Source organism: Nothobranchius furzeri, chromosome 18 (assembly GCF_043380555.1).
Source record: "Nothobranchius furzeri strain GRZ-AD chromosome 18, NfurGRZ-RIMD1, whole genome shotgun sequence".
NCBI lineage: Eukaryota > Metazoa > Chordata > Actinopteri > Cyprinodontiformes > Nothobranchiidae > Nothobranchius > Nothobranchius furzeri.
The window spans coordinates 19,943,474-20,065,369 of record NC_091758.1 but is presented as its reverse complement, the minus strand read 5'-3'; the positions used below and the strand labels follow the sequence as shown (position 1 = coordinate 20,065,369).

General features: G+C 42.1%; 4 protein-coding genes and 1 non-coding gene across 7 annotated transcripts; 2 read left to right on the top strand and 3 right to left on the bottom strand.

Annotated features, from left to right (window-relative positions):
* Window positions 1–1,639: 1,639 nt before the first annotated feature.
* Window positions 1,640–16,556, top strand: LOC107391780 (afadin). Its single transcript, XM_054741788.2, has 24 exons — window positions 1,640–1,814; window positions 3,129–3,321; window positions 4,285–4,391; window positions 4,484–4,605; window positions 4,699–4,748; window positions 4,837–4,878; window positions 4,971–5,176; window positions 5,272–5,417; window positions 9,644–9,738; window positions 9,809–10,080; window positions 10,216–10,359; window positions 11,901–12,099; window positions 12,169–12,260; window positions 12,329–12,418; window positions 12,508–12,573; window positions 12,657–12,730; window positions 13,956–14,074; window positions 14,150–14,311; window positions 14,433–14,524; window positions 14,736–14,870; window positions 14,957–15,754; window positions 15,909–16,005; window positions 16,112–16,154; window positions 16,431–16,556. Exons 1-24 carry the CDS (start codon window positions 1,719–1,721, stop codon window positions 16,522–16,524), a joined length of 3,534 nt encoding a protein of 1,177 aa, XP_054597763.2. The 5' UTR covers window positions 1,640–1,718; the 3' UTR covers window positions 16,525–16,556.
* dusp23b (dual specificity phosphatase 23b) lies at window positions 16,016–19,731 on the bottom strand. Of its 2 annotated transcripts, none has more exons than XM_015969469.3 (3): window positions 18,757–19,731; window positions 17,387–17,660; window positions 16,016–16,963 (listed from the first exon to the last, which is right to left on the bottom strand). In XM_015969469.3, the coding sequence occupies exons 2-3, from the start codon at window positions 17,654–17,656 to the stop codon at window positions 16,778–16,780; spliced, it is 456 nt and encodes a 151-aa protein (XP_015824955.3). In that variant the 5' UTR covers window positions 17,657–17,660; window positions 18,757–19,731; the 3' UTR covers window positions 16,016–16,777. The 2 variants fall into 2 exon arrangements, with proteins under 2 accessions (XP_015824955.3, XP_015824954.3); XM_015969468.3 differs by lacking the exon at window positions 18,757–19,731 and adding an exon at window positions 18,412–18,710.
* trnal-cag (transfer RNA leucine (anticodon CAG)) lies at window positions 18,806–18,888 on the top strand. The gene has a single exon. It is a non-coding gene; the product is annotated as a tRNA-Leu (tRNA).
* Window positions 19,732–20,514: 783 nt separating the features above from the next.
* On the bottom strand, window positions 20,515–34,558 carry gng2 (guanine nucleotide binding protein (G protein), gamma 2). 2 transcript variants are annotated; one of them, XM_015969467.3, is made up of 4 exons: window positions 34,373–34,558; window positions 25,616–25,692; window positions 22,488–22,606; window positions 20,515–21,364 (listed from the first exon to the last, which is right to left on the bottom strand). In XM_015969467.3, the coding sequence occupies exons 3-4, from the start codon at window positions 22,572–22,574 to the stop codon at window positions 21,236–21,238; spliced, it is 216 nt and encodes a 71-aa protein (XP_015824953.1). In that variant the 5' UTR covers window positions 22,575–22,606; window positions 25,616–25,692; window positions 34,373–34,558; the 3' UTR covers window positions 20,515–21,235. The 2 variants fall into 2 exon arrangements, with proteins under 2 accessions (XP_015824953.1, XP_015824952.1); XM_015969466.3 differs by having other exon boundaries at window positions 22,488–22,609; window positions 34,373–34,556.
* A 10,836-nt stretch (window positions 34,559–45,394) lies between these two features.
* On the bottom strand, window positions 45,395–82,244 carry frmd6 (FERM domain containing 6). The gene is made up of 14 exons (XM_015969465.3): window positions 82,087–82,244; window positions 55,026–55,320; window positions 54,733–54,823; window positions 53,193–53,272; window positions 52,950–53,026; window positions 52,633–52,819; window positions 51,770–51,925; window positions 51,586–51,651; window positions 49,204–49,272; window positions 46,973–47,147; window positions 46,482–46,793; window positions 46,231–46,362; window positions 45,986–46,077; window positions 45,395–45,890 (listed from the first exon to the last, which is right to left on the bottom strand). Exons 2-14 carry the CDS (start codon window positions 55,122–55,124, stop codon window positions 45,600–45,602), a joined length of 1,827 nt encoding a protein of 608 aa, XP_015824951.1. The 5' UTR covers window positions 55,125–55,320; window positions 82,087–82,244; the 3' UTR covers window positions 45,395–45,599.
* Window positions 82,245–121,896: the final 39,652 nt, after the last annotated feature.

Below are 121,896 nucleotides of genomic sequence, written 5' to 3'. Positions count from 1 at the left end.
GCCATCAATAAAAAGCACCTGTGTTCGATGTCCATAACATACGCCTGCCCATACCAGTACCCCAGGAGCGTTGCAGCGCTCCAGTTTGCCATCTCAGCTGATGTTGTTCAAAAAGCAAAAACTTACAGCCTGTTTTCACTTTCATTTTCAATATAAATACCGGCCGAAGCTCGGCAGTAACTCACCACATCATCATGACACCTCCCTCTGCTGCACCAAGGCACACTCGCCATTTATGAGACAGACAATTACCATAATGTTTATGTTTATGTATTTAGCAGACGCTTTTGTCCAAAGCGACTTACAAGCGATAATCGGCATATTGCCCTTGAGGCTAACAACAACAATAACAACAACAACTTGACATCAGTCATGGGGAGTAGGGAACAAGGAGTGGACAGTAGAGAGGTGGGGACGGGTGCAGGGACGGTGCTAGTTAAGAAGATGCTCTCTTATAATATTACTATCAAGCAAGGTGGAATGAATGCCACAAAATTTGCGCAATGCCATGCTAACACCGCTTGTGTATAAGACACACAGTTGCTGTGATATTAAGCTGATTTGCAGGTGCAGTGTGTCTTGTAAAAAGGGCTAAGATGAGTATTTCAGACCTGAGAACACAGCATCAGCTGTTGAGCACGGTGGTGGTAGCATCATGACGTGGTTTTGGTTCTACCTCCAAAATGTTTACATTCACCTGGAATCAGAGTACAGTTGGGTCCTCCATCGGAACAATGATCCCAAACTCTAGAACTGGTTTCTTGTTAGATAAAAGAGGCTAACATAAAACTTCTGCTGATGTTGCTTAACTTATCATCCTTGTGGTCTAATTTTAACAGTCATTGGGGTTTGAAGTCCCAAATATGGGTGGCACCCATGCTTGTGATGCATGTCTATAAACATTTTACTGCTAATGGAAATTTAATTCCCAAACCGACAATTAGTCCCAACTCTTTCTCACGGATATCCTCCCAAGTCCAAAATGTCTCTTCAAATCTGACATAAAATCAATAAAATGTGTTTATTAGGTATAAAGTTTTTTCCTAAAATAGATGAGTACTTCAGAAAATGTTCTTTTCAATACAACCTAACTTCCAGACAACACTACCTCGGATTGTTCAAACCTCACTCTTCATCTAATGGAGGGCTGTTTTTATGAAAGCTTTTGTCTTTTTGTAAATTTACCCTGAAATCTAACAATAGCTGTCCCATATATATTGTGGGCAAATGAAAGGGAAGACACGCAAATTGTGCAGAAAATTACTGGTATGCATGGGAAGTTGGATCAGTCACAGCGTATATAGCTGTGTCACCATGGGTGAAAATTCCTGAAGGGAACTTTGAAAATGTTTCAGACAATTGCACCGTGTCAGGAACACATAATGCCTCTGAGATATTTCTGAAGCATTTGATCAAGCGTAAAAAGGATGAACTCATCGAAATGATGATGCATTAGTGGGAGGAATGGATTCGATGTAAGGTGTTTAAAGTTTTTATGTCAGATTTGTTATTAGTTTGCCTCATTTAGCAAAGCTCCAGTGACCTGTTAAACGGGGGCGAGGGGGCGGGCAGCGGGGACAATTTGTGGTAAATTATGCAATTATTTCTAACAATGTGCCACAGAGGACAGCGAGTCTATAGCAGACCAGAGCTGAAGGAGGACTCTTCTCTCATTTTGCTTGTCTTTTTTTTCTTTGAAGAAGATCTAAGGTGTGAAGATGCCAGAGATGGAAGAGCGAGAGGAATTGGCTAAAATGATCGGAGAGTGGAACAACAACAGACTGGACCTGTTTGAGATCAGCCAACCTGATCAGGTGGGATTTTATTTAACTAACAGATATTTTTGTTTGTTCTCAGGACTGTAATTTTGTTAATTGTTCTTAAACCTGTGAAAATGTCGAGGCTCAAAGAGCGTGCTCCAGACTATCCAGTTCAATCTGACGGCTCGTGATAGAAATGAACAAAACACACAAACATTGAATGTAGACTTTAGACACCATTCTGTTGTTGTTTTACTTGTTTTTACTCATTAGGACATTTCTCCATTCATATTTTTATTCTCTATAATATTCTGTTAGTTTTTTTTTCACAGGATTGTAGTTTTTACTTTTGTAATAGTGGTAAATTCAATTAAACATTTTAATTATATAAATGGTTTTATGTTCAATGCACAGACTTTTATTCCTTATTAGATTTTTATATATTTTTTTCTTCTTTGCTCCTGTTGTCAACTTGATTTGCTGCTGTGACAATAGAATTTCCCTCTGAGGGAAAATAAAAGAATATTCTATTCTATTCTACTTTTGTTGTGACATTGTAAAGAAAAGCATAAACCTCAAAAAGACAAACATAAATGATGGCTTTAAGTATCACCAACTATGATGACATCTTGTTGGTAGATTATTTCTTTCTTTCTTTCTGACTAATCAGAACAACGGACAATCTAGTGTAGTCATATCTACTGATGTCCGTCAAGGCGGCTGTCCACCATACGTCATCAAAGAAGAAGAAGCTAATAGATCCTTTTTTTAAATGAAGAACTTAAGTCTAAATCATCAAAAGTTGATACCAAAGTTGTTTTAAACTAGTGCCGTTCCTGAGCCGACGCCATCTTTGGTGTTATTCTCTGTTGCAGCTGGTTGCAGCCCTAGTGCTAAGTCTGCCCAGCAAACATAGAGCGCTGTGATTGGCCAGACACAAAACAATGGCTGACCTGTTGAGCTACATTGGGGTGTGGCTAGGCTGACCTGCAGAGCAAAATTTTGATGCAATGGTCTAGCTATATGTACCAGAAGCTTTAACATAATGATACTCATGGTTTGTTATCTAAAATCTAAATTATACTACATTATGAAACTAAAGAACTATAATAATGTTTCCTATTTTATTTTTGTCTTCACACAGAACTTTAAATAGCTAATAACATTGACTGGTATTTGGATATTTAGACAATGATCAAAATCATGTAGATCATAGGAGTTCTGCAATTACACCACTCTAGTAAAAGTAAAGTTGCTCTTTTAATTTTTTTTTTTTGAATATTCAGACGAGCACATCAACTTCTCCATCTATTATCAGTTAAATTCAGATTTCTTCTTCATTCTGATGCTCAGTTTGATCTTCTACAGAATCTGGAGTTTCACGGTGTGATCCGCTTCTACTTTGAGGACCATACAGAGGGAAACGTCGCCACTAAATGTCTGCGTGTTTGCAGCAACTCTCCAACTCGAGAGATTGTTAATATGCTTTCAGAGAAATTCAGGCCAGATATAAAAATGTGGTCGAGTTGTTATTCTCTGTATGAAATCCACACAAATAAAGGTAAGCATTTACTCTGGTGAGAAAAGTATTATGAAGTTATGGCTTCATGTACATTTCTTCCATACCAACTGGAGATATCATCAGAAATATATATATATATATATATATATATATATGGTTTGGGTCTGGTTTGGGTCAGCCACAAAAATGGACAAATGCAGACTACAGCGTATTATTAAAACAGCAGGAAAAATCATTGGTGCCCAACTGCCCTCTGTCCAGGAACTGTACATCAGCAGGACCAGGAAAAAGGCAGTGAATATTGTCCAAGATGCCACACATCCTGCATCTACTCTCTTCCATCTCCTCCCATCTGGCAGACGCTATAGATCGCTGTACACAAAAACCACCAGACACAAGAACAGTTTCTTTCCTTCAGCCATTTCTCTCCTGAATCTGTAGATTCTTTTACCTTCCTTTTACTATAGTTTTTAATACTTAATCAGTATGCTTATGGATATGTGTGTGTGTGTGTGTGTGTGCGCGTGCGTGCGTGTGTGTGTGGGTATGTATATATGTATATAGGTGTGTGCGTAAATGAACATGTGTGTGGGTATTCATGTTCTTATGTGTTTTTAGGTATTTTTATTCTCATTTATTATGGTTGTGGTATGTTTTAGAGAGCGAACATCTACCGAAGACAAATTCCTTGTAAATGTAATTTTACTTGGCCAATAAATCTGAAATCTGAAATCTGAAAAAAAAAAATATATATATACACATATATATATATATATATATATATATATATATATATATATATATATATATATATATATATATATATATATATATATGTGTGTGTGTGTGTGTGTGTGTGTAATTGGATTGTTCTGTGCAGTTTTCTGTCATCCTTGAATTATTTAGTTTTGTGGGTTTTTATGACCTATGCTGTGGTTTGGTCAAATAAAGTTTGTCTCTAAATTTGTTGTGCCTCTGTTTTAATTTTGTCCATGGATTAAGAGCGTAAATTGGATCTGGATGAAAAACCTTTGATGGTACAACTGAGCTGGAACTCCAATAACCGAGAAGGACGTTTTGTGCTCAAAAAGGAACCAGACAGTTTAGAGGTAACGTTCAATTGAAAGTACAAAGAAAAGTAAACAACTAAAGTTTTGCAAAACTTTCACATAAACCCCATTTTCTTCTTCTAATAAAAAAGGAAAGCTGTAACGAGAGGGAGAAGGGAGGCGTTCTCCAAACCTTTCGGAGGACTTTGTCAAGAAAAGGAAAGAAGAAAGAGAAACCCCTTTCAACTGGAAACATGTCAGAGGACGAGAGCAGGTAAAATCTGCACGGCTGGAATTTTTATCTCTAAATGATTGTCTGGTCATAAACCTTTAAAATAAAATAATCTCTTTTAAAATGACAATCTAGATCGGCTGATCTGCTTTGGGAAGCAAAGGAACAGAGTCAGATTCTGGAGGGTAAAAACCATTTTTATGTTCAAGTTTTAACTGAAATTTTGGGATCAGGTTGTTTATTGTCTCTGTTTCTGTCATTCAAACCTTTCAGCGTTGTCTGGATTACCAGTCAGAATTCAGATCAGTGGTAACGGTGAGTGTAATCATCAAAAGTTGATACAGTTGACAGATTAAATGGCCTCTCTGATATCTGCCTGCCCCCTGCTGGTTGTGTTTATCTTTCAGCTGAGGAGGCCTTCCTGTCAGCAGTCATAAATGACACCAACAGCTCCACCGTACATTTTAATCTCTCACCTGCGTACATCCTGTACGCAGTGAGCAGGTTTGTTCTGCAGCACCAGCTCAATGGAAGTCCTCCATCTACGGGGAACCCACACCCTGTGACATCCATCACAAGCAAAATGGTGGCCATGACAGGGAAGGTTATCCAGGCATGTTTCCCCATCTTCTAAGGATGCAATCACAAAATGCAGAAAACCTGGAATGAACTGGTTAGATCCCAGTAAGTTACAGTTTGCTTCCACAGAGGCAGCAGGCGATGGCGGGTGCTCTTGCTTTCTGGATGGCCAACTGTTCAGAGTTGCTGAACTTCTTTAAACACGACAAAGACCTCAACCTGCTCACTCAGCAGAGTCAGCTGGACCTGTCCCACCAGGTGCACACGGCCTACAGGTACGGACAGCCAATAGGGCTCTTCTCAGTGTGTAAGTGGACAACAATTGAAAAATAGTTACCATGATGTCTGGACTAAAGACTTTTTTTTTAAAATGATGCACCTACCAGAGAACAAGGAAACTGAGGGCTATTTGTACTGGGGGGGGGGTATACAATGAGTGTGTGCGCACAAACCAGTGGTGAACAACCTTTCCCATGCATATTTCCAGATTTACATGATCAACAATGAAAATGGAGAGGTGAAGTGTGCAGCTCCAGTTATCTGTCTTAGAGTGTCCTGCAAAGAGTGCAGTACAAACTGAGAACTTTGTGTAGAGCCTGAGAAGTTTTTCTGGGCCAAGAGGAAGTTACATAATTGTGTTGGAGCTGTGCTTGATGATTTTACCTATCTGAAGGCAAAGTGATGAAAAGCTGTGGTGCCATCTGCTGACCTCACTGGGTTTCCAACTACTGGGAGGAGCTGGGACCAGCGTTGTGTTGAAGTGTCCTGGTTTAAAGCCAGACTTATTCATTCTGGTGGATGGCCTAGTTTGGAACGGACTAATTGGCACAGTGCTGGACTGTAAATGTATTTAATTGTTCTGCTCACGTGGGTAATGACAATGACACCTGGAGAGGTGTGATGGGGAGAAATGGCCCCCTTGATCTGAATTAGAGCCATTTTGTTATTGAACTTCTGTGCTGGTCATAGATTGTCTATAATGAACACCATGTTCAAGCATAAATGTGTCCATATGTGCTCTTGGCACCAGGACTTTGTTGTTGTTTCATCTGATCTTCAGCCGAATGTCTTGGACACTTGGGTGAAGGGAGGGGCGAAGCTGTCAGCTGACTATTACCTGGTGGTGAGTTGGCTTCGATGGTGGGGGAGGATGCCGGTCAGACCTGGCAGGCCCAAACGTATTGTGAGGGTCCGCTGAGGACATCTGGCAAAGTCTCTTGTCAGAAGGAGCTTCAATTCCCTCCTCCGACAGAAGTTCCAGCGTGAAACGGGGGTGATTGCGTCCGAGTGGACTATGCCCTATGCTTCCATTGTCAAGGCACCAACTGGAGCTGCGGCCGCAGGGTTGTTGGTGCCTGATGTCATGGCAATCCCCGAATCCGCTGGTAGACACCAACTGTTAGGGATGCTGTCAAGCTGAAAAAAAGAGTATCTGGTCTTTTTGGACTGTGTGACTTCAGAGGCAATTGATGGTTACCGGCAGCCCAAATGGGATGTGGCCCGGGTGGTCACAGAGGCAAAAATTTGGGAGGAGTTTGGTGAGACAATGAAGACTTCCATTCGACTTTGAGGAGATTCTCGTCCACCATCCGGCACCTCAGGAGAGGAAAGCAGTGCACTAGCAACACTGTTTATATTGTGGATGGTTTGCTGCTGACCTCTACTCGGAACAGTTCCACTGGATTGGCAGACCGGGGTGGCGGTCCCCCTATTTAAAAGGGGGACCACAAGATGTGTTCAAACTACAGGGGGATCACAATCCTGAGCCTCTCTGGTAAAATCTATTCAGGAGTTCTGGGGAGGAGGGTCCAACGGATTGTTGAACCTCGGATTCAGGAGGAGCAACGTGCTTTTCGTCCTGGTCTTGGAACACTGGACCACCTTTTTGCCTCTACACCCTTAGGGGGATCCGGGTGGGAGTTCATCCAACCATTTGTTGTGGATTTGGAGAAGGCATTTACTGCTTCCCTTAGGGGGCCCTTTGGGGGGTACTCCAGACGTATGGGGTACCAGACCATCTGATACAGGCTGTTAGGTCCCTATATGACTGGTGCCAGAGCTTGGCCCACATTGCCAGCAGTAATTTGGGCTTGTTTCTAGTGAGAGTTGGACTCTGCCAAGGCTGCCCTTTGTCACCAATTCTGTTCATAACTTTTATGGACAGGATTTCCAGGTGCAGCCAAGGTGTTGAGGGCATCCATTTTGGTGGCCAAAGGATTGAGTCTCTGCGTTTTGCAGATGATACGGTCCTGCTGGCTTCATCAAAACATGATCTCCAACACTCACTGGAGTGGTTCGCAGCCGAGTGTGAGGCATTTGGGGTGAGAATCAGCTCCTCTAAATCCGAGACCATGGTCTTGATTCGGACAGGGTAAAATGCCTTCTCCGGGTCAGGGATCAGGTCCTGCCCGAAGTGGAAGAGTTTAAGTATCTCAGGGTCTTGTTCAAGAGTGAGGGAAAGCTGGAGTGCAAGATTGACAGGCAGATTGGTGCTGCGTCTGCAGTGATGCAGACCTTAAAGACCAAAGGTGACAGATGCTGCTGCGGCCCCCAGACTCTGGAACTCTCTCCCCCTGAGCCTGAGATCAGTGGACTCAGTGGTCTCCTTTAAAAAGCAGCTGAAAACTCACTTGTTCAAGCTGATTTTGGTGTGACCTTCATCACCCTCTCCTTGTTCTGCTCTCCCTACCTATTCTACCTTCCTCAGAATCCACTGATTTCCCTCTTTCCTATTCACTCTCTCTCTTTCTTTACATTATTTAATCACAATTGTATATTTTTTGCTCATTTTAAATATATTTTAAATCATTTTCTAAATTCTTTTTTATAGTTTTACATTTTTTGTTTTTGTGAAGCGCCTCGTGATTTTTATCTTGAGAAGCGCTATAGAAAAGATATTTTCTTCTTCTTCTTCTGATGCAGGTATTGTAGTGATCTGTCGTGGTGAAGAGAGAGCTGAACCGGAAGGCAAAGCTCTCGATTTACCGGTCAGTCTAAGTTCCAACCCTCACTTATGGTCACAAGCTTCAGGCAGTGACCGAAAGAATGAGATCGCAAATACACTCGGCCGAAATGAGTTTTCTCCACAGGGTGGCTGGGCTCTCCCTTCGAGATAGGGTGAGAAGCTCAGCCATCCGGCAGGGGCTCGGAGTAGATCCGCTGCTCCTCCACCTCGAGAGGAGCCAGTTGAGGTGGCTCGTGCATCTAGTTAGGATGTCACCTGGATGCCTCCCTGGAGAGGTTTTCCGGGCACATCCAACTGGGAGAAGACCTAAAGGAAGACACAGGACACGATGGAGGGATTATGTCTCTTGGCTGGCCAGGATTCTCTGGAGGAGTTGGCCCAAGTGGCTGGGGAGAGGGAAGTTTGGGCCTCCCTGTTGCCCTCACGACCTGACCCCCGATAAGCGGCCAAAAATGGATGGATGGATGGATGGATGGATGGATGGATGGATGGATGGATGGATGGATTTTCTAACAATCCCTCCCACTGACGTGCATAAAACCTGTCCAGCTCCAGACAACATGCTGTTTTTCCTCATTTGTAATGGTAAAAGAGAAAGACTTCCAGTTTTTGATGGTATTGACAACAGTTTTGAAGCTTTTTACGTTTTTGGTGCTAGCGTTCCTCCACACCAGTCCTGTTCCTGCCCTCCTCAGGGTCATACTGGGATGAATGAGAAACGTCACCAGGATGTCTGTTAAATCTGCTCAGTTACAGCTTTAGTTGTGTGCGATTGCAGCCCATATAACAGCTGTTCTTCATATTTTAAAATCATTTTCTTGATCCAGAATGTGCTTAAATGACTCTTTGCAGGGTTAATAAAAAGTCACTCAGACCCCCACTGGCCCCTGTGGCCAGAACACTGCACTTGCAACTTCAGAGTGTCGGTCCGGTCCCTATTGGACTTAGTAAAGTGAAGCTGGAATGCCTGGTGCTGGAGATGAAAGCGCAGCAAGGAGATGTTTCACTTTAGCTTTCACTAATAAAACACCAGGGGGTGCTAAAAGCAATCCAAAACAGTCTTGTACCCTTTAAATATAAACCAAACCTTTAAAAACAATCTGTCTCCAAAATAGGGCAACATGTAATTAAAAAAATTAAAAACAAGCTTGTCCAAATGTGAGATATTGTCGCACTCTGTGTTTAAAGGGATAGGATCAAGAGCAGGCGAGGGGAACCCTGGTCCTCGAAGGCCGGTATCCTGCATGTCTTTGCTCCAACACTTCTGATTCAGTGGTTGAATCACCTGTTCAGCGGCTCATCAGGCTCTGCAGAAGCCTGCTAATCACCTGCTGATTGAAATCTGGTGTGTTGAAACAGGGTTGAAACTAAAATATGTTGGATAGCGGCTCTCGATGGACCAGGGTTCCCCACCCCTGATCTAGAGTGACAACTGTATCGAAAGTCCAAACATTCATCTTGCATAGAAAAAAATAAACACCTTAAAATTAACACAAAAGTTGCGTCTTAGTTGATAATTATTATTTATTCTCAAAGCTTCCTGCTTCAATGCTTCCACAATGAGCTACGGAAACATCTACCAACTTTCCTGATGGATCCAGAGCAGCATGGCACCCTCCCACCTGGTATAGGTAATTGTTCTATCATTCAGTACAGTAGAGGTTAAACGGTTTTACTTTAAACATCCAAATCTGCTTACAGAAATGGTTTTGAACTCCTTGATGAATGCCATGTCCTTGTTGCGCCGCTGTCGGGTCAACCCTGCCCTCAGCATCCAGCTCTTCTCCCAGCTCTTCCATTTCATCAGTGCCTGGCTGTTTAACCAGCTCATGGACCCAGAAAGCAGCACTCCAGGCCTGCGCTCCCACTACTGGGGGTCCACTCTGTGTCAGAGGCTTGCACCCATTGACGCCTGGGCGGAGAGGCAGGGCCTGGAGCTGGCGGCTGACTGTCACCTGGGACACATCAAACAAGTCTGTCTACTTGCAAACCCTCTCTTAAAATACAAGTTTGGGTCTTTTTGTGTGATACCACAGTTCTGACTTTATTTAAAGTTTAAAAATACGTCTCTTTTTGATGTTAAAATAGTAACGCCTGTCTGTTCCTAGGCAACCACACTTCTGACCATGAATAAGTACTCGATGCAGAACGCCAAGGACATCCAGAGCACCTGTTTCAAGTTGAACTCGCTGCAGATGCGGGTGTTGCTGACTGACTACCTCTATGCATCCAATGAGCCTCTCATCCCCCCTGTGAGTACGGTACTTTCAGCCCTCCATAAAAGACAGCTTTAATGATTGTTGTTTTTATCTCAACACTAAAGAATTAATTATTCCAGGCTCCAAAATAAAACATTAACTCAAACGTTATCAGGGATTTTGATATCGGAAGCTCCAGCAGCAGAACATGAGCTCAGCAACATTGATTTATTAGCATGAATAATTGATAATAATGAATATGACCATGAATAATAAATGAAGGATAGCAAAATGGTTTTCACATGACTTCATTGATTTTGAGTGAACTGTTCTCTGATGCTGAATATTAACTGGGGGAAACTATTACAAGGATGCCATCAGCTGTGATCAGTCAGACTGGAAGGCTTTTGGTAGCTGATTTAAAATAATGTAGTTATATAGGCTCAGAAAAAACCTGGTTTTTAATACAATACAACCCCAAATTTAATCATGCACACTAAAAAATACTGGGTTATTTTCAAAACCCAACTGCTAGGTTAAAGCCTTTGGGTACAACTTTGGGTTTGATCGACCCGATATTGGTTAAAAAGCCTCGACTCAGGAGTTGGGTCAGCGATGTGTCGGGTTCTTTAATCAACCCCAAAGCATGACTAACTATGTTGGGTCAGGGTAGCTTTGACCAACTGCTAGGTCAAAATATACCCAACTGGTGGGTTGAAGACAATTCTCCGAAAATGCATCATCCTCACAAACGGTTTTCTGTGTTAAGATAACCCGGTGTTGGGTGCAACCACTATCTACCCAGTGGCTGGGTTTAAATTGGGTTGTTTTAAGCCAATGCTTTTAGAGAGTGATGACTTTATTTAAACACATAAATACAGAATCTTTTTACTCATTTTGGATGTTTGACATTTCATTGAAATGTGATAAAATGTTTTTAGAAAGTTATTTTATGTTCATTTTTGTTTTTGTGGTAGAGTTGTGGAGAGCAGGTACATATAGGCAATGTCTTACCAGCTGTGGAAAGATATTAGAGTGATGTCATTATGGAGCGTAATAGTGTGAGTGTCCTGTCACTGTATCCCGATTGATCATGCGCCCTGGCTACTAGGCCAAGGGGATGTCCCTTCGGCTGACTGGCGTGACTCTCACCTGGGAGTCTGGGGATCAAATCCTGCCCGGGCCCTCATTTCTCCACCTTGCCACAGGAGAATCTTATAAAATCCTTAAAATATGAAACTTAAATAAATTTAACTGAGTCAAATGTGCAGAATTGTGTAAATGTACTAAAACTTCCTCACTTCTCTCCTTTTGATGATTGTGCAAACATCCCTGCTTTGCTGTGCTTGGAGGAGCCAACTGCTAACACTAATGGAAATGTAGTAATTGCATGTTTTTCTAGACTTCACAGCACAACATATTGTGCAACATATCTCCACCTCTGTAGGGAGATTTAAGAGCAGGGTCAGACCTTTGGTTTGGCTGAGGCTCACTGCAGTAGGATGGTTGTCCCTCTCCTGTGTGACGATAACTGAGAGAATTCACTGGATCAACTTGACCCTGAAATATCTCTCTGCCTGTCACCCTCTCTGCAGGACTTGATTGATGTTGTGGTAAGAGCTGCTGAGGCCTCTGCGGATAACCTGATTCGGGGTGAAGGATGGGACATCCATCTGGAGGAGAGCTTCTTCCTGCACCTGCCTTTCTTGCTGCCAGAGGGTGGATACTCTTGCAACGCCATGAGAGGAATCCCTCAAGGGTTTTATGAGTTTATGGAGCCGATTTGTCAGAAAGGTTGGGGATTCAGCCTTCAAAAGCAGGTGCTTCTGTGTATTTGCATGACGATATGCCCTCCTCTTACAGGTCTCTGTTCACTGGCGTTTCAGCCAGAGTCTGGAGGTGACTGGACGGTGTACTTCAGTGAGTTTGCACATTCTGACCAGGACACATACTTGGTAAGACATCATATTAAGTGATTCCAGATATTTTGGAGTGTTGCATATTTAATGTAGGTGTTATTCAGCCAGCAGCACACACCCAGCCAGAGATTGAAACCATCACTTTACACAAACCTCTGAACAGTGGGATGGGGATTAGCATCGTAGCTGCCAAGGTGACATTTTATTTTGCCTCTTTTCCAACATCCAAACTTTCTGCACAATGGCTCCGTAGCTGAACATCCTTCCTGTCGTCTCACCACAGGCAGCAGGCCAGGATTACCTGGGGATCTATATTAAATCCGTTGTCAAGGGAGGACCAGCTGACGTGGTGAGATCATGACACATTTTGGGACGAAAGGCTGCTTACTGTGTTTTATATTACATAAGAAAAGTGTGTTTAACGGTGTGCAGAGTGGGAGGTTAGCAGCAGGAGATCAGCTGCTCAGAGTGGACGGTCACAGCCTGGTTGGACTCAGCCAAGAAAGGTGAATGCAAAAAGTATCCGTCAGATACAGCTGCCATGAAATATTTCCAAAAGCAAAGAAAATGTAATAAATGCAAAAATAAGGAAAAAACGTCCTTGCAGGACTGTCTGAAACCTGTTGCTTTTAGTTTGAAACGAAGACCATCTGATGTTTACTAGTGCAGCTATTTTTGTAAAATCGTGAACATCAAACATGATATGTGGCTCTAACCCTGTTTGTGACCTTTTGACCCTCAACCCCAAACAGTGTGTGTCAAGTCTCGGTGTAAAGCTGGATGCTGAACTCACAATGGCCCCACAGATAAACTCCGTAGTGAGGTCTTGCTTTTATCAGCTTCGCTGCCTGACTCGCCTCAGACAAATCCTGAAACGGAGGCATTTGGAGGCGGTCATCCATGCTCTCCTCGTTGGTGTTCTGGTCTCTGCCCTGAATCGGCTGCAGGTCGTCCAGAACGCTGCTGCCAGGTTCTTGACGAATACACACCGACGTAGCCATATTACCCCTGTCCTGGTACATCTTCACTGGCTCCCTGTCATTTTCAGAGTGCAGTTTAAGTTATTGACTTTTGTATTTAAAGCACTCAATGACCTGGCACCTCCCTATCTCTCTGACTTGCTCACTCCATATGTACCCACGCGCACGTTGAGGTCGGCTGACCTTTTGCTGCTGTGTACGCCGCGGATGCTATACAAATCGCGGGGTGAACGAGCATTTGTGCATGCTGCCCCAAAGCTGTGGAACTCGTTGCCCACTGGAGTACGGCAGGCTCCATCACTGGCGGTTTTTAAATCTCGTTTAAAGACCCCCTTTTACGATTTGGCTTTTAGACAGTGATTCGTTTTAGTGTTTTATTGTGTCATTGTTTTAATGCGTCCTTAGAATTCATCATGTTTTATCTGCTTTGACTGGTATTTTTATCCTCTAGAATGGTCGCGTTTTGTTTTAGCCTGTGCAGCACTTTGGGCAGCTCCCACGCTGCGTTTTAAACGTGCTATATGAATAAACTATGGTATGGTGTGGTATGTGGCCATTTAGCTAAAGCTTGTATGATCTTTCAGCTCTTGGCGAACATGTGAAGGACTCTCAGCCGCTAACACACCAGATTATAGCAGTCTGTAAATCTAATGGGCTTTGCTGGTTTGCTAATGTCCTTCAGTCCAAGCTCACTATAAGTTTTCTACACTATCACCTCTAATTTGACACTGTTGGCCTTATGTTCTTGCAGGGCAGCAGCAATCATGATGCAAACGGGGCCTGCTGTGGCCTTACAAGTTGCAAAGTTTGGAGCGAGCTATCATGGTCTCCGGGGACTTCTGAGTGGACCAACTACTAAAAATACCACAGGTAGGAACCTAAATCTAATCTTTTTTTCCCCCTTTTTATGGCTTTTAATACCTAATGAAAACCTTCTAATCTCAGAAGGTGGTGGGGGTGGAGACAAGCTGAACAGTAAACGGTCCATGCTGTACTGTGGTGTGAATCTTGGCCCTTCAGAGCGGCCCCACGAAGGCAGCAAAAGTAAGAAGGAGCAGGTGATGCAGAGAAACAGACAACTGTACCGCTCCAACCCCAACATGACCTGTGAGTGAGCTTGTTTTTAAACACATTCAGCTGCTGGGCACATTATCCTTCATGTAAAATACATGTAATGCACGAGGGTGAGTCAAAAGAGCGGCTCTGCCACCATTATTTTCTGTTCCAGGGGATTGTTGCCCAGAGGAGGGAGAAGAGTCTACCGACCCTGATGTGAAAGGAAACTATTCCGTCTCTGGTAGCAACCTGATGTGCACAGATGTGGGTTTTTTACTAGATAATCCTAATTTAGCTGTGATGAATGAACGCTTCATCATGAGAAAGTGATAGAAACTTGTGTTTAGGCCCCTTCAGACATTTTGTTGGTGGTAAAAATGTGTTAATAATCATATTTTCATGAACCAGAACTTTGTAGATTTGAATGATTTTATGCCACAAATGATATGATCTTCTGTATTTTGTCTTTAATTAGACGTATCACAGGGAATATTTAACCCTTCCGAACCCTAAATCTAAGCCTGTTTCTGAACGGAGCCGACCACAGCAAACCTTCAGAACGTTTGTGAGTCCTTCAAATGGACCGAGCTCTGCTAAAAGAACCTTAATGGTTGGTTTTTATTTACTACTGGTTAAAATTGTTGCTTGCACAGATTTGTGCTGAATCTGACTGGAACGTGTACTGTCCTGTTTAAGCGGCAAGCCCAGTCACAGGAGGATGTGTGTATGAACAGTGGAGGCCCCCTGCTGGACCAAAACCAGAACACACGGACCCAGAGGGACCAGATTTTAAAGCAACCACTGAGCCTTTACTCATCTTTCCCAATTCGCTCAAGTGTTTCTGCTCATGACATTCTCTCCAGTCACAACGAGCAGGACAGCTGCAACAGTTCAGCTGGAGTTTGGAGAACTCCCTTTAAGCATCAGTCAGCAGTTACACCTTCAATCCAGCCCAAACGCATCGACATTCCCATCACCAGAGCAGCAAATCCTCCTCTCACTACCTTCCAGAGCTCTTCAGCGAGGATGGGCCAGACCGTTAAAGTCAGCAGACCCAAACAAAGTCCTCAATACCAAGAAAGTCCAACGTCTGCAACCAAGAAGCAGCCTCTGCCTCCAATTTTGTGGCAGCAGCATCGATCAGCTGCAAGCGGAGAAAAGGCAGAAAAACCCCAAGTGAGCATCCCTCCGACCAAGCACGTTTCCTTCAAAGAGCTGCCTTCTCAGCAAAAGATCACGAGTCCCAGGAAGCAAGTGTGTGATCCCTGGAAGAGGGAGGCCCAGGAGAAACTGGAGAAGGAGCAGCACGTTCAGGCCGTGGAGCTTCTGGAGAAGGAGGTGCAGCGGCTTCGAGCTAAAGAGAGACTGACAGCGGAGGAGAACGACAGACTCCGAAGGCTCAACCTGGAGTGGCAGTTTCAGAAGAGGCTGCAGGAGGTTCAGAGTAGAGGAGAGGAGGAAGAAGATGAAGATTTGGATATGATGGTGATCCAGGTAGATTCTTCACTTTTCCAGTTAGCTCACTTAGCTTTACTTGGATTATTTTACGTGTGTTTGGTGTTAGAAATGTTGCACCATCCAACAAACGTTTCAAGTTTTGGGGACCGTGATCACATTTACACCCAAAATGTTTAACGTGCTTGTTTAGGAAAAGAGCAGCTCTGGAGGAGGGGACAACTGGGAACAAAAAGAAGGAAAGAAGGCAGAGGTTAACCTCTTCCACGAAGAAGACAAAGCAAAGATTGGTAACAAATCTAGGAAGAAATCTGATTTTGTTTATTGAAAATTGTGTTTGCCTATCTGACATTTCACTTCATATGATATCACATGTTTTTTGTTTGTTTTTGGCAGAACAAAAAGCAAAACTGAAGTACCAAATGATGACAGCAGAAGGGTGAGTTCACACTTTACATACCGTAGTTTAACACAAGGAAATGATTTAGACAGCAACGTGAAATTCCCCCCCACACACATGAAGCTGTTTTTAGCTTTTATTTTGAAAGAGCAAGAAAACAATGTCCCTGAGTAAACAAAATCAAAAGATGTCACTTTATGTAGATTATGGCCTGAGAAGCTGTAAGTGCCAATATATATATATATATATATATATATATATATATATATATATATATATATATAAAGTCAAGTCTTTCTGGTTGTTTATTTGCAGAAACCAGGACGAGAAAATCCGGAGTGTGTTTGCTCCGGAACGGCTCTCGTTCAGAGAGCGTCAGCGTCTCTTTACTCTGGAGTCAAGTGCTTAACAGAAACCTCAGCAACTCTCTGACAGTGAAATGACAACATATAAGTGCCATGTAAGGGGTAGAGTGCATGCATTTGTTGTAGAAATGTCAACAATTAGCTAAATGATTTCATTTGATAACAGTGTTTTTAATATCTGAATATTTTTCATGTTTTAGAAAATAAGAACACGCTTATTTTCTGTTTATTGACTGTTTGCTAACATGTTTACTAACATCTGAAGCAGAATCATTCCTGTTTCCGTCCCAATAAAAGTTATTTAGAGCGCTGATAAAACTGCACCACTGACTTCTCCTGTTCATGAGTTTCGATGGAACCGGGTCGCATCCTTCGGATCTCGTTGATGGCGTCGATCCCAGAAATCTTCCTCTTCTTGACTAAGTAGCAGGCCAGCATGGTCCCTGTTCTTCCATGGCCGTGCATACAATGAACCGCCGCACCCTGAGGACAAACAAAACTCTGTTTTACATCAGATGCTTGTGACAAGGCACACACCCAACGTTACTTTCTGTTGAGATGGGAGTTTGTTTTTCCCGCACACACCTGGAACAGTTAGGCTTTAATTCATCTAGGGTCTTAGACCCTTAACCAAGACATCTGGACTCTTTTATGATTAATCATTTTGTGTTTAGAAATCTTACAAAAAAAAAAAAAATACAAAAACTTTGATGCTGACAAGGTGAAACATGAGTTTTATGTGATTTTATATTCTGATAAAGTTTTCCAAAACCTTTTTACCACATTGTGAGTTCTGCACATTAAAGAAGCTCCAAAATACATGCCGAGTCTTTCAGGCCACATTCTTGAATTAGTTAGTATAAAATAGTAATCTCAATCGTGAAAAGTTCTGAAAATAGTCCTCACCTCTCCTTTTGAGTTGGCATCTTCTACAATTGAGAGAAATGTGTCAATCTGAGTGGGAGATGGAGGAGTGAAGTCTGCTATCTTAATGTGGTGAAGCTTCAGCTCCGGACATGAGTCATGCTGAGGTGGTTTCCTCTCACACAGACAAACCAGGTGCTTGATCCCATTATCCAGCAGGTAGCGGTATTCGCACGGCATGCTGGGCCTTGCCAGTCCAGCCAGTTTACCTGGCTCCACCCAGGAGAAGTTGTGTGGAGGAGAGGAGGCCATGAGGCTGAGCAGAAGACAGCATTTAGACTATGCTTGTTTACTGATTTAGAGAAACATTTCAAAACACATTCAGCTTTAATGTAATTAGTCTGTCAGGGTTTCACATCTGTACAAATGTAATGGAATCGTTTGTTTGTTTAAAAAAATAACAAAACATTTACCAAAAGTTATTGCATTTCAGATTGATGGAGTGCAATCAGTTTGGTAATAAATGAACACATTAACACTCTGTGACTTAATAAATGACAGATAGTAGCCTAATAATAATAATAATAATAATAATAATAATAATAATAATGTGTACTACTAACACATTTCAACATGTATTTTGAGTAGGAATCTTCAGATGTAAATAAAAGTCTAACCCCTTCAAGTCCCGGGAAATCTCGTGAGATTGTCGTTGTGTACATTATCCAAAAAAACGACTCAGTTTACCGCGGTGCATAAAGATTACTCACAAACTGCAGGTCAATATTAGCACAAGTTTACTGGTTGAACTAGACTCTCCAGCAACTCTTTACAAACTTTATTAGCTAGTAACACGTTTAGAGGTTAGCTGGGAGTCAAGCTAGCTTTACCAAAACAAAAACACAACTAATAGGTAGCATTTAGCTATTTATTAGCTACAGAAGATGAACATAGCTATCGTCTTTCATTTTGAGAACGTTGAAACGACGCACATCAGTGTCTTCTATTTGTGTAAATATGCATTAAATATCCAAACACATCAACCTCATCCGAAGGAAGTTACTTACAGTTTATATGAAAAAAAAAAAGAACCGGTGAGCGTCGAGCTGCTGTTGCTAGCTGAGCTAAATGCTACTACCGCTAGCTACTTCCACAAGTTGCTCCTAAACTAGATATTACAGTGAGTTTACTGAGGTAAACCGGTTATAAAACCTAGCTGAAGTCCATCGCAATGAAAGGTGGGGCAGGCAGTGCCAGCCTATACATATCCATCATTGTGGATAATAGTTGTCAGATACGAAAGACAGCTAATCCGTTGATTAATAGCAGCATTATTATTGTGGGAGCTGTGTTGTCGCGACAGATTTTTGTATAACGTAACGTGTTTATAAAATTGTCATTTCCCAACATACTTCACTTAACTTGGAATCATAAACATCTGTTCCGCTCTTCTCATCACGAGTCAGGATGGCCGAGCGGTCTAAGGCGCTGCGTTCAGGTCGCAGTCTCCTCTGGAGGCGTGGGTTCGAATCCCACTTCTGACAAGTACTTTTTTTCACACCTCAAGAAGATGTTACACTACTACCCTATAAATGCTTGATAATATTATCTGATCTTTACCAAATTATTTCTTGTCTACAATCATTTTGAAGCCTAAATGAGTAAGTCTTTATACTGTGACTAACGTCTTGAAGATTATTGCAATTTACTAATGATCTCGGAAAAGGAACCTCTTCAAATACATTTACTGGACTTGTTCTTACATTTACTTATATAATATATAATGCTGTTTGCTGATGCCTGTTGTAGGCAGCAATTTTGTCATTAAACCCTGATGCCGTCATCATTACCAGTACCTTTTCATTTTGCATTCTGCAAACATTTTTTTATTTGTACATGAGAGAGTAATGAGTCAGAAATTTTTGTTCATTAGCATCAACATTTGTACTTGCTTCTTCTTTTGGCATCATGGCGGAGCCTGGAAGTAAAAAGTGTCTTATGAACGTGCCCTAGTGGCATGGCAATGCAAGAATTTTACAGCATTCGTTTTGCCAAGCTTGGTGGTAATATTGCTGCAACGCTGGACTTGTGAATGCATATTACACCTTGGGTGGTGTCACATGGGGAATTACTGTAGAGCTCCAGCCATCAACTATGTTGAAAATGAAAGTAAACATGGTAGTACGTTTTGCTTTTGTAAACAAAATCAGCTGAGACGGTAAACTGGAGTGATGCAGAGCTCCAGGAGCTTCTCTCTGTTAGAGATGGAGGTCGAATCACAAGAGACTACACAGGGACTGTGGACGACAGACACCTTTAGGAGCAGCTTGTCAAAAAATCGTAATGACTGCAATAAGAAACAAGTTATGTCCAAGTTAAGTGGAAGTCCATGGCAGGGCAGAGACCCCCCCCCCCCCCCCCCCCCCCCCCACCCCCACCCCCTTTATACCTCCATTGCATGTTTTTTTTTGTAAAAAGGACACGATTACTCCGCATTACCGCCACGGTCTGGCTACTTTTAAACAACCTAAGGCTCCCTGATGTTGCCTTAGCCTTGCGGCAAATTGACGGCATTCTTTTCTAAAAGAGGCACAGGACAGTAATGCCTTTGGAGGGGAAGCAAAGAGCTAAAACCGGAGTAAATATCAGTGCGGCCTAGCTATTTGAGGGAGCTAAAGGAGGCTAGTAAATCACAGACTGATGGTGACCGGGCTTTGTTGCTACTGGACTTGTAAGTTATACAATTTTTGTCCAACAGTGTGGACCTTTTGACTTCATGGTTCATTTTAGTATTAGTTGGCTCATCTTAAAGTTAGCTTGTTGTTAGCGATAGCTACAGCAGTCTGCTGCAGGGTTGTTTACGACAGCTGTAATTCCACTGAGGGCGGAGGAGCAGGAAACTGCTCACTGTTACTTTATTATCGGGTAAAGGTTAGAGGCTAGCGTTGACCTAACAATGCTAACAGTAAATTAAAAGCAAATACTTGGCTCAAAAAATCTTGAGCTACTTTTTCAAATACTAACAACTCAATGAGAAATGTATTCATCTACTTATGAACTTATTGTGTTTGACGCTTTTGCATCCAAACCAAAGCTAAGCTACAAATTAAAGGACAGAGAAAAGGCTGTTTGCTTGTTTCATGCAATAATTAATGATACAAACACAAATATCCAGAACTCACAGCACAGCACAGTTTACTTGCTATTCGCTTTGTACAAAGAATAGAAAGAAGGTTTTAGTCTGAAGGAGACAAACAGTATCACATTTGTTGGATAGATGTTCATACATTAAAAAGCGTTCACTAAACTGCAGGTTTAAAAAAGACAGCAAAAGCAAAAGAAAGCAGTTTATACGTACAATTAGAAAAAGATGTCTTGGTAAATCTGGAGCAAACGTGAAACAAACAATCAGGTTGGTGTGTTTTGGTTGATGTTCTACAGCACTTCACCCTCCCATTAACCATTTACTAGAACACCAAAAGTCCCCTTCCCTCCAAAAAAAAACCCCAACAACAACAAAATATGTTTTATTCTGTAAATTTGTACAAATGGTAACCTTAAAACTGGGTAGGTTGATTGGTTGTCCCATCACCCATCACATCTCTGGGTGAAAATCATCCTCACCATCATCCCTGTTGTGTCATCTAAAAGCACATATCCCTTCAACATTACCTCAAAAAGTTCTCATTGGTTACATGTTAACTCGGTGGTTTGGATCATTTATTTATTTATTTTTTTGGCACTCTGTAAGTGAGTGAGTGAACCAATAGCAGGGTGTCGGTGGGCGGGGCATAAAAGACCATACCCTCCTACTAGAAGATTTCTACATAGTTTGAACATCCATGTACAAAGTCCCACCCGAAGCACACAGCTGAAGGAACCCTGCTGAGTTTACAGGATGGAACAGAAGAACTTCTTCTCCCTGAACGGGTTCTCTGATGCTGGCACTGGTGATAACAGAGGGTCCTCTTTGGCATGGGCTTCGCAGTAAGACATCAGGTCTGCTGCTGCTTTAGACACCTGCAATCAGACAGATGCAGAAAATATTCTCACAGGTTAGAGACTGCTGACACCTCACTGTGCTGCAGTAAAAATGTTCTTTTTTTAAAGCATTTATCAACCCCTTTAATGCCCAATGATTCATATTTGCTCCACATATTTCTAAGTTTGCTGGACCTCTTTCAGATTAACTGCTTAAACTCTAAAATGCACTGAGCAAAACTAAAAAAATGACTAAATTAAAACAAATCCAAAAAAATATTTACTTTTAAGTCGTGGTTTACGTGTTTATTCAATACATTTGCAGTTTTTTCCAGTGAAAATCAATGTCTTATGAGTCATTTAAAAATAAAAAAGCAACAATTCTCCTTTTCTGAGATGCAGAGGTAGGCTGAAAACAGCAGGACTGCTCATTATTATTAATGATATGCACACACCTCGCTTTTGATTGGCTAACAGAATGCGTTCTGCCATGTTGCAAAGTCACTATCTAAGAGACTCTGCGCTCTCTCCTTGCTGCAAAAATTATTTTTTAAAAGCCTTCCTGTGTGTGGGCGTGGGTCAATATGGGCAGAGCCATAAATGCTAATTCACAGTGCGACATAGAAATGTGAGTATTTTCAAATCCCAGCGTTTGCTGTCTAACTTCTATCAGAAGCTAATGTAGGAGACTATCTTAATGTTCAGCCTGCATGAAAAACTCAGTGTGACTGATTATAATCAGAAATAATCATTAAAAAATGTTTCTCAGTCAACCACACCTTTTAAAATGTATTCTATTATTTTTATTGTGATTACCTTAAATTATATTTGAAACTTCATTATTTAAAATTAATACAAAACATGCGAAATGCATACTTTCATTGCTTTTTTAAATTCTTTATGTGGAAGATAAAGGGATTAGTTCAGCAAACTTCTACTCTATTGAATTCTGTGCTAGTCTTCTGCCTCCTGGTGGAAGATCTAAGAGCTGCAGGAGATAATTGCCAATTATATTATTCCAAACTGTTGCATTATTGTAAATAAAATAAAATCTTCAAACTAGACAAAGAAAAGAATAAAAAATGGCTGAGTTTAGCAAGCTTTGCATCCTTTTACCAGAATGAAAGAAGGAGCACTAGAGACAACAGGAAGTCCTGCTCACCTTTATCCTGTCAATGTTGGCCTCCATCTTCAGCTGCTCCACCAGCTTCCTGGCCTGTGCAATGCTGGCCGTGTTGTTGCTCGCCATGGCCGCTCTGAGTTGGTCCGGGTCCGCTCGGCCTGCTGGGAGGAGATGCAGACTTAAATATCAGAGACATTTAGGTTCACTGGTGAACTCTACAGGCATGTGGTGCTGGTGACAGATAGCCTGTTTATTATCACAGGCCTGTGCGAGCGCACACACACACACACACACACACACACACACACACACACACACACACACACACACACACACACACACACACACACACACACACACACACACACACACATTATTTATGGTGTCAGTTGCTAGGCAGCTGCTGACAGTGAGGAGGAGGTGGACAATGTGGGTGGAGAAAGAGGGGGTGGCGCTTTGTCCAACACTGTATTTAAGACAGATAAAGAATAAGAAGTGTTGAAGCTTTTCAAAATAAAAGTTTCTATTATGGAGTGTTTTCTCAGTGAAGGATAATGGTATGATGATTTAGCTGCTTTGGGAATAAGGCATGCTCTGTTTGCACACCGCCGGTTATTATTCTGCAGTTTTAATTTCCTAATCAAAGCAAAGGTGAACACCGGTATCGGGAGTAGAAGCCACTCTTCCCCTTGACACTAGCTACAGAGCTGCACAAACAACATCCCACTCTGCAGGAGCTGGGGGGTGGGGGGGGGGGGGGGGGGGGGGAGCTTAGCTTTTAATTAAGGGTGCCATGAGGTCAAAGGTCAAGTCATTTTTCAGTTGGCTGATGGTCGTTTATTGAACTTTTTTATATGAAAGACTGATTAGTTCTTATTTGTGGGACAAATGTTGAATAAAATGGAAAAATAAATCTGTTGTTTTCATGGGGGTGCAATGACTAGTCCAAGGGGAGCTATAGCGCCCCCTGATGTTTATTATGACTTTTTCTCTACGTTTTAAGTGTGCTTCTGCAAAAGAGTTATAGGCCAAATAATTACCATCTCACGTTTATGAGCATAAATATCCTCACCAACAACAAAGTGCTGCACATCTGGTGCACCCAGAGGCCAAGACTAGCAAGGATGGCTGAATATTTCTGTTTAATAACCATGTTCATAAAAATACAAATTGGCCGAGTTGCTTTTGTTAAGCATCTCATGAGCAGTTCCTCTAAACGGAGGTCATTCTGGGAAGTTTTACACTTCAAATTGATGGAAATATCCCTTTGAGTGCCCTGGGATGCTCCCCTCTTTGATCAGCTGGAACAGCATCCTCCTCGGTGTGAGATCAATCATCCCTGCTACCGTGTGTGTGTGTGTGTGTGTGTGTGTGTGTGTGTGTGTGTGTGTGTGTGTGTGTGTGTGTGTGTGTGTGTGTGTGTGTGTGTGTGTGTGTGTGTGTGTGTGTGTGTGTGTGCTATTGGGTGGGCAACAGTGTGGGATCAGTGCTGATCTCAGTCAGAAGTAAATAATGCACATCAATGCTCCACTGGAGAACATCTGCTTACCGGGTCATGGAGCAGCTCCAGGAACTAAAAGCTCAGCGCCAGGTCACGGGTCACACACGATCATGATAGAACAGATTTGTTGTCCTTGACCTCGAGGCGCCATCGTCTGACTCAACGCTTCACTCTGGTTTGATGCAACGATCTACAATAACTGTCTAGTTTTCATTTTCAGTCTGACCCAGCCGGATCGTCTCTGTGAGACATCAGAAAAGACCCAAAGACATTTTGAAGTGGATTTGTAAGCATAGGCTGCAGCAGGATCTCAGTGGAACGTAAACACTTGGCTCTGCTGAGGGGTTCTGCTCGTCCTCAATGTGATGCTGAGAACGCCACCTTGTAGGGACATGGCCACATCATTATTTTGAATCATTTAAAAAGAAAAGATTCTTACGCCAAACAGATCTAGAGCAGAAGTTAGCTCTGGATGGTTTCTCACATCAAGGTCAAAACATTGTTTCAACGCTCTGGGGAAACATCTAAACAGGCCGCGGCGTCTTCTGACTGTTGATGGGTTTGACGTCAGTCCTTAAGGTTTCTGGGAAGTCTTCATCTTTTATTTGGAAAGGAGGAATCTGAGATGAAGGATGTGTCCATGAAGATTTAAAGTTAGCTAAATGTTTACAGACATGTTAGTGTTAACTCTTGTTTCTAGAGGTGTTTGAACATCTACTATGCGCTCCAGAAAAATGTCAAGAGACACAATAAAACTTTTGCACTTTTAATGACCCAGACCTTTTCTAGCAGAGCATGCCACTAAACCTCAGATGTTTGAATTCCATCAGCGTTTCCAGGTGTTTCAAACGAAAAGTGGCTCATCCCCTTCTCAAAAAACGTAGGTGAAACATTAAAAATGTCGTCATCGTGTGAAGGCGAGACACTTTTGTGATGCTGCGGGTTTTCCCTACAGTTTTTTATTGTGAGGTAAGATGTGCATTTGCAAAAGGAGCACCTAAATGTGGGCGTAACGCTGCCAACAAAGTGCTCACTAATCCCCTGTAATGTTTTTCTGTTGCTATTCATTCTTGCTCTGAGTAGCTGGGTGGATTCAATGATTTAACGGCCCCACAATAATTAGAAATATCCATTTTACACTTTTTTTTTTTTTAGCTTTTCAACTCCCAGGGGCCTCAGCAGCATGTAGAAGATCCATACGCAGCCACAACAGCAGCCTTATTAGCTTAGCTCCTCCTCCTCCTCCTGCTGGTCACATGTCGCTGTGGAATGACATCCTATTTTGGCAGAGTTTTGCAGCATTACCAAAGCCCTTATCTGTGTTGCTCAGTCCCATAACTGCATGTTTCAGTTGAGCTTTGTGGCACAGGTGACTAATCCTGCTCTCAAAAATAGATATTATAATTATTACAACAAAAAATAGTCAACCAAACCCAAACTGAAACAATTTCTGTCTTTTGTTGGTGGTATTACTTCATATTTTTGGGATATTTATGGTTTCAATACAGATGCAGAGGCCAGACCTTAATCCCGTAATGATACACGCTGAGAGAAGATCAGGGAGATGTTTGGTAAGGCCGAACCAGACTACAAACTGATTTTCTGAATTGCTGGTTCAGTTGAGTCATCTTGAGAACAACTGCATGGTTCGCCCCCTCTGTCTTACCTTGTCTACTTGATCCCCCGCTCTCTGCCCTGGTGTCAGCCTGAAGTTCAGTCAGCAGCTCTTGTGCACTACGCTCCCTGTAATTAGGAAGACGTGAAGAGAGGTCAAAGTGGCTGCGAACCAGAGCTCTGCACACATTCAGTTCTGCATTCCAGTAACGGTGAGGTGTGTGGGGATAGCCTGAGACCTCTGATCGCCACGCTAGAATGTCACGATTCAAAAAACACACAGAGGGAGAAACAAAATGCCACAATGGGGAGATGCTGTCAAGCACAAGAGATAACTTATAAGTTATTCAGCCTCAGTGCCAGACCATTTCTCCAGTGAACTACTCTGTTAGCATAGACCCTAGCTGTAGTTTATACAGTCGATAGCTGACCCTAACTTTCTCTTCATCAACCCTCATCTCCGTGACCCATCAGTTATCCAGATTCATTCTTAATGCATCTGTGGCTCTTGTCTCTGATAAATGGGCCTTTTACCCTGCATGAACTGATCTGCTGAGGAAGGGAATTCCACCCGTCGTAACTCATGGCAACGCTAAAGCAACATTACAGCGAGGCAGCCATTAACAAATCCTCACCCCTGAGACAAAGTATTCAAGCAATGCTGCGAATGAAATAAAAGCACATAAAGGAGAGCTGGAGATCTGAGAGTAGAGCGCTGTCATCACTCTACCTTTATTCTTCATGGATGCTCTTAGTTCTTCCTGTGTAGTGAGATGTTCAGATGCTGAGCTTGATGGGTGATGGGAAGTTTATCGTTTAATACTACAAACTACTACTTTTTTATATTTACTCATTTTTGGGGTTTATTTAGTCAGCCACCAGTTGTGCAAGTTGTCCCAAAGATGAGAGAGGCCTGTAATTTTCATCATAGCGATGCATTAACCATGAGAGACAAAATGAGAAAAACAGATCCATAAAATCACATTGGCTGATTTTTAAAGAATTTATTTGCAAATTATGGTGGAAAATAAGTATTTGGTCATTAACAAAAGTCCATCTCAATACTTTGTTATAAACGCTTTGTTGGCAATGACAGAGGTCAATGTTTCCACACACTGTTTTTGGTATTTTGGCCCATTCCTCCATGCAGATCTCCTCTAGAGCAATGATGTTTTGGGGCTGTCACTGGGCAACACAGACTTTAGACTCTCTCCACAGATTTTCTATGTGGTTGAGATCTGGAGACTGGCTAGGCCACTTCAGGACCTTGAAATGCTTCTTATGAAGCCACTCCTTCGTTACCCGGGTGGTGTGTTTGGGATCATTGTCATGCTCTTCAACACCCTTGCTGATGGAAGGAGTTTATCACTCAAAATTTGATGATACATGGCCCCATTCATTCTTTACTTTACATGGATCCGTCATCTTGTTCCCTTTGCAGAAAACCAGCCCTAAAGCATGATGTTTCCACCCCCATGCTTTACAGTAGGTATGGTGTTCTTTAGATGCAACTCAGCATTCTTTCTCCTCCCAACACAACAAGTAGAGAATTTACCAAAAGTTCTGTTTTGGTTTAATCTGACCATGTGACATCCTCCCAATCCACTTCTAGGTCACCCAGATGCTCTCTAGCAACCTTCAGACTGCACATGTCCTGTCTTAAGCAGGGGGGCACGTCTGCCACTGCAGGATTTGGGTCCTTGGCGTTGTGACTTGTAACTTTGGTCCCAGCTCTCTGCAGGTCATTCACGAGGTCCACTAATGTAGTTCTAGGATTGTAGCTCATCGTTCTTGTGATCATTTTGACCCCACGGGGTGAAATCTTGTGTGGAGCCCCTTACTGAGGGAGATTATCAGTGGTCTTGTATGTCTTCCAGTTTCTATAAATTGCTCCCACAGTTGGTTTCTTCACACCAAGCTGCTTTTATATGGCAGGTTTACAATTTTGTTTCTAGTGTCCTTTGACAGCTCTTCGGTCTGGTAGCTGGAGCATTTAGTTATAATCAGGGGTGTGTCTAGATCTTTTAAAATGGAGAGGCCCTGGTGGGGCACTTTGTGCATGGGTGGCAACAATGGTTATGCTTTTTTGGAGTTAGGAGTGTGACTGTTTTGGGTTTAGGACAGGTGTCTTTTATAGTGATAACGAGTTCCAACAGGGGCCATAATACAGGTAACGAGTGCAGGACAGAGGAGCTTCTTACAGAAGAAGTTACAGGTCTGTGAGAGACAGAAATATAGCTTGTTTGTAGGAGACCAGATATTTTTCCCACCATTATTTGCAAACACATTCTTTAAAAACCAGACAATGTGATTTTCTGGATTTTTTGTTGAGGTATACATATGATGATAATTACAGGCCTCTCTCATCTTTGTAAGTGGGAGAACTAGCACAATTGGAGGCTGACTAAATACTTTTGCACCACTGTATATCATATCTGATTACAGACGACTCCAGATGACAAACGCTGACAGTCACGTGACCTGTGACTTGTGGCCGAGTCAAGTTTTATTTGCTCAGATCATTTTCAAACCGAACACATCCTGTTCACGGCGCATTATCTTGCATTTACATCTGCTTTTCTAACATCAGTGAGCAACAGTCTGCTGTCTTCTCTCATCTCAAACCGTTGAATCTTTGCAGATTTCTCCATCCATCCAACCAAAACTAAAACAGACACAAGAGGTGGATTATTTCAGAGATATGAAACTACAGATTAAAGGGTTGACTTCATGGGGATTATTTCATCCGCATATCAGTTTAGAAGACTGCAAAATTACATTTATTTTCTTGTCATCATATTTAATTTGTAGCATGTAGCAAGTTCTGAGGAGGAAAGTTTAAACAAGAAATAAAGGGAGTTTATTTTTATTCCTAAGCTTTGGTAAAACATTTCCTGGACTGAAGCCAGGAAAGCATCCAGAGCGGAGCTTAAATGAGAGGAAAATCCATTTGTGTCCTGTGTTCATGCCTTCTGCTTCCCTTCCTCCCCCAGAGCAAACAGGTGTTCATCGAAGGCCCCGTCCTGCTGTGGACACCACTGAATCGTTCTGATCCCCTCCACCATTTGGGCTGTTTGTGATCCTTTTCCTCTGGGTTTTGGGGCTCCATGTTCGTCACAAGGCTGAATCATGCTGTTGCTGACTCAGAGGGTGATTAAGCACCACAAGAAATATCCTGGAGAGGAAAATATAATTCCTGGCCTGTCGGGAGTGACGATCCATCATGTACTCCCACGCACGCTGTGATTCTCGGCTTAAATTTCCCTCCACTCGTTCTCTCTTCAGAGCACAGCTTTTTACCTTGTATTCACACCATATGGAGTGACACTACGGCAGGCAGGCAGGGAGCGTTCTGTCCTCTGTGACGCTCAGGGTGTGAAATCAGAGCGTGGTAATTAAAAATGTGTCTCTAGCTGAGCCATCTGGACCCCGGAGAACAAGTGACTAACCTGCAAAGGTCTGAAGGGACGGCAAGATGGCAAAAAAGGCAGGAGGCGACTTTTCGTCTCAAAGCCACAAATAACAGCAGTGATGCATGCAAATCACTCAGAAGCAGAGTCATCCGAATGCTCTCGGTGACCGTGTGACCGAGTGACTGAACCATCCTGTCATGGGACAACTCTGCAATGTCAGTGGGAAACTGTAGAGGCAGCGAGTGGTACTCTGGTCTAAAGGCAGATTCAACAGATCTGGATGCCGATGAGCAACTATAAACTGAAGGAGATGTTCCAAGGTGGCTTTCCCAGTGGTTTCAGCCAGGAGAAGTAACATGAAACTGACCTCCAGAGTTATTATTGAGCTAAATCAAGACGACATTGACTATTGGATGTAATACAGCACGGGCTCCCGCCCTTGAACACGAGGAAAGTCCGACCTTCCCTATGCCGAGAGAGAGAGAGAGAGAGAGAGAGAGAGAGGTCGGGCTGTGATGTGTGGAGGTGAGCATCTACACAAGTTTTATTCAGACCTGGACATGAAACCTGGTCTCTAATTAAGCATCTGTACATTTATGAGTTACAATCCAAAGGGTACAAAGAAGGAAACGTGACCTAGTAACAATTTTACAGAGTAATTGAGGCCTAAAGTACCGGGAGAGCTGATTACAGAATGCTGAACTGTTGAGTGTGTCAGAGAGAATCAGAAAAGTGTTTGTTACAAAGCCTGTTCATCAAATCTGGGCTTTCTTTCTTTAGTCTGGCTTGACTGAGCCTAAAACTCCACTAACAGTTATTTGATGCGTCTTTTTCTGAAAACTCACCAGAATAAATCTCGTCCAGCTGGTGAGATTTCATTCATAAAAAACTGATTTAGTGAAACTGTTTTATCTACTGGTATCCATGCCATTTAGCCTGGATACTGAGCTTAACCAGCTGACCCTCGCTGGTTCTGTGAGTTACAACCAGAACATCATTTATATGCTCCCACACACCAAGGCAAACATGGCTAAGTTAGCCAGCTGCTACTGGAAAACAACACAGAAGTCTAAAAATGCACAAAAGCACAGAAAATGTAGTAAAATCATTCAACTTTAATCAAAGAATCAGCGTAATTTAACTGTTTCAGGAACAGGGTACCTACCAAACTCTAAAAGATGGTCTTTACCCAACAGGAAGTCAGCCATTTTGGATCATCATTTTCCATCAAATAACCTATGGGACATGTTGACATTTTGGATAATATAAAGAACCTTTCAGTACAAACGTCTTAGTTTGAACATGCAGAACTAGACTCATGAACCCAGGAAGTGGGCGACCTGGAGGCTGAGCGAATCGTGGATCAGACATCTTTAAAAGGATGTTTCACTTCCTGACACACAAGAGTCCACTAAGTAAACAAACTTAGATGTGTAAATTAAACTTGTAATATGTTTTATTTAAATATTTTAGTTGCAATGGCAGAATTTATGAGGACAAGCAGGATGACTGCAGTTTTGGCAGATCGGGTGATAAAGCTAAGTTATACAAATCTGACTTTTACATTTATTTGATAGAAAGTTATTATTTTCAAAAATGTGAGCATAAAAGTCATAATTAGCACTGTAAAAATCATCACAACACAATAAAAGTCAAAATCATGATATTCAAAGGTTTAAATATGCAACAAAAATCCAGATTTGTAAGATTGGTCATTGATTGTGAGTAAAAGGTCATCCTTTAAAAAGTGAAACTCAGCATTCTGAGATAACACAAATCATAAATACTTATCAAAAATAGCTGTTGTTCATTATGAGCTGCAAGTTTATATTTAAAAGATTCTAATGAACTTTTATGATTCTGACTTTCACAACCAGATAGGAGCTTTTAATTACAACAGAATTAAATATGAAAAAAATAAATCAAGCTAATTGAACAGGAGCGAAAAAGATGTAATTGCAAGGTCAAAAGTTACAATTTTGACATTTTATGTGTTCATTATTCATTTTTATGCACAATGGAACAACGTTTTTGTATTTCCCCCCAAAAAACATCTCAAATTAAAGTTCCTGTGAGATTAATTTCATTTTATTTTTTGTGATATAATGTAGAAGAAAGTCTTTACTATGAAGTCAGTCTGGTTTCTGCCTTGCGCCGTTAGACCACCACCTCCCTCGAACCTTTGATTATCTCGGACATCTGTGTCACCCCCAGCAAGCCCTGCCATCTTGCAGACTGTGGTGCATTCATGCATGTGCATTTATACACGTGTGTGCTGTAGGTTAATCTTAGCCCCAGAGAGGCGCGGGGGGATGCAGTGGCCCAGGAAATGATGCATCCCCTCAGGAGTCATGGAGGCAGCAGGGTGGAGGATTAATGCTCCAGGGAGCACAAATGTGGCCCGTTATGTTTATTAAATCAAACAAACGGAGCCTGGTGTGTTGCTTTCTTGTTGGATTACAGCAGCAGTGTGGGGTTTAGGCCTTATTCTTAAGAGTTTGCAGCGTTTAAAGCCTTTGATACCGATGTTGCGTAACAGCAGCGTGGTTAGTGGGGTAGAAACAACACAGGTCACACCACAGCAGCAGATAAAAGGAAAAACACGGCTTTTGTGTGACCGTGGTGCATTTTATACATACAAAAATATGCATAAAGCTACAGCCTAGAGGCTCTTTTACGCAATGTCAGGAATGCAGAACTGCATGTAGAAAAGTGAGCATGTCCTGTTTACAGCGTGGGGTGACAGCAGGAATGACCAGTCGCACGTCAAAAGATGAGCTTATGGACGCTTCTGATGAGAAACAGGCTTCAACACAAGCGGTTGTTCTCTGCTTGGTCCTAGTGCTCACCCAGAGTCTATTTAATATAACGTAACGTTGTTATTGGACGGTGAAAAGTGCAGGGGACAAAAATTTACTTGGGAAAAAAGTGTGTGTGTGTGTGTGTGTGGGGGGGGGGGGGGGGGGGGGGGGCATGTCCCCCCGTCCCCCAAAGCTACATCCATGGTGGAGAAATGATTACCACCCACCAGCTGGTGTTATTTGGCTGTTTCAGTCACCTCTGAAAGTATCCACGTTATTTTTTATCTGTAAATGCAGGTTTAAAGTTGGATTTCCTGTCCTTTGTGTCACAGATGCTATTTTTAGCATCTTTTGTGGTTATTAAGTCTCCTCGGAGACCTAGACGTGAATGTTCCCCTGGAATCAATCAGCAGCTAACAACTGGGCCGTTCCCTAGGGCTGTGGAGCTTCTACAAACATCCAGGGTTGTTTAAATGTTGCAGCGAGAGCCGGAGAGCTGCTTGGACAGTTTCAGACCACAACTGCCTCTGACTGTGTGTGTGTGTGTGTGTGTTTGCATGCACTATGTTAAACGGTTAAGATTGCTGGTTATTCCACGTTTTCTGGGTCAGCATGCACACTACTGCAACATGTGTGAATGAGCTACAGTTCATTTCTAGACCGTGTTACTTCAGAGGGACTGGTGGCCATGGGGATTATTTAGTAAGCTTACTGTTTGAGCACAGATTCAGATTTACAGTCTGAATGTGAGCTAATCATCAGACTGGCACCTCAGTCGGATTTAAAGAAACATTTCAGATGTTTTAAAAATCTGTCTCTATTGGGAAGTTACAAGCACGCCTTTAGCTCTGATCTGACTGATGAGCTAAAGGCTAGTTGAAAGTTGATTGCTGCCATCTTAAAATGAGCCTAGTTGGAAAAATTCAAGTCTCATCGATAGATAGCTAGATCCAGATATGTCCAGATTTAAATAATAAATAAATTTTCTGAAAGTGTTATTTCTTTTTTCCTTTCATTTTAAATCAGATCATCGATAATGAAACATAGTCCTCTGTTTGTTCTTAGGGCTGGAGATAGATGCCCTTATTATATCTTCGTATGTAAAGCAGGAGTGTCCGAACATTTCCAAACAATAGCCATAATACTCGAGTGCAGCAACAAGAAAAGAAAACAAAGACAATTTGTTTCTTGTGTTTTTGTCTTTGATCAAATATGGAACAAAACATGTCTGCACCAACCAGCTGGTTTGGGGACTACATAAGACCGTTCTTAATTTGCAGCCGAGGGCCACAAACGGCCCTTGGGCCACACTTTGGATCACCTATACAGGTGTTGCTTTAATGCGTTAGAAAATGAAGCATCTCGTTCTGCAGACAGCTTTTAACGTAAAATATTCTTTCTTCAGCTGACGAGTTTCCGTTTGGAAAAGTTAGCAGAAATGAGGCTAACGTCAGCTCAATTCCTCTCTAATCACATCAAGGAGTTAATCAAAAGCCAACATCAAGTCATTTGAACGTTTAGCATTAAATGTGTAATTTATCTGCAGCACACCTCTTCTCCGCAGCTCTTTCATCATCTATAATCAATATTTTTGACATATGGCCTTCAGGTTGTTGACATTACATCTTTTGGTGCATCCGTCCTGCAGGATGTGAACAGTTTTCACCAAGCAGAGGCTGTTCTGGACACTAAGATAGTATTTATGACTTTGACACAGAAACACAATTCAAAACGGCGACTTGTGGAGGCCTTGGAACAGTTCCACCCAGCTGGATGGGAGCTCTTGCGTAATTCTGACTTTCAGCGTGCGTTTGTAATCAGGATATGTACCTCAGCCACACACACACACACACACACACACACACACACACACACACACACACACACACACACACACACACACACACACACAGGACTGAATGCCTGATTGTGAGCTGTGCTTGACGATGTCTTCAAGTGATGAGCAGAGAGTGGGACAAACAGCAGATCTGTATTTGTTTGCTTGTTTCTGGTGATTGAATGCTGTTGTCATACAGTATCTGTGTACCATGAAAACACAAGCCACCTCCTTATCTTCCTCCTCCTCCTCCTCCTCCTCCTCTCCTAGCCATCTGCCTGACACAACCACTACACGAAGCTTGCTCGTGGCCGACTGTTTTCTCCTCACAGAACCAAAAACGGACAAAAATCAATATTTTCTTTTCATATATCTGTTTCATCCCCTCTGAATTTGCTAACATCTCCTGAAACAGATGCTCCTAATTCCTCCGGCTCTACGCTGTTAGATTTGAGGAGAAACAGGGAGGAAAAAGAAAAAAGGAAGGAAGGGACTCCATTCTAGATTGTAAAGAAAAGAAGGGATCAGTGGATTTGAGCCCAGATCACCTAAAGCTGGGAGGTTTCTGGTGATGTTTGAGGGAGGAGGGGATTCCATGATGTAAAGCAGCCAGCAGCATCAGTCCTCACCCCTCGAGCATGAAAAAAACCCTCATCCACTTGAACACACCCTGTTTTGGATGTGATTAACCCGGATCCCACCAAAACACTACACAAACTCAGTCTGCTGCCAGAGAAAAGAGATTTAAAAGAGCCTACCTTTATGAGGATCCTTTGTTTGTGAAGCCACACACATCCAGTGCTGTGGGATCCATGCGCTCGCCCCTTTTCCTGATCTCCCTCCGTCACACACATACACTCAGTCAACGAGGCAGAGCAGATCACATCCACACACACTCCTCTGTCTGTGTGCCTTTCTCTATCTACTCACTGCCTCCCTCCTCACTGCTGCTGAGTCTCCACCCTTCAGCCAAGACACTACACTCCTCCTCCTCCCTCTTTGTTTCTTCTCTTTTCTGCTATAACGACACGTTCGTTCCCTCGGAGGTCCACAGGAAGGGCTCCAACTGTCAATCTGAGCAGCCACAGTGAACAAACTCCTACCAGCTGGTCATTTTTGCTTTTCCTTTTTCTGTTTTGAATTCATAACTTAAAAAAAAACGTGGGTTGAGAACCTCAACACGACATCCTGTGTTGCACTTGTGCCATGCAAGAGAGGAAGCTTTGAATCTGCACGTTGTGGCCGTAGCCATCAGAGATCAAAACAGACAGAAACTGGAGCAAGACGCACAAACATGCAGCTTGTTTGTATCTGGGGTTTGCAGGATGCGCTCGGATCAACAGAATCAAGTGCCGTGGGCTGGCTGTGCACCCAGGAGCTTAAGAACCTTTCTGTTCTGGGTTTAGAAAGAACTGGTAAAAGAGAAATTATTTTCATCTTCTTCCTGCTGGGGAACATTACATGATTCATAGTTAGTCAAGCCTTAGAGGGTACATCAGTTCAAATTGTACCCTTATTTTTGACTGTGTGGTATTTTTAATTACATGAAACTTGAGCCTTTTCTGTGTCTTTAATGCAAATTAAATGAGTCACTGAGTGGATTTTAATAAAAATATCAACAACCTAACTATTATGGATGTTCACTTACAGATGAAACTTGAAAAATCTGAATATGGTGCACAAGTTCATTTACGTCACTAACTCTACTTAAAAAGTGAGACTAGACTCATTCCAAGCAATGTCAGATAAACCTCAAAATCAGAATGTCAGACAATTATAATGTTGTGAATATGTTCAATATTCTAGACTCTAATCAGCTAATGAATCCACAACACCTGCAAAGGGTTCCTGAAGCCTTTAGGTCAGGGGTGCCCTGCCCAATCCTGGTCCTGGAGGGCTGGTATCCAGCAGGTTTTGTGGTTTTTCTGCTCCAACACACTTGATTAACTGGTTGAATCACCTGTGCAGCATCTCATCAGGCTCTGCAGAAGCCTGTTAATCACCTGCTGATTGAAATCAGGTGTGTTGAAGCCGAATTAAAACCAAAACAAACTGGATGCCGGCCCTCGAGGACCAGGATTGGGCACCCCTGCTTTAGATGGTCTCTCAGTCTAAGTTGGATTTCCGACATGAATGGACTTCTGCACCCTATTCTCATTTTTTGAGTTTCATCCAGCCGCATCATCAGCTGATTTTGACGGGGCTTCCACCCAAAATGTTTGCTCCTTTGTTTTCACTCATCACTCACAGGGTTGAACTGTGGCTCCAGTTTACCGCCTCCTCGTTTCCACTGAGTGAAACCATGGATGTAGCTTTTTTTTGGGGGGGGGCATGACCCCCCCCCCCCAAGCGCCACACACACACACACACACACACACACACACACACTATTTCCAAAGTAAGTTTTTGACCCCTGCAGCTTTTACCGTCCAAAACAACATTACACTATATTAAGTAGACACTGGTTGAGCGCTAGGACCAAGCAGAAAGCAGCTTGTGCTAAAGCCTGTTTCCCATTAGAACCGTCCATGAACTACTCTAATGGCTCTGCTGGTACTTGCTAATGTGCGACTGTATTCCTGACATTGCATTAAAAAGCCTCTAACCTGTCATTTAGACAGATTTTTGTATACTTATTATTAAGTCCCCCCCCCCCCCCCCCACCACCACGAGTTGATTTTCTTTTCAGCTGCAGGAGTAGAATTTTTTCTTCATTCTGTAAAATTTTGCAAACATTTTATTCCCTAAGGAGAAACATTTATGATTTGGTTGTAAGTTAAATTATCTTTGTCCACCTTTGCTCACAATTATTGACTATTTGGGAGAGCTTCTCAGTGTGTGTGTGTGTGTGTGTGTGTGTGCACGCTCACTGTAAATCTGCTTTCACGGATGTTGTGTTGCTCGCCTGCAGGTAAACCCAGCTGACCTCATTCATCTCCTCGCTGGCTGAGCGTCACGTTTTGAGCGAGTCACATTTTCCTCGTCTCCATTCATGCAGACATCATTCACTGGGAGACGTACAGTAGCAGCAGAGGTGGAGGATGGTGAGTTAATGAGCCGTGGTTCCTGTCACCAGCGTGCTCTTTGGGAGTGCCCTCGGGTCCAGAACCTCAGTGGTTCTCCACCTTTCTGTTACTGCTGCTCTTATGATCCCGTCATTCTTCATCTACACAAAGCTGTGGAAAAGTGTTTCCTCTCTCGGCTCAACCTGAACCAAGTGAAGCCTGCGGAGGTTAAAATGTGGTCTGCAATCTCCATCGGATCGTGCGTGGTGTTGCTTTTTGAGATCTTTAAGCCAACTTTGTGTTTTTAGTCAGCTGATGAATGGAAAGGAATTCAAACTCTTACAGGCAAGCATGTTTTAGTTGTTTCTCTGCTCCAAAACCTGAACCAGTGGTTGAATCCATCCATCCATCCATCCATCCATCCATCCATTTTTGGCCACTTATCAGGGGTCAGGTCGTGAGGGCAACAGGGAGGCCCAGATTCCCTCTCCCCAGCCACTTGGGCCAACTCCTCCAGAGAATCCTGGCCAGCCGAGAGACATAGTCTCACCATCGTATCCTGTGTCTTCCTTTAGGTCTTCTTCCAGTTGGATGTGCCCGGAAAACCTCTCCAGGGAGGCATCCATGTGACATCCTAACTAGATGCACGAGCCACCTCAACTGGCTCCTCTCGAGGTGAAGGAGCAGCGTATCTACTCCGAGCCCCTGCCGGATGGCTGAGCTTCTTACCCTATCTCTAAGGGAGAGCCCAGCCACCCTGCAGAGAAAACTAATTTCGGCTGCTTGTATTCGCAATCTCATTCTTTCGGTCACTGCCTGAGGCTTGTGACCATAAGTGAGGGTTGGAACGTAGATTGACCGGTAAATCGAGAGCTTTGCCTTCTGGTTCAGCTTGGGCCAGCTCCTCCGGGGGAATCCCAAGGCATTCCCTGGCCAGGTGAGAGGCATAGTCCCTCCACTGTGTCCTGGGTCTACCTTTAGGTCTCCACCCGGTTGGACGTGCCTGGAAAACCTCACCAAGGAGGCGTCCAGGAGGCATCCTCATTAATTGAAATAAGGTGTGTTTCAAAACTTTTCAACTTTTTAGTTGTTTCTTTCTAAACTACATTGGCAGATTTAAAGGAGATCGCTGAATCTAGAGATTTGTAATCTGATTACCTTGTTTTATCTTCAGCTTGATGATCATCTCTGAAGCTTTAGGTGTGGATGCAGCTGTTAGCTTTTTTCTTGGTGAGTTTTATGCCATTGTTTTATTTTTTAACCTAAAACTTCTTGACTGTGTTGTGTTTTTTTGAACAGGAGCCAGGTGTTTGAGTGTTCGGTACATGCATTACGTACAGCGTCGGGGTTATCATTCAGTCGGGGGGAGGGGCCTGGATTTTGTCTCTGGTTTGTGACCATCTGCCTCCTCCAGGCAGCTCCAGGCTCGGGCCGAAACAGAACCGCTCCGTCTGCGCGGTCCCAATGCCCCATGGGATTTACAGAGAGGTCATATCTGCAGTTGGAGACGAGCTGCCATCTAACAGTGTCAAACAACTAACACACACACCCAGTAAACACACACACACACACACACACACACACACACACACACACACACACACACACACACACACACACACACACACACACACACACACACACACACACACTGAGGATGATAGAACAGTATCTGAAAGTAAATTCCTCACACTGAAATACTCCGAGCTGAGCTGCACCTCCTGCAACAAGATAAAGGAGCAAAGAGGCAGAAAAGAGGCGAAGTCAGAGCCAGGAAAAGGATTTCCCCCTCAGTGTTGCCATGGTGACAGCAGTGGCTAGTGGATGACTGATTTCCATAAAGGAGGAGGAGCTTGATAAGGAAGCATCTACATTTTTTAAACTGTTACGTCAGCACCATTGTGGTGATTTCTTTTTGTCAGATCATGAATATTTTTAACCTCCAATCGGAGCAGGTTTCTCTTAAAGAAAAGGGATTGAACGCAGTTAATTGAAAATAAAACGCTGTAATCAATGGGATGATCAAAAATATAAATGTTGAGTCTTTAATATTCTATTAAATTTTAATTTGAATAGCAAATACTTTTTCAGATTATGTTTGGTTTTATGTGTTGTGTAACAAAAACATACAATTTTATGTTTACTAAAATAAATAAATTATTAAAATCTAAACTTAAACCTAAATAAACATCTGGATGTTCCACTGAACAAAAATATGTTTTTTATTATTCAAAAGGTTTTTTTTAAAAGAACAATTCCAATATTTTACAATTGCTTTTCTGAAATTGAACAACCTCCCTGGGCTGCCATCTTACTGTGGTCCCAATGATCCTAGGAGCTAAGTTGTCTGAGGCTTTATTCCTCTGGTAGGGTCACCCATGGCAAGCAGGTCTTAGGTGAGGGATGAGGTGAAGTCCAGACTGTTGTCTGTGCATATGCACCAAACTTCAGTTCAGACTACCCACCCTTTTTGGAGTCCTTGGCTGAGGTGTGGAGAGCGATCCTTTCGGTGAATCCCTCGTTCTGCTGGGGGACTTGAACGCTCATGTGGGCAACAACAGTGAGACCTGGAGAGGTGTTGTTGGGAGGTTGTTGGGAAGTCATGGATTGTCCATAATGAACACCATGTTCAAGCATAACGGTGTCCATGTGTGCTCTTGGCACCAGGATACCTTAGGCCGCTGCTCGATGATCAAATTTGTTTTGATTTCATCTGACCTGCGGCCACATGTCTTGGGCACTCGGGTGAAGAGAGGGGCGGAGCTTTCAACTGAACACTACCGGGTGGTGATTTGGCTTCGATGGTGGGGGAGGATGCCGGTCAGACCTGACATCTCCAAACGGATTGTGCGGGTCTGCTGGGAACATCTGGTGGAGTCTCTTGTCAGAAGGAGCTTCAATTTCCACCTCCGACAAAAAGTCCTGAGGGAAGCGGGGGTAATTGCGTTCGAGTGGACTATGTTCCGTGCTTCCATTGTCAAGGCAACTGGCCAGAGCTGCAGCCGCAGGGTTGTCGATGTCTGTCATGGTGGCAATCCCCGAACCCGCTGGTGGACACTGACGGTTAGGGATGCCGTCAAACTGAAGAAAGAGTCCTATCGGGTTTTTTTTTTTACCTGTGGGAGTCCAGAGGCAGCTGATGGGTACCAGATGCATGGTGGCACAGTTGTTAGCACTATTGCCTCGCAGCAAGAAGGTTGCAGGTTTGAAACTTGTCTGCGGCCTTTCTGCGTGGAGATACATGTTCTCCCCATGCATGCGTGGGTTTCCTCCGAGTGCTCCGGTTTCCCCCACAGATCACAACATGCCCTATAGGTTATAAATTGTACACTGCTTTGGATAAAAGCGTCTGCCAAATAAATAAACATAAACATACCGGCAGTCCAAGTGGAATGTGACCCGGGTGATCGTGGAGGCAAAAACCGGAGAGTGGGAGGAGTTTGGTGAGACTATGAAGCAAAACTTCCGTATGGCTTTGGGGAGATTCTGGTCTCCCATCAGGTGTCTCAGGGTGGGAAAGCAGTGCGCTACACACTGTTTATAGTGGGGACGGTGTGCAGCTGGACTCTACTCGGGATGTTGTGGATCAGTGGGCGGAATATTTTGAAGACCTCCTCAGTTCAAGTGGTATGTCTCCTAGTGAGGAAGCAGAGTCCGGGGACTTTGTGTTGGGCTCTCCAATCTCTGGTGCTGGGGTAAATGGTAAATGGCCTGCATTTGATATAGCGCCTTCTAGAGTCCACATTCACACCCTGGTGGTGATGAGCTACGATGTAGCTACAGCTGCCCTGGGGCGCACTGACAGAGGCGAGGCTGCCTAGCACTGGTGCCACCGGTCCCTCCGACCACCACCAGCAGGCAAGGGGGGTTAAGTGTCTTACCCAAGGACACGACGACAGTGACAGAGGTCACTGAGGTGGTCAAAAAACTCCTTGGTGGCAAGGCCCCAGGGGTGGATCAGATCCGCCTAGAGTTCCTTAAGGCTCTGGATGTTGTAGGGCTGTGTTGGTTGAAGCGGGTTTGCAATCTGACATTGGGGTCAGATCCACTGGATTGGCAGATTGGGGTGGTGGATTGCAGGGTGTGTTCCAACTACAGGGTAGGGCTGGGCGATATGGCCTAAAATTAATATCACGATATATTGAGGATTTCACATTGATAACGATAAATGGACGATAACTACAGGTATACGCAAACACAAAAGTTGTCCACTAGATGGGGCTGTCACATGTATTACGTTGAGTCACATTTTTACGTGACTCAAGGTGGTCCAGCTTCTTAAAGGGACATGAACGTTGCCAACCTACACACATCTTTTCATTTCTTTATCGACTTCATTCACATGGGAAAAATTATCTCGATAAGAGTCAAAAAATTTCGGTAACGATGCATGTTCGATTTCTTGCCCAGCCCTACTACAGGGGATCACACTCCTAAGCCTCCCTGGTAAGGTCTGTTTAGGGATTCTGGAGAGGAGGGTCCATCGGATTGTTGAACCTGGAATTCAGGAGGAGCAATGTCGTTTTCGTCCTGGCTGTGGAACACTGGACCAGCTCTATACCCTTAAGGGGTCCTGGAGGGTGCGTGCGTTTTGTGGATTCGGAGAAGGAGTTCGACCGCGTCCTTCAGGAGTTCCTATGGGGGTACTCCAGGGGAAGAGGTACCAGGTCCTCTGATACAGGCTGTTTGGTCCCTGTATGACCGGTGTCAGAGCTTGTTCCGCATTCCCGACAGTAAGTCGGGCTCGTTTGCGGTGAGAATTGGACTCCGCCAACATTGCCCTTTATCACCAATTCTGTTCATAACTTTTCTGGACAGGATTTCTAAATGCAGCCAAGGTGTTGAGAGGATCCATTTTGGTGGAAGATCAGGTCTCTGCTCTTTCTGATGCTATGGTCCTGCTGGCTTCATTAGAACATGATCTCCGGCTTTTGCTGGAGCGGTTCACAGCCAAGTGTGAAGCAGCTGGGATGAGAATCAACTCCTCCAAATTCGAGACCGTGGTCTTGAGTCTGAAATGGGTAGAACGCATTTTCCAGGTCACAGACGAGGTCCTGTCACAAGTGGAGGAGTCTTGTTCACAAGTGAAGCCTGATTCATGCTTCTACGTCTGCGTCAGTGCGGAGACACGCAACGTCCTTATGGAGCTGCCGGAGAGCTCCGCAAGGACGGACGGAGTCGAGCTCTCTTTTCTAAACATCCGTCAGTCGAGACGGACAACCCAAGCTTGTGATTGGTCAGGACGCCGCTGTTGTCTACAGCACCGCCATTGCGCCCTCAAAAACATAAAGAGAGCCGAGGATAACAAGTGGCAGACTCAGAGAAGCTTGAAGAATACCTCACGAAAAAACTCTAAAAACATGAATGTTTAATTCTCCCGTGACTGGAGGAGAGAGAAGATGCGCAGCAAGCGTTTTATTTGTGGATGGAAATGACAGGAAACGTGGGTTTAGAGGTGGCGAGAACATGAAGAGGTGGAGGAGGATGAGAGACAAATTTGTCTGTGTTAAAAAGTCTCTTATATACACAAAAAACACAATATAAACACACTATCTTGGACCGATACATGACAGGATACCACAGAACAGCGCTACGCCCTCTGTTGTCCTGCCGGGCAATTGCTTTGCAACACTCTCCAGGAGACGGAGAAGTATGAGAGCAAAACGCTTCCGTCAATCCGTGCGTGTCTGTCCCTTGCGGAGCTGACGGAGAAGCATGAACCAGGCTTGAGGGGAAAAATGGAGTGTTAGATCGGTAGGCGAATTGGTGTTGAGTCTGCAGTGATACGGGCGTTGTACCGATCTGTCGTGGTGAAGAGAGAGATTTACCAGTCGATCTATATTTAAACCCTAAACTATGGTCACGAACTTTGGGTAATGACCGAAAGAATGAGATCACGGATACAAGTGGCTGAAAGGAGTTTTCCCACAGGGTGGCTGGGCTCTCTCTTATATAGTGAGAAGCTCGGTCATCCGGTAGGGGCTCGGAGTAGACCCGCTGCTCCTTCATGTTGAGAGGAGCCAGTTGAGGCATCTAGGCCTAGACGCCTCCCTGGTGATGCTTTCCAGGCACGTCCAACTGGTAGGAGATCCAAAGGAATACCCAGGACACACTGGAGGGACTGTTTCCTGGCTGACCAGGGAACGCCTTGGGATTCCACCGATGGAGCTGGCCCAAGTAGCTGGGAAGAGGAAAGTCTGGTCCTCTCTGCTTTTGCTGCTGCCCCCATGACCTGACTGTGGAAAGCAGTAGAAAATGGATGGATGGATGAAATTGAACAGAATAAAATGGAAAATTTGGAATTTTAATGATTGAACAAATAAATTAAACATGCATTAAATAATTACTGTTACAACTGTTTTACATTTGACATCCTGAAATGTGGGTTAAGAAATATTTTTTGGTCTAAAACAGTTCCATTACATCTGGATAAATATCTTAATAATTATAAAAGCTCAAGAAGATTTATAGACTAATTACTAAAAGACTCAAGCTGGTTTCTTTCTTCATTAAATTGTATTTTAATGAACCACTTTCTGATTTCATCCATTTATGAGTCATTAAAACAATAAGGACTAAACAGCTGACAGGTCCTGAAAGAGCAGAGACTAAACTCTCCACTAGAGGGCAGTGTGGGCTAATGGAATATTTCTGGGCTGATGATTAAAATCACTTGCAGGATTTACGCTGTTTGCTATGTTTGCAGTCGAAATGATCATTTATCATTGATTGTATAGTAAATTTGAAAACACATAAAACTTGCTTTTTATATTTTGTACAGTTCCTCAATGAGAAACGAGCCATCAGCAGGACGCTGGTATATAAATGTACCATTTTATTGTATATGGAGGACATTAGTACCAAAAAGGCACAAACCAGACTTCATTATAACAAATCATTTTTAACGGGCTGACAAACTTTAAATTCTCTTGCAGGAAGATCCTTTCACAGAAAGGATGATGGACACAGACTCTGACCCACTTTGATCAGAGTCGGAGAATTAAATCATTCAATGATGGTTTCTACTTCAGGACATGGCTTATTACCAAATGGCTATGTACCTTTACACTATAACAGATCCACCACTGTCCATTCAAACATGGCTGTAGACATCATGAGTTCACTAGTCACACAAACAAATGGTAAGAAATATAAAAGTTATGTTTACATCATTATATCAAATGTATGCTTAATAACAAACGAGCGACTTCTCTTACAAACTTTATTCAGACATTTAAACGTAACTGTGGTGAGAGGAAATACCTGGTGTTTAATGGACTTTGACAGCTCAGAGATAACAATTTTAGTTTCATTTATGAGCAGACACATCAAATAAATTCATGGGTTGAAGCTGGCAGCAAACCACAAAACTTTGATTTTACTAGACGAAAAATGTTTTCAGGAAAAGGGTTTGTTGTGTTTTCTTTCTGTAAAATAAACTACAAACCATTTAATCATCAGAAAGATGTGGTTGTAATCTTCCTGTGTGAGGGATTAACTCAGATCAGCTAACTGTAGTGGCTTTCAAGCACAAATCAAAGTGTAATTCTGTTTAAAATAAAAACTGTTTTACAGACAAAACCAACATTTTAACTGTAACACGGTTCCCTTTTCACTCACAAAAGGTAAATGGCCTGTGTTTGATGTAGCGCCTTCTAGAGTCCTGGAATCCCCCAAGGCGCTTTACAACACAATCAGTCATTCACCCATTCACACGCACATTCACACACTGGTGGGGATGAGCTACAATGTAGCCACAGCTGCCCTGGGGCGCACTGACAGAGGCGAGGCTGCCGAGCACTGGCGCCACCGGTCCCTCTGACCACCACCAGCAGGCAAGGTGGGTTAAGTGTCTTGCCCAAGGACACAACGACAGCGACAGACTGAGCTGGGCTCGAACCTGCAACCTTCCGACTGCGGGGCGAGCACTTAACTCCTGTGCCACCGTCGCCCCACAAACCTAACAGGTGCCACCAGCTGCTGCAGCAAAGGAAACAATAAGACCAGAACAGACCTGTTGATCTGGGCAGAAGCTTCACGTCCTCCTCACCTGTTTATAATACTGACATCAGCCGCAAACAACAGAAACATGATTTATATAAAAGTACAATAAAATAAAATAGTCTTTTGTTGTGAAACTGAAGTTATGGAAGTGATTCCAGTTAAACAAAGACGTGTGTGGTGTGTTTTGGCTGACAGCCAATCAGGCTCCATTTTGACTCCAGATTGCAAAGAATCTTATTTTGTCCTCAGATCTGGGACAAGTTAGAACATGCGCCTGACCCCGTGGTGGAAAAGTGTTTATATTGTGTTTGTATCTATTTGATCTTTCGGAGACGTGCAAACAAAGTTGATAAACGCTGAACGTTGTCGTCTGATGGCTTGAGTCCTTAAAGAAGCTAAAAGGGAAGGATTGTGATTGTCAGAGCCAGAATTTGACACCTGCATTGTGTGACGAAGGCACGGCGGCGACGAGGGGAAGGGGAGACGTCATCTCAGGTCCATCTTCTGTCACGCTGAATAAACGCTCCGTTCTTTTTCTCTTTGGTTTGTAGCTCAGAGTGCATTCATCCTTTCACTCCTCACAAGAAAATCTTTGATATTTGTCCGAGCAGCAGTCTGCTGCTCACTCACAAGTACAAGACTTCTTTTATTACACTGTCAAGCTGCTGAAACTTGGATTTAAATGAAAACAATAATGTGATCCCCTCTGTTTCCTCTGACATGAGGAGCAGAACGGGTTATATGTTAAAAACAGATTCTCTTCTTTATTATTAATTCAGATTTCAGACAAAATCCTCCTTGTCCTTTCAGAATGTCTCAGGTGGAAGACGAAGGGCGAGCAGACTTATTGTTAGTTATATTATGGCTGCTGCTTGCTGCCCAGAATACACAAAGCTCCTCTCTCACGTCTTGTTCCTTGAGGCCTGAAACATCTCCACCAGGAGGAAGAGTGAACTCCCTGCGGTCACCTGGTCCATCACACCACAAACTCGGGCACCTCTTCGCTCGTCAGGTCCAGAGAGAAGTACTTATTTGTCCTCTTGACGAGGAAAGGGTGCTGCTCTCCGAGCATGCCGGTACGCTGCTCGGCCAGATTCTGGTAGCCGGTGCTGTCGCTCAGCTCCTGAGCGCAACCAAACGTGTAGCTTTGGGCGGTGTCCTGACAGAGCTCCGCCCACTGCTGCCAGTCCTTCTGGTAGAGCCGAATGTCATCCAGCGACTGGCTGTGGCGATCGGTGGATGCCTGAGGCTTTCTGCAGGTAGAGGTCTGTGAGAGGAAATCAGCGTTAGACTTAGAAAGGATCTCAAGGGTTATTACAGATTAAATGATCAGTGTTGGGATTCAGGTCAAAGGTGAAGCACCTGTGGAAGGGACTCGATGCTCTGTCCTCTCATCTTCACAACAGTCTCTGACGAACTGGAGGTGGACGAACTGACGTCTTTTACTATCAGTCCTTGAAAACAAACATGAGTCTCTCAGATTGGGTGTTCTTTCTCCGATAAAACATGAATGTTTATGCTCCTAGCAGATTAAAAACACATTCTGAACCAGTTACAACCTGTTCGTTTAAGAATCGTCCAATCAGACTAGATACCGCTGAGGCTACCTGACAACCCGTTGGTCTGATCTGGAGACATGGTCAGCATGTCCTCTGTGATGTGAATGCACAGCTCCTGTTCCAGAGCCACCTCATGAAGCTCCTCGTAGTCTTTAGGGTCGTCTACCAGCATCTCGATCTCTGCAAGAACAAAAGTTATCAGAATTTATCAAACATCTAAAGCAACTGTTAACATTTCAATACATATTTACAGGTTAACTAGTAAAAAGCTCAACCAGCCATCCTCCATCAGCTCTTACCATCGTCATCATCCAGGATGCGATCCTTGCCGCTGCTCTCGATGCCGGAGGTGTGAGAGCTCCCGTGGCTGGTTGTGGAGGAGCTGCAGGTGCGTAGGGGCCTGTGTGGGGTCTGGCCCGGGGCCCTGAAGCTGTCTGTTTCAATGCCAGATGTGTGCGAGCTGCCATGGCTGGTGGTGGAGTGGCGAGACAGACGGTTAGGGTGAGACATGCTGCCCGCGCTGCTGCCGCTGGCCCGGGAACGCTTGTCCAGATGCTCCATGTCCAGCTCCAGAGCATCGCTGATGTACGATTCCCGGTACTGCTTCTTTTCTGAAATCAAAACAGTAAATCGTCATTTTCTGCTTTGAGCTAATTCAGATGTGCACCACGTTTATGCTCGTGTTTAGAGAATTTAGTTTATATTTCAGCCAGAGAAGATGAAACAGTTCATATTTCTGAGGGAAAGTAATCAAAGCAACTGTTGCAACACAAACTTGTGCTGACCACACCTTCATTTTCCTCGAGCCGACGGACTTGTTTGAGGACCGGTTGTAAGTTCATGTAGAGCCGGTGGCTGTTGCTGAGCAGCTGCAGGAGGTGGCGGGAGCGTACGGGACAGCCGGTGTAGTAGATGAGTTTACGGGCTGAGGGCAGACCATCAGGAAGGATCTCAAACTTCTTCCCCTGAGAGAAAAACAAAAACACAGAACTCTGGTTTACGCCACAAGTTGATGAAGCTGGAATGCTGATCTGAAATCAGGGTTCTTCTCCAGAAAAGAAACATTTATGTCACTAAAAACAGAGCAACGACCAGTTTTCATGTCTGTAGTTTGACTCTTGGTGCACATCTTGGATTATTTTTGCAGTTTGCTCACCGTAAGCACATCCCATCTAAAAGGCCTTCAGCGGTGACTGACCCAGGAACAGCTGTCTGTGGTGTGTTGTCAGGACTTCAACAGGTGGAGGTTAAAAACATAACGTCTGATCACAGGACGGAGCTCAACTTTATTTATCCAGCTGATTTTTAACAAAACATCGATAGACCTCCAGGTTTGTGTTTGAACTAAACACGCTGATGAAACCATCTCTGAGTCCTTTAGCAGAGGCTTTCCTACGAAGGATTGTTTTCTCTGGACAGAGCAGTCCTTCAGGCAGAGAGATTTCCTGTTAAATCCCTGGACAGACAGAAAAACTCTGGGTGGGAAATTACAGTAAAAGTTCTCTTCCCTTCCTAAACGTTTGAGTTTAACCTCAGACAGCCCCTCTGCAGCTCCCCAATAACAAACCTGCAGACGTCGTGGACAGCTGCCATTACTGCATCAGGAAGGTGGAGCAAATCCTAGAAGGCAGCTGTGAGCATGTGACTGAACCAGATCCACAGACAACATGTCTAAGAGTCAAGCAGCATATTAATGAGCCCAGTTAGGATTCTCAGAGGGAAATGTCAGATTTTATTCACTAAGCATCTCATCCAGTCTCACTGGAGAGCTTTCCAGAGGTCAAAGGTTCAGTCCCTTTGAAAGTCCTTGGACAACGATCAACAGGACTTCTGCAGGAGACCACACACATCAAACACCACCCATCCTCTAAAATGACCAGAACCAACCAAACGTCTTAAGAACCACAAGTTTTAAACCAACACAACAAAACTTGAGGGAAATGTCATCGTTTCAGCTTTCAACAGCAGTGCTGATGCAGCTTCATCCCCCGAAACACAAACCCAACCCGTTTAAAACTCTGATACACAAAATGATTCAAAAGCCGCAGAAACAAAAATCTCTTCCAACATCCCACCATCTGGGATTTATCGACCAACACGTCCCTCTGCCTGAGCCCCGCCCACTGACGGTGGCAGCGCGGCTAGATGATGACACTCTTGGGTGGGGTGAAGGACAAGGCCTGTTATTCTGGAGATGGGTGGGGCAGGGCAGTAAGAAATCCTTTTGGTCCAGGGCGAAGCCACAGCTCAGTCACTCTCACTGCGCTCCTCCAGACGGCAAATGGAGACAAACCGCAGAACCCCCCCCCCCCCCCCCCCCCCCCCCACACACACACACACACAAAGTAAGAAAACAGGATGTCTGAGCTGTGGGCCGAGGGGCAGAAGCAACAGTTGTTTTGTGCTTCAACTGTTGTAGTAAAATAAAACGCATACGTGAGACACCAGATGGGACTTTCATCTCTCTCTTAGGTATAAAAACTAAACGTCCACATTTATAACCACCAGGTCTGAGCTGTCTCTGGGTTGGCAGACACGGCGAGGCTGTCAGAGTTACAGCTTCTCTGGCTTGCTGCGATAACGGAAACCCTGCCGAATTAAAATGGCGGCGCTCAGCTCAACGACAAGCTGACTAAGAGCAGAGATGAGAAGATTATACTGGGTTTCCTTAAGGAGCACGGGCCCACAGGACAATTACACGAACAGAGCAAGAGGGAGAAAATCCAGCTGTTGATTACATGACTACATGTCTGTAGCTACAGTACTGTGTGTGTGTGTGTGTGTGTGTGTGTGTGTAAGGTTGTGTGTGCAAGGAAAGTCTTTCAGAATCTCTGATTAGTTCCAGAGGATGAGATAAAACAGCAGCCTAGAGAAGGAGCAACGTGTAAAAATTTCCACGATCCTGAGCGAGAGTCTGGCGTCTAAACGCATCACCATGAGCCAGAGGATGATTCGGTTTGATCAAAAACCTAAAAAACTATCAGAGCAAAGCAGCAGCTCTGGGCTGCATGTTGGACTCACCACAAACACCAGCTTTCCTACGTTGTTCCAGGGGAAGTCGTACAACAGCTGCCTCACAGAGCCGACGTTCTGCAATTCAAATAAGAATAATTAAAAATTTTTATCCCCTTGGAAAAATTCCCCTCTGCATCTGACCCATTCCTAAGGGGCAGCAGGCGGCCATTTTTATAACTTCCAGGGCTCAGTATCGTGCCCGGGGTTAGGGTTGTGGCCTGTGACTGACCCGCTCCTCTGGTTCAGTCACGGCTGCCGGTCGAGAAGACTGTTTTCTAGAAGGCAGACAGTTGCTTGAAAAAGACTGTCCTACTGTATTTAACCACATGCTAAAGTAGGACAGTGCGTGTGTCAACAAACTCACGTTAGAAATCCTCCTGAATCCACGTGAATAACTTTACCAAAACTCTGTGGCTGGGACTCGATTCATGACTTATTAAAAATCCCAACGAATGTTGTTAGTGTGCTTTTAACCAAGGCAGGAACATCTAAGAGAAGGACGTTCCTCACTGATGAAAGGGATTTGCTTAGAAACAAACTGCCACATTTCTAAACATTTATTTTAGCATCTTGTGAGTCTCTGTGTTGTGATGCAGCCATCTTTAGTTTATTCTGTTTAACAATAAATGTCTACACAATCAGTGAGTCCATTTGTCGTTTCAAAGTAAGGTCTGGAAAAATAAAGAAAAAGACAGAGGTGACAGGAAAACGTGATTGGAGCTAAAATTACTTCCTGTGGGACTAAAAGTACAAATGAACTGGTGGGTGGGCAAAAATAAACAAACCCGGTCAGTGGGGCTTTTATTGATGCAAATACAGGGTATCTGCAGGTTTATGGGAGCCAAATTTAATACTTTTTAAGGGCTTTTTAAGGCCACTTTGACCAAATTTAAGCTATTTTTTTTAAATTAAATTTAAGCTATAATTTCCAGCTAGGGCTGCACAGTGGTGCAGTGGTTAGAGCTGTTGCCTTGCAGCAAGACGGTCCTGGGTTCGCTTCTCGGCCTGGGATCTTTCTGCATGGAGTTTGCATGTTCTCCCTGTGCATGTGTGGGTTCTCTCCGGGTACTCCGGCTTCCTCCCACCATCCAAAAACAAGACTGTTAGGTTGATCGGTCTGTCTAAACTGTCCTCAGGTGTGTGTGTGTGTGTGTGTGTTTGTGTGTGTGTGTGCATGATTGTTTGTCCTGTGTGTCTCTGTGTTGCCCTGCGATGGACTGGCTCTCTGTCCAGGGTGTACCCCGCCTGATTGCCCATTGACCGCTGGAGATAGGCACCAGCCCCCCCGCGACCCTACATGGACAAGTGGGCTCAGACAATGGATGGATGGAATTTCCAGCTATTGCCTGGAAACGGTGCTAACCAGGTCGCGAACATGGGATTAGCCATCCAGTTACCATTAAACTTGCACTTCCCCATGGCGCAAGCTCCCACCTGCTTAACCAGTTAATGTGATCATCTAAAAATAGCCACATTTCACAACCAACTGAATGTGTACGGTTCCACTTACGCCAATATCATACACAAAAAATGCTGAACACTAACTAGAAATTCACAAAAATTTTATAGAAATAAAAGAATCTTGTTTATTGGGTCTTTCGTCATTTAAGACCTTTGGAAACTGGATTTAAGGATTATTTGTCATTTTTAAGGATTTTTAAAGCCTTAAATTTGGAAAAGCAAATTTAAGACCCGCGGATACCCTGAAATATCATAAAACTGTGTTTAAACGGCCTAACCCCGGCTTTCCACGGGAGCCGTCAGCAGCACGTTACTGCAGCAGCACGTCATAGCTGCCGATAGGAACCGCTGTGGTCAACAGAACCTTTTCCACTGGAGCCGTCAGCAGCGCGAGTCGGCCGCGTCTCAGGAGCAGCATGTCGCGGCCTTTACGCGCCGGTTCTATTTTCTACGCGCGACGCCTCTGAAACGGGTCAAGTTCGACATTTTTGGGGAAGGAAAGACAGGAAATCGGACGCGGAAATGGAGAGAAGCTCCCGAGATTTTCAGAATAAAGAACGTGCTGCCTTCCGGTTGCTTTACTTTTAAAAAAGGTTACTAACTGTGCGTCCCCGTGAGAAGTTATCACCTAGCTAGCGGTCTCCTTTGTTTTTCAGGTCCGTATTGGCGATTATAAAACGGACAGAACATAAAACACAAACCATGTTGTAATTTTCTCCTGCTTGTTGTTGTGTTTACTGACGAAGTCACTCGTGTGACTTCGTGCTCTGTCGGTGACAGCTGCTCCCCTGCTGCTTCGCGTCTCGTGGGAAGGGCCAAGCAGCAGCTTACGCGAGCAAGACGTGCTGCTGCAGTAACGTGCTGCTGACGGCTCCCGTGGAAACCCGGGGTAAAACAAGGCCCTGGCTGCTGAGGAAAGATTGGTACCTGAAATATTTGGATTCCACGTAAAGTCAATCCCAGAGTTAGAGATGCCTCCACTTCTTTTTTGTCCTGTTGAAGAAAACAGATGAAATCAGATGAGTCAGCAATCAAATCAGAAGAGCAGCCTTAACGTTAAATATAAACTTCATGTTAAAACAAAACCAAACTGACAGGTCAGATGTCTCACCTTGTAGAGTCTGTAGTAGTGGACTGTGACATCATCAAGCTGAGCACACTCTTTAATGAACTTCAGGTGAGCCTCTGAAGCCGTGAGAGCGAACTGGTCTTTGTGCATGTTGGGGATATGCCTCAGGATGTATTCACGGCCACGCTTAGCAACCACCTGAGGGGGAGACAGAGGGAGACTTTAGACCCCACCGCCATTTAGACTCATTACAGACTGAACAGGGAGGTTAATGAAGCTCCCTGCTGCAGAGCAGACAGATGTCGGGGCAGACAGCCTGAACGTGAGCCACCGTCACTGGGAGCACACCCGCTGTGTGTTGAGGGTGGCTTTTGGCTAATCTTTCTAGACGCAGACTAAATCTGAGGGAGATTTACTACACTGAAGTGTACATTGTTTACTTTTGAACAATTTCCTGTAACTTCTGGTTTCTACTGTGATAATGCAGAAGGAGGCTTATCACAGGAAGTAGAGGGCAATCAGAAGGGTGTGGCTGTCCGAGGGATGAAGGCTGTGAGATGATGAAACACCAGCTGAGCCAAAGACAAAAGAAAACACAAACACTTTGTTTTCTACTTTCAAGGACATAAATAAACCTGGCGTCCCAGTTCTCATTAACACAATCCTCAACTTTGCTAGTGCTGCAGACGCACACAGGCTGAAGGTCAGGACTAAAACTGTACTTTCAGCTTTCCTATCTGACATAGCTTGAACTTGGAACAACACAAGAACGTTCAGTTTCATAGATGAATTACCCGTCTGGGGCTTTGACACATTATCAAACCTACTCAACCTTTGCTGTAGCATTTCAGCATCTGAGCCTTTATCAGAAGTTATGGTGTGTCACATGTGTCAGATGCACTCACCCATTGGGGGAAGTAGGCTTCAGGTTCAAAGTACTTCCCAAAGTGCTTGTTGCGTTTGAAGTTACCAAGGTCAGCTTGAAGGGCGAAGGCTGCTAGGAGGAAGTAGGCCTCCTCTCTTTGGATGCACTGAGACAGCAGCACCTGTTTCCTCAGGTGCCAGTAGTAGTAGTACCTGGCTACCCGGTCGCTGTGGTGTGGGAACACAGAGAGCAGATTTAAACAGCTTTAAGGATAAACGTAGCTTTACTCACTGATGTTGGCACATGAATTTAGCATTACTTGGGTTTGTTCTAAAACAGTGGAGGAGATTTACTGACCTGATCAACCTCCCGTTTTCTACATAATACTGAGCTCTGAAGTGAATGATCATCGGAGGCCCAAACTGATCGATACCCTGGAAAACACGCAAATGATTTTACTACAAACAACAAAACTCGCATGAAACGTGTTGGGAGGGAGAGGAATACTCTGATCTCATTTAGACGATGTTTAGTCACACATAACGTGTTAGTCCTTTGAAAAACCCAGTAATAAAATGTAATTCTGCAGGCTATTCTCACCTTGCTGGCTTCTCTCTTCCATTCTTTGGGGCAGTATTTAGACAGCTTCTGGTCCAACTCCATGTAGATGTGCTCATTATCTGTAGAACAAGGACAGATTTCACTCATTCATTCATACGGACATCAGTTGGGTCCTTAAGACTAGATATGTGAACGTCTTTATTTGTTTATGTGCACAGGGAAATCTTGTACTTAAATACAACCTCAGAGAAATCCCATTAAACCGCCTCAGCACTGAGCCTCTGGTACGCCTGACTTCTTTACTTCTCTCTGTAATGTCTTAATCTGCCCCCGGAGGGACGCCTTTTATGGGCTGCAGCCTGCTGATCTGACAACCCAGTTTCTACAAAGCAGCTGAATTCAAAGGCTCCTAGCAGGAGCCTGCAAACCCTAACCCACATGGACTGAGCCCCTCCTGAAATACGATGCATATTTTTGATGTCTACCAAAGTTAAAGTGTAACTGTAGCAAATCCTTATATATTAAACACAATCGTGTCTAAAGCTGGTTCTAGGTTAGCTATGTTGTCACTGGGAGGGACAGCGGGTGACATGAAGGTGGGTGGCCTGTTTGCCATGGAGATTTTACGCTCTCTAGACAAGCACTCCAAGAATGTCCCACAATCAGACCTATTGGCTCCTGCCCAACTGACCCCTCTGCTCCACCACTGGCTAATCTGGAGGCAGGCTGAGCAAAAACACAGCGTTTGCAGTTCATTCTCCTCTTGCAGCTGCCTGCACCCATCACCACTTGTCTCCTCGTCGTAGCACAAGCTAGGTGACTCATCCACAGGAACTGCTAGCAGAGGCTCGTCAGTGTCAATAGCAGCTTAAACTTCACCACACAATAACAGGCAGCCATGATAAGGAGGCCCCCGTTTTCAGAGTCCAATGTGACAGATTGGTGTTACAAGCTACATTTATGGCTGTTTCTCAGCCCAGTTGTCAGTCTGAGTAAAGCTACTGTCTGGTTATAAATGTGTTTAAAATACCCAAATACATTGAGAGTTGCTGTGCATTCATTATCAATACCCAGCTGCATTTTGCAATAGCTGTATTGAGAATGCTGGTATAGAAAAAGTGCATGAAAGAGTTGACACTGCTGCTGGCTTTGTGATGACGCAACAGAAATCTGGGGAGGAAAGTTAAAACACTTCATTTGCTTCATTCATCTTCTGTAACTGCTTTGTCCTGCAAGAGCTATGAGGAGCTGGTGTCTCTTAAGCAGTCACTGGCTGAGAGACAGGGGACACCCCGGGTAGCTCACCAGTCCATCACAGGCCAAAACGAGTACATTTCAGCTAAAAAGAGACATTTTCATCAGGATAAAACCAATCACAGGATTACCAGGAGGCTTAAGTTCTGCCCATTCTTTTAAAATTGTGTGCTTAACTTGTTTTTGTTCATGGTGGGTAATGGCCTGTTTATGTGGACCCACTTTCTACATTTGTATACCGCTAAGTCACAGTTTGTAACTGTGTGGAACAAAATAAAACAAGTAGATTTTCTAAGTAAGTGTGTGAAATGAAGCAAAGTCTCACTCTGAATGATGCTGAGTCCAAAAAGGTGACAGTCCTTTAGTCTGAGGAGGTCACACACTTGGACCAAAAGTTCCTGGCACAAGGTTTTCACCTAAGGAGAAGAATTCAGGAAGTTTTTAGCTTTATTTAAAAAAACAAACAAACATCAACAACCACATACAAAGAAAATCAGTTATTTCATGCGGTTCATTTTCTAACTAACCCAAACCCAGAAAACTATTTAGTTTGCAGTGTAAATATCTGATTTTTTGGTGAGAACTTTGACTCTTTGTAGAAGACAACTGCCTACTCACGTTGATGATGATATTGAGAGTGTCATCATTGGGCAAAAAGACACAAACACAGCGGCGGTCCTGCATGGTTTTGTTGTTGTGGAAGTTCAGTTTGTTCATCTTCGTGTGGCCAGGACAATGCAGGTCTCTTGTGCCTGCTGTTGAGGTTCCTGGGCCCTGTGACGACCCACCTCCACCACTGTCCAGGACCTGCAGTCCAGTTTCAGCTGCAGCCCGGCACAGACTCAGCTGTAGGCTCAGCAGGCCAAGCAGCACTGGCAGAAGAGGGCATGAGGACCGCAACTGCAGGCACCCACTGTGGAGACACATTGCAAAGAACAAAGGGATCAATGTAAACAAATGTATGCTAATAAACTAAAATGATATCCTCGGCTGTTTGAGAAGCAATGACGTACGTAGCTTTTCCAACAAGAGTAAGAGTTAAATGCTTTTAAAAATCTGCACTAGAAATATGTGCTAGGATCTAAAAATGTGTTTCATAATTTCAGAAGGACTTGAGAGGAACACATGAACATATGTTTGGAAAGGAATTCAGAAAATGCAAAAACATGCACTGGGACTGTATGCCCCCCAGTCACAGCAGAGTAGCTATCTCCGTGTGAGTGTCTTGGTTTATTTTTCCTGTCATTCTGACACAGCAGAAAAAAGAAATAAATGTAAACATATAGTTTTGATTTTGTTTATTCAACACAGAAATGGCCCATCATTGACATTTCAAAGTATGCGTCGTAAACCCGTTTGCCATTCATGCACCTCCAGTCGCCCTGCTGCCACAGAAACAATTTCACACGTTTAAGAAACAGACAGATCTTTTACTTATTCTGTTATTCTGAAGCAGACACTCATGAGGTAGAGTGCTTCTTGTCTGTTTGTGAGCTGCAACACTATACAACATTTGAACTTACACTGTTTGCTTTAATGTTTGAAAACAGAGTGCTATTCAGCAAACACAAACACCTTCAGCTATGCAGCTGCTGCTACTCAGGTTGAGCTGCATTCACGGACGTGTGAGACCATCAGAAGGTGAGAAAAGTCTCAGACCAGACAAAAGAATGCTAAGGAACTATCAGCTCAGATGATCACTTCCTCCTGTTGAAAGTTGGTCACCCTGAAGTCATGTTGACAGTGAAAACCGATAGGATACTAGCTGGGATCACATTAAAGGTGAAAAACAAGTGTTAAAAGATGTGGGTTTATCTGTGGCATGTGGCTGTTCCTCAGCTGAGAAAGCTTTTCTATTCAGTCATATAATGTAACAATGTAGGAAATGAGAATTGATTTTAAAGGCCAAGTTCACTAAGCAACTGTTTTTACTTGTTTTTGAAATCTGATCACTCAATCTGACTTTAATGTGCAAGCTAAATGTGAAAATAGTCTTCTACCTCTAATTCCTGCATTAGCTGCTGATTGGACATAATGATAAATGATGACCCGCACTTGTGTAGAGCCTTTCTGAGTGAGAGGACTCCAAAGTGCTTTAACAGTGAATCATTCACCTATTCCCACACTAGTGATGATGAGCTACACTGTAGCCACAGAGGCCCTGGAAAACACGGACAGAGGTCAAAAACAGACAAAGAAATTTTCAGATTAGAAAAGCCTGACATTTACACATCATAATGTCAGGTTAGCATTGATGGATAAGCAAACAAAGTCAGTGGTAAAGTCATGCTGCCATCAGCCAATCAGAGGTGAGATGTCCAAATAGGAGGAAATAAGATCCTGCCGTCTGAAGCTCAACTGATCAGGATCAATTTCTAGTTCTTGATACAGGAGAGTCACAGCTTTTTTCCCACAGATATCTACCAACAAGGCACTATTTGTACTTGACCAGTGTAAAGGTGTTGAAAAAACAAATGAACTTTGTCTTCAAAAGATGAGACAATAACCAGCAAAAGCTTTACTAATGCATGAAGCTGCAAAAAATTGTCATAACAATAGCTGGATTCTAACTTCAGCTGCAATTTCAGATTATTATAATTTTTTTATAAACTAAAACATTCTGTTGAAATATAACAATGCTTTGTTTCTGCAAAGAAGAGAAACATTGTGGGCCAGGTGGTCATTAATCCTTGTACTGTTGACATAAACCATGCGGTCTTATTACAGCTGGTCATTTGATGCACAGCGTGGCAGGGAACCAGCCACTCAGGAGTCTGCTGACAAATCATGAATCTCTGCATTGCTGACAGTAACAACACACGTAATTTCTGCACACAACCGTAAACATGTGCACATTACGCCAAAATCAGCCTGAGCATGAATATTAGAAGCATTCAAAAGCATGCACACTGACTCTCCTCCCATCAACATTTGTCAGGTGTTTCTACAGAGCACATAAACTGGTGGAAGTGGGACTAATCAGAAGTAATCCTCTAATGGGATCACTTCCTTCCATCACATATTGTAATTCCAGAAAGATAAAGTGATGGAAGTAATCCATAGATCCTCACTGGCAAACAAAGCATTAGGTGATCCTTTATTCTCTGTTGATAACACTCAGCAAAACTAAGCATCTGCAATCTGACAGACATTTGATCCAGTTTTAATGTTAATAATAATGCAAAATATCTTTTGAATTATGACATTTTAGAAGCTGGTTTTTGCCAGAACAATGCAATAATTAGATTATGCTAAACAATTGAAATTGTCATGGTCTGTGTCTGCGTTATCCTCATGTGTCTCCTGGTGTTCCCCATTTGCCCTCTAGGTTTCCCTCCTCAGACTTCCCTCTCCCAGGTCCTGTGCTCTCTTGGCCCCCTCTTAGCCAGACCCCTGTAGTTTCTTTCTGTAGTGTTTTCCTTTAGTGTCAGCTTCCCCTTAGAATATTAGTTATGGTTCATGCCTTCCGGTCTTTTGTTTTTCTCTTAGATCATTTTCTTTTGTTACAGCCTTTCATAATTTAGTGTGTTTTTTCCCACCAGCGTTTTCTTCCTCCTCCCTGAGTTAGTAATTGTGTTCACCTGGTCCCTCTCCCCACACACCTGCAATTCATCTCCCTCTCATCTTCCCAGTCTATATAAGCCCTGTCTTGTCTCTGTGTGGTTGTCGGTCCATTGTATTTCTCTCAGCATTTGTTCGTGCTCTGTCTGAGCTTTTCGTCTCTAGGTCTTCGTGCTCTTAGTGAACTTCTTGTCTCTAGGTTTTTTGGTGCTCTAAGAGAGCTTTGGGTGTCCTGTGCTCCAGGACTTTTGGACTTTGGCCTTGGATTTATTTTTGTTCTTTTATCCTGCAAATAAAAGGATTTTTACTTTGAACCAACTTCTGCCTCTTGTCATCTGGGTAATCTGCATATTTGGATCCTAAACATCCCCACAACGTGACAAATCTCCCCAGAAGACATGTGATCAAATCATTTAATATGTTTAACTGAGAGCTGAACTGCACTGTCTTAAGAAATTTTTATAGATTTTCATTTAAAGACTATTTAATGTTCAAAACTTATTTAAAAAGACACAAAACCTTTCAAGTAAGTGTGCTGTATTATGAAATTTTTTCCAAACAATGCAACACAAAAATTCTCATAAAATGAATAAAGTTGAACATATTTTAAATGAAATATGAGCTAAATGTGATCAAACACAATTTTCTAAATGGTTTTGAACTGAAGCAAAAAGTGCAAAAACAGAAATAAAAATTCTTTCTGCTTTCCTGATACATTTAATCGTTGTTCATGTTTTACTTTTGCTCATAGAAGTAAAGTTTTGCTTCACTAGTGAATAACTGCAGGTAAAGTGATGCTTTGCTGCATTTTATTGTTGAGAATATTAAAATAAAGTTGGAGGTATATCCTTTTTCTCTGCCTCTCGATCAGTTGATCTGAGAGTTTGACAGCTGTGCGAAGCACGGAGCAAGAGAGGGACTTCAGATCATGCTTTATTACTAAATGGGATAATCAGCTGAAACTGTTGAGGGAAATTTGTGAAAGTTAAATCACAGGAGATGTCCAGAAAGTTTGGAAGCCTTATCATGTGATAAAAAATGAACAGCATTTAATTTACGTTAACAAGCCATTACTGCAGATAGGACTTTACTGTCGCCCTGAATATTTTACTGAGGATGTTTTTCTGCTCAACATCAGGCTCCTTAAACCCAAACCAGGTCTGTATAACCAAAGTTACCCCACAGTTTTACAAGCATGTCTTCATCAAACCGCTCCAGCTGCAGGCACTGTGTTCAAAGTTGACAGAAATGGGCATTCAATCAATCTGCACATCCACAAAAATGCTAATTCTCAGTTACATCCTACAGAACAGGGCTGTACGTTAACATTTTTAGCTTATAGCACTGGTGCTACGAAGGTCATAGCACAGAATAAAAAGTTGTAGCACCAGCATAAAACAATTGTTACAATCTCTAAAAACCAAAAGTAGTTTTTACAATTACACAAACATCAGTAGTGCATATAATTAAAACACAATTACAACCACCAAAGCTAATTCCTGGTAATGCTAGTCTCACTCACGTACTTGACAATAAAGTTGATTCTGAAATATCTCCAGACATTATTGTTAGTGTAATTAAAAAAATAAACATTTTATTCTAATTAGTGTAGATTTGTTCATTACAGAGGTCCATTGTCAACGACATAGACATAGAAGAATAGACACCATGCCGATCGCTACAGTGTATGATAGTTGCATTGTCGTGGTCTACTTTTATAAACGTTATGGGTAACAGCATATTCGTGGAGATCTGGAGCTCTCAAACTGTGAGAGAGAGCCAATTATAAACACACGCCAGAATGAAAGCTCACTTAATTATTCATCAGACAAAAATGCGAGTTTGGTTTACACCCCCCCCCCCAAAAAAACCAACAAGTTCACGAATGATCGTTCAATCAACTTGTTCAGGCACAACACCACCGTGTTGTATTTATAAACTTTTCCCTTCACAGATGTACCTTAGTTTGTTGCAGGTTGTGTTTTTGTTTCCTCTTCTTCGTTTGTTTTTCTGTTCTGGTAGGCTGCAGCTATTGACTATTTTAGTATTTGAATATTTTATTGAATCTTCCAATTAATCAAATATCCCATTTGACAATGTTTCAAGTGAAAAGAGACTGTGGTCTGCTGCTTAAAATATTAAATAAAACAACAAAATTATGAAGCTGAAATGTCAGACTCTTGTTATAAAAGGCTCAATAGGGAGCCTAAAGCCGGATTCATGCTTAAAGGGGCATTATGGAAGTTTGACAGCCAAAACATGTATAGAAATAATACATTTCTTCTTCATACATTCTCCTGCAATGCCCTGGTCCTGTAGAATGAGCCCTGGCATGTTTACTGTGATTGCCTGTTTTTCTGTAAAATCACAGAGAAAGAGAGCTGCTCGGGTCGAGCAGGCTGCTTCATGCGTGTTCACGCTCAGGCATAGCCCGTAGCATTTTCTATCCGTAGCTTTAGCAGCAGAGAGAGAGGCAGTTCTACTTTGTTGCTGTTCCTAACGCCTAGTGACAAAGCTAGCTACATTTCTGAGGACCCTTAGCTACTTTCTGTATAACTTTCTTCTAGATATTTCCTGCAAATTAGCAACAAAATAGCCATTTTCGCTCCGAACCGTTCTTTGAATTTTGTTTCAGCTATTATCAAGGATTAAGGCTGCACAATATATCGAAAAATTATCGTCATCGGGATAACAGGACGTGCGATAGGCCCATCGCAAAGCACGTCAAAAACGGTGATAAATGTTTGGTTCAAACATTTCCATCCGTGTCATACATCAACTTTTTGTAAACCAGCTCTGTTTTTTATGCGGAAGTATTGTTTGACCAATCAAATGTAGCCCTTCTGATATGCAGCCAATCAGATGGGTCCATTCACGTAATACGCCCGCCCCCTACCCTTAGGATGGAAAGCAACACCCGAACATTAGCGGCGCAGTTCCCTTGTTTGTCATGCTGGCTCAGAGCAACGAACACAATTTTGTGCTGAGGCTTCTGGAATCAGCGCTGCTTTCAAACGTGAACGTGAGTCCACTCTTGTGTCGTTAATCATTTTTACCGGGCTGACTCCGACACGTGCCGGTGAACCAACCCACCTTCATGTCGCTAGTGTTCCACCGGATAGTGATGTTAGCCCCAGGCTCCGGTTAGTTTCCAGCTAAAAGGCTACAGCACTCTCCTCCCAGTCCCACCCTGCTAAAGAGGGCCTGGAAAAGTTCCCCCACACATCAAAGTGATTTTTCATTTATGAGCTTTTATAACCTTGTTAATCAGGATAGTTGATTTGCTGCTGCACATAAAATGTCAGTCAGAAGCTCTGCTAGTCGGTTATCTTAGAGGAGCTAGTTCAATTAGTTAGCTTGTTATCAGAATCATAGTTGCAGTTTCATCATCTGAGCTGCTTTTTAAGATCTAGGTAAACTTGTTCAATTTGGGGTTAAAAACAAACGTTTTCACATATTTTCCATGCAGTTTTTTTTGCCAGTTCCTCTTCTGAAAGGTAGACAATTGTTTTTCTCTTTCCCTCAGAAAATCTTAATATTCTCCTAGTTTGGCCCAGCACAGTTCACTTCCCAATTACAGCAACAGCCTTATATCATAACCACGTAAGTGGAGAAAATGCTCAGTAGCAATGAGAGAATTTGCTGTTGCATTTAAGTGCTGTTAACTATTATTTAACATTTAAAGTAGTTTTCTGATTTTTTTATTAATTCAAAAAACCCTGGTAAGGGATGTTTTTCTGTATTTGGAGCATCAGAAAAAGTTTTATGGTGGAGGTGATGTTTTAAAGTCACCGAGAAACTGCATGCATGCAGTTTGTTGTTTTGCTGCTAATACAGTAGCAGGTGCAGCTGCATATGTTTTCAATAAAAATGTTATGTTGTAATGGAATTCATGCATTAGTTTTTGTTTGCTTTGAACCCAGAGCAGACGTCACACGCCAGACAACATCAACACTGCATACTTTAGTATTTGTTCATTTATCGTGAGTAATATCGATATCGCAGTATTAAGCACTGTTATCAAATATCGCAGGTTTTCCTAATATCGTGCAGCCCTATCAAGGATATAAATGTTACTGATACAAAAGACGTCACTGGCGCTTTAGCTCACCTAGTAACACGTCGGACTCTCGTGCAGAAGACCTGGGTTCAATTCTGGATATGAACATAGTTTATTTAGAGTTTATTTTTTACATTAATGGTATTTTTTTTTACAGTAAGATGCCCAAATTTTTATTTGAGACTCGCCGAACGGCATTGCATTCACAGATGAAAAATATGTGGGTTCAACTTTCATTTTGGAACAATTTTTCAAGAGCATGCAGGAGGACTGACCCATCTTAAACCTTTGTCGGCTGTGCTGAAGAGAAAGGTACAGAACCAAATTATTTAATTAATTAGCTGCGCGTTCTCCTGTCCTCTGTCCTCCGGGCCACACACACACACACGGGACTGTCTCGGCTGTTATTTTCATTAAGGGGTGTGCACGTACAGCATGCGCGCCTCGTGCACGAGCCTACTATTGAAGCTGCAGTTACGCTTTTGGCCTGAGGGGGCAATCACAAGCATAAAAATTCAAAACTCGGTAAAGTCCCTTTAAGCAAAAGCACATTTGCGCCCTCCCGCTGCTGCAGCGTCGAATCTCCTCTGTATTCATACTGGCTTGACCCTGTTGCAAAGAAATTCTCCACCAGGACAGCAGGAGGCGCATTCCTAACTTATTGGCCTGAGTTTTTAAGAAATTCTCCGCCAAAACAACAGCGGGCGCACTCTTATGCAGGTGTGCATACTCTTGTAATGACGTGTCTGCCCCACTACTATTTACTATTTGCGACGCGAAAAGATGGACACAGACACAGAGCGAATTCTTATTGAGCAGGAGCTGCTTGAGCTAGAAGAACAACAACTCTGCTCCATCTGCTCCATGTCTTCAGGACTGTGTCAATACTCGCGCTGTTCACATTTTTTAAGGGAAGCTACATCGTGCCGGAAATGACGTTGGGTTGTTTGGCTGGCCAATAACAGACGTCCAGCATACAACGCCGCGTCGGATGTTTAGAAAATAGAGCTCGACTCCAACTGATGTTCCAACATGATCCAACACTGTTGGATTGCCCATATGACGTTGCATCATGGCGATCCAACAGATCCGACATGCTGGAGCAGTGTCAGTATGAATCAGCCTTAAGTCCCCTCCCTTTCTGTAATGTAATGTAGTTTTGTCCGTAAGTACCAGGTGATTTGTGTGTGTGTGTGTGTGTGTGTGTGTGTGTGTGTGTGTGTGTGTGTGTGTGTGTGTGTATTCAATTATTTGTAAGTGTAGGAGCTGAAGTTACACACAAAAATGTAAACAAGTTATAAGAGTTACACATGCATAGATCTATCCACACACACACACAAATCTTTATTTACACACACAGATCTAGATACACATACACAAATCTTTAGTTATGCACACACAGATCTAGACACACACACACAAATCTTTAGTTATGCACACACAGATCTAGATACACATACACAAATCTTTAGTTATGCACACACAGATCTAGATACACATACACAAATCTTTAGTTATGCACACACAGATCTAGATACACATACACAAATCTTTAGTTATGCACACACAGATCTAGATTCACACACAGAACTTCTGAGACTTTTTTCTCCCCATATAATGATGGGGACTTTTCTTCCACTTGTAGTTTAGATTTTCTTAGTTTCACAACCATCGTGTTTTTCGGAACCCCGCTTGATCGTGAGCCTGGTACCAGCTAGCATTAGCTAATTTGCCCATAGTTGCACTTTTCATCCCAAACTTTGGACCATTTCTGCCTTTGTGTCTTTGCTGTTTTTTCTGTTTACTCCACAGCACCTAGATTAGCGCACTGTGCGCCAGTAAAAGGCATTCCTCTAATAACAAGGAACTTACAATGGTTCAATAAAGATCTGGGGAAGAAATTAACTTGAAAAGATGTTGCATGACTGTTACATCTAAACATAGTTTATCACACAGAGAGATTTTTTCATCGCACATGCAACATATATGTCGCACTGTACAGCCCTGCAGAAAACGAAGACGGCTTGCCATCAAATTTAAAATACGTCATTATTTGGGCAGTAAGTTTTTGTAATCGCCATCATTTGACTGCATGACAGCTTGCTTGCTAATACTATGCCTGCAAATCACCCTTAGATTCACTTTTTTGTAATGACTCTGTTCATGACAAGAGGTTTGTCTAGGATGACCAAAAAATGCACAGCGTGGCTCGAGCTTAATGCATAATAAAATGTCACGAGTAAGGACATCCACACATCTGTGTCCATAATGTTAGTTTAAAGGTATACTGAATGGTCTTTAAACCTGGCTCAGAAGAAATGATGTTATTTGCATTTTTAATCATAAATACGACTCCTGTCTTGACACCATACACCCATCCTAACATCACATTGAATAAGAAATACCTCCTTTTCATTGCTGTTGTAGGAGTGACTGATGCAATATTAGAGTCTATTTAAAGTCAAACCTGCATAAAATAAATAACTAACCACCTTCCTTCCTCTCAGTCTGAAACATGGATTCTGTCAAAGTGTCCTATTGCATGACTGCACAAAAAAAACTCACAGACATGACTTCTGTCACTGCTTCACCTCTCTTTCTTAATTTTCACCTCAACTCTAGTCGAAGTAGCACCTCCAACAGCTGGAGAGCACAAGACGAAAGAGAAGAAAACCATAGCTGCTTAAAAAAGGAAGAACAAGGTTGAAGGCTGTCATGACACTGATTTAGCAAAACCTTTAGGTACAACGTCAAAGCTTAAGAAAAACAAGCACCGGTGGATGCACGGTAAAGAGTGAGACAACACGAGAGAGGGAGATGGAGTGAGGCAGCGCTCAGGGCTTTGGCATGAAAAAAAAAACTGCTGCTGTCAGGAGAATTCCTCACTAACATCTGCTTCTCATTCCAACAATGGCACCCTTTGATTCCTGTTTCATACAACACACTGCAGCAACACCAGCACCATGTGCACACAATCTTCTGACAAAATCCTGAAACACGGAACAGTACACGTGATGTAAACTGTAATTCTTGATCCAGAGTCAAATCATGTTTGCAAAGAACAAAAAAAACCCAGAAAAGTAAGGCCAGGCATGTGTTTTTTATGCCCAACATTTTACAACATAGAATCTAATCAAATACTTGATTACAAGTTATAAACTGAATTTTTACTGAACTTCTCTAAAGGATCAGATACTTTGACTAACAAGTAAAACTGATTCAACTAGAAAATTTCAAACAATAAAACAAACATACAAAAACGTACCACGATTAATTATTCCTCTATTGTTATTGTTTTCCTGTTTGTTCCTGTTGTTGTGCCATTTCATGCTCATTGTAAAGCACATTAAATTGCCCTGTGTTTGAAATGTGCTATATAAATAAAACTGCCTTGCCTCTACGTATATTTTCTGAGATAAATGTTTGTGAAAAAAGGCCTGTTTCATGAGTTCTGAATAGTGTCACCAATTATATATTTTACATACGTTTAAAGGTGCACTAAGTAGGAATGAAGTAAAAATGTAGCCTGGGCTGCCAGACTCCTCCTCTGTTTAATGCTACACAGAGAAAGGGTCTGGGAACTTTCCTATTCAAATATCCAGACTCCGTGAGAATTGTAACCGAGCCAATCAGCGCTGAGTAGCGTACGTCACACACCATAACGCCGAGTTTGTCATGAACATGGCGACTGAAGCAGTGTTCGCTGCGGCTCTTTCCTCTGCTCTAAATGAATTGAACACGTCTTTAAAACAACAAGTAGAAGCGCTAAAAGCCTTTCTTTTAAAGAAAGATGTTTGCGCTGTCGCCAGACGCCATTTTTGACTACAGCTAAAAAAAAAAAACAGCGTTGCAGACGTCACACACAGCGAAGCTCATAAACAACAAAGACAGTGGCAAAGTTCGCAGTGGCTCTTTAAAACGAAAACAAGTAGAAGCACTAAATGCATTTCTTCTAAGAAAATAAAGGATGTTTGCGCCATTGTCAGACGCCTTTTTTTTTTACTATATCTAAAAAAACTACAGTGTCGCGCAGTAGTCAGCATTTCCATCTTTTTTCTGACAGGTTAGTTTTGAGCTGCCTAGTCCCGCCCCTCAAGTGCCTCTCTGCCTGTGAGTTACCTCTTTCTCTGTGCAGAATTAAACAGGATGGGTCTGGCAGGCCAGGCTAGTAAAAATGACATCCTATGGTAAAATTGGGTTACTGCAACCACTTTAAACAACTCTGGGGCTTTTTGCCAGCTGTCGTCAAATTACAATTGTCTGCGCTGCAGCACTAGCTCACAGCAGACACGGCAACCCCACACTCACTGATGGTAAACAATAGTTACGTCTAGGGTTGTCTTGGTGTGAAATTTGAACCTCTTGATAGGGCTGCTCAATTATGGAAAAAATGCTAATCACGATTATTATTGACAATTGTCAAGGCAATTTTTTTATTAATGTGGATCTATTTATTTATCTTTTTATTATGTCCATTTATCAATTTATTGGGGGGTTCGCTCACACCGTGCCGCAGCGCTCCTCTGTGAGGTGGACAGGATTTCAAGGTGCAGCCAAGGTGTGGAGGGCATCTGTTTTGGTGGCCTGAGGATCAGGTCTCTGCTTTTTGCAGATGGTGTGGTCCTGTTAGCTTCATCAGAACGTGATTTTCAGCTTTCACTGGAGCGGTTCGCAGCCGAGTGTGAAGCAGCTGGGATGAGAATCAGCTCCTCTAAATCTGAGACCATGGTCTTGATTTGGAAATGGGTAGAATGCCTTCTCCGGGTCAGGGATGAGGTCCTGCCCCAAGTGGAGAAGTTTAAATATCTCGGGGTCTTGTTCACGAGTGAGGGAAAACTGGAGCGTGAGATCGATAGGCAGATTGGTGCTGCATCTGCAGTGATGTGGGCGTTGTACCGGTCTGTCGTAGTGAAGAGAGAGCTAAGTCAGAAGGCAAAGCTCTCGATTTACCGGTCGATCTACGTTCCTACCCTCACCTATGGTCATGAGCTTTGGGTAGTGACCGAAAGAACGAGATCGCGGATACAGGCAGCCGAAATGACTTTTCTCCGAAGAGTGGCTGGGCTCTCGCTTAGAGATAGGGTGAGAAGCTCGGTCATTCGGGAGGGGCTCGGAGTAGACCCGCTGCTCCTCCACATGGAGAGGAGCCAGTTGAGGTGGCTCAGGCATCTGGTCAGGATGCCTCCTGGACGCCTCCCTGGTGAGGTTTTCTGGGCATGTCCAACCGGGAGGAGACCTAAAGGTAGACCCAGGACACGGTGGAGGGACTATGTCTCTCACCTGGCCAGGGAACGCCTTGGGATTCCCCCGGAGGAGCTGGCCCAAGTGGCTGGGGAGAGAGAAGTCTGGGCCTCTCGCCTTAGGCTACTGCCCCCGCGACCTGACTCCGGATAAGCGAATGAAAATGGATGGATGGATGGATGGATGGATGGATGGATGGATGGACGGATGGATGGAAAACCTGTCCATAACTACATATTTTTGTCTATTTGATGTCATCATTAAAAAAAATGTGAGATCAGATGATACTCAGTACTCAAGTAGTACTAATCTAGCTGCTGCGGAGAAAAACAGAGAAACCAGCTAAGACACAAAGCCAGAAACAGTTAAAAGTTTGATTTAATAAGCCGTGGCGCTAGAATTTCAGGCGTGTTAATGAGATACACAAACTTTTACTGAACATAGTTTAATTATGGATATATTTAGTTGAAATCATGTTGTTTTGCATGCTATTGAACTGTTTTCTAATCATGTCCTGTTGTTAAAGTAAAAAACGGAGAGGAAAAATGTTTCCCTAGCAGTTTTTAAATTTTCCCGTTTTATCCGATTAATCAAGCTGAGACCCCATCCGATTTATCGATTATCCAAATATTCGTTTGTTGCAGCCCTATATGACACGTCTCACTTTTATGTTAATATTGTTTTATTTGATGCACTCCACTTTGAACTACACCAATCCAGCAACTGCTGCATTTTAATAACTAGTGTTAAAGGTGAATACACCAATATTTGAACGAGAATAATTTTTGTTTTAAACTCTCAGTGACACACTTTGCAGGGGGGATTTGGCATTTAATTTTTCTTGGTGTCTGGAAAAACATCTCCTTTTAACCCCCCTTATTTGACTTTCTGCTCCCTTTATTTTGGTCCAAGATCATTACTGGGCTGGCCCTTTTAAAAACGTTCTACACCCCTGCTTAGTAGACGTAATGAAGTATTTTTAAGTCAGTATAAAATGGACTGAAACACAAATTTACATATTTGGCATTATTGACCAATATCTTTGATTTAATTTATTTGTTAAGAACATCAAGATGCATTACAGTGAACATTATAATAAAGTAAAATTTTCAAGTGCAGAGAGGAGACAACCCATAGAATCTTTTTCTTTGCTTCATTGTTCTGGTGCTGAAAATATCACTAATGCGGATCAAAGGACATACACAGATGAATGCACCTTATTATTTGGAAATAAGTGGGTGTGTTTACATCAATACATTATTTTAAATCTGAAAATGATATGGATTGATCAGAAGTTGCTATGTGTATTGTTTATTTGAAAACTATTTACAAAGCAGCCTGCAATTGAGATTAAATAGTTTTGATCACAATAGTAAAGGAACTACAGAACAAGTTTTTCAATAAAATCAGAACATTAATATTTAAGTGCATGAATTAATACCATGCAGAAGGAACTAGGAAATATGAAATACTAGAACCAGACACAACTTTTTAATTTTTTTTAATTATAATTTGATTAAACTGATGGATTTAAACAAGGATTTTTTTTCCTAGCGTTGTTGGTATTTTTCCCACACGCAGTTAAACAAAACAATGTTGATTAAGGTGTGTATGTGAGAGAGATAGAGAGGGGGGGGGGGAGAGAGAGAGAGAGAGAGAGAGAGAGAGAGAGAGAGAGAGAGAGAGAGAGAGAGAGAGAGAGAGAGAGAGAGAGAGAGAGAGAGAGTGAGTTAAAATAATTTTAAAAAACCAGACCGGAGCGGAGGCAGTGACCGACGCATGCACAAGCCGTTTTCAGCTCTGTCTTGTCAAATGCACCACGTACGTTACGAAAAAAGTAACTTTAAATATTGAACTGAAAAAGAGGCAAGCTGAAGAAAACCTAGGGAGCTCTGAAGAAACGTGAGCAACAGTGAAGCAAGCACAGAGAGATCCGTTACTGTCTGTGTGTACGTGGATGCCTGGGCCGAGCTGACTGAGCTCCCGGCTGCAGATTTTGTGTGTAGGGAGGGGCGGGCACTCTATGTGACTGACCAATCAGAGAGCGTGAAGACAGTCAGTTACCCAATGAGGATTTTCCTTCAGCACGATTACAGATATTTACGAGTTTTACTCGTTTTATGCTCGTATTCGTCAAAAATGCTTTATCCGTACCGGATACTAGTCTGAAATGAGTATCCGGCTCATCCCTAGCTGTAACCACCCTGCCCAGCCTCCTCCTCCTTGCTGCCTGCCGGCTGTGATCATAAGCAACAACAGAGTAGTTCCCGCTGCTTCTTCGGGAAACGGCGCAAAAAAAAAAATAAAAAATAAAAAAACAATAAAACTTGGGATCTTGTAGGTCTGGGGCTGGGATTTCAGGCGTGGCGGGCCGCCACGGCTACGCCTATGTAAGGGAAACACTGCCTATAGCAGGGGTCGGCAACCTGTTCAAATCAAAGAGCCATTATTACCCATTTCCCACAATAAAGAAAACACTGGGAGCCACAGCAGCCGCGGCGTTGTGGGCGGGGCCTACCTTCAGACAGCAGAGAGCTGCTTTAACCAATCACAACAGGTGACAGCAGCCGGTACCGGTCGCTCGTGTACATCAAAGTTATCTTTCATAAAAAGATAATCAATAAAACGATTCATATAAAGTGGATCCAGAAGTTGTAGCCCGTCTCTGCCTACAATATTTTGATATTTTTCACCCTGTTGATGGTTTTACTGAGCAGGTGCCACTTTTGTCACACGTTTCTTTTTAAAACATGTTTAGACTGTTCAGAATACAAATCCAGGCTCTGTCACGTTTGATTGTTGTCATTAAACTTTGTAGGTGGGGAAGGTCAGAAAAGGATCCGATCATTTTGTTGTTCCCTCATTTACAATGATGGAGATAACGGCGCAGTGTGCCTGGCTCTGGTGTTAATCAAGTTTAATTTGATCTATTTTCACAAGAAAACAAAACAGTTAAAAGCAGGGCTTGTGTTGACCGGACAGTTCCCGTATTTGACCGTTTATTTTGACGGAGAAAGAATAGAAAGAATTACCCCGACGCATGCAGACAAACTGACATTTTATTCTACGCACATCGCAGATGTAGCTAAATCACTCAAGAAAAGATTCCCATCTGAACATCTGTGCTGGACACTGCTCAGCGCAGCTCACTGTCAGCGTGTACGTAAGGTACACAGCGAGCTGAAGATGTGGAGGGGGGCTTGGAGCGCGTCGCAGAACCAGAGCGCATGCGGGAAAATTCGTCCGACTGAAGCGAGCGTTTTCCAAACCCTGTCTCTCAGAGAGACTTGTCACGTAGAAAATGTTCCCTGATTATGAAACTTTGGCTGAATAGCGCTTGTTCCTGTCTCCAATGTGGCGACACATCCAGGAGTCTTCTGAGGAGAATCCCAGAATCTCACATCCTCTTCAGCTTAGAAAGCACATATGATTACGCACAGTAAGACCAGGTTGGACCTGTTCAGGTTTACGCAGACAATCTTTACATTTAGAATTGGCATACAGATGTAAAATTAATGCATTAAAATATAAAGCTTTTTATTTAAATATCCATTCATTATTTTACAAGCACAGAGAGCCGCATCAGATGGATGGAAGAGCCGCATGCAGCTCCAGAGCCGCGGGTTGCCGACCCCCGGCCTGTAGTATAGCCTTCTTTCCAAAATGACTGAAACATTATACTCTTTTTGAATTTTCTCACTGTTAAATTCTCACTATGTTCTCACACACTGCATCTTTAATTTTTTTTCTTCCCCCATTTTCATAAATAGAACAACCAACCAAAACTGGGTGGGAACTGGTCTTTTTACTTGCCACTCTCCACTGCCAAGAGTTCAGTTTATTTAGCTTCTGAGAAATGCTGCTGAGCCAATGAGTAGGGCTGTCGCGGTAACCTCAAAAATGAAATCTCGCGATATGAAGAAGCCCACCGCGCTGCATCATGCGCCACCGCGATTACTGAACTTGGTTCAACTCAATGATGCATGTTGAGAAGGATGGCTGCACTGGTATCAAAACGAAACGTTACTTCGCTCCTTTGGGAGCACTTTGGTTTTCAGTACGTCAGCTGCTGCGCAGCCAGAGTCCTTGGCCGAGACAGCGCTGCCACCAGCGGCAAAAATAAATAAATAAATAAACGCTCGGAGACCTGCTGAAGTCCCGGACAAGCACTGCTTCTGCAGCCGTCCCGAAGAGAGTTTGAGCCAAGCTGGAGCTCACTCGCTACCTGCAGGAGGAATGCATCCACCCTAAAGAAAACCCCCGTGACACGGTGGAGCAACAACCGGGAGAGATTCCCTTTGCTCGCCAGAGTCGCACGCAAGTACGTGTGTGTTAGTGCAACGAGATCCATCTGAGAGGGTTTTCAGTGTTGCTGCAAATGTTGCCACCCCTCTCAGATCCTCTCTCAAACCGTAGTTAACATGCTGGTTTTCCTTGTATGTAACAAGGACGTGACCGAGCTATAAATCACCGTCATTCGTGTGTGTGAAAGTGAAAGTGAAATGATAGTGCGCCCGCCCCCCGGCGCGCGCGCGCCCGGTACTTGTAATTTTTTATGCTTGATTTTAAACAACTAAACAAAATGGGGACTTGTTTCTTATTTGTTAGATGCTGCAGCCAAATTTGCATTTAAAAGTTTAACCTTCTCCTGAATTTTGTTGTTTTTAAGTTCAGTCGGACTCCGACTGTCGGAGAAACAAACGTTACTGCGATCTGTGTTGTTACTGCCCTTTGATCTGCATTCAGTAAAGTGTTATTAAAGAAGGCACGGCAATTTTTAACCTTTTTTAAATGTGTAAACATTATGTTTAGATAGTACTGCAATAAAAAGGGCTGCAATAATATCGCACACCGCAATATTAAGCCACCCTGAATCACCGCAGGGGGAATTCCTCAACCGCGACAGCCCCACCCAATGAGCCACTTAAATCTCATTGATTACGAGTTGGCATCACCCCGATATTAGGACGTGCTCTCACTTTAAACTGCTGATGCAACTGAATTAAACTGCTGGTTTGTATAAACTGTACTTGTATTCAAGCTTGTCAAAACTGCAGGAAATGTCATGTACAGTAACGGTCCTGTGCTATAGTACACTTTGACAGTGATAATGCTTTTATTTATGTTTCTCTGCTGCCAACAGCAGTGTATAATGATAAACAAATGACTGACAGATTTGTTTATCTACTTGTCTGTAAATACCTGGACTCTCTTTAAGTTGCCTTTAGCCTTTAAGCCTAATCTGGCACTGAAGGAAAACATAGCGTAGTTTAGGATACAATTCGTATTACCCACATGACAGACGTGTTGATTGCCAGAATACTTAGTGTTTTTCCACTCAACTTGGAATGATAATAAATGCTGTTTCTAGATTTGTGTTAGGGCTGGGTGGCATCGAGAAAATTCTATCACCATACTAATTTTCATATTGGTGGATCTCAATATATAGACTCTGAATCATTTCCTGGTTCAGAGCCTTACAAAAAGCCACAAAACTGAGCAAAATGTCCAGCAACGTGTTTCAGTGGAGCAAAACAAAACTACACTCAGATGGGCTGACTCAAACCATGCTGTACAGAGCTGTTTTAGGCTGAGTAGTGATCCTGGAAAAAAGGCTCTAGACTCACTTTGTCAGTGTATGGAGCTAAATAACGACTGGATGCAGTCATCAACTTCCTCCAGTTACACAAAGACAAGACTGAAGTTATTGTCTTTGGAAATAAGAAGAATAGGATGGAGGTTATTGCTCAACGTGGCTCTAGAGGAATAGAGAAAGACCCAGGTTAGAAATCTTGGTGTCATAACTGATTCAGACCTCCCGCCCCCCAACGCGCGCAACAGCTGGAAATTTTTCTAGGGGAAACACTATGTTTTCTAGTTTTTTCTTTGAAAGCTGTTTAAATTTTCACTAACTGTGAAATGTCTCCTTAGATTTATTTTTTATTTCTTAGTCTTAAAGAAGCAACTTTTAAAACAAGCAGATATTTAGAAAATTGATATTTTAATGCCTGTTTAATTGAGTTCTGTTCTCCACAAAAGCTGGAAGATTTTAGCTTAAAATAAATCTCTTTTATTAACCCAAAGCAGTTATTTAATGTTTCACGTGTTCAGCTTGTGAAAATAAACCTTTAAAATAACCATCTGATATCTTCTAATGTCACCTAAAAGTACCAAAGAGTGTTAAAGGTTGACAGAAATAGTGATTTGTTTTATATCACGATAGCCAGACTAACGGGTTTACATGCATTTTAAAAAAATGACGTGAGCCTTTTTAGGGCAATACTTCGGTTCTTTGGAGCACATCATGTAAATGCCCTGAGTGTGATGTAGATCTGTCAAGCTTTTCTGAATTGAGTGCTTCACTATTTTCTATCAGAAGGTAATGCAGAAAAAAGGGTTAGCAGACTGTATTCATGTTCAGCCTGCATATTAAACTTTGAGTGACTGATCACTTTCACAAATAAGTGAAAAATGCTTTCAGTGAATCTGCTCTTTAACAAAAATAAATAAATAAATTTGAACAACTCAAATGATTCAGAACTGCCAAAGACATGTTATTTGACCTGTATTGGAATGCTTACTATGTGAAGTGCCTCGAGACGGCTCTTGTCCTGATTTAGCGCTATATAAATACATTTGAATTAAATTGAATGATTTTTATGCTGTCCAACAACATTCTCTGCTTAATTTTAAAATATTGCAATCTTTTTACCACATAGACAACAGCTAAGTGGAGTAATTTTCTTAAATTTTACGGTTGGTTCTTCAACTTACCCACCTTTATGGAACAAATTATTTAGCATCTGGCATTCATGTGGCTCAGAGCTCGAATAGAGAGCACAAACACACACAAACATGCACACATGCATACCTCAAACTAGTGCCAGACATGTTAGAACAAAGTCAGAAGTCGTTCCCTTCCCTCCCCGCCCAACATTCAGGCTTGGACTCAGCATGAGTAACCTCACAAAACTAGCAATTGCCCTGCAACACACCACCAAAATGTCAACCAAGCCATTACGTATGCTTGAAATAGTGTAAGCGCCCTGAAAGATGTGAGTTTTAAAAAAAGGAGCAGCAATTAAAAAACAACTAATCCCTGCCTTTTACACTTGAAGCTCCTCTGTTGTGGCTGAGTAAAAACTACTGGTGCAGGACACAAAGTATAGAGATAATTTCTGATCTCATTGAGTGGTGTTATTGACCGTCTTTCTGGTCATCCTCCTTGAAAATACTTCACTAAAGAGGCCAAACAAGCAAGGAGACAATATAATCTGAGGAAACGGACAAAAGCAGACAAATGCAGAAAGAATATGAGGTTATGCATATAACCACTGTTTCCTGATGGAGAGGAACAAAGGTACTATGGGACATCATGCCCTTATGTGGCCTGGCTGAAGAAACATCTGATCACACCTGTAAAGGCAAATGCGTGTGACATAGAGTGGCGGTGGCCCCGCCCTCCACCTACAAGCCCCCAACGTCACTGGCATTTCTCAGTTCGATAGCCGCTCTACACCAAGCTAGGCTGCGAAGGAGGCAGCCCTGCTTTGCACCTTCTTCCTCTCCTTCAGGGAACAGAGGTTATATGCATAACCTAAAGCTCCCTTTCAGTCAATTCACTCGGCACAACAAAGGTATTATGGGACATATAAAAACACCCCATGAGCAGCTATCGAACCTGGGGTGAGAACACAATCTAAGATGACAACTCAGACCCAGCAGAAAGAACATCATGAGCCACCAAAGGGGCCACCAATTCCAGACAGTAATACCTCACAAAAGTGTGGGTGGCCACCATCAGATCAATCACTTCGGGACACCAAGACTTTGTGGGCCACTAAGGAGCCACCAAAATCAAACATGCTCATCCTGTGCACCCTCTTCGGCACAGCTGGAATCGGCTTCACTGGAGGAAAGGCGTAGAGCCCAATCGTCCTGAATTTTCTGCATCAGCATTAACAATAGTGTGCACAACTGCAGTAAACACAGGTGGTCCAACCCGGATTTATAACCAGCGTTAACCCATGGCAACCGTGTGCGGACTCAAGGGGACATAGTGAACGTGTGCTAGAGAAAGGTTAGCAGTAAGCTGAATGCTCAATGCTGTTGTGATGCACTGTTGCCCTCTAGCGGAGTGGAAGGGCTTGGCACCATGCTTATGTTACACGTTCTGAGCTTTTTGTCTGCAAACAGTGGAGAGCTGCTGTTTTCCAGCCAAATGAGAGAAAACAGCCTCACCTGCTTTGTTTGAAGTTGTCTGCAGACAGGAGTTGTGTTGAAAATTGAGCCATTGGTCACCAGCAAAGCGGGCTGACACAGCCTTATGTGGCCAATTCTAAACAAGTGGTGCTCGCTGCAGAACCACAAAGGCGGAGCTGCACCAGAAGGTGGAGCTGCACCAGAGTCAGACCCGCCCATTCCAGAATCAGCCCCGCCCATTCTATCAGAGTCAGTCCAATTCCTTCCAGTTGTCAGGCTTTATAGCATTCTGGAACCAAAGAGGGTGTTATGGCTAAAAAATGCAAGATTGAGGACGGAGTTGAGAAGTGAATTGAACAGTTTTTGTAAAGGTTCCATATAATTAAAAATCTAACTTTTGGAACTTTTAATCATGTTATATTGTCATTTCCTCATAAGAAACACGCCAAAGCCATTTTTGGCCTCATTCATGCATTTTCTTCCCATCTCAGCTTCAATTTGGTCTCCTCCCCCGAAGCGGGTCTGGTTTTGGTTCTCAAATCTGGATATTCTGTGAATTTTCTGACAAATTATTTCTGAAATGACTTCTACTGAGACACCGCCAATAAACCATACATCCCATCTCCAAAGACACACTAAATAGCATAATAAAATGTAACTCCACCTAGTTTTATCAGATATGGTGGTGTAGTGGTGATGGTGTCAGGTTGACGTGCAGTTTTGCGCGGGTTCGCCTCCCAGCAGTGGAAATATCCTATAATCTCTTTTCCTCATTTCTAGCTACACTTGCCAGTACTATGTTTACAACAATTTATTGGTATGCCGTTTAACATATAATGACTAATGTGTTTTTTTTATTTATTCATTCGTTTATTTAGCCAGTGTGAGTCCATCTGTGAGCAGAGTTTCAACTAAAATGCTGTTTAGGAACGACCAAATTCAAAGAACTTGTAGAGACATAAATATTTTGCTGAAAATGAACATTACAACTAAAATATGAACAAATTCAATGTTTCAGCTGGCTAAATAGATTGTTGCCGACCCCACCGAGAATCGAACCAGCATCAGCTGAGGGGAAAGCAAAACTTAACTCAGACGATCTTGCCACTGGACTAACAGAACTCACATGGTTGTGGTACATGCTGTTGTACAGGAGTTTTATTAGAGCGGCTGTGGGCAGATATTCGCTAAGAGAAACTTTTTTATTTCGGGATATATTCAGACTTTGTCATGTAGCAAGTTATATTTATCTTGTTTAATTGGAGCATAGAACATAGCATTAACAATTGTAAACTAGTAACAGCCGTAATTCATGTGGGTCAGGTCAGTTTGCGATAAAGTTGAAAACAAAAACGGAAGTCAGTGGGCTAGGCTGAGTTTGCGTGAATGGGCGGGGCTGACTCTGGTGCAGCTCCACCTTATGGTGCAGCTCCGCCTTTGTAGTTCTGCAGCGAGCACCCTCTCATTCTAAATGCAGCATTCAGACACTTCAAATATACATTATTTTAAGTGCCAACAGCAGTCTTATTGAAACATTGTGCAAAACTGTGGAATCAATGCAACTTTCACCCACCTGGGACAGTAAACAAAGTCTCTTGGGATTGGGTTGAATGGCAACCAAACATGGCCATTTCACCCGCTGAAAACTGAGGCTTGGAAGTCCAACATAAACCAAGTCCTGAACAAACTTGGTCCTGAGATCAGGACGACTGAGTCTTATTTTTACAGTTCACAAATTCTTGGAGAATTTGAGATGTGGATGAAAAGTCATGAAGAAACTAGGACTAAACGATTAATTGCATATGCAATTAAATTGTGATGTGATAAAAGAGATTTTCTAATTGCAAAGGTTGCGATTTGACTGACAGCGAGTGGTTAGCACAATGCTAATATAGATTGAAAACCCATATGGATGCTAATGCTAATATCGCCGATTACATTCTTACAAATTACAAATTAGCAACGTGCCAAATTATTACATTTGGAGTCTAATAAAAAGTTCAGACGTCCATTAATCAAATAAGTACAGACAGATATTTTAGTAAAGCTAGAAAACTGTAAGAGACTTTAACTCCACTGAGTTTTGGCTAGCAGCTATAAACGTTACTGAACTATGGAAGCTCTGCATGGACAGGACATCAAAAACTCTAAACACAAAAGACTTCAATAAATTGGACACTTCTTTCCTGCAAATCAATTTTCACAATTGATGCTAATACCTATGCTCCTTCAAGGGCCCTGGCTGCAAAGCATTGCACCTTCAAATACAATTTTTTTTCTTTACTTGTGAGTGTTTATGTAGACAAATAAACTTGTTGATATGATATGTCGATAAATATGTAGGTACATAAATTTGTATATATTCAGTACAAGTTACTTAGATTTTTTTTTTGCTTCCGTTAGTTGAAAAATGAGAAAAGCCCTTGAGAAAATTATCGTTAATTAAATCACAATTGCAATATTGAAGAAAATAATTGCAATTAGATTATTTTCCTAAATCGTTCAGCCCTAGAAGCAACCATGCAGTTGAAGTACATGCACCTACCCATGATATTTTCCCTTTACCAATAAGAGGTTGTTCTGTCTGCTACACAACGCTGAAGAGTTGTGAATTTAGTTAAAATACTTTTTAAAAATAGTGTCTCCATAAAAATTTGATTATAAACTTTCCTGAGATAATATATTTTAACACTAGATCAACTAAACAGGACTAAAAATGTGAACTATTATCGACAGAGAGCTCAGGGCACCTGCATAACTTACACCAGGAGTATTTACTGGTGCACTCCCTCATTCACTAGACACAGGAAAGATAAGCCATGCAGTAGCATAGTAACAGATAAGGTTTCTATTACCTTTTGGTAACAAGAGGAATCGCAATCTTTTTCATGGTGAAATGATGATCTTATTTATAGGTCACCTTTTCTAGATGCTGATAATATTTTTTTTTTCCAATTAAAGGTAGGCTAGAGTTCAATTTCCAAAGACTGACATGTCAAAATAGTACTAAAACCTCAGCTGAAGAAAAAAGTTATGGTTTATGTGACAGGATTTTTAAAATGTACTATGTTTTTAAATAGAGAGTAGGCCTGTGCAGTACAGAGAAAGAAACACTTTTTATATATCACCTCTCAAGATAAAAATCACGAGGCGCTTCACAAGAACAAATATATATATATATATATATATTTTTTTTTTTTTAACTAGAAAAGTTTTTAAAATATCATTGCATTTGGAGAAGTAAGAAAAGAAAGGAAAAGAGAAAATGAATAAGAAAAAGGTAATCAGTTGATCCTGGGAATAGCAAAATTGGTAGAGAGAATCAACCAAAGGTAGCGCAAGAACCAGCTTGAACAGGTGAGTTTCCAGCTGCTTTTTAAAGGAGACCACTGAGTCCACTGTTCTCAGGCTCAGGGGGAGAGTATACTGGTCCTTGCCAAAAACCGGTGTTTATATCTGTTATTAGATGAATTTTTCATGTACCAGTGAATAGCCTAGACAACGTCTGTAATGTTCGCGCAGCAGGAAAGCATTTCAATGGGGACCGATTTCATTGTTACACACTACCACCAACACAGCGTGTGTGAAAAGGAAACATTTAGCATGCTAAAGAAGGAGCTAGTAGATGGCTAAAAATGTATTAAATAACGTGTCTATCCCACAAAAAGTATGCATTGTTAACGCATGAAAAACGCAAAGGTAATGTGTTGTCTACGTGTCACACGTAAATTTTGTGTGTATTTGGCACTTTTGGCTAAGGCCAGGCTAGCCCTAGTTTGAAGTAGGGCTGAGCAATAAATCAAAAATGTATCGTTATCGCAATTTCTGAATTTTCCCCATGTCAATAAATTGATTAAAAAAATGAAAAGATGTATGTAGGTTGGCAACGCTCATGCCCCTTTAAGAAGCTGGCTCCTAGCTCCATCTAATGGACAACTTTTGTTTCTGCACATACCTGTAGTTATCGTTATTGATTTTAGGCCATATCGCCTAGCCCTAGTTTGAAGTGTAAAAACGTAATGCTGACCATTACCAATATACCCTAACAAGTAGTTATAATTCTAAATGTTTTCCTTTGACGTTTATCTTGCTAACAGATGGAGCCTAGCAAACAGCTCCTCTGTTGCTGGCGCCTTCTAGTTCAGTTCAACTCAATAAGTTTTGCATTTGTAAACATATTCAGCTGAGACGGCAAACTGGAGCATGGAGCTTATCTGCTGGAGCTGAAGTTCAAATCACCAGAAACTCCACCTTTAGAAAGGGCTTGTTACAAAAACGAATGAGCCCAACTTCAATTGCTATAAAAAGCAAGTTATGCCCAAGTTAAATGGAAGTCCACGGCAGGGCAGAGACCGCCCCCATACTCCCTTTATGCCACCATCGCCTAATCTTTTGTCAAACGGACACGACTGCATGACATTAAAGCCGCAGTCTGACCATTTATAAATGACTTAAGGCTCCATGATGCTGCCACAGCATTGCGGCAAATTGACGGCGTTGTTTGTAAAAACGACTTATAATAAACAATATTTAAGAACGGTTTTTATGTATTGATAACATTATGGCAGATGCCAACATCTCATCAGAAAAACATTCAATATAGCATATTTAACTCTGCTAGTTGGTCAAAATCTTGTTCACAACAACTGATAACTCTACAATGAACTCTGGAGAAGGCAAATTAAGTCCAGTTATTGAAGAGCAGAACAATCCAAATTCTCACGTTGACTGAGTAAAGTGCACACAATCTGTGGTTCACAAGTGATAACCACTCCCAATGTGGTAGCACAATAACACGCTGAAGATAAAAATGCAACAGTTTTGCTCTATAGTTGTGGAACAGTTTGAACCAAAGCTGAGCTACATACTGCTTATAAGGAAAGATGTCTTATCACATAATCAAGTACAATCTGATATGTACTGCTGGCTATTTGTGGAACTGATTTATAACTCTACTTCAGGAAGATATCTGTTTGGAAAAACAGCAAATGACATTTGTTCTTTTTGAACCAAACTATACAAACCTATGTCTTACGTAAATGGAATTCATTAATACTCAGTACTGGCAACTCAGTACTCAGGTTTAAGTACTCACACTAATACGAGGTTTGGGGAAAATGTGGTATTAGTGTTTCAGGACTGGTTAGAATCAGTACTGGTGTCTCAGCACACAAACTGGAATTTAATATTGGTCCAAAAAACAAAATCAGTACATCTTTATTAAAATTTGATTAAAACTGAGACTAAAAACTAGTCGCCTCTGATAAGCTTACATCGTGAAATGAAAAGGACAGAATATGGCAACTTGCATACCTATCCAGTAAAGTTAAAAAAAAATTTGAGCTGCGCAATTATGGACCATCCCATACACATTCCAGCGCAAACTCATATGAATGAGTCAACACACACACACACACACACACCAAATATTTTTGTTCACACACTTCCTTTGTTCCCCACACATGCCCTGTTCTTCCTGTAGGGACACCTGTCCCATCTATTAACGCTGTCTTTTTCTTTTGTCTTAAAAAAAAATAAAACTAACTAAAACACAACAGCTTGTTTTTCTAGCTGCAGCAGAGCCCCAATATCTGCTTTGCATATCAAGAATTGGTCAAAATAAGTCATTAAGCTATTTACTGCTACAGTTACTGGGGGATTCCCAAACTAAATGCATTGTATGTAAATCAAGCCTCAAAAAAGACAAAGCAAACCAAAGGTGTCTAGTCTAAATGTCTAGTAGAGGGAAAAACAGGAAGGTTTCTAAAAACTTCTGAAATGTACAGCAATGTCAATTAATATTATCATCTTGGCAAAGGACAAATGGGTTAAAACACCCAGCCAGAGGACATAAGTTTGACTTTGCTGACTGGTGCAGCATTCTCTGCTGAAATGCCCTTGGGCAAGATATTAGGCAAAAGCCTGCATAACTTCAGAGTGTAATAATCTTGAAGTAAGGTGAGGCGACATTTAGTTTAATAGTAAACTAGGTGAACCCAGCTTTGTACTAGAATAAAACGTGAAAATGTCCAGTTTATAACTATTTTTTACTGCTGTTTCGAGGGGGGAATAGTTGACATTCCTAGATACATAAAACAAGTTCCACTTTGATAAAGGGAAGACAAAACATGAATTAAAAACCCCAAATAACAATGGTTATAAGTCACTATATTCTTGTAACTTTGAAGCTGACACCCACGCTAATAAGCACGTAATTATACAGTATAATAAAAACGGTTACAGGAGAATCGCTTTTTTGCCAAATGAAGGAAATCTTCTAATAAAGTTAATATTTGGGAATAATTCCCACACTTTATTGTTTATATTTCTGCTAATATGCAAAAAATCTACGTGGACAAATTCAGGGTAGCATTCCCAAGCAGCATCACTACCTATAAGCAACACAAGTCGCATTCCCTGGCCATAACTGTCCAAAATAGTTAAAATATTCCTACAAATTTGTAAAATTAGGACTCAAACTGTAAATAGCTTTAATTAAAGTTTGTAATAGGTGGACAAGCTAGCTGAAAAGCACGCGAGTTCTGGTAGCAATCGTCGCGACCTTAAAAATGGAAAGTACAGAAAATTGCTCCAGCGCATCAAGCCGACACTCACCTTTAAACGGTAAACACGGTATTCCTTATGAGAAAGTTAATCCAAAAGCTCACTTTTCCCGAGAAAATCGAGATAAAAATCCACACTTTGAAAAAAACTTGGAACAAGTTTGAGAGAACAGTCGGTATCCGACCGCCTCTGCTCTATCCGTTGTGTCCGGAGCCCCGTTGGAGCTCCTCATAGGAATACATGCGAGAGGGTGGAAGCGGGAAAAGGAGGTAGAGAAGGTGACGGCTGGAGCTTTGGTCTAACTATTTGAATGTATACGTAAAACAAGTGTTACCATAAGTGGAACACAAACTGTATAAAATATGTTCGTATTAAAATAAAATCACGTTACGTGCGTTAAAGTTGGGAATCGCTGTTATCCTTACTTGTCACCACCCCTGTGAACTTCCCAACTTGGTATCGACCACGGCTGCCTCTCATTCTGTTCCTCAGGAGTTCTGCCGCAGTAAATTTGGAAGAGGCGTCTGGTGGAAACGGTACTTGACCGTATGTATTAAAAGAGCTCTAAGAAAAGTTTTGAAATGTAGGACAGTTTATTTTTACGTCCCAATAACGTGCTGCAGCTGCTTTCTCCAGCCATCGCTCACAAATGACTCAGTAACAGTGTAATAAATGTTTTTTACAAGGATAGAGGAAGGATATTATGACCTCATTATAAAACCAAAATTATGACACTGCAGATCTATAATGTGACCAAAAAGCAAGCATTTAAGTCTCTATATGGATGTTATTGCAGTCTTAGCAGGCAAAGCCAAGTAAACTACCTGTATCTGAAAAGAAAAGAAAACACAGAAAGCCTAAAATAACCCAGTTTGTGTTAGTTTTTAATCAAAAAATATTTGCACCACATTTCAGTCAAATTAAAAGCATTTAACATGTTTTAAACAGTTTGCCTGCACTGGTGATGCTGCATGATAATACTGGTATACATCTTATAGGCCTACACTCCTATCAGTGCAAATTACTTTAGTGCTTGAAACCAGTGCTTCACAAAATGCTCCATCCTCCATACAACATGATGTCAGACAGAGTGGAGAACTCCTCATGCTGACATCTTGACCTGTGATTAGTGCTCGGGGGCCCAGACACTGATCCAGATACTTGTCAGAGAGAAAGGAGTGATAACATGAAAGGGGGTGAGGAGGAAGCCTGGTCAAGCCGATCTAACCCCCCTCTGGCCCTGACAGAGCTGGACTTTGAAGTGGCATCAGATAAAAGCACCTGTGGACAACAAAGCTGCCTGAAATCATTATTTTTAAAGAACATAAAAAAATCTGCAGAGTCAAAATGACACGGTTCAGGTATTTAACTGATCCGTTTACCGTGGTGCAATAGTGTAATGGCATACTGTAAGATGTTTGACAACTCAGCAACACTGTCTTTAAGTGTAGTCAGCCAGGGTTTTGGTTATCCAAGCTTTTTCTCCATCCTCAACCTGCTGAAGAACATTCTACAGTGTGCACCACCCTTTTTCTGCACCCCCAAACTTGATTTGATTAGCCATGGCCAGGCTGGAAATGTGGCTGAGAGCAGGTTGGAGCTTTTAGTTGTGGCAGTATCTGGCTAATTGAAACAACTCCCTCTGCATTTTTGTCTCCCCAGGGGAAGATGACCGACTCCCCCCCACCAGACTTCAGTCATTCAGGAGAGTAGCCATCTGTCCTTGCCTCGAATGACATACAAGGGTGCATACCAAGGATAAAAACAAAAGTAGAGATGCTTTCTTTGACTTTTCCTGCTTTCTTGCTTTTAATATCAAATAAATTAATGATGCGAATTTCAGGTTTAGTAGCTTCTTCCTGTTATTTCAGCAATACCACAAAAACTCTCATGTGGTGCTTTTTATGTGCTTGTAAAAACAAATTGTTGACATCTTTGCATCTCTTGTTTTTTTAGATTGCATGCTTTTTGAGGTTTGACTTTATTTGATTTGTCTTCTCAATGCCTTCTATTTTCCAATAGTTACAATAAACGCCTATTATGCATTTCAGCCCCATATTTACTTGTCCCATAACATTATGACTGAGATCATTGGCACAAAAAGCTAACTCAAGTGAAGTCAAACCCTTTATTTGACTGTTTGCTTTTATGTAACTGAAGCAGTTGCAAAATAAAATGTTTGTAAAGCCAAAATAAAAGTCTTATTCCATCCATCCATCCATCCATCCATCCATCCATCCATCCATCCATCCATCCATCCATCCATCCATCCATTTTCATCTGCTTATCCGGAGTCGGGTCGCGTGGGCAGTAGCCTAAGGCGAGAGGCCCAGACTTCCCTCTCCCCAGCCTCTTGGGTCAGCTCCTCTGGGGGAATCCCAAGGCGTTCCCTGGCCAGGTGAAAGACAAAGTCCCTCCACCGTGTCCTGTGTCTACCATTAGGTCTTCTCCTGGTTGGACGTGCCCGGAAAACCTCACCAGGGAGGCATCCAGGAGGCATCCTGACCAGATGCCCGAGCCACCTGTAGTTGGACACATCCCTTTTTAAATAAGGGAACCACCACCCCGGCCTGCCAGTCCAGTGGGACTGCCCCCGATGTCCACGCGATATTGCAGAGCCGCATCAGCCAACCTAGCCCCACAACATCCAGAGCCTTAAGGAACTCCGGGCGGATCACATCCACCCCTGCAGCCTTGCCACAGAAGAGCTTTTTAACCACCTCAGTGACCTCAGCACCAGAGATTTGAGAGGCCATTCCAAAGTTCTCAGACTCTGCTTCCTCACTGGAAGATGTGTCGGTGGGATTGAGGAGGTCTTCGAAGTATTCTGCCCACCGATCCACAACGTCCTGAGTAGAGGTCAGCAGCACACCGTCCCCACTATACGTAGATAGTGTCGGTAGTGTCATCATAAGAGGTCGTCGGGCTGCTCTTTGTCTGATCCCTCACCTAGGACCTCTTTGCCATGGGTGACCCTGCCAGAGGCAGAATGCCTCAGACAACTTAGCTCCCCCTCAGAAAATATTGGCAATGCATTTAAATTACGATTAATAAAACAGACTCCATTTTTTCACATGGAGCAAAAATGTGTGCTTTGTGTATTTTCAACAATCAGCCTAAAGGAAATAAACTGTAATGTGAAGTGACATTTTTACGTGTGGCATTTGACCTTAGCCTAGGAATTCAGACCATCCGTTTGCCGAAGCAAAAAGGATGGTCTAGCCACACCCCATCAGAACCTCTGCAGCCCTGGCTGGCCATCTGGTGCTGGGCCAATCACAGCACTCTATGAGTTTGGCTTGCATCTTCTTCAACAATGACTGCCCCATTCACTGACATCTGTAGCGATCCAGTCACTGTGCTCTATTTGTCTGGTGGGCCAATCACAGCACTCTGTTGTTGGGCGGGATGTTACTGCGACTGAGCGAAATAACATAGAAGGCAATGACTCATTTGAAACCGCTTTGGCATCAACTTCGTTGACTGGCATCCAAAACGGTGAGTATGTTACATCGTTTGTTGTCCAATAGCAGGCGGAGACAGTTTGAATGACAACCGTAGATCCTGCATCACAACTATATTCACTATCTAGGATGGCAGGCCAGGCTAATTTGAACTCATACAAATGTATAAAAATGACCAACGGGATAAATCAAACCTTTAAAGTTAAAGTCCCATCAGTCATCACAAACTGGTGAAATTCACCTCCGCATTTGACCCATCCCCATGCGGAGCAATGAGCTTCAGCTGTGGCTGTGCTCAGGTACTATTTAGTGGTTTGATTCCCCAATCCCACCCCTTAAAGCTGAGTGTCAAGCAGTTCGGCAATGGGTCCCATTCTTAAAGCCTTTGGTATGACCCGACCAGGATTTGAACCCCGATCTCCCAGTCCCAGGGCGGAAACTACCGCTAGGCATCTTAGCCACCAAGTGCACCAAAAAGCAACTCAATGTAAAAATTAATCCATCATTCTCACTTTACAGATTTTTCTTCTCTGTTTACAAATTAACATTTTATGTTTTCTACAGTTTTCCTGCATTGATGATACTGCATGAGGATGACACTTGTGTAGACACAAAATGTTCCATCCTCCACCAGCATGATGCCAGAAAGCGTGGAGAACTCCTCATGCTGACATTTTGACCTGTGATTAGTGCTCAGGGGCCCAGACTCTGATCCAGATACTATCCAAGAGAAAGGAGTGCCAACATGAAAAGGGGTGACGAAGTACGCCTGGTCAAGCCATGCTAAACCCCCTCTGTAAGTTACTCCCACTCCTACCAAACAATGTTGGAGGGAGAGCAAACCTTTGCCAGATCCAACATTAGTGATCATGTTTATTTGATGTATTTTTGAACATGTGGTCAAAGAGCTGTCCTCAGTGAGGCAGATGGCTGAATTAACTGATTCAATTTCCTCACCCCCCTGGGAGATATCAGGGAAATAGAGATGTGGTATCTGCTTGGACGATCAACTCCAAAGTGTTATGGAAAAGGCTCGAGGTGCTGCAGAAGCATCACTTAAAGATTTAAGAATGAACTTCTTGTTCTGCAACATTGAAAGGAACTAAAGCCCTGGCTTAGATAGTTCCCCAAAGGGATACTGAAGAAACATGATTAGTTTGCACAGGCAGAATGGGAGAGGAGCATTATTGTCGATTCTCTGCAGAAGTAATAGAGCACAACCTAGGTTACAATACGCTCTAATCATTATACGATCAAAATGTGTTTTGGTGCATCTTTGACAACAAAAACATGTAATCTTTTCACATTATCTGCCATGAAATTGTGATTTCACCAGCATTCTTGTGAGACAAAGGCTGCTGTGTTGCTGAGACAAAGGGGACATGCGTTAGCCGCTAAACAGTTCAGGCCACGCTTACATCTGCACAGTCACCGACTTGTTTATCAGCGATGAGCTGGACGGTGAAGGAGGAGAATGTAAACAGAGTGAGGGTGCAATTAGGAGGAGTGGAGGAGTGAAGTCACCAGATGGTACAGTGAAAAGAATGCACAATAGTGACGATACACTGCTCCCATTCAGTGAGCTGATGTAAGCCTGCACATGCTAACAGCATCACCATCAGGAGCAGGACATCATCTGCAAATTATTTATTTTGGATCTACCATCATCAGTAGAAATGTCAATACTTAATTTTTTTTCATTTTTATGCACTTTCATGATGTAAATGTGTATATTAGCTTACCAGTTTTACTATTTATGTAACTAATTAGAGATTACAGCTAACATTTGCTGTTTTAGCACAGATAATGAAATTAGCTCCAGCTACAAGTGAGTTTTATCTCTTTAAGTTCCTTCAATTTATGTTCAATAAATGTAATGTCCCATTTAAAATGGCCACAGCTGCAATTCTGAACATTTACATGGATTTTTCTGCCATTTGGAAGCTTTTCTGTGTCAAATAATTTTTGAAATCATTATAAATAGCGTAGAGAGCAGTATGATCTTTGCTAAGTGAAATATAAATTACATCTGATGGAACCAAAAGCTGCTAATTCAAAACAAACCATTAGCTTATCTCTGAACAGAAGCTGCATTGACAGTGGGTAAATATTGACCATTGCTTAGTTTTTCCTGCATCATTCACGTTCCTAGGTCAGGCTCATGTGTGAGAAGTGGGCTAGATTAGTCCTCTGAGCCACTTGTCCTACCTGTCTCTGACCCTTTCCCACCTGGCAGCTTCCGCTGTTACACCAGCAAACTGCCCCAAACTCACAGAGGTTCATGCAACATCAAATCATTTGCATCAGACATGTATTTGCATGGATTCTGTTATTGTTTACATGAATAAATCATTATGGGCAGCAGCAAAATTCTCTCTTCCTGTGCGTCCAGAGGTAAACTACGGCAGGAAGTATTCATGAATGTTGTTACAGTAACAAATATATATATATATAAAGTTAAGCATCCTGTAATAGTTAATAATAATATGTTGGATGTTGTTTTGAGAGAGCAGCCATGCGTTTTGGTCTTGTCTGCATAAGACCTGATGCCACCTCTCCACACAAATAAAATTGCATCTATAACTTTTACACAGAAGCACATTTGAAAATGACAAAATTTCAAGCTGCCAAAACATGCATTTAAATATTTCATCATGACACGCTTGCAAATTAGCAGCCTTCTCTCTCGTGGTGGGACGAATGCTTTGACTGCTTGAAATCAGCTCTGACTCATCAGCAGATAATAGATAACACAGAGCTGACATGTGAGCACCTCCACAATAACTGAGACCAGGTGTGTTCAAGAGCAAGTCACCCCCAAATCAACTTTTTTTGCTGATACACTATATAAATGAGTGTCTAATCATGCTGTAGACACATGCAGTCAATAATTTGGCACTTTAGTGCATCTTAGTTCAAATTTCAATATTCTGCCCAAAACTGTCAGTGTTGTGCCCTCTTCAGGTAAAAACTCTGCATTTGAATTTAAATCTGCCATCACTATTGGCTAAGAGGCACAATGTGACGTTAGCCGCTACACTGTGATGTCACAATGTTGTTGGCGGCAACACCATTTGTTGCATTCTTCAAACTGGAAGTGGGGGTGGTGTAAAACTCTGTTAGGGGGTGACTTGCTCTTTAAACTCATTCAGTTGGAAAACAGCTTTTGGTTGGTGTGAATTGTTGACAGTATGATAATTATTAGTAGCTATTCATCATGGAACAGATACAATTTCAATTTTGCAGCAGCATGAAGCCAAATTAACTCCATCCCTGTCATCGAAAATCAGTGGACTGAACAGATAATGGCTTGAAAATACAGCTAATGGACCATTTCATATGGGCATCATAAACAATTATTGATTTTCTTTGCTACTCAGTGGCATATTGAGTTTGGAAATGACCAGGGGTTATGATCTCTTTGTGCCTTTGAGCCTGTTTTATTGGAAGGTGAAATGCATTGATGCCTTCTGACAGAGTCAGATTAGTGCTGCTTTCAAGATCGGAAGGAGCCGTTGCCGTATGAAAATAACAGCACCCAACAGAACTGGGACAGCTCACCACATGTGCTATTTATAACCACTATATTTTAATATCATGTGGCTGACAGTCAAGGTTAAAGTGTGTCAGTGAAAAGCTCCTGAGCAAGCAGTCGTCTAGCGGTGCTGCACAAGCAAATCAGGACACCCTGACAGCTCATCTGCCACCGTAACCCAACCCTCACATCGTTTCCTCCCAAAACAAGAAGCACACCATGATGTTTACCTTCAGGTGAAGTCTTCATGTTAGTCCTCAGTCAGCAGCCTATTGTCTGTCCCAACACGGGTCAGCGGTTTGTTCCTGTGTCATAAATCACTTCAGGCAGCTTTGTGGAACATTCTAGCAGCCTTTTTACGTAGATTAAAATACAGACTTATGGGGTTTGTGTTGATTTAAATAGCTGTAGAGACTCATGAGCAACAAAGGTTTCTTCTCCCCACCTCCAGAGCAGGGAATGTGCCCATAGTTTTCCTTCCTGCTGGTGACTCTGGGCGCCGTAACCAGTAAACTGTGGGATTTGCTGAACATTGTGAGAACATCTTATTGTTTCTGCCTCTTCTTTGTCACTGCAATTGGGGCTATGAACAAAGTCAGAGGAGAGATAACATGGATCACTTTTTATGTAATAACCTAAAAACAGCCCCCCCCCCACACACACACACACACACACACACTCATTAATAATGAACCTTTCCTTTTACTGACAAACCCAGTTTGCAGGATGAGGATTGCTTTAAATCCAGCACAACCTGCTGGTTTCCTTTTCTTGGCTTTTCATATTCCACACAATCTTATTTTTATTTGAACTGGACTGAATCAAGTTCATAAAACTGCTCTGAATCTGGAATCGGATACTTGCTTGCACTTTGAGTTGGAGCTGTACAGTTAAAACAAACTGAGGGGATATTTTTCATTGGCTGAGATGTTTTTTCTTCTATTAATATCGCATATAGTGTTGGAGTAACAAAAAATAACTAAAACTAACTAATTAAAATACGAGTTTAGATGGTGGCACGGATGTTGACATGGTTGACTTGCAGCGGGAAGGTTGCTGGTTCAAATCCTGACTGCAGCCTTCCTGCGGAATGTTAGCATGCGTGGGTTTTCTCCTGTTTATTTCCACTGACCAAAAACAGGCTTGTCAGGTAAATCGGTGACTCTAATTTGTCCTTTAATGAGAGTGAGTGTGCGACGAGTTGTGTGTCCCTGTGATGAACTAAAGATGGTCTCTTGTCCAATGACTGCTGGAGTTAGGCACAAGGTCCCCGTGACTCTCATTAGGAGTAAGCACTATTGAAGATTAGTGAGAAGTAACTTGTAGACTATAGCAGCTGTAAGTGTTGGAGTCCTCATCCTAAAACCTTTACGTTTGTAGAAACCAGAACAAAGAGAAGACTGGTAAGTGCCTGCATCACCTGACAGCAACAATAACAGATCCTGACTGTGACAAACACATTTATGTGTTGACTACAACCTCTGATTTAGGTTGATCAAGTGGATGTTTTTTGCAGTTCTTCTGATGATTCACAGAATACCTAAAGTCTGGAGATTTAAAGATTGATAATTTAGAGAAGAAAAAAAAACAGCAATGTTTTTTCCCAGAATGCCAGCATGCATGAAAGTCATTCTAACCTGCTCATGGCGTGACTTTATAACTCAGATCTGACGCGATATGAGTCTTCAAAACAAATATATAAAGCTTTGAGTCCTCAGATCTCCTCTACCTGACCTGTTACTGATGAGCACAGCTTAAACTTTATTTACATACAAAGTCACAAAAACAACCTTGAAGAATATTATGGGGAGACTGCTGGATCTAAACGTGAGACCTTGACCGTTTCCTGAGGAAGACAAAACAGGATCAAATAAGACGGAATAACAAGAACGTAACAGTTGTTGTAGGGGACAGGAAATGGAACAGGAGCTAATATTTGTCCAAACCAGGAAGGTGTTTGGGTTTCTGGTCCAAAGTCCAGAAGCTAAAATTGGTCCTAAAGTTTTCCTCAACTGTCTTTTTCATGTGAAACAACAAAATCCATGAAAGGCAAATGAGTCTGTTGCCACTTTGATGTTTGACCTTGGATGTGTTTGTCACCACAACACTGATCTCACACACACACACACACACACACACACACACACACACACACACACACACACACACACGCGCGCACACACACACACACACACACACACACACACATGCGTGTTCTCCCACACTTTGACTCCCTGTGTTGTGTCTACAGGCTGAGATAGGACTGGTGCCAGGAAAAGGAGGGGAATTAAGAAACTGCTGGATTACTGGGAGGTGGGAGCTGTGTGAAGTTCTCAGGGATTAGACCAAGAACCACCAGGACAGCTGATAAGCGACTCCTCCTAAATCCTAGCATTAATCCCACCATGCTGCAGTTATATAATAGCTGGACTCGTCACAATCTTAGATGACACCTGCAGTGCAAACATTTGGGTTTTTATTGCTCCTGTTCAGATATCAGCGTCACAAAAACTACATAACAATTCATTCAAAGTCAAAAAACAAGGAATGCAATCAAGACAAATGAGAATGTGATTGAAATTTTAAAATCTAATTATTTTAGAGGCATTTTGTACTTTTTGTGTCCACAGATGTAACTCCTTACAACAACCATCAGCATCTGAATACTTTACAAAATAAAAGCTGTTTTATGCTTTTATTTTTCTGAGCTTTGTAGTTTGTAATAAATAATTATTATGTAAATAAAATGTGAACATCACTGTTATTTTTATTTTAAACCTGGTAAAACCAGGTTAAAGCCGTTAGTCTTAATATTCAGGAATTTTTCTAATTATTAGAACAAACAGAAATTTTTTGCTCAACTTTTGAACAATTGTAGTTGGTGGAGACACTTTTTCTCATTATTATCAGAACTAATGTCTAGTTCTTCAACATGAGGCGATTTAGTTTAACCATTCTAGAATATAAATAACACTTTAGTCTTGAAGGATTCTTGTTTTTACTCACTAACTGATCAACCCATGTAAATATGTGTGGAGCTGTACGTCATCGAATTTACGTGGAATAGAAAAATAACCTTTGATCACACCGATAACAACACTTGAGGTGTTTGCAGTGTTCCTCTCATCTTTTCGTGGCCCTTGAGGAAACAAAACTTGAAGTGTGCGTTCTTTTGAGAGACAGTGATTTAATGCTTCGAGGGGCCAGGAGCTGAAAGGTCAGGCTCTTTTAGTTTCACCGGGGACACATTCAGTAAAGGGACCGTCCTGTTCTATGTGTTGTCAGGAGTGCAGAGCATCGTACGGCTACACAAAAGATCCACGTTTGCATCTCATGCATCCTGTTAAAAGTGCTCCATGCTGCAAAGGGACTAACTAAAAATAGAGCGCTGATAGAAATGTTTCAAAGCCTTCCAGCGAGACAGAGAGAGGAACACTTGTATCTCTTTTATGACATGCTCATGTTATCAGTGTTCAGATATTAGGAACCTACCGTATTCACCACATCATCATCTGAGTGTCCTGCAGATTCTCATGATGTGCTTACGTAACTTAATGTTTTGATTCACTCAGAGATTATTAGAAGAATGGACTCTTAACAGATTGCTGGGTCTCGTGTAACAGCATTTGCCAATGTTTGGCCATTGTCGGTCCTCGTGCTACCTGTCAATGACATCCCTAACTGGTTACCTCCCAATGAGACTGGTGAGACATGCTAGCATGATTAGCCCCATGAGGTGGACCAGCTGCTGCAGAGCTCTCTCCTTTTGCTGCTGTCTCCACTAATCAGACTCAGGCTGTAAAATACAAACGTGACCAGAGCAGGATAGCTTTGTCCTCCAGGTCGTGTTGAACTAACTCCACTAGGTTATGAGCACATGGTTAAAAAGTTAAAGGACCAACCAAAGAACCATAATATTACTCTTGGACAGGGACTCACCCTGGAGACAGGTCTGGAGGAGATACTTGGAGGATGGTTGAGTACGGCTTACCTGCATGAGACAACCCTCTTGTAGATCCACGACCTACTGGGGGAACTGTAGTTAACCAGTGCATTGTGGATGAGGTGACAACTAGAAGCAGAGGCCATAGTGGTAAGTTAACCTAATGATACTTAGATCACACATCACCTGGGAAAATCCTCATAGATCTGGATGGATGGATGATGGTTGATGGATGGATGATAAATGGATGGATAGATGGATGATGGACAATGGATGGATGATAGATGGATGGATGGGTGATAGATGAATGATAGATGGATGATTGGATGGCTGGATAAATGGATGGATGGATGGATGGATTATGCATGGATGGATGATGGTTGATGGTTGATGGATGGATGGATGATAAATGGATGGATAGATGGATGATGGACAATGGATGGATGATAGATGGATGGATCGGTGATAGATGAATGATAAATGGATGAATGGATGGATGGATGAATGGATGATGGATGTTAGTAAGTAAGATGTAAACCATTTAAGGACCGTGCCCATAAGGCCCACACAAGACTTCAGAGGAGAAAGCAGAATGCAGTGGTCGACAGCATCAAATGCAACAAAGCAGCCAAATTCCAGAATCACTGATGACCACATATTACATATCCTCCTGTAGTTCCAGGAGGATCGGAAGAGTTTAAAATGTAATTCTTTTGATTTTGTCATGGTCTGTGCTGAGTTAAACTCTGTGTTGTGCTGAGTCTTTCTGTGTGCAGGTGGAGGTGCCCACAGAGCAGCTGCTGCCTATCTTCTCATCAGTGGTAAGAGGATTTAAGGAGCGTCGGGACAACTTCAATTCAATTCAATTCAAGTTTATTTATAAAGCGCCAAATCACGACAAGAGTCGTCTCAAGGCACTTCACATAATAAACATTCCAATTCAGGTCAGTTCATTAAGCCAATCAGAAATAATGTTTCCTATATAAGGAACCCAGCAAATTGCATCAAGTCACTGACTAGTGTCAGTGACTTTACAGCAATCCTCATACTAAGCAAGCATGCAGCGACAGTGGAGAGGAAAACTCCCTTTTAACAGGAAGAAACCTCCAGAGAATCCTGGCTCAGTATAAGCAGCCATCCTCCACGACTCACTGGGGATCGACAACTCATCAGTGCCGGATGATACTCAGTATTGGGTAGTACTCTTGCCAGCTCCTTGCCTGTATCTAAGTTTGTTTTTATTTCCTATGTACCTCGCCTCCCTGTACTTACCTGTCCTGTTTCCTCCGTCCACCTCAGGTATTTCTCCTCCACCAGCCAGCCTCCATCATCAAGAAATAGACTCATCGGATTCAAACCCTGCATGCCAGCCCTGTCGCTCGCCCCTGACCGCCTGCTCTCCAACCCCCACCTGCCAACCTGGACATCTCGGACTCTGGTGCTCAGCTCCCAGCCATTACTCCTGACTTCCACTCGACTCACTCAGCCAGCCTTGACTTACCCTCCTCTCAGAACCTTCTCAACAACCTGGAAACCATAAGCTGAATCCCATAACTCTTTAAGCTGCCAATCTGCAATTACTCACTCCTGTCTCTGCTTTAGAACTCCACCGGAACCACACGAACTCCGACCTTCATCTTCACCTCCACCGTTCAAAAATAAACCTTTTTACTTACCTTCTGACTTTGTGTGTGATTCTGCATGTCGTGGGTCAAAACACTACAGCCCAACATGACAGATTTGTGTTCCAATAAACATTTAGAAAGACCAGTTTTCACTCAGCAGATGCAAAAGTCTGAAAACAGAACATATAATGTTTTGGCAGTAGCTGGAACAGAATGAAGCATAAACAGGAAATATCTTATAAACAAACCAGTGTTTGTCCCCAAAAGAGACCCCATCAAAATCTGGTGGTAGCTTATTGACCCCAAACAAGTTATACTTATTTTTAAGTAATTTATTGCATGTTTCCGGATATTCAACTGTACGTCCTTACCCCCTCATCTGAGGTCAGATTGTTGTGGTAACAGCAGAGTTTGCAGGCATTCTCAGGCCAGAGATACCCTATATAATCCCTCCAGTGGGTCAAACCCAGAGTCTTCTTCCAGTGGGCCTCTAGATCTCTAGATGTAGATGCCCATGAAGCATGCTAATAAGATTTCATCTCAGCTGCAGTATTTTGATGAGGAGGAGCAGTAGCTTTACTTCCCGAGCTCCCCCTGGACAACAAAGCCGCTCAACTCCTTCTTCACCACAACAGCAGTGGGTCCATCTCACTCTCAGATTCATTCTTCATCAAGACTCAAAGACGTGGATCACCGAGATAGCGCCTGAAGCCAGGTCTGTTCTTACTGGGGAGCATTTGGTCGTCAAGGTTTGGTTCTTGGGGTTCAGCCCAGAAAACCAACTTCATGCTCAAGAAAGGATGCAAAGAAAGCCAGTCATGCAATGCCCTGATCTCCTGTGTCACAAACCGGATTTAAACTCATATCATCATTCATTAGAAGCTTTTTTAGTCAATGACTGTAAAAGTGTAGGGCTGAGAAAGAGAAGCGTTTCATTTCTTCTGTGGGTTAATGTTTCCATCTCTAATTTCACCTCTCATTACTCTTTCTAATAGAATTCCAAGTTTAATCTGCATTTTATTACTGGAAGCCTCCATTGCTTTGAAAAGGCACGGTTAATGTTTGGAAAAGATTAGGCTTTCATTTATTTTGAGAGTTTCCAACACGAGTCGGGCTCTTTATGTCTCACATTCCCTGATGCGCCTGTTCTGTCTTGTGGTTTTATCGCTGGTTTTCATCTTTTCTTGCACGCTTTGGTCTTTGTCACACACATTTTGATGTTTGCCTCAGAAATAATTGCAACGTTCAAGAAAAAAAGCGCTCACCTTCACGTTTACCTCATTTTGTCATGTTCTGTGTCCCTCTGGTCCCCAGCCCCCTCCTGTTCTCACTCCACCCCTTGTGTCTCATTATGATCCCCAGCTCTCTCTAGGTTTCCCCCTAGTCACTCCCTGGTAGTTCCTATTTGATTTTATATTAGTCCTCTAGTTATTAGTTGTTTATATTTGCCCTTAGTCTTTAGGTTTAGGCCCTGTCCACACGTAGCCAGGGATCTGCCAAAACATAGATATTTTTCTACGTTTTGGCCTGTCATCCACACGAAAACGGAGTTTTTTCACACGAAAACGGATCTTTTTAAAAACTTCGGCCAAAGTGAAGATCTGCGTTTTGGGTGTCTGCGTGTGGACGGACAAAACCGGAGTTCTAAGGTCCGCAACATCACTTTCCGCGACAAAAAATGCTGACATCACGTGTGCGACCTGTGTTTACACTAGCCGACAGCATGGATGCCCTCAGAGCTGCGCTCGCTTTATCAATTGTCCAAGCGCTTTTTGCTTGTTTGTTTTTGCAAGCGGAATTACTGCTCCTTGCGGAAGACCACAGACGAAGGACGAGGTTAAGAACGGGGGAAGTACTGCCGCCTACAGGTCTGGCATGTCCTTAACAACGTATTTATCCGGGTACGTGTGGACAGAGTTTTTTTTAAACGAGGTGGTGTGGATGCAAGTTTTTGGAGGGGCGGATATTCGTTTAAAAAAAACCGGCTACGTTTGGACTAGGCCTTAGTTGCTTGGTGTTTTATATGTTAATGTTTATCTTCCCTCCTGCTTAGTTCTTTTCCCCCATTTAGTTCAGTGAATGCACCTGTCTTCCCTCCAGATCTCACTCCTCACACCTGTCACCTGTTCCCCTGATTACCTCCCTCTGTGTTTAAAAACCCTGTCTTGTCCCTCAGTGTTTGTCGGTCCTTTGTCTTTCGTCAGTGTTGCTTTGTCCCCTTCTCTATTAACTATAAATTCTGGCTCATTTTGACTTTTTGAACTTTAGAATTTTGGCTTTAAGTCCTGCAGTTTATGTTTTGAGTTTATCATCCTAATAAAGGGATTTTTTTATTTATACAACCTCTCCAGTCTTGAGTTGTGTGGTGTTCTGCGTTTTGGGTCCAATCCTCCTGCGCTCGCAGCGTGACACATTTACCCGCACTCCTCAAAACGACTGATGGAAACTCAGCTTAAAATGTGTCTGATTGATGAAGATCAACAAAGCGATCTTATGATGGAACATTTTTAATGTGTCGGTTAAAAAAAAAGTTGTCTCTAGAAGCTAACCGTTAGCATTAGCAACGTCACCACTAGCAGAAGCTCCTCCAGGCTTGTTTTATTTGTGGAGATAAAACATCAACGTTGCTAGTCAGTGATAGTCACATTGCTGTTATCCAATCAGAGGAGAGATGGCTAAATATCAAGAAATAAGTTTGACTTGGGAAGCTTTCATTCCTGCTTGAGAACACTGATGCAAACGAGTGTTCCACACCTTTAACAAGGATAGATATTTCTTACATAGATCCAGGTTGGTTTGGAAAGATTTTTCTTTGTGTTTATTAATGAAAAAAAGTTGTATTTTTTCATTTTCTTTAAAATACGCGATTGCTGTTGTAAAACATGTAAGTGTGGCAAAAAGACAGACAGAGATAAGATGCAGCAAAAAGCAGAGGGAATGTTTCCTGTTTCACAATAGAAAAACACATCTGAGGGAAAATTCTGTGTGTGATCAAACCGTTCTGGTGCTGAGTCATGCCTGCAGGCACGTCAGCCAGGTTTTAGGTGGTTAACTACCTTTCCTTTAACCCAGTGACATAGCTTTGAGTGTCCTTTACTCAATAAGACATGAGCAAATATTTTCTTGACTCTTCTGGAAGTTATGACCAACGCTGTCTGGTTCGTGTCTCTATTTGTTCATTACTCTTTTTTTTTTACACCCAAAAGAGATTCAGAATCTATAGACATCTGTATAAATTTGCAACAGGCTGTAATTACAACCCGCTGATTTTGCCCTCTGTCGTAAACGTGCTTTACTGGCAGGATGGTTGTTGGTGGGATATCGAGATCCTCAAAGGGGATTAATCTCCTGCAGGTGGGCTTGTTTCTCTTTCATCCTGTAAAAGGCTCATTAAGGAGAACAGTAACCCACGGGAGCACCACCCACCTTGTGGGTCTGAAACGTGCCTCTTGTCCTTCCAAAGACGTCTGGTTAAAAGGAGAAAGTGACTTCCTAGCTTTTTGAGCAGAAGGTAGATCAAACACACTGCAAAAACTGATTTATAAGAAAGTAGAAAAGTCTCATTTTTAGACGTTTTTTCTTATTTTTAGTCTAAAAAGAAAATAAACATTCTCTAGAAAATAGCGTTACTTAAAATAAATTATATAGTAGCAAAAAAATTAGCAAAATGATTTACGTTTTGATTTATTTGCTAGTTTTAAGAATTCTAGCCAAGCAAATGTTGCTTATCCCATTGGCAGATGTTCAGAACAAGAAAATTTGGATCATGTTTTAGAATCTTGACCTTGTTTGATATTTTTCCATAGAAGATTGTTTTTCTTTGTAGACTAAAAATAAGATAAAATGTCTAAAAATGCAACGTTTTATAATCTACGCCCCGAGTTTAAAACCAAAATGGTCTTCTAAGGAAACACCGTCAGTAGCTACTTTAACGTTGTGTGTAATCTCCTGAGATCTCCCTTTAGCAGTCAGCTTGCTGAGTGTGTGTTGGGATCTATTTGAGCTAACACACTACAGCATGTTACTTGTGTGTTTGCAAAACTGACTGTAGCAGTTTTTTGTGTTTGCGAGTGTCCATTTAGGTGGCAATCTGGACTTGAATTGACTTCAAAAAATAACCACGTGTGTGCGAACATTCAAAGATCACTTTGAAAATCTAATGGGGCAGCAGTAGCTCAGGAGGTAGAGCGGGTTGTCTCATGATCGGAGGGCCATGAGCTTGATTCCAGCTCCCGCCAGGGGTACTCTGTTGTTGTGTCCTTGGGCAAGACACTTCACCCAACTTGCCTGTGTTGGTGGTGGTCAGACCAAATGGCAGCCTCGCCTCGGTCAGACCGCCCCAGGGCAGCTGTGGCTACACAGTAGCTTACCATCACCAGCAGTGCGTGAATGTGAGAGTGCATGAAAGCGTCTTTGAGTGTCCTAAAAAAGCTATATAAGTTCAATGTATTCAGTGTTTTGATTAAAATGGGTTTGATCATGCAGCTTGAGTTTGCTTTCTAATCCACGAGATGTCCAGCCCTGGTCTTCCAGGGTCACTATTCGGCTCGTTTTAAGATGTTTCTTAGCTGCAAGACACATTATTTAAATCAGTAGTTAGCACGTTTCTGTAGAACTTGAGGATGCTGAAATTTTTGAATCAGGTGTCCAAACAGGGAAGCATCTAAAACATGCAGGATAGTACGTCTTGTGCGTCAAACTCAAAAAGGCATTCTGGCCATTTTAAAGCGTGTCTCTTTGTAAAAAAAAATCATAAATAATTACTTTCTTACCAGTGGTAGAAAATTTACTGAACATTCAGAGAAATGATGTTTACGCACAGCCAAATCAGTAAGCCAACACTCAGTCTAAACCAGCCACTGACTCACTTCCTCAGTGCCACACACTCACAGATCTCAACATCTGTTGCATCATCCATAAAATCCTTACCCACTTTGCTCTCACTTATGAGCTATTAGAAAGGACAACAGACACAAACATGATGTCCACAATAAGTTTAGCTAAAGTTTGGAACAAAAAAACTGTTTTTGTTTTTTATTCAGAAAAGCAGCAGGGATGATTTCCTGAAACCTCTGGACAAGCTCGTGCTGCGGTCTAGGAGGTTTGGATTCCTCCAGGTTCACTAAAGCACCAAAATCAACAAAAAGAAGCTGAACCGATGATGGGAGTGACACCCGGCCCTGTCCAGTCATGCGCATTGTTTGTTAGCTTCAGGCTACGCTGCCTGTTGTTTTCTTCAGCCTTTCTGGCACCAGACGTGGAGACGGCAGATATGTTGGAGGCTTTTCTGTGAAAAACAAAGTTCATTGTGTCCCTGCTGCCTCTGCAGGTCACAACGCCTGATTGGAAGCTGGCTGAGGTCATCTACTTCCTGCTGATTGTCAGGGAGATCAGTGTGCTAGCCATGATAAACCGATCCAGGAAACGGTGAGAGTGGATGTGTAGACTGGAGAGAGGGGGAGACCAGGAACATGGATAATGGAGTGGCAGTTTCCACTTTTCAATTGCAACACTTTATTGGACAAGTCTTTTTCAATTTCTGGGAACAATACAAAGTAGGCAGCAGAAGTGACCACGTGTCATCACCTCCACTTTTCTATTTCAGGTCCTTGATGGAACAATTTTCCTCTCCTAAAACAAATGCAGCATTGAAATGGTGGCTTTATGTGGTTCCTGCCTGAACGAGGCTGGCCCTCGTCTAAATGCAGCACTAAGCCACCTGCCTCAGCTACAAATGGCCACCAGATATCAATAAAAAGAGCCTCCAGAGTGAGGCCATGTCCCTATGAGAGGGCCAAGGATAAGGAAGATTAAAGCCAGGCTCAAGGACGGTCCTGAAGATGGATAAATTCCCATCTTTGGAACCTTGTTGACTCAGGAAATCATTATAAACAGCCTCTGGAACGACACGTGGAATAAACAGTGTGCATAAACGGAACCAGATGTTGCTGCTGCTGCTCTGTGATCCTGCTCAGGGTTGGGCTGATTCCCGGCGTCGCAGCGGAAAAGCAGCTTCACATTTAGGCTTTAGCAAAACACTTTGCTTCCTGTGCCTCACCTTTTCTGATTCTGAGGCTCCTTATTCAGCAAAGTATTCATTTGAATAGTATCCACTCAGGTCCATGCTTCAAATCAACATCTTCACTTAGCTTCAGCTGTGGCCTTTGGACGTTTCTTAAATGTGAGCCGTGATCAACAAGACGTTTAGGAAACTTTGGATCTGTTAATCACAGAATTTATGTCATTTAATAAAGGATTAAACTGTGTTGAGGAGACATCATAAACGGCCAGGTCACATGATATTTATAAACTAATTCCAGCATTTGCACTACTGTTGATGCATGATACGATCTACCCAACCCACGTACGCCGGGTCCTTCATCGACCGGGTAGACCGAACACAATCAACAGTGAATGTGGACAGTCTAGTCTTCAGATTTATTCCTGCCGTTACCTCGCCGAATGTCCTGTCACCGAGAAACTGTGATGACCTGATTTTGAGTAAAAGAGAACGGAGCTCGAAATTGTTTCTGAGCTTTTCGATTACTTGGAGGACTTAAAGCAGCTGCACTTAAAAGTAGAGCTCTGTTAAAATTACTTTAAAATGTTATATATAAGGGCTGCGCAGTGGTGCAGTGGTTAGAGCTGTTGCCTTGCAGCAAGAAGGTCCTGGGTTCACCTCTAAGCCTGGGATCTTTCTGCATGGAGTTTGCATGTTCTCCCTGTGCATGCGTGGGTTCTCTCCGGGTACTCCGGCTTCCTCCCACAGTCAAAAAACATGACTGTTAGGTTAATTGCTCTGTCTAAATTGCCCTTAGGTGTGAGTGTGTGTGCATGATTGTTTGTCCTGTGTGTCTCTGTGTTGCCCTGTGATGGTCTGGCTCTCTGTCCAGGGTGTACCCCGCCTGATTGCCCATTGACCGCTGGAGATAGGCACCAGTTATTAAACTGTTGGTGTTTTTACAAAACAAAAGTCCTCCAGTTCCGCTACACTCAAACTTCTGAGAAAATATTGTGAGTAATGTTAAAAATATACCAAATCATTTTGATGGTGGAGATTAGCTAAAATCTATGAGAACATATATGCGGCCAGGAGGAAAATCACTCAAACAAGCAATGTTTTTCAACCCTTTCTAGCAAAATGTAGAACCTCCTTCTCAAACGAACATGTACAACACGTGCATTTCTATGTATTTAACCCTCGGGCTTCACTACGGACATTTTTGTTCATTTGGGCAGTTTTATTTTGCTTGTCTTTAGGACGCCATTTCACAATTGTTTGTGCATATGGTACAAAATTTTGTTGCAAAACCCCTCTCTGGACAAATTTTGAAATTCAGTTTGGAATTTTGAAAATAGACCAAGGGAACACAATGAAAAAACACTACCCTCTTCTTTTTTTCTCCAAAATGAAACTAATTTCACAGAAAGCATGATTATTTGGTGCAGATTGGGACATTTTTGTCCACTAAGGTAACAAGAGGATGCTAACTTTTAATTCTGTTGCTACACAAAAACAATCAATGCAAAATATTTTATATTTTAGATATTTCATAACATAACCAAGACTGATTTGAATGAATGCCCCAGAAAATGACTAATTTTTTGTGTTTTAATTTATTTATTTATTTATTTATTTATTTATTTATTTATTTATTTATTTTCACAAATTACAACAAAGAGTTTGAGTAATCAAACTGGTATTTGAAGGGTTAAAATCCTCAAAATAATGGACGTTTTTATGTTTGAGCATGACTAAAGTTGTTTACCAGACCTATGGAAAAAAGCAACAAAAAATGTATGCATTAATTTTTTATAACCTTTTCTATGAGCGGACATATTTGTCCTCTAAGGTCACAAAAGTATAATAAATTAAAGTGACGCCTGAGGGTTAAAACAGTACTTGCACACTTCAGTCTGTATTTGCAGAACCAAAGAGTAACGTATGGAAGACGGGACAATGGCTTTTAGAAGATTTTTGGGAAAGTTTATGTTCTGTTCTGTTATGGCCCGAGTTGAGACAACAAGACCGATGATATTTCTTCAGACGGCGGCCCGTAAACTCTGAGTTGAAAACCTTGATGGCCACCTTGGCAGAAGAAACATGCTTTTGTTGTAACTCAAAACTTGGACTGGGAAAGTTTGCAGAGCCAACATCTTAGTGAGATTAGTCTCCATAGCCTGTGTGTATTTTGACTGAAAACAGCAGATTTTCACATTCCTCAGCACCATTTCTTCATCTGACAGGCGTTATGGTTTCAGCCTCGCGTTAGTAGATGATGCAAAACTCTTCTCCTTCTGGGTGAAATCTGGATGTTTTCTTTTTTCTGTTCCCATGATGGTTTTGAGCTAAAGTGAAAATCCAGTTTGCAGGGCTTGAGTCGACTCACTCTTCCCTCTTTGGAAGAAAACCACTTCCATTCTGTCCAAACGGAGCCTTGCCGCAGCTCTGAGTCTGCTGTTACCCAACCAGCGAGTTGGAGAGCAGCCCTCTCACATGCTCATGTTCAGAACATGTGCAGCTATTTCTGCGGGTCAAACCACAGCCTTCAAACCCACCCGGACTATCTATTAGCCTCAGAGCGAGGCGGTTAGCGTGTGTTCATTTGTGGCTCAGAACTTTAGCTCTGTCATCGATGTTCTGCACGAGTGCTGCACATGAATCACACAGCAACGTTGGTTATGCATTTATGTTAACAAATAGCTGTGTCCCGCCAGTAATGATGGTGCAGCACCTTTCAAATCGCACACACACCTGCTGCTCACCTATGATGGGAATTCATGGCTCCTTCTAGCACACCCATAGAGTCATTTTCTGATTTTGGGCGATTAAAGTGTCATTGTTACCCAAAGCAGCTCTGTGTGATGAGGGCCTATAAAAGAGGGTGTTTGCTAATGCAATGGTACATTCTGCCAGGTCTTTTATAGCCTAATGATTTAATCCTTGCAATTAATTTTCACCTGATTGGTTCCATGAAAGGCATTATGGTGACACGGTCAGTAGCACTGTTGTCTTAGAGTTAACATGTTGTCTCCATGCATGTGTGGGGTTTCTGCAGGTGCTCATGTTTTCTCCTACGGGCCAGAAACATGTGCCTGGTTGGTTGCAGACTAATGATCCCGTGTGTGTGGCTGGTGGTGTGTCTCTGTGTGTCCCTGTGATGGACTGGAGACCTGTTTAGGTGTCCTCTGCCTCTCAGTCAATGTCTGCTGGAGAATTTCCTGTTCAGAAAAGATGCTGTTTGGGGAGTAAAAACATGAAAAAATGTGATCAAAACTTCACCTGAAACCCTCTGCTGTTCTATAAACCTTGTAATATTTGTCTTTCCGCACAATGAAACCAGTAAAACCAAAGAATCATGAGATAATTTTAAATGTACCATAGCTGTAGCTAATCATCCATCACATACCATGCAGTTTTCAGATCATGCTACAGCAGTGTGAGGTGGCATTAGAACTTATTCTAGTATTTTTAGCCCTAAAGATACTAAAGTGTGCACATAAAGCTCAACCTTCCATGTATTAATTCAATTCAATTCAATTCAAGTTTATTTATAAAGCGCCAAATCACGACAAGAGTCGTCTCAAGGCACTTCACATAATAAACATTCCAATTCACAGTTCATTAAGCCAATCAAAAATAATGTTTCCTATATAAGGAACCCAGCAAATTGCATCAAGTCACTGACTAGTGTCAGTGACTATACAGCAATCCTCATACTAAGCAAGCATGCAGCGACAGTGGAGAGGAAAACTCCCTTTTAACAGGAAGAAACCTCCAGAGAATCCTGGCTCAGTATAAGCAGCCATCCTCCACGACTCACTGGGGATCGAGAAGATAGAGCAGGCACACACACACACACACACACACACACACACACACACACACACACACACACACACACACACACACACACTCTGGTTTTAGAAGTGCTAGTATTAAACAGCTGCGTAGTTAGATTTACCTTTGACTTTGCATTTTTAAGTAAGCAAGAGTTTTTTGAGAACTTACTTTTGGAAAAATTAGGAAAGGCACTAAAGCTCTGCAGTAACAGAAACCCAAACTAGGTGATTGCAGGGTTTCAGCATGAACAGCCTTTTTTTAATTTTGGTAAAGAACTTCAACACTGCTTAATTTTTCCATTTTTAAGTTTTTTTTCTCACTATCTAAAGATATATTGTGACAAAACCCCTCCACCACTTGTTAAGTGAGGATTGGAGGAGAGCCCATATAGGTGCATCTGAGTTAAAGTATTAATTTATTGATTTCATTCTGCATATTCACTGCTCATAGATGCTAAGCCAGCCTCTTTAAATGGTAAATGGCCTGTATTTGATACAGCACCTTCTAGAGTCCTGGAACCCCCCAAGGCTCTTTACAACACAATCAGTCATTCACCCATTCGCACCCTGGTGGGGATGAGCTACGATGTAGCCACAGCTGCCCTGGAGCGCACTGACAGAGGCGAGGCTGCCGAGCACTGGCGCCACCGGTCCCTCCGACCGCTAGGATTGCTAAGGACTTTTATGACTCTTCAGCTTATCTTTTGTTGACGCAGTCTCTTTAGAGCATGCTTCGATCACTTTACTGTGTCAAACAGGAAGTGTATGTAAAAATCAGCCGCAATAAAACTAATTACAATCAAACTATGTGAAAAAATGCATTCAGCTAATTGAGAATTAGTAAATTCTTCCATCCTTCTTTAGAAACAAACATGAACATCTGTCTCAAAACTGCAAACATCCACATCTAAGTCTTACCTGAACTTTTACAGAGTTTTCATTAGGAAACATCTGATTGACACGAGAAAAATAAATCTGTTTGACATCAAAGGAATAAAAAAGCATGAAAGTTACTGTGGGAAATAAGCTTTGGTGGTGTGCTGTTGTTGAGTCCAAAAGCCATAAAGAAAGTGCAGAAAAGAAAGAAAAATAATGGTTTCCTCCTTGGTTTCCACTTGTTCCCACCATGTTCTTCTCTAAACTTCAGAAACTAGTGACTTCAGGGTTTTTCTAGTGGGAGGATCTAACTATTAACCCTTATTCGTTTGTTTGTTCACTACAAACAGCAACAGATTTATGCTAATGAGCCAAAATGGGATTCCAAATAATTAGTCTTGAACAAATCCCATGGCGCTCTGATAAAGCCCAAACCGGCTGGCTTCACCATCCGTTATCGTTCCACAGCACTGGGCGAGCCACAGAACAACAGAAATAACAAGAGTAATTTGGCACCCAAATGTCAGATGCATCATAGTTCATGCTGAGGCTTTGATAGTTTCTGGACTGCCCGCAGAGAACCAGATTCCTTTCCCCAAAATAGCTGGCTGTGCCGTCTTTTAAGGAGTTTCCCATTTGGGATTCAATGTGGAAATTTAGGGAAGCTAAACATAAACAGATGGATCTGATCGCTGAAAATATTCGCAGCAGAGTAATATTGATTATTTATTGGTAGTTTGGTGCATTAAAATCTTCTAGATCTCGTTTGCATTCAGATCTATTTAGTTTTTCAAAACAAAAGACAAAAAACTTTGAGTAATGCATTTAAAACCTCCTGGCTGTTCCTCGAACCAGACTGAAAACCAAAGGGGACAGGGCCTTTCAGACTATTGCACCCAGACTTTGGAACAGTCTACCTTCAAATCTCCGTCTCTCTAACACTGTAGAGGTCTTTAAAAATCATCTAAAAACTCACCTTTTCATCCAGGCGTTCCCTCCCTGAATGTTCACAAAGATGGCTTTGTTCGGGTTCACACCTTCACTTTGTTTATACTCATGATTTTATTTTCTATTTTATCACTGCTATTGTTTTTCTGATGTTTTTATTGATTAGAGGTATTTGCCCTGATCTTTATCATGTTGTACAGCGCTTTGTGATTTATATCTGTGAAAGGTGCTATATAAATAAACTTTTACTTACTTACTTACTTACTTATCATTGAGCTTCTCTTAGGTCTCATGTTTTAAAGATTTATCTGAAAGTTAACTCTGCATTGTCCATGCATGTGCTTCTGACACTCACAAGCTCAAGGAGGAGCTTTTATTTTTGTGGTTATCTGCTTCATAAGCTCTGAGTTGTTGGGATTTGCCCAGCAAAGTGCTTTCTGCACTTGTGAAGATCTTTAAGTAAAAAGACAAAAACGAGACAAGCTAAAGGTGTGTTTGAAGACCAGTCATGATAAAGTGAGCAGTTACAGCTTAAAGCATTGATTTATGGACATTTCTGTGACACAAAGCTATTCTGGTGTGACCAGTTGAAAGGGAAAAATGCAGGTGAGTGTCTGGTGCTTGAGCGAGGGAGCGTGATGTGAGGAAATCTGTGAACAGGTTATGGCCTGTCCTGCATTTAGAGGGCTGACACGGAGGAATGTGTCTCCATGTAGAGCGTGAAATCCCTGCAATGCAATCCGCCGTGTGCACCCCAAACATTGACCCACAGAGGAAGAAAGGTCCAGTCTCTGGTGAGGATCTCAGATTTAAAAACATACACGGCTGTAGGAGGAGAAATACCTCAAACAAGGAGAGGATTATACATGTTTGCACACTCATTCTAATGCTTAATAATACCAGAGGGACTCATTTGCTACAGAGACAGTTGTAGTTTTAGATGCATAGGTAGGAAAGAAAACAAGCTCTGGTTTTAGACGTGCTAGTCGAGGATTTTATCACCACCAGACAAAGCCAGGCTTGCTCTCTCTCTCTCTCTCTCTGTTCTCTGCAGCTTTCATGCCAAGATAACTTTATTTATGAGACCAATTCCCTAAGATTGCTTTAGCTAAACCTTTCTACTTATAATGCCTTTGGACATTTAGGTGGGTATGAAGATGTAAAAACAGAAAACTTGAAGAAATCCTACAAATAAAGCTATAACAGAAACTGTGATATGTTCAGGTAAAATTTAATATGTTCTGGCAAGTTTTACTGCTTCAAACTGATTAAACTAATGTTTAATCATTAAAGCTACTTATATTTGAGAAATAGCTTCCGTGAGCCATAAAGGGTTCTTCAAAGTATGACTGTTCTGTGATTTTGTGCTGAAAATCTCAAAGTTTTCCCTTAAATTTAAGTTCTTATAAGGTTTTTATATTTTTGTTGCAAACCTTTTCACAGTAAAGCATCTTGAGTCCAGCCTCAGAACACATTCATAAATAAAGAATGGTACCGAAGCTACAGCCCAGAGGAACTCCTTCAACCATTCAAGAACGGTTTGGTGATGAATATCTTTTACAAAATTTTGGTTTCACATCCACGACACTTCTCAGACTTCCTCTTCTCAAATTCCTTGAGAACTTGTGGTCAATCCTCAAAAGGTGTACAGACAAACAAAACCCCACTAACTCTAAACTCCAGGTGGGAATTACCACCCATCAATCAGGATTTGGACCAGAAGCTGAATAACAGGATGCAAAATCAACCGCAGAGAAGGACCAACACCGAATAAAAATGTAAATGTTATGTAAAAATAATATATTGTAATTCTACCTAACCAAATAAACAAATATCATAAATCTCGATGAAAACCAGAACTTGTCAGGCTTTAAATTCTGGCCACGGGTCAAAATTCACCTTTAAAATCAGTTGTTACAGTCACTAATGACAGATACTTTCTGTGTCTTTTTCAGCTCCAAAGCTTTAAGGTGTGGATAAAAGACAAACGATCAAACGTGATTTAATAATTAGAACAGGAACTAAGTAAAACCAGAACTCAGAAGCGGTCCACAGACTGAGGTAGATGAGTCCTGTAGTGGAGAAGCTTCCACAAGGAGACAGACTTCTGTTGGAGGGACAAATCCTTCTGACCTCAGCTGCTTTAGATTTGACCTCTGACCTTCGCCTGCTGCTGGGAAATTGATGGTGGTATTTAAGAACAGAGGCAAGCTCCTCTGAATGAGGGAAATTAATCTTGCACATCCTGCAGGAGGAAAGTCACAAATCAGACGTCCAGATTTTTGCCCCAGTGGGAATCGTGACACCTGTGAAATTCTCTCTTCAGGACAGGAATCGATCCTCCATGTCTGCAGGCATGTTGACCAGAAGGCTGCAGGGTGTGGGTCTGTAGCAGCTTTTAGAGTGTGTTTTAAGTCTGTTGAGGAAGTTAAGACAAAGTGAAGTTTAAACACCCTTGAACTGTTAACACTCTGACCAGACTTGTTCTCCTCCCCGAAGAACAGTGGGCTGAATTCAAAGCAGAGGAGTGTGTGAAGTTCACAGGAGAATGAGGCTGCGCCCGTTTGATGTGCTACAGTTAAATCCCTGTCACCGCTGCCTGTAGCTCAGACGCCCGGCTGGTGTCACATTTCAGAATCTCTGTGGGCAAAACCTTTGAAGCAGCTTTGCTTATGTTTTCCTGAACGTCAGTGCCGATCATCTACATATATACTGGACAATTCCTTTCCATTGGCTCCAATAATAAGTTTTTAAGCCAAAATGGGAGGTTGCCACCACCTCCATTTTGACCGTGTCACAGGTTCCGTCAAGCCCAGACAATTCCAAAAAAGGGAAGAGAGGTGGAGCTGAGGGTGGGGCTGTAAGGCTGGGATCAAATGATAACACCCGTCGAACTGAACCGATGTAGCTACAAGCTAACCCAAAGCTAACGCGGAGGTGGGAGCTAATCTAACGGAGGTAGCTACCTAGCTACAACCGGAGTTAACTGTGCACAACACCAGAGCTTCTGAGTCAGAGATGCACCAGGCTGACCTCTGGGGAGAACCGGGTGGAACACAGAGGTCTCCCGAGAGCTCCACAAGCCGGCAGCCGTGCAGCAGACAGGCGCTGCTGTGATCAGAGATGCGCAGAGCTGCTGCTGGGGAGAACCGGGTGGAAAACATTGGTTTCCATCCGAGAGCTCCACAAGCTGGCAGCCCGCAGACAAGCGTCGCTGAGATCAGAGATGCACCGAGCTGCGGGGAGGGGACCATACCGATAGTCGGAACCCAGCCCCACCAACATGTCATATTTCAACCCATTTTCTAAAATGCAGGGTTATGTTAACACTGCACTGGGATTTACCCTATTATATTTAAATTTCGTGGTTAAACAGTACATTTTAAAATCTAAGCTCAGCTAGTGCAAAAGCGGCAGTGACTTAAAATACATATATATAATTTTACTTACCGAAAAAAAATGAAGTGGTGACTCATTGGACGCTCTCTTAGTGCAATTAATGCCACAGCAAGTCATTTCGTCCAACAATTGCACAAATAGGCTAATATCCAAAAAATAAAAATGCACAAATTCTACAACTACTGGTCTAAGTTGAGAGACTAAAAATTGCGGAACAGTTTTAAGGCGAGGCCGAGGTTCAGGCTGAGGCCTTTCCCCGGAGCTAGCTCTGCGATCATGTGGGTCGGATGCTAATTAATTATTCTGAATTTTAGGCTTTTAATACACTTAAACAGGAGAGTGACAAAAAATTCACCCCCCTCAGAGTTGTCATGCATGTAAACTAGATCTATTAAACCTAAAACATGTTTTGGAACCAGGCTGTAAACATGTTTATTTCTGCTGTGAAATTGGTATTTTTAACATGGGAGTCAATGAGGATTTGCTCGCTTCTGACACCAGCCCCCAGCGGATGAGGGTGGAACTGCAATTTTTGTCACTTCCGCATTGGCTTCAATTTCAGACTCGAATTATGGGGGCTTGGTGCCGATCCTGCTTCTATAGACGACACTCCTGGATCCATATTTAAGTTTGACAAAGCTCGCTGATGAAGATGAGGCCTGTTGTGGACCCTTGGGTTAGCTGTGTGTGTGTGTGTGTGTGTGTGTGTGTGTGTGTGTGTGTGTGTGTGTGTGTGTGTGTGTGTGTGTGTGTGTGTGTGTGTGTGTGTGTGTTTATCAACCTGACCTGAGCTCTAAATGACCGTAAAACTCTCCATGAATCAGCAGCTAGTTTTATTATCTGACCTCAGATCTGCTGACTGAATGCTGCGAGGACACACGTGAGAGAGAAGGACCAGAGCTGAACTTAAACACTTACTTGAACCCCACCATTACTCCTGAGCTTCCTGCTTAAAATACATGTTGACAAACACAGAAGACCTTCAATTAAAAGGCCTCTGAGAATCGAGCTGTTGTTTTTTTTTAGCCGTTGCTACGTTAAATGGTGTAATTACCTCATGGTGACCAAAGCATCTCTCTGTGTGTCTGTCAGCCCAGCACAGGAATAGCTTTTCTCTCCTCCCAGCAACTGCAGACAAAGACACCAGAGTAATGGCTCCTTTTCCTGACACTTTGTTTCAAATGTATACAGGAAGGAAAAGCTGTTGAGCAGAGATCATGGTAGGAAGTGTTGAGGCACGCTCAATGGCTCTGGGATTAACAATCTTCTGTTCAGCATGCTTGATAAGTGGGTTGTAGAGGTTTGTTTATACTCCTCAATTCTCAAACAACAGTGGCTGAAGAGGCAACAATAGCATCTTTTAAATCCCTTTTATGTGTAAAAAAGATTTATTTGGAAATCGTCACAAAACTTTATTGCAGACAAAACATTTCTCCACATCATAAAACACCACAGTTCAAATAAAATAAGCATAAAGAATAAAAGTAAAGAGTTTGTAAAACAAATCTACTGCATTCCCACCACAAAGCAAATAGGAAACTTGTGTGGATTGACAGGGCTCCAACTGCATTGTTATTTGACATACTTAAACTCTCAGAAGGGTGCATGGTGAGAGCCCCAGGAAGAATGATGCATCCTGATATTTAAAAATATTTTTGCTAAGTTTCTGTTAAACAACAGGCTATACATTATTTATGACTTACCTGTTGCAAATAGATACATGTGTTTGGAAATATTTCATCCTTCAGGACTGAGGAGATAATATTTTGTCTGACGCATCATCAGAATGAAAACTAGATATAGGAGAGGAATGTGGAAGTTGAAGCTGAAATTAACAGAAACAGCCCCCTAGTGGCTGGCTGCAGTACAGGTTTTATTATTATTATTATTATTATTATTGTTGTTGTTGTTATTGTTATTATTAATATTGATATTATTATTATTGATACTATTATTGATTGATTAGTGAGCAGCCGTGAATTTCATCGCCACAACCCGAGTGGTCACACTCAGCTCTACGCACGTTTTAGCAAATGAAGAAAGTTACACTTTAATTTTTATTTCTGTAATTCATTGGTTCAAGACCGATGTGTGTTGATGTAATCACAAAACTCAAAGGTCATGTAAAGAGAATTATTTAAACCATTTAAATTGTCCAGCTGTTTTTCAAGACTTTAGACTGCTATCAGGTTCCCATTAGAAGAGTACTTTGACAGAAATATTAATATTCCTGTAACTGGAGCCCCTGATGCACCAGAAGTCATTTTACTTGTAAAAACACAAAAAAAAACCCTCCTGATGTAAAAACAGCAGCAATGTAAAACAATGAAAATGCTTTAGAATGGCAGCATTTTACTAGTCCATGCGTCGACTAACTGTTAGCTCACCAGCGCTGTGGCACATGCTATTTCTTCAAGCTAAGGCTGCTCTGGAAGTTATCTATAAAAGGCAATAACTTCTAACTCCCAAACACACTTCTAAATATGTAAAAATGTTCCAATAGTATATAGGTTTAAAGAAACAAAAATAAATCTAATAAACTGAAAATAAAATATTTAAGGCCTACACACACACACACACACACACACACACACACACACAAAGGAAGATGTTTATGTTCTGTGCTAGTTCAGACAGTATTCTAGCCTGGCAAGCCAAACTAAATAAACATATTATTTCATTTTAACCCCTCTAAAACAATAACACTCCTGTCTCCCTGCTTCCACGTGTTTGCACTAGAAGGATCTTCTATTTCAGGTTCCTGCATGCTGTGAAACAATAAAACAACCCTGCCCCTTGTTTGCCTTCCACAGAGACAAAGACCAGGGTTTTCTTTCAGGCACGACCACATTTTTCTCTGAAAATAAAGCTGCTGCAGACTTAAGGAGAAAGACAACAGCAAAGCTTTGTGTTCCTTTTATTTTTGCTCAAACCACCATGTAATTATCTGGTCTGAAAGGAAGTGACACACACACACACACACACACACACACACACACACACACACACACACACACAGCTTGTTGATGTAAATAGGGGTGGGTTGAGGGTGGTGTTGGGGGATAAATCATTTGGGTTCACTGTAATTATGGTGGAGAAACATTTAGTCATTAAACAATCAAACTTTCACATACACTGAGCTCAGCAGCTAAAAAGGGAAGGAAATTTACCCAAAAGGGGTTTCTGTTGAGTTCTATTATTTGTAATAATATATATATATTTGTTTGAAATTGTAGAAACACTCAATGAATACTAAAATATGTTCTGTTTGGACCTGAATCCTTGGACGTACAGGTGGAAGGACGCACTGAAAACATCCTACCGTTTGTTTGGAGATACTAAGAACAAACGGGAGGACATTCCTCTGAGAGTACAAACACAGATGTGTTCCTGACGTTATCTCTGTCTGCAGGGTGTCTGCAGGGTCATAAATATTTCTAACATGTCATTATCTATATTTGGGGTCTAAAAAAAGCTCAAAAACATCCAGATTTATTATTTTCGCCCCTCAAATTATTTTTTATCATTCTAATATTTTGTAAATTATCTCTTGATATATTGTTTGAATTGTGGAAATTAATTTTGATTAAAGATTTGTAACTTTGCAAGAAATGCAACTATTGTTCAACCTTTACATAAGTGTTAGATTTGAATCATAATGGTCTCACGGAGGTTTTAGATTCAAACCACAGTAAAGGTTATTGCAGAGTAGCTTGCTTTGTCAACATGAACAAACTGGATTATTTTCCCACCAAACTAGCAAAATATCAGGAAGGATCTTGTAAATGGCCACCAAAGCTGTTGAGAAAGTTTTCCTAAAGCATCTGAAATGTTCCCTAAAGGTCAGATGGGAATCCATGTTTACTGTTAAGATTTGGACGCAGCATTTATATCTGGAGTCTTTGCTGCTTTTCCAATTAAGAAATCTGTTCACAATGTGATACGAGTGACCTAAAAACATGAAAAATGTGATGAGTTCACAATGAGATAGAACAATTTTGAACATTTTCTTAAATTAAACACCAAACATATACATTTTTAATGCAATTTAAAATTAAGCTATTCTAAACAACAATATAGGTGTAAGATAAAGAGATTGCTACATTCAGGACATGCTTAATGGAATGTTAACTTTATTTAAAGTGATAGTGTGTATTTTCCCTGGTGTTAGGTGGCTGTACATACCTAAATCATTGCAAGCAAGCATTAATTTTGTGTTCAAGTAAGACCTTACCAACAGATGCCCATTAGGGTAAAAAATTCCTGGGAGTGCAACCTCCAGCAAAACAACAAGAACATCAGACTCCCTTTCATCACTGGCAATGAGTGAAGAGGTAAATGTGTAAATCAACAATGTTTATTAATGACGAAAGTTTTGTAACCATTTGTTGCAAATCAGTAAATTACTTTTGTCCTCATAGGCTTCCTTAGAAGAAAACACGGCATCCAATAAGGTGTCGCCCAGAGACTTAGACCCATTCCCATGTATTTTGAAACAGATTCTTATGGTTACATGTTATGAAACCGCCAATATTTTTCAATAACTGGGCATCTTTTAATTCATTTACAACAACAGTTTGATGGATATTTCCAGAGATTAATGGTAAAAACTACACATTGTCAGTACGTTTCTCAGCGGGTAGCAGCTGAGGTATTTGAACAGACGTCGGAACAATGTCGGGCCAAGTCGAAAAAATAAAAAGCACTGGTAGGATGCGATGGTACGCATTTTCGTTTAACCCCGCCTGCCAAAAAAAAAGACCAAACTGCGATTGAAATGCTCTTCTGTAATTGTAAACCCCTACCGGCTCATACTGGCCAATGATGGCCTGCCAACTTTGATCACTGGAGCTCAATTCTCCTTTATTTGTTATTGTCATAAAATACAACAAAAATTAAGTGCCCTTTAGTCAGTGCATCATCCATTACTAATAAATGTGTTAAACGTTAATAATAAAAATACTTCAGGGATCTTCTGAGGGTGTTGGGACAGAGATCACCAATGTATGATGGTGCTTGTCCATGTAAGGCCCTAAAGACCAGACCCAAGGGCTTGAACTCAACTCTGAAGTTAAACGGCAGCCAGTGAAGCTGGAGGAGAAGCGTGGTGATGCGGGTTTATTTTGACGATTTGGTCAGAAGCTGAGCACAGGAATTATGAACCACCTGTAGACGGTTCAGGGAGGTTTTGCTCAGAGAAGAGAAAATAAAGTTGCAGTAGTCTAAGCGTGAGGAGATGAAGGTGTGGATAAGATTCAAGATTGTTTTATTGTCATTGCACAAGTGTGCAACAAAACTACTTTGTGTTCACTAAAGGCAGCTCACCTAAGGAGGTAGTAAAATATAAGTAAAATAAAATATGAGGATAGGATAGGATAGGATAGGATAGGATAGGACAGGACAGGACAGGATAGAATAAGACAGGACAGGATAGGACAGGACAGGACAGGACAGGATAGAATAAGACAGGACAGGACAGGACAGGATAGAATAAGACAGGACAGGACAGGATAGAATAAGACAGGACAGGACAGGACAGGATAGAATAGACAGGACAGGACAGGATAGAATAGACAGGACAGGATAGAATAAGACAGGACAGCCTGTCCTGGACAGGACAGGACAGGATAGAATAGACAGGACAGGATAGGATAGGATAGGACAGGACAGGACAGGACAGGATAGAATAAGACAGGACAGGATAGGACAGGACAGGACAGGACAGGATAGAATAAGACAGGACAGGACAGGACAGGATAGAATAAGACAGGACAGGACAGGATAGAATAAGACAGGACAGGACAGGACAGGATAGAATAGACAGGACAGGACAGGATAGAATAGACAGGACAGGATAGAATAGACAGGACAGGATAGGATAGGATAGGACAGGACAGGACAGGACAGGATTGAATAGACAGGACAGGACAGGATAGGATAGGACAGGACAGGACAGGATAGAATAAGACAGGACAGGACAGGACAGGACAGGACAGGATAGGGTAGGACAACAATCTCAAGTTCAGAGCGCGACAGAATGGGATGCGGCTCAGCAGTGTTCAAGAGATGAAAGAAGGAAGAGTGAACAAGAGAACTGACATGAAAATCCAGATCCAAAGAGGCCAATGTCCTTTGTGCCTTCACGGGAGATTTCCTGGATGTTCACTGATATTCTGCAGGTTTAGTGACCTTAAATGAGGAAACTTTGAGTCACTGCTTTGGGATTCCCTGGATGTTTGAAGGATTGTTGTGTGAGGTTCATCCTGAACTCTGACTGGTCCTGTGCCTGTGTTTCATAAAAAGAAAAGCCAATTCCAACAAGGTTTGGTTTCTTCCCTTTTCCCCGCCTGAGTTCGGTCGAGCTAGGCCCCTCTCCTGCGTGTTTAGGTCAGGAGTCTGACTCAGAGAAAACAACGCTCATACCACCTCATTGCATTTTTATTTTCTTCTGTTAACACAGAAAAGGATTATTGACCTTTCTGACAGTTTTGACCACTCCTGCAGTCTTCATCAGAGCTAGCTGCTAGCTACGTCACTTCCTTCTCTGTTCATCTTTGGGCAGTAGAAGACGGTGTCTCCCTCAGTTGCCTGCGCTCTCCTCACCGATGACACAGTTCCATGCGTGATCCAATATGAAGACCCCATCGTCTCTGTTTATGGTTCCATGTCCACATCTCCTTATTTCTACGGCTATATTTCTGTTTTTCTGTGTTTATGATCCTTGTGTTGTCCCAGTCCATTTGATGGTTTTCTCTTGTGCATTGGTCTGTCACGGCTGATTTCTTTAGGGCAGGAAGGGCCCTTGCTGTTTTGCACCTGGTGGGGGTTTTGACATTAATTGCCTTTATTCTACTTCTTCCGCGGACGTTGATGTGGCTCGAACGGCAGCGTGCATCCCCACAAGTTACACATCAAAACAAGTGGCTCGGCGGTGGGAGGTGTGCTAAATTATTCAATTTACCATGGCTAAATAATTACCAAAGAATATCAAAAACATTTTGAGCAGACTGAACTATCCTTTAGTGTGTAGCATGTTTTATATTTGCATAAAAACTGTCTTGTGCCAGGTGGCAGGTCCCCTTTTAAAATTTCTACAGGAATTTTCTAGTATTTATTGTCCTCTGGTGAAATGTGATGCACTCAAAAAAAGTGCACATAAACATATTAGATGATCCATTTAAACACCCTGATCTGCTACTTATTTCTTATTTCCTGACTGTTTAGCTGTTATTTGGAGAAAGTTACCAATTTGGTTCTTTGTTTGCATTTACAAAGAGGAAATGAATAATCCCAAATTTTAAAAAGCAAGTAAATGTGGTTTTCTTTGGAGGACTCTAACTTTTTAACTGGCATGGGGGTGATATATGCACTGAACTTGGCTGATAACACTAAAGCATTTTTACAGATAATAAAAAAACAGGTTTACCATTACATCCCATTACTGTCTGTTTCATTATTAATATTATTTATTTCACGTAATTATTCATTTGTATTGCTTAATCTTCACTTTCCCGAATTAATTTTAAATACTAAAAAGGAAATGTTTACTTTGTTGTTGTTTTTTTTTTCATTGGTGTGGAGTTGGAGAGTTCATTTATTTGAGATTGTGGCTTACAATTAAGCGTAAAGTAAGATTAGTGTACATTAACAAGGTAATAATTAAATAGTTTTCCATGTTTATGTTTTTTAAATACATTTTATTTTACAAGCTTTCTTATTGTATCCTTTACTTTCAGAGCAAGCATCACTGAGATAAAACAAATTAAAAAGTGTTTTACTGAATGATTTAAATAATAACTGAAATAATTATATTTCTTCAATTTTGTCAATCTGTTCTCATGTGTGCAGTACAGTTTGATCAGCTTTTTAAAGGTTTGGATTTCTTGTTAAAAAGAATCATGTATTTAATTAAATCTTTTATAATTTTTCTTCATACAAACACTGAACATGCATCCTAATACCCATTAATAACAACAACAACAACAACAACAATCCACACACCAGATCTATAGTTTAGTAGCCCTTGTGTAAAAAGTTACTTTCACTTTCTGCAGCGGTTCAACAGCGACACTCTGTGGCTAAAAGGTGAAGCAACAAAAATAGTGTGCTGATGGTCTCACAGTGACGATGTCATCAAAGAATGTTTATAATTGATTACAATCAAATATAAACATCATTTGATTAATTAGTTAATTCATTCATTCATTTATCAATTTTATTTATTTATCAAAAGTAATTAATTAACTAATTCACTTTTGATGAATACATATAATTTGATATATTAATTAATTTATCAAATGATGGTTACAATCGAATTATAATCAGTTGCAACCAACAAACTAATTGTAATCATCCTTTGATGACATCATCTCTGAGCATCCTTTGATGACATCATCTCTGAGCACCCTTTGATAACATCATCACTACTGTAACACTACTAGGTCACACGCAGACACATCACATCTACTGTGAACACCAACAGGGGAGGTCTTGATAAACCACTCTCAGCGTCTGACGACATGCTTTCCCGTTTGTTTAAAAATAAGTACCAACATTGGTCTAAGGAATCCCTTTTAGAAGAACTGCAAAAGTTTAGCGATGAAAACACTGAACTGAAGAGAGACATTGTTTATGCCAAAGTCAAGCTGCAGGAAAATATTGCAACTGCAGTGACAGCTGAAACGTCGGCCTTAAACACAAAATTATCAGATGTAAATAGAGAATTTGATCGGCATTTGGCAAACGCATCAGAACTAACCAAAAGATACAGCAGGCTTGAAGATGATTACAGAGACATTAGCGATAAATGTAGAAGAGCTGAAAAGAAACTTAACGAATTCAAATCCACCCATGAAGCCAATGAGAGTTTGAAGTTGGAAAATTGCCGTTTAAAATATAAAATTTCAGAGCTTAATCGGTACACTGAAAGACTTGAACAACAAAAACAGGATTTGGACAGTAAAGTGCAGAATCTCACCGATGATTTAAAAGAGAAGCGAAGACAAGTGGAGGAATTAGAGTCATCATTTCAAATAGAAAAGTCGAACTACCACAAGGCAATGACTGAGGAGAAACTAAGACAGAATGAAACTAAATTTCACCATTTACAGGTTAAAGTGAGAGATCTTGAAAATGATTTGATGATATATAAGAAACAGACAGCTGAAAAGGAGGAAACAATACAAGTTTTGACTGAGAAAAACTTGGATCTGACAGAGAAAAATAACTTTCACAACGATTATTGTGTAAGTAAAATGAAACTCATCCAGACACAGAAAGACGATGAGATGGTCAATCTGAAGTCCACGTTGACAAGCTGTCAGAAAAAACATCAGAATCTTCTCAAGGAAACAGAGACATATAAAGAACTCATAACACGCCTCAAAGCCAATTGGTCAAATGCTCAAGCAGAAATTCAGCGATTAGAGATTGAACTCAAGCAACTCAGAAACACCACTTCAGTGCAGATGAACCAAAAGAACGAGGAGGCAAATCAGCTTAAAACGAAATGTTCCACATTGCTTCACCAGATCCAGCAAGTTAAAGAGAACTTAGAGCACTCAGAAAACAAATTCTTGTTTGCTCGAAATGAAAGCAGAGAAACCAAAAACAAAATGAAAAATATGGAGAAACAGAATAAGGATTTAGCCCGTAAACTCGAGGTTAAGGAGCGGCGACCTACATTGCAAAGAGAACAGCTACAAGAGGCGAAACTCACAGTAAAAGACACTAAAAAGTGTGAAGTACATGAAATTAGAATTGGGGAATCAGAAAATAAACGCACAAAGAGAAACTTGAACCTTTATGAGAAAAATCCTGACCAAACAACGCATCATTCCGTCGACCGCCTTCCATCTATTCATGAAAACAGCTCAAATAGAAAACCTGTCCCAAGATACCCTGGACCCTATAAGGTCCTTCCACCTATTAACAGCAGTGAGTCAGGTCCAGTAGACTTCCCCTTCCCACGACCGCCTAAATTGAAGAAGAAAAAGGGCATGCTTATGGTCAATTTATAATCATTCAACATAGAAACAAGTCATGAGACTGATGTAAATGTTTCACCCCCACAAATTATATATCAGAACGCCCGGCTCGACCGTGGAAAGTGTGTTATTTCTTTTCTAAGTGATCGGATTTACCGTAGGGAAGTTATTCGCAATAAATACATCGTAACATCTTTCATTTTGAGTGTATGCCACTCTTAACTTTCATAACTATTCAATTCAATATGTACATGAATTAATTAGATGGCAGGCCAGCATAGAGGCATTTTTACGTGAGCATATTGTGCCAGCAGGCAGGTCCCTTTTTTAATTTCTTCAGGGATTTTTAGGTTTTATTTTGTTAGCTTTTATCACAGAGACACAGCTCTACAGGTGCTGGCCAGTAAATTAGAATATCATCAAAAGGTTGAAAATATTTCAGTAATTCCATTCAAAACGTGAAACTTGTACATTATATTCATGCAATGCACACAGACCAATGTATTTCCGATGTTTATTACGTTTAATTTTGATATTTATAGGTGACAACCAATGAAAACATCAAATCTGGTATCTCAGAAAATTAGAATATTCTAAAGGCCAATGAAAAAATGTTTGTCTCTCTAATGTTGGCCAACTGAAAAGAATGAACATGAAAAGAATGTGCATGTATAGCACTCAATACTTAGTCGGGGCTCCTTTTGCCTCAATAACTGCAGTAATGCGGCGTGGCATGGACTCGATCAGTCTGTGGCACTGCTCAGGTGTTATGAGAGCCCAGGTTGCTCTGATAGTCGTCTTCAGCTCCTCTGCATTGTTGGGTCTAGCGTATTGCATCCTCCGCTTCACAATACCCCATAGATTTTCTATGGGGTTAAGGTCAGGCGAGTTTGCTGGCCAATCAAGGACAGGGATACCATGGTCCTTGAACCAGGTGCTGGTGGTTTTGGCACTGTGTGCAGGTGCCAAGTCCTGTTGAAAGGTGAAGTCTGCATCCCCATAAAGTTGGTCAGCAGCAGGAAGCATGAAGTGTTCTAAAACTTCCTGGTAGACGGCTGCATTGACCCTGGACCTCAGGAAACAGAGTGGGCCAACACCGGCAGATGACATGGCACCCCACACCATCACTGACGGTGGAAACTTTACACTGGACCTCATGCAACGTGGATTCTGTGCTTCTCCGCTCTTCCTCCAGACTCTGGGTCCTTGATTTCCAAAGGAAATGCAGAACTTGCTTTCATCAGAAAACATAACTTTGGACCACTCAGCATCAGTCCAGTCCTTTTTGTCCTTGGCCCAGGCGAGACGCTTCTTGCGCTGTTTCTTGTTCAAGAGTGGCTTGACACACGGAATGCGACACCTGAATCCCATGTCTTTCATGAGTCTCCTCGTGGTGGTTCTTGAAGCGCTGACTCCAGCTGCAGTCCACTCTTTGTGGATCTCCCCCACATTTTTGAATGGGTTTGTCGTCACAATTCTCTGCAGGGTGCGGTTATCCCTAGAGCTTGTACACTTTTTTCTACCACATTTTTTCCGTCCCTTCGCCTGTCTGTTAATGTGCTTGGACACAGAGCTCTGCGGACAGCCAGCTTCTTTAGCAATCACCTTTTGTGTCTTGCCCTCCTTGTGCAAGGTGTCAATGATTGTCTTTTGGACAGCTGTTAAGTCAGAAGTCTTCCCCATGATTGTGGTGCCTTCAAAACAAGACTGAGGGACCTTTTAAAGGCCTTTGCAGGTGTTTTGAGTAAATCAGCTGATTAGAGTGGCAGCAGGTGTCTTCTATATTCAGCCTTTTCAGAATATTCTAATTTTTTGAGATACCAAATTTGGAGTTTTCATTAGTTGTCACTTATGAATATCAAATTTAAATGTAATGAACATTGGAAATACATTGGTCTGTGTGCATTGCATGAATATAATGTACAAGTTTCACGTTTTGAATGGAATTACTGAAATATTTTCAACCTTTTGATGATATTCTAATTTACTGGCCAGCACCTGTAAGTTATGGCTGGAGACGGGGTTCTTGCCCTCCAGCTAGTGTGGACGCCACTATAGGTGGGACACACCGTTTAGTACAAAAGGAAAAAGGAGAATAATTAGGAAATCAACTTTAAGTAGACCTGTGAATTTAAGGACGATGAACCGCTTTTAGTCTGACCCTTTTCCTAAGTCTGGTTTGTCGTGGGGGCTTTCCTGGGACGAAGCCTCCAGACAACAGGATCACCACGATACGGTGGCG

What these genes read in the sequence shown, in the direction of transcription:
- gng2 (XM_015969467.3), bottom strand. Translation starts at nt 22,574, where the DNA reads ATGGCGAGCAACAACACGGCCAGCATTGCACAGGCCAGGAAGCTGGTG. An exon ending in CCAACATTGACAGGATAAAG is followed by an intron (nt 21,365 to 22,487) that starts GTGAGCAGGACT and finishes GTCTGATTGCAG; the next exon opens with GTGTCTAAAGCAGCAGCAGA.
- LOC107391780 (XM_054741788.2), top strand. Translation starts at nt 1,719, where the DNA reads ATGCCAGAGATGGAAGAGCGAGAGGAATTGGCTAAAATGATCGGAGAG. An exon ending in ATGTCAGAGGACGAGAGCAG is followed by an intron (nt 4,606 to 4,698) that starts GTAAAATCTGCA and finishes ATGACAATCTAG; the next exon opens with ATCGGCTGATCTGCTTTGGG. An exon ending in GTTGGACTCAGCCAAGAAAG is followed by an intron (nt 12,731 to 13,955) that starts GTGAATGCAAAA and finishes ATGTTCTTGCAG; the next exon opens with GGCAGCAGCAATCATGATGC.
- dusp23b (XM_015969469.3), bottom strand. Translation starts at nt 17,656, where the DNA reads ATGGCCTCCTCTCCTCCACACAACTTCTCCTGGGTGGAGCCAGGTAAA. An exon ending in ATGCCAACTCAAAAGGAGAG is followed by an intron (nt 16,964 to 17,386) that starts GTGAGGACTATT and finishes GTTTGTCCTCAG; the next exon opens with GGTGCGGCGGTTCATTGTAT.
- frmd6 (XM_015969465.3), bottom strand. Translation starts at nt 55,124, where the DNA reads ATGAACAAACTGAACTTCCACAACAACAAAACCATGCAGGACCGCCGC. An exon ending in GAAAACGGGAGGTTGATCAG is followed by an intron (nt 52,820 to 52,949) that starts GTCAGTAAATCT and finishes CCCACACCACAG; the next exon opens with CGACCGGGTAGCCAGGTACT. An exon ending in ACTACTACAGACTCTACAAG is followed by an intron (nt 51,652 to 51,769) that starts GTGAGACATCTG and finishes TTTCTTCAACAG; the next exon opens with GACAAAAAAGAAGTGGAGGC.